This window comes from Drosophila subpulchrella, chromosome 2R (assembly GCF_014743375.2).
Source record: "Drosophila subpulchrella strain 33 F10 #4 breed RU33 chromosome 2R, RU_Dsub_v1.1 Primary Assembly, whole genome shotgun sequence".
In the NCBI taxonomy this organism is placed as follows: Eukaryota; Metazoa; Arthropoda; class Insecta; order Diptera; family Drosophilidae; genus Drosophila; species Drosophila subpulchrella.
In genome coordinates this window covers 13,099,797-13,242,539 of record NC_050611.1, presented here as the reverse complement: position 1 = coordinate 13,242,539, position 142,743 = coordinate 13,099,797, and the positions used below count along the sequence as shown (strand labels likewise).

Below are 142,743 nucleotides of genomic sequence, written 5' to 3'. Positions count from 1 at the left end.
CATTGACAATGCATTGTTTTAATTTGTTTTCCTTTATATTTTTGTATAGGGCCTTTAAAAAATGTGTATTTCAATCAGTTATATTCCAATATTTTAAAAATTTTTTTAAAATATATTTTTTTTAAAACACGGTATTTATTAATTTGAGAAACACTCTAGTAACCACTACTATATCAACAGGTATTTAGTAATACCGCTCCTTTTATCGGCTTATCACATATTTGGCAATGGTTCGCATTGATACGGATGTTTATCTTTGATTGTCGGATGCGCAATTTGAACTGATAATGATAATGGCTCGTTTGTTATTATCTTTGTTCAATTCCAGTTTACGATGAGCGAATAATAAGGGAGAACTGTTAAATTCCGTCTGAGCGGCATGGAAATTACTCAATTATTTATGCGGGGCGCGTTCTGGTTGGAAATGGAATCGAAATCAGGTTGTCGAGTATTCACGGTCAACATTCGTCAGTTGAAGGTTTTCTTTTCAATAATCACCGGAAACCACAAATAATTTTTATTACTCTTTATTTTTTGTTATAAACAAAAAAGCTAACCGTTTGTTTTTCACCGAATGCAGAAATTTGAGAAGCGTGGCCGAGAAACGCTGCCGCAAACGTTCCGAACTCGCCGAAGGCTAGACATGAATTGAAGTGAAGTTGAAAAAACTGAAACCTCAAATCAAAAACAAACTAACCGCCTTATCGATAGAAAAGGGGGGACAGTTATCGAAACAATGCCATCGCTAAGTGTGACCTGATATCTGAATTGAGTTATTCCTTTTGTAGAGGTGTGGCACTACTGGACATTGTTTTTCCGTGTTTTGGTGTGGCTACATTGATTTTTGGCTCGCAATTGTTTACATTTATTTTTTGCGTATATTTGCGAATTCCCGAGATTATTTGACATGGCCGACGATCCGGAGAACTCGGTGGACAGGCCCACGGAGGAGGGAGATGCCAGCAAGCCGGAAAAGATGTTCACCCTGAAGAAATGGAGCGTAGTTGCAATGTGGAGCTGGGATGTCGAGTGTGATATTTGTGCCATTTGCCGCGTTCAAGTTATGGGTGAGTTAATATTTATTATATTTTAAGCTTTAATCACTAATTATAATGCTGAATATGGCTCTACATATGTCGCAAGTTAAAGTTTCCCGTAGCCATAAACTACATACGTGCAATTCAAGCATTGCAAAATCCATAAAGACAAAGGGAAAGAGAAAGGAAAACCATAACAATCAGCGTTTTATACCCTTTCCAAAAGTATTACCGATTTATATGGAGGTTTACCAATGTCAAGCAAAAGATTTTTCTAAATTCAACAACTTTAAGACCTTTTCTTTAAGCATTCGACGATAATTTAAGGTTCTTAAAGTTCGTTGAACTTTATATTTATTTGATTGCTAACTACCTTAACTACTACTACTCAACCTTCGTGATTTAATGCCAACTTAACTTAAAAAAATACTATTTTATTTATTTTCATCTTAAGAAATCAAAGCTTGTATAAAATAATTAAATTAGTATTTGTAAAAAAAGGGGCGCGGACCTTCAGGACCTTCAGCCCATAAAAAAAGTATATTTGTTGAAATGTTTAATTAATACTAAAACACCATTCTTTTAACGATAAAAAATTGGCCAATATATTTTAGTCAAATATTGACAATTTTTTTAAAGAACTAATTCCATTATTCAAAATGTCAAGATAATTTAGTTTTTGTACTTTGGGAAACAATATTTAATTTGACTACACCACACAGAGATCCGTAATTAAACCGATTGTAGAGTTAAACTACATTTAGACTTTATAATAATTTATTTAACCAAATAAATCCTTTTTTTAATGATTTTGCTTTATGTATTTAAATTATTTGAAAGTTAGTAATACCTTGCACTGACAAAAATGCACTGAAATTAATATAATTTCAAAAATAGACTTCTTTTTAAAAAAAATCTTGAAAACGTTTATAGTTAAGTCAGGATTATAGAAAAATTTGAATTTAAAAATCGTTTGCGGACCTTAACTTGATTTATTAGAGATACATAAATCAAAACATTCGTTAATTTTCCCAAAATAACTAGTATTTAAAAAAGGTATCTTAGCTAATATCCTACAAATTTCTAAGTCGTAAATCTTTTTTAAGAACCATTTATCTCCAAAGGTGTTTGACAGTTAACACAACTAATTGTGGGACTGGACACCTTCCAAAGTTTAACGATAATATGGGGCTTAACTTTTATACAAATTTATTAGAGTCAGATTTGAAATCTTACAAACTATTCCGTCACAATGCATTTGCGTCATTTGATGTGACATATTATTGGATGACATCGCCCTAACATTTATTTTTAAACCCACTTAAATACTGTCTAATCAGATAATAAGTAAATTTGTTGAGCATCTGATTACATTACCAGTTGAAACTAACCGGCTGAATGAAAGGGACATAAACATTAATACTATATTTAATCCCCTACAAGTAAACAATTTCTAGAATGACTATCACATAATCGTCCAGCCGTTGCACGGATGCTTCTTTCGCAATTGTTTATTCGATTTTGAACTCGCTTAATTGCCCACCGATAAGATTCGAACCTGAACCGATTCGAACCGATCCGCTGCGAGGACCATGTAACGCTCTTTCTTATCGAGGCGATTCGGTCGAGAGTCAGCAGCTTGATTTTTGCGGCGATTGTCAGTGCAAATGCGTTTCTATTTTTGCATTTCATGTGCCTCTGGAATGGCCATCTAGCCGATTGGTCATCTAGACATTCATATACCCACATATATTTTAATTTAGAACCGAGTGCGGGGACATATTCGGTATGAAACTCACGTATCTGAGGCGCTGACATTGTTCGAACTGTAAACCGCATTCTGAAGGTCGTATGCAAAGCGATTTTCCCCACTCATTTCTACCGATTTTTCGTTGAAAGTAAACGTAACTTGTATTTGGTTTGATTTGTATTTTTTTTTTTTAAATTAGTCTACATATAGATACACTTAGAACTTAGGTATAGTACAATATATATATTCGATATATAGCCAATTGGTGTATTTTTCAGGGGAGATTTTGTTGTTTTTGGGGGGTTTTAGTTTTAACTACAACTAACTACGATTCATGTCATTTTTTTACACCGATAAATTCACGCAACATTTATCAAAATGTCAACAAATTAGTGCTAAAAATCATAATTTACACAATAAAACTATGCACTTAATAATTATAAATAATAATAACAATTATGCGTGTAGAAAGGAAATTCTTTTGCTAAGCATTACAAGTTAGCTAGGACTAACAATATCAGAGCGCCTGGATGGGGGTCCTCATAGCATTAATATGTTTCTGTTCAGGAACACCCACTGCGTTTACACACGTTTCTTAAGCACTAAAGGCACTAGTCTAGTATTTGGTTTGATCGCATATTCAGATCCATTGCAACACGCCGTTTACATGTTGAAGGACAATGGCTTGATGTTGGCCACCGAGGACATGCGGCGCACACGGCCCATCATTTTCCGCTCGATGTCCTCCAGCGTCTTGCCCTGCGTTTCGGGCACATAGAATATCACAAAGAACAGGCCAACGAAGCAGATGGCACCGAATAGCCAGAAGGCTCCATGGGCGCCCATAGCAACTGCACAGAAAAAAAATATTGAAATAAATTATTAATAAAACTCCTTTTTTAGTTAGCCCAAAGCTGAACTCACCAGTGAGGTCCTGGAAGGTCTTGGTCACCACAAACGTGCAGGACCAGTTGAAGGCCGTGGCCACTGAGGCAGCCGAGCCGCGAATCTTGGCCGGCAGAATCTCGCCCATCATCAACCAAGGGATGGGTCCGAAACCCAGAGAGAAACCCAGGATGTAGATGACAAAACAGCTCAGCGGCAGCCAGCCCAAGTGGCTCACATCGGGACCATGGGCCTTGCAGTAAAAGAAGCCGCCCAAAACGAACAGGGTCAGGATCATGGCAATGTTGGACACATACAGAAGAATCTAAAAACAAAGGAAGTACGTTAGAACTGGTTTATACTTTCAAGGAATTAGCAAAACCCACCTTTCTGCCCGCCCGATCAATCAAAACGATGCCTATGAACGTAGCCAAAAAGTTAACCACACCAACAATGATCGTACAGACATTGCCATCGATGGTGGAACCAGCATCCTTGAAGATCTGCACTGTGTAGAAGATCACCGCATTGATACCACTCAACTGCTGGAAGAACATCAAACCCAAAGAGATGGACAGAGGCTTCAGATTGTTGCGTTTCAGCAACTCCAACATGGTGTTCTGGGTGGCCTGACGATCGGCATCGGCCTGGGATCGCATCAGACCCTTCAGCTCGGGCTCCACATCCGCCTCCTTGCCACGCAGCCAGGTCAAAGCCTTGCGGGCACGCTCCTCCCGGCCGCGGCTCACAAACCAGCGTGGCGTTTCGGGGATCAGGAACATCAGTATGAGGAAGGGTACGGGTAGCGCTGCTCCCAAGAAGGCCAGCATGGACCAGTTCATAAAGGTGCCCGCCACGAAGCAGAGCAGGATTCCAATGTTACCAAAGGCCGTGGGCAGCAGACCCAGTGTGCCTCGCACCTCTGGCTGCACAGTTTCACCCAGATATACGGGCAGGGATAACGAGGCAATGCCCACGCAGAAACCAGCCAGGAATCGGCCACACAGCACCATGGCCACATTCACCGCACATGCAATGAGCAGCGAGGAGACGATGAAGGGCACTGCGGTGGCCAAGATCGTGTTGCGCCTGCCCAGATATTCGATCAGGGGTCCGCCGGCGATGCCACCAGCCAATCCAGCCAGCGGCATAATGCCACCAACCCAGGAACCCTGCAAATAGATAGAAATTTCGAGTGATTAAATGGGATACAGTGGAAATAGTAGATCTTACTTGATTACCTAAGCTAAATTTGCTTTTGATAAATATCTTATTGAATTTAGATAGGGTAGTTTAGTGTTTTAAAGCTTGAACTGAGGTATTGAGTGACATTTTAAATTTATGGCAATACTTTGGCTAATAAAATTATATGTGCAGTATAATTACAGCTTTGTTTAAAGAACTTTATGAGAATTTTTAACATCGCTTAGACTGTCATTCCGACCTCTACTTTACATTTAGGGCATATACGCCTTTTTAAAATCATTTGGGAACCCTTTTTATATTTTCTTAAGCATAGCAATCAATAGAATTTATGGAATTTGAAGAGTTACATTTAAAAAGAAAGTGCTTTTACTATATGTTCAATTTACAATATTATTGAACAGTTTTAGGTCTTTAGACTAGAATTTCGACTTGGTTTAGATTGCCATACCGACATTTCCTTTTTAGATGATTTAGAAATCCCTTTTTATATTTTCTTTAGCATACCAATTAACAGAATTTATGGAATTTTAAAGTTTACACTTAAAAACAAAGTGTTTTTACTATATACTGAACATACAGTAACATTACATTACAGTATTGTAAAACAGTTTTGGGGGTTTTGCTACGAATTTTCTAAGCAACTTTAAACAAAGAGCTTAATCGATTAATAGGTCCTAATCATTGTACTTACAGCAGCTTGAGTGACCTCAAACGAGGTGATATTCCTATCGGTCATCGACACAAGAGCAGGGGAAGTGTAGGCGCTGCAAAATCCGACCACTAGGGAGCCCAACGAAACGCTCAAGGCGGCCAGGACCTGAAAATATTAAGGATAATGATAGAGTTAAGTAAGAGCTAGATTTGTCTGGGGTAAAATTGAATGGGGTTTTTTTTGTGATGATGTAAAGCAGGCACCTGGGAGAAGGTACAAATCGCCTTGGGCTCCTCCACGGGCACGGAGAAGGACACATGGGTGTCCGCTCGCATTAGGATCTTCATCGCGCAGCTGTAAATCTAACTGAATCTCGAACTGAAACCGTTTTTGGCTGGCAACAAGGTTGCGGATATATAGCGGATGTAGCCTTAGGCGGCTGCCTTTCACTTTGCTCCTTGGATTGGAATGCTTTCGGCGCGTACGCTCGTCAAAACTCAACTGAAACTTGTCATTTTGCCCGAGTGCAGCGGCAGTTGCATTTTCGCTAGTTTTCAATTTTCGAGAACAGTTTTTGCCGTGATTCGATGAGGCTCAGGCACGTACACGAAGCCACCGAGTGCTGATCGCTGATCGATATCGCTAATGTGAGCTTGATTCTGTTCCCAAGCGTTTGATCAAGACCAGGCTTATCAGTTTGTTTTTCCTGCGACAAAGACAAAGGCCCTCTATGCCGGATTTTGAAAAGCGGTTTGAGGCTGTTTCAGCGAACGTTGCCAGCTCGAATGCAAACTGTAACTGCAACTGCAAAAACATCGACAAACCGAAGTTGCAGGTTCAACTGTCAGAGTTTACCTCTCATCGCACACAATCTATACGGATCCGATTCGATCCATCTATCAGACAGCTAGCGATATTTTTAGTCCGGCCATAACTAAATGCGTTAATTTCAATTAAGGCAAAAGCGACTCAGACTCAAATGCGGCGGAGGCGGCGGCGGCGGCATCGTGCGAAAATAGCTCAAATGGCCCACACGCTCGTAGCTCAATCTGGAGGCCCCTTAAATTGCTCAACGAGTGCTTTATGGTCGCATTAGTGCCATTCATAATCTCGGGACCCGGGAGGCGCCAACGAGCTTAACGAGCGGACAATACATGTCCTCCACCGCCCCTGGATTTCGCTATACCGACTGGGAGGATACACTTGGGGAAATTTGGAAATAATGTTCTTGAAAGGACAGGACCGAGTTCGAACCTTTAGGTGATTTAAATATTTTTACAAAATATTTTGTGTGGTATTTCTATTAAATTCAAATATTTTTATTTCTCATATTATCCCATTTTGTTAAAAAATGTTCAATTTAAAAAAAAAAATTTCAACTTATATATTTAAAAAAAAAAATTTAAAAACTAATTTTTTTTTTTTAATTCTTTCGAATTTTCTAGTAAAAATTTCAATATATATATATATATTTAAAAAAAAAATTTTTCAAAACAAATTTTTTTTTATTTTGAATGTTCAATTTAGAAAACTCTTCTCTTAATAGGTTTCATTTTTTAATATTCAGATGAAAATGAGAAGGAATGAGGGATTTTTTCAAGTGCATGTTGCATGTGACCCACCTGTGTCCATATGAAGATGGGATTCGTGGTGGGGCGGTAGACCTCCAGCTTGGGCTTTCCATCCTCGGTTATCTGGCGCACGAAGGGCACCGCATGACGGATGTTCTCGCCGCGTTTGTTGCCCATCTCGTCCATCTCGTACAGTCGGCGGCTGCGGGTGGAGAAGGTTGCAAAATTGCGTGTCAGTGTTGGATTGGAAGGTTGCCCACTGCTAACAGTCATTTATTGTCCGGCTCATTGCGTAGGCGCGTGTACGGCGGATTAGCCCGAGCCGGAGATACTATAAGATCGCTCAAAATAGTCAAAGCAGCGTCAGGGGATCCCAATTTGTATGCCACTTGGATTAAATTAATCAACGAAAGTGCGCAAATAGCTTGAAAGCAATCTTGGGCATGCGAAGAGCTAACTATTCAATTATACATTTACTATGATTTTATTTGGAGTAGCTCAATTCGAGCTTTATTTTTTTACGTTATCACGTGGGACCTTATTAAATTTTCTACTATTATTCAAGTTAAAATTTAGCTTACTATTGTTTCAGTCTCATTTTTGTCTGATGGTTTCAAAAGTATTTTATGAAATGAATAATTTTTAGATGTTCTTTCTTGGAATATAGTGACTTCATTTTACAAAACTTATCAGTTCCCGGAAATATTTGATTAATGACAGCTTTCTGTATCTCATGTGATAATGCAAATCGTTAACTGATAAGTTGTTATGCAGGTTGATATCAATCAAGAACTATACTTTCTACTAAACCCTTTCGTTGCCATAAGCCCAAATAGATTGCATCGCATTAATGTTAATTTCATTTAATTTTAGCTATATAACAAAGTCCAGCAAAAAGCGAAAGAATGTTGAAGATAACCCCTGGCCTTGACCACTCAGGGGTTTCCAACTCAATGCTATCGATCTACTTTGAGCGCGATTCTTGGGATTTGTGCTCTATGACTATCTTGAATTTCCTGTAGACGACACTCACCTCTTGCGGGAATCTGTGCTGATGGAACGCTGCTGCTGGAAGTGCTGTCGCGAAGTGAGGAAGTCCTCGTCGCTCTCGCTTTCCAGATCCTTGAGATCGATGATCACCGGCTTGGTGATGTCCTTGGGCCGATGGATCAGACGTTTGTGCTCGGCGTCCTCGCCCTCCTCGTCACTGTCGGTACTCGAGCCCTGGAGAACCTTGTCTAGCTTGAAGGTAACACGTGGATCCAAACTCTGGTGCTTGCGCCCTTGGAACTCCCTTCGTGTCTTGTGGAACTCCTCTTCGGAGGATGATTCTTTCAGAAGATCCTGGAGGAAACGTGTGCCCTTGACATCCAAGGAGACGTGCTTCTTGGCCTGAAACTGACGGCGATTGTCGTTGGCCAAAATGTGCTTGAGGTCCTTCAAGATGCCCTTGTGATCGACACTGGTGGCCTTCTGTTGCTGGAAACCAGATCTCTTCTCCTCGAAACTGTCCTCGTCACTGCTCTCAGCGGGTTTGGTATTGCTGTTGGTATTGTTGTTGTTGGTATTGCTGTTTCCCGTCTCCCTTCGCTCGAAGGACACTCGTGACCCCTTCAGACTCTGCTTGCTGCGCTGCAGATCGTCACCCTGGGCACCTCTCTGCTGGCGATCGCGATGCTCACGGATCTCCAAGGATGTGGGCGGTGGTGGCAAGGCGGTTAACTCCAAACTACCACTGGCTCGCAGGGGAGTCCTCTGTTGTTGCTGTTGTGTGGGTGGTTCGTTGATGTCGTCGTCCTCTAATAATGGCCGAAACGATAGCGGTGGCTCGTCCTCTAGCAAACGCTGTGTCCTCACTGTCTGTGGATGCCTTTGGGGTGATACTTGGGGAAACAGGAACGGATCCTCGGGAAGAATTGTGTCCAAACTGGTGGCTGTATTCGAGGTGGATAGATTGCTCTCCACGCGATGATAGCCCAGTTCGTCCTGTGAATCAAATCGATTCGAATCGACAGACAGTCGCGAATTAATTAAATCGAATCATAAGCATGGCATAAATATGAAGCCTCTCCATCCATCCCATCAAGAAACCGCTTGGAACCGCCCGAAAACATTGCGATTAAGTCGCAAGATCTGTTCTTGAACACCAATCTCAAAAGGTTGCAAGAGGTCCAGCATTATCGGACATGTGCGCACTTGGTGCTGCTCTTTAAAATCTTGTTTTTGGCGCTCATAGAAATGTTTTTACTAGCGAATTTAATGGCTTAACACATCCTAAAGTCATTTAAAACATTCAGACATTTACGTTTATGGTAATCGTCAAATAGCTAATTCGGTTACAATGAAATATTTTATATGTTCACTAATTTGTTGCTATAAAGAATGGTTATTTTTCATTTGCCTGACTTAAACAATAATTTTGATGGGTTTTTAATGAATTGTCTCTGGTTAATTAATTAGCTAAGGGCTCCTGTTCAAAATACTATTTTGTGATTTATTTTATATCAGCTATATATATTGCTAAAAACTTTTTAATTGATTTCTTGAAAGGAGGAGTGTTAATGGTGCTAGAAAAATAAATGTAAATCATTTTAAAAATTTAAGAATTCTCGTGGCTCTACTATAGATATATTATGCGAAGCCTTAATAATCCCAGATTATAGAATACATATATAATCGTTTGGCTATCGATTGATGGTTCTTTGGGTTCCAGGCTTGTTGACTACCCCAATATTATTACTTTTGAGATACTTACACCTACTCGGGTTAGTTTTTCCTTGAGCTTGCCCATGGCGCTGCTCAGCGGTTGATGACCGCCGCCTCCGCCGCCGCCGGCTCCTCTGTTGTCGCGTCCACTCATCTTATCAGCTCAATAGCTTTATAGGTGAACTTGAACTAGTGGGTTTTCCTTGGGTTGTTTGTTTTTGTCACAGATTTTCACTTGTTTTGGTGTCTTCCACTTGCCCAAGTAAACAATGTGTTCTTCTCTTGATTAATTGCAATTCTTTTGTCTTTGCTGAAAGTAAAGAAAGGAAAAGTTATAGAACTGTAGAAATTATATAATACAAGTCACAGGGTTATAGCTTCTATAATATGGTTAACCTATAGCTTAACACTTTTTAACGAAGTGCATTTATCAGTGGTTCTAATTTGTCTGATGTCTGGCCAAATTGTATTGGTTTTATAATATTGTTTGATAAACAATCCTATACCAATACCTATACAATGTACCTATAATGTATTAATTGAAATGGTCTGATGTAAAAATAGTTTGGCACTTGAAAAGATAAGTGATATCTGCCCTATATCAGCAGCAGTAGGTTGTCGAATTAAAATCGTCTGATGTCTGGTGCTGCTATCGCCAAGAATTTATGGTTTGGGTTTTAGATAACGCTCGAGCCCCCTTAGCACCCAACACACCCACTTTCTGATGCCGGTTGTCCTTGATTTCCACATGTGACCAACTCTATAGCCACTGTGAAAGCGTTGTTTTCCTCAACGAATAGTTGTTTTTATTTACTTTTCACGAAAATGTGTGTATTCTGCTGTTTATTTTCCCGGCAACTTAAAATTTATTTATGATCTTTAAAATTTGGCATGCGGCAGTTGGGTAAAAAATATAAAAATAGATATATTTCAAAAATTTTCCACCCACTTTCCTTTGTATATATATTAGCTGATTAATGACCGCATCGCGGAAAAATTGGTAATATTTTCATTTGTTTGGTTTTGTCAAATTTCGTTGGACTCATTTGTATTTTTTTTGAGTTTTCACTTTGCGTCATGTGATGCCTGGGAAAATGTGTGGGCGCCATGACGTCGACGTTTTTTTTTCTGCTTTTCTTTTTTGGCCACCGCTTTTTCACCCATTTCCCCTGCTTTTTGCTTTCTTTCTATTACTGAGAAAGTGGGTGTCATTTTTTTTGCGATTCAATTCTTTATTTGGCATTACCCTGCAAATATCAGCAGGCGTGACATAACGCTAGGTCTAATTCATGTGGGGGCATGGCCTCCCACCCAAAAGTATAATTGCAGAAACAGGGAAAATTCATTAGTAATTTAGTATAACATCTTTAATCATTTTAGTTTTTAAATAAAAAATATAATCCTGCACTTTATAACATGAAAAAAAATTTAATACTTTTTAGATTTAAAAAAAAAAACTGATTAAAAAGCAGTCTAAATATCTGGAATAATGCTACTTATACATTTAAATGTAGAATTTATTAAAAAGAAAGAATTTTTTTTAATGTTTTATCAATTTAATGTTATATTTTGGTTTTTCCAACGAATACTATGCAAGAAATAAACCAAAAATATGATTAATTTGTTAGAAATGTTGGCATTTTCAGTGTGTGGGCTTTCCTCTAAAAATATAAAATTTAAATATTTATCCGCGTGACGCCTTTTTAGTTAGCCATTAATTGGTTAATGAACGTGTTGCGCTTTTCGCCAGCCTGAAACGCAATTGCAACGCCAGTGTGTTTATATGCAAATTCTTTCGCGAAAGGCGCTAAAAGTTGCCATTGACCTTGAAGTTTGTGTGTGTGTGTGTGGGCGGCTGGGCAAATGACACATATTTTTGGGGGCCTGGGAGGCGAAGAGATCGCAGCACGTTTCTCTGGCGCTCTCTCTTAAGCCCTGGTTAATTGAAAACCGCTCTTTAACCAGCTGTCGCGTGCTCTCTTAACAAAAACTAACTCACGTGCCGTATGAACCCCGCTCTTACACGGCACACGCACGCACACAGTCAAGCCCAAAACCCACACAGGTGCGCTGCCTACGTCAACAGTGCAACGTTGCGATTTTGTATCTTGTATTCGTATTCGTATTCGGATTCGTATTCGTATTCGTCATGATCTTGTGGGCATTTTATTTTTAAAAAACGTTTTTCATGCTGACAGCAGATTAACAAAACCGTAATCGAAACTAAAATTAACAAAAGGCAGCCGCCAGACGAGTATTATAAGTAAATTCGCTTCAATTAGCGAAGCGCAAAACGAAACGCCCACACTCGAAATTTGAAATTGAAATATATTTTTATTTATTTCGACTTTGTTTTCACTTTTTGCGCGCCACTCACTCAAAATGTTCACTCTACACACCATTCGTATTTTCTTTTTGTAAGAGATTAAAACCAAGTGTTCTTGTCTAAATTTACGAATTTTCACGGTCGCGCCACTCTCCCAAAAAGTTTCTCGACTTTTCTTTATTTATTTCCTCGAAAATTGCATTTTACCCTTGGCAAATAGTTTTTTTGTCATCTCTTTTTCGTTTGTTTCTTGGCTTTTACAACATTTTTTCGCACATTACGTAAAATAGTTTGCAGTCCGCAGCGGTTTCAATAAAATTTGGGTTCATAAATATTTCTTGGGTTTGACGTAGTATGCAAAAATGCGCATAAATTGGCAAGTTTTGCGTTGTTGTTTTCTTTTTTTTATATGCCCAGACAGCCCAGAGACTGTTTTTTTTTTTTGTATTTTTTATTTACTTAAGTAGTTTCTTAAACATTTCTTGAGAAACGCGATAAGGTGGCGGCCGGAACTGTTCGGAAACTAAACTATAAATAACCAACTGGAATGTAACACTGTGTTTGGCTTGGGTCTTTTTACTTTATCGCTTTTAGTTTTAGATATAATTTTGCGGCGATGTTTGTGGTCTTTTTTTTACCTTTGGAACAAACTACTAAATGTGATATCCACTATTGTGGCACTGAAGTTCGAGATTCGAATGCGCAACGTTTATATAGCGCACACCGATTTCGTAGCGGAAGAAGAAGAGTTATTCGCTCGAGCTTTTTGTTGTTCCCCAACGGTAAAACAGGCACTCTCTTCGCCCGCTCTCGCTCATCGCTTGCTTGTATGGGTGAGTCGGCTGGGATGGGAGAGTTGGATTTTTTTGGTTTTCTGGGGAGAGAGAACGAAGGTCGAAAAGAAGGCATGAATGAATGGGGTGCCTGTGTGTGTGTGGGTCGCCTCCTAGCCGTAGGTGTCTGCGTTGTTGTTGTTGCTCCTGCCACTTGGAGGCTGCGAGAGAGCGTGACGCGTGTTCTTGAAGAGAAGTCGCGACCCAGTGGCACCATGCAAAACCCATTTTAATACCCTATTTGCCAAAGGAGTTTCATGGCTTTGTAATCGGATATCTTTGTTTTTCCAATAACCATCTACATCCCAAATTTCATATCGATCAGACACAATTTAAAGTCACGTAGATCATGCAAAGAATTATTCACAGTATGACACCAGGAGGTATGCAATGAATTATAACAATATATGTAGTTATAGATAGGACTGCCAAACCCATTTTAATACCCTAATTGCCAAAGGAGTTTCATGGCTTTGTAATCGGATATCTTTGTTTTTCCAATAACCATCTACATCCCAAATTTCATATCGATCAGACACAATTTAAAGTCACGTAGATCATGCAAAGAATTATTCACAGTCTGACACCAGGAGGTATGCAATGAATTATACCAATATATGTAGTTATAGATAGGACTAAGAGACCATGCAAAACCCATTTTAATACCCTATTTCAAAAGGGGTTTCATGGCTTTGTAAATGGATACCTTTGTTTTTCCAATAACCATCCACATCCCAAATTTCATATCGATCAGACACAATTTAAAGTCACGTAGATCATGCAAAGAATTATTCACAGTATGACACCAGGAGGTATGCAATGAATTATAACAATATACATATGTAGATAGGACTATTAGACCATGCAATACGCATTTTAATACCCTATTTGCAAAAGGGGTTCCATGGCCTTGTAATCGGATACCTTCGTTTTTCCAATATCCATCCACATCCCAAATTTCATATCGATCAGACACAATTCAGGGTCACAAGATACATATGTAGATCATCCAAAGTATTATTCACAGTCTGACACTAGAAGGTATGCATAATTCATTGCACCAATATAGTTATAGATAGGACTAATACATCAATTTTTGTTTAAAGCTTATTCAACTTGTTTTCAAGTTGATTAATAATTAGTCCTACTGAAGTCAACATATGAAATCCCAATTTCCTATTACTCACCAAAATATTTTGCCAAATATTTTTTTTTTCGATGAAAAACGTTAATAATTTCATAGTTCTTCAAGGCAGCTTTTAAAATTACGAACTAATAATTGTCACCAAAGGAACAATTACTAAGAATGTTCGATATGTATTTTTAAATGTCGACTCAAAAATATCTTTTACTCGAGTCAACATTTGAAAAGCCGATTTCCTATTTGTCACAAAAAATACCAAGAGACATTGGCAAAAAAAATTTTAAGTAATGACTAAAAATTAATATTTGCTTAAGTCAATATACTATTTGTCACATAATAAATGGAAGAAAATATTTTTAGAACTTGTTTAAATGTTGACTCAAAATAACTATTACTGAACTCATCAATTGGAAACCCAATTTCCTATTTGTCAGAAAAATACAGAGACATCAACTTTTTTTTTAAATTGCGATTAATAAGTAATTCTAGCTTAGGTCATTTTAAAATCCGAACCACTACTAACCATTCTTCCTACTTAAACTTATGACAAACCACCTAATATAACCATACCATAAAGAATACATTTTTTATTTGTTTAATACAGGAATATTTTGATAGTTTATAGTTCTAATGAAAAAACATTTTTAAGCTTCCGCCCATCTGCAAAATATTTTAGGATAAATTCGCAGTCGGTGCGTCCTTTTAGTTTATGTCTTTATTGATTTGTTTTGGCCGCTACGTGGTTATAGTTATGGTTATGTTATGCTCAATGACCAATTGCTGATGGTTGGATGCTGAGAGTTCCTCGGCGGCTCTGTGTGAGTGCCTGCCAATTGATTTTTATTTACACACATATTTTCAATTGATTGTTATTAAATTGACTTTGAGGCGCGTGCAAATTTCTCGAAGCCTTGGGAAACATTTTGCGTGCGACTCCTTGTGTCCGCCAGTCGATGTCAATATCAATTCAATTCGATACTCTAGTTTTTTGGGGGCCTGACGCAAGTGCAACCAAAACAAACGATGATGGATGATGCGATGATATGGGGGAAATAAGCATTAGGCAAATAATTAAACGCGGGACAAGTGCCTCGAGTTTCTGCGGCACTCTCGAATATTTATTATTTATTATGGTTTTACGGGTTTATTTATTTCGATTTCGGTTTCAAATACCAAACGGGCCCCCAAAAAAAGATGCGGGGGGCTCGTCTCTCTATTTTATAACGTGGCATAAACATTACGCGCAATGAGACGACACAATTTCCAAGTACCAGGCCCGCCAGCCGGTTTCGTTTTATTTGCAGATACAGATACGACTAAACAGCAGCAAATATGAATTCTGGGCATTGCTCGAAAAACTGGATGGTCGTATGGGGTCACCCTGATCAAAAGAAATACCTAGAAATATATTTCATCAAAACAATATATTAAGTAATCAACAAATCAGTCAATGTTTAAGTGAGTTCTTCAAGATTAACTTGAATTTTATTTCAAACAATGCTCGAGAATTTTTTGTGGTTTGGGGTAATCCCAAATGAGGTTTTGATTGTGACATTATCAGTAATTATATACAACTTTATATTATTTTTCTAAATAATAAAATAAATATACAGTAGTCGGCATAAGTATATTGACAAAACAAAAGTTAAATACACTCATAATTTGAACTTACTTCTTGTAAACTTTGGCATCAATGGAAAGGTTATTTAAATGCCGTTTGAATGATACAATACATTTCTTAACCCATTCAGTACTTATTTTGTTTTGTCAAAATACATATGCCGACCAGTGTATACTATATTTATTATTTGTAACACTTTTGCGAGTTAGAACTTAACTTCCTTTCCAAATACTTATGCAATCCGGTTTTTACCTCTTAGCAATATCACCTTACACATTATTAGTCACGAACTAGATTATAGCTTAAATCGAAAGCATTACTAAGCATTAACCGATAACATTTCTATCACCTTAGAATTAGATGATAGCTTAAATCGAAGGCATTACCAAGCTTTAACCGATAATATTTCTATTAGGTTTAGGTTCTATCGCTTTCATATATACATAATATAAAAATTTTTTAAAGAGCCTCTGCTGATCTGGCGTAGTCGATAACATAAATATATTACTATCAGGTTGAAGGTTTGAATATTTTTAAACGAGCCCCTGTTTTGGAATTGGGACCCCCTACTGATCTGCGCCTCTGATCGAACATTTTGAAGAATTAACGGAAAGTTTTTAATCACGATTCTTCGTAGCACGCGTTAGATATTTCGGCATTTCCATTTCCAGCACAGCGACCGTCATTTGCCCTCGACTCGAAGTTACGATCGGTTCGAATCGGATTGTATCTGGTGCTTTTTTTTTTTTTTGCATGACTCAAGGCTCAGTTGGAATCGAGGAAAAGTAATACACACATACCAAACAATAGTTAAGCTCTCAAATGTAGATGAATGTTTTCGTTTTTTCGATCTGTGGGAAGGTCAAAAAGGCGGCAAGCAAAAAATGTTTGAATACAAAACTTGATTGACAGGAATCGCGAGAGGTAGCAAAAGATCTTTGGAGAGGGAAAGAAAGAGAGAAAAGAGCTGGCGAAATAGGAACTTAAAGTGGTGAAAAAAAAATCGAAAGTGCAATGAACTGTGAAATATGTGCAAATAAAGTACTAAAGGTTTGATTTCGGAACAGCACTGAGGAAAAAGTTTAATACAACATTTATTAAAAAAAAAATTGGGTCATAAACGTAATAATATCAAAACATTCCCCAAAGTAATTGGCATTTTTTTTGTATATAAATACATTTTTTTTCGGAACAGCACTGAGGGAAAAGTTTAATACAAATTTAGACAAAAAAAAATTGGGTCAAAAACGTAATAATATCAAAACATTACCCAAATTAATTGGCATTTTTCTTATATATAAATAGATTTTTTTGTAAATGGTATTATTTGTGGGACACCCACTTATTTAGATGATTCATTATAGCAAAATGAGGTAGGTGTTCGCATTGACTGGCTAATAGCATTCAAGGCTTCTAACTTATCTCTTGGCAGATAGGCCTATCAGTTCTGTTTCCCAGCACCTGACGTAATTGACACGGAGCTTTCTCGTAATTACCGAACTGTACCCGCAAATCACAGACCCACTTCCTAATTTGTCTATTTTTAGTAGCTCCACCAGTCTACAAAATCAGCAAAAACCACAACAGAAATGCCGAAACAAGCCCAGAAAATGCCAAAAGAGACGAGCCCCCCAGCTGCACGTACTCACTAGAGAGAGAGATAGAGAGAGAGGGGTATATATGTAAAGAAAGAGAGGGGGCTATACAGTGCGGGAAAAGGAGGGGTAGAGAAGTGGAGTACCTGGCAACAGCAGGAAAAAGTAAAGAGAGAGAGAACCCCTAAGAGAGTGCATCAACCTATGAAATTTGTGAGGTGGCGCAGGCGCGCAAATCAAAAGCTGATGCAATTGCGCATTTATTGCATCAGACTCTACCAACGAGGCTCCACTGTAAAAATAAATATAACTCAAATTCTTGTACGTGAGCGGAAATTTTCCATGCGCTAATTAAAGAACTTCGACAAAGTCAAATTGAAACAAATGGCAAAAATCATTAAAAGCTTATTTATCTAATTGGTTTTGGAGTCGAGTCACAGCAGTTTTTAGCGATAAAGAGAGAGAGTGGTGAATAAAAGAGAGAGGGCCCCCAATACACACGTGATCTCTTTTTGCTCTTATCTTTTTTTTTTGGCAGCCAAAATTAGCGCTAAGATATCAAAATATGTAAAGCCAAAAGAGACCAATAAGTTAAGTTAAGCATGTGATGCCCGCCCCCTTGCTCTTTGCCTTATTTTCTTCGTCACGCGCCCAGCCAAATCAAAAGTATTTTGTTTTTATAGACACAGAAAGAAAAACTTAGGTTAATATGATGATCAATTTGAAGATTTTAGATATAATTTTTACAGTATAATATGACCCAGGTATTAAAGAATTGTTTTCTTTAAGCAGGATGTTTTATCAACCTTAAAATATAATATAGTATAGATTTGCAGACTGTTATCAAAGACTATTTCCATTTCTTCTCTCTTCTCTTTTTTTTTATTTATTTATTTTGGTTTTAACTCTTCCTAACGCTACAAGTACAAGAATATTATTAGTGAATAAATTAGTGCGATATTCACAATTCAATTTACTTCATGAACATAATAATAATTTCTTAACTATATAGTTATAATGCAAGACATTAAAGCTATGACATTTGAAATATGAAACATTGAAACATTGTTGTAATTTTTCAAACTATATAACAAATTAAATATCTATTATAAGCTTACTTTCCAATTTTATAGCGACCTAATTTTTCTGTGTATATATCAACTATATATGTATGTGTGCTGAATATTCAAGTGCGAGTGTGTGCGTGGTGACGTTGCTGCTTTTGGCAAACCAGACGAGCCTCCAACTTATACGAAGAGAGCCCCCAACACACACACCCATACAATCGAAATTAAGCTCCACATGGTGACTTGCTCTACTTCTAGATTCTCCAATCAGACTTTGCCTGTTGGCACTTCCCCATTTAATTTGCTGATTAGATCCGATTATGACGAGCATTTCGTACTGCAAAATTTTTTTTATAGTCCCCACGGGCGTACTTTAAACTTAGTCCAAGTCATTGATGCACCCATATACCATCGATCCGTCGATCGATCGCTGCCTTCTAGACAAAAAGCTCTCGCGCTCTCCCAAAAAAAAGCTTCGTTCGCCAGCTAATCATTAGAATTTGACTTTTGTTTTCTATTTATACACGGCTAATTTTCAATGGGAAGTGCTTACCTAGTACAACAGCTAACACGTGTGCACATGAGACCTGCATTAGTTGTAGACGGAAAAAAATTGGATGCAATTAAAAGATCATAATAATAAGTATCAGGAAGAAAGTTATTGTTGTTTTAAGATATTAGCCAGAATTTGTAGTTTTAAAATTTAAGTCATATGGCTTGTTTATTTGACCTAAATTTATTTTGAGTTCATATACATATTTGTCTTATGAAAACTAAGTTATTATCTAAAAAGAATTAAATATCTCTTTCCTTTTTAAAGATCTAAGAAAAGTGTAATATTTGGTATATTTGGTATAATTAAAAGATCATAATAATAAGTATCAGATAGATAGTTATTGTTATTTTAACATCTTAGCCAGAATTTGTAGTTTCAAAATGAAAGTCATATTGCTTGTTTATTTGACCTAAATTATTTTTGAGTTCATACATTTGTTTTATGAAAACTAAGTTATCATCTTAAAAGTTTCAAATATCTCTCTCCTTTTTTAAAGATCTAAGAAAAGTGTAATATATGGTATATCAGGTGCAAAATCTCCAATCTATTTTTCTGTGTACTGACTGAGAAAAAGTAAGATAGCGAGAGGTACTCAGACATCCAGGTAATTAAGGCGAGCTAAATGGCAAGACCAGTGCCCTTCAGCCAAGGTCAAAGCCGTACTGTCCGTCCGTCCATCTGAATTTCTGTCACCAACCGCCAGTGACCAGTTCAAAGTTGCGAAGTTGCGTCAGAGCGTTAATAGAAACCTTAACACCACATATACACATTCACATACGATATCCACGAGATACATATATGTAGGAATAAACCCACATACAAAAAAACAACGATCGTTGGCGTCTGGCTTGACTAGTTAGTCATACAGTTTTAGTCTGCCAGCCAGTATGCAAAGATTAAAATACTTAACAGAGTCTGGTTTTGGCGGCTTTAATTGATGCCGTTTATTTATAAATCATCTCATGAATATGTATGCACATTCTTTGGAGGGTAAAACAATATGTATATGTAGGTTCCGTTTGGCGAGGAACTAAAAAGGGGTAGAGGGTAGATCAACTATCGTACGATAGTCTACTGGCACTAATCAAACTGTTTTCAACGTGTTAATTAACCGGCTGATGCAAAAAGGTTTTGAAAAAGTTTCTCGAAGCTTACTTTTTGCCATCTATTAAGCACCAAACATTCCAAAGCATATCTATAGCTCATAAAACTCAATAATTAAAGCACAAAAATGTCAATAGAACCTTTGAGTGTACAAATAAAACAACAATAAGGGCACATTATGTGCTAAATAATACAAAATAGCCTTGACTTACGTGCAAAAATGTTCAAAGCTTTGTAAATAATTTCGATATCGTTTTGTTTTCAAAATAAGTACAAAAACAAAAGTAGGGGGACGAGACAATTTGAAGTCCCATATATTCTTGAGAAGCCGCCACGTGGCAAGTTTCAAGTTGCACTCCGACGGCGCGAAGAACATAGCCTCGGTGGCGCAGTTGGCAGCGCGTAAGTCTCATAATCTTAAGGTCGTGAGTTCGAGCCTCACCCGGGGCATGTACATTTTTTTCTTTTTTTAAACCTAGTTTAGTTTTGTTTTTTAACTTATTCAAAGACGAATAAGTTGAGACTATCATATACCAAATTTTATCCAATTAAAATGTATCCTTCTCACATCCTTTGACTTTTTATCATTACATTATTTTTTATATTCTCTAATAACTTACATGAAGTAATATTTAACTTTAGGTGTGATAATTATACCCGTTACTCGTAGAGTAAAAGGGTATACTAGATTCGTCGGAAAGTATGTAACAGGCAGAAGGAAGCGTTTCCGACCCCATAAAGTATATATATTCTTGATCAGGATCACTAGCCGAGTCGATCTAGCCATGTCCGTCTGTCCGTCTGTCCGTCTGTCCGTCTGTCCGTCTGTCCGTCTGTCCGTCTGTCCGTCTGTCCGTATGAACGCTGAGATCTTGGAAACTATAAGAGTTACAATACTGGGATTAGGCATGCAGATTCCTGAGATTCCTGCGCAGCGCAAGTTTGTTTCAAAAGAGTGCCACGCCCACTCTAACGCCCACAAACCGCCCAAAACTGTGGCTCCTACAGTTTTGATGCTAGAACAAAAATTTTAACTGAAATGTATTGTTCTCATCAATACCTACCTACTGACCTAAAAAAAGTTTGCCACGCCCACCTTAACGCCCACAAACCGCCCACAAACTTCAAAAAATCGTAAATATGAACGCGGATATCTCGGAAAATATCAAAGATAGAGAAACGAGATTTCAGATTTAGATTCCGTAGGCTTGAGCGCAGCGCAAGTTTATTACGCGAATATGCCACGCCCACTCCAACGCCCACAAACCGCCCAAGTCTGTGGCGCCCACAATTTTCATGGTAGATAAAAAATTTAAACTGAAATGTATTGGTCTCGTCAATACCTATCGATTGATTTAAAAAAAACTTTGCCACGCCCACTCTAACGCCCACAACGCTTAAATCTGTCTACCGCCGGTAGGTGGCGCATTTGCTGCTTGCATATCTCCATTTTCCTTTGGTCCCTTTAGCTGAGTAACGGGTATCTGATAGTCGAGGTACTCGACTATAGCGTTCTTCCTTGTTTTGTAATAGAAGTTATCTTTATTTGATTTTATTTGTCACACTTTTTTTTGTATGTTTTAAATATTTTCACCAAGTCTAGTGTGTGCTGTTTAATTTGTTTTCTATTTATTTTGCAGTTTTTTTTATTTTTTTCAAATATTTTATGAACGCGTGCTAAGCACCTGAGAGTCCCTTCATAAATTGCGAATGTACCAACCAAATCCGTCATAAAATTACGCTGGCGTGCGGCCGGGATTATTACGGTTACAAAAGGCGGTTCCGTAATTCAGTTACAGTTAACGTAAACTGGGTAATTACACGGCCATTACGGATGACATTAGCTTCTTCCAGCTAGCAACGAGATCGGGACAAAGCAAATAAAAACCGTTAACAGGCGGTGCAATGATCAGATCAGAGCGAACAGACCCGGTCCGAACCCGGGATGATGGGAGATGTCAATATTTGCCAAAAACCCACACCCACGCCGTCTGAATGTCACGCGGCTGTCAGTGGGTTAAGGCTGTTTTAACCAGATTTTTGCCATAGGTCGGTATTTCAAATTATTATATTCTTTTCAGAAGGCAAGCCCTGGTGAACTAAAAACACTCTAGAGTTCATTACAAATTTTCTCAGAACAAAAAGAAAATACAATGGAATATATGAAATATAATATTTTATTTTATTAGTGAGAATTACAATATATTTTACAAAGATTTAAGTAGAATAAATAAGTTTTAAAGACTCTCTTTTCTCTTTATCATAGCTTGGATATATATTTATTTTTAGAAAAAACTCTTGTACAAATGGTATTCAGTTCTAGAATTTTCTCGACTGCAGCTCCGAACTTCGCGGAACTGCAGCTACATACATATATAGGATTAGATTTCAAACCCTCGGCTGTTTCAGTTGCCTGTTCCTTCCATATGACACCTTTTTGCACCTGTACGAGTCGCATGGTTTATGTAAAGCGTGCCAAAAAAAAGACGAAGCAAGGTCAGCAAGATCCCGTGGCTTATAAAAAACACTTACAGATAATAACTCAATACCCAAGCCGGGGGACAATGATCTACAGATCTGTAAAAAGACAGATGGAGTGCGAGTACCAATTTTAGGGCAAGTGGAAAATTTTATGGAAAATTACCAGGGGCATTCACTCGCATCGGCAAGTCCAAATGCAGGAGTGCAGAGATTCGTAAAAAAAAATTGCTCTGAAATAAAAACGAAAATCAAAATTTTCCATTCATCGCCTGCAAGTGATCTTTGAATGTGTGAGCGAGTGAGAAAGTGCCACTGCCTCTCAACGGAATACTTCTCTTATTTTTACCCCTCTGAGAAACCCCTAACCATCCATCGATTCGGTTCTTCGGTGATCGCCATAAATTTCAAGTTTGCACCGTGTTCGCCTCGTTCTCCGATCTCTGCACATGTGATCGGTCATGTACGTATGGTATCTTTACGTATATAGTATCTGAATGTGGCAGATATTGCCCACTCGTAAGTGGAACAAGCCAGAAAATGCTACGCTGTGTCTTTTCATTTGGTATCTGTACAATTTCGTAGACTATATGCAATGCAATACGGTTCTCGAGATTTTTCTCTGGGGTTACGGCTAGTTGGTTCTAAAAGTCTCTACTGAAAGTATTTTTATAAAAATATGAAAGGATATGTTATTATAATACTATTCATTACCCAATTCTAAAATTCAAAAGTATAATATTTTAAGGAAGTGACCTACGATTAGCGACTTGCTAAGTTTATAAATAAATGATTTGTAAGCAAGTGATTGAGACTAAATCGTAGTATCTATTTGTTTACCCAATAAAAGATCACTCACTAATTGCCTGATCTTAGAACTATAACAAAATATTTATCTTCACTTTTGTAGTAGCGCTCCCAAGGCATTGTCCCTTTGCTCTTAGCTTGTTAATTTCTTCTAAATGCCTGAATTATTTTACTCACCACCCAACCGCTCTGCAAAAATTAACATTAATCTACTAACATTCACACCTTCAATTCGGTCACATGTGCGACTTTCCACGAAACGATATGGCATTGTGATATAGCTGAAGATACGTCAAAAAACATCACCCTCACATTAAAATTTCCACGAGACAAGCGGAGATTTCCATTATTTATTTATGTTAGTACTAGTGACGTTATAAAAATATTTAAACCATATTGTTATGATCATCATACATATATTTCCAAAACCTTTAAGCGATGGAAAATGAAATACTGGTTTTATACCAAGTGCAATGATCTAAATTTTTGGGATAGGGCATGGAAAAAATACCATATAGCGATGAGGATGCACTTAAGAGAGCGTTTTTCGCGCCGAACAAAGAGCGGAAAATCCAAAGAGCAGAGAACGAAGAGCAGGTTTTGGGGGCACGTTCGTTGGTTGATTTTCATATATATTTTTTTTCGTATTTTGTTGTTGTTGTTATTTTGTTTGCTGGCTGCTGGGCGACAAGCCCCCGTGCATGACGTCACGTAAGCGAGACCGTTACAACAAATGCGAAACGAGTTGAGCGATCGAGAAAGAGACAGGGCGAGCTGAACGAAAGAGATAGCAGCAGCTGCAACGTGACACGCGAAACGAACCACAAATAAATAATAAAATATTAATAATAATGTCGAGCATGTGACCAATTTGTCGGTGAATCGACTGCAACGATAAGGCGTAGATATACTGAGGCCCCGATAAAATAGCCATCGAGGTGTAGAAAACGTGGATCGCAAAGTGCTAAAATTCTCAAACACACGCCATGTGCCACAATTCAAAAGTCTATATTTAGGCCCGATCCCAGAGAAATTCGCTAATGCAACCGCGCCAACCTTGAACTTATACTTGCATAACGGCCCCAGACATTTTGCATTTGCATACCGCCGTGCACTCGATTAGTTCCAAATCCAAATCCGATTCCGATCCGGTCCGATTCACCTATCTATATGGTCGGCAGGCGTCTGGTCTGGTCAGGCGCAATAAACTGGAATTTTTAATCAGTCGGCTGTCGACTTGTATCGGCAGACCTGAAGTCAAAGCAGTAACAACTTTGTCAGGTATGTCGGACAGGTTTGCCGGCCGTTCCACTGGCACACTCTATAGGTAATGGGGCATATGGGTTACTCGGTCATGTACAGAAATCTGTAAAAACCCTTAGGAACTATGGAAAACAGAAGGTCCCCTTTTGCCATACAGTCGAAAACTATTACTATGTTTATGCTATGAATTTCATGCATTCTCCAACTCATGAAATTATAATAGCCCCTGTTTATACAACGCAGACAAATTCATGAAATGATATTAGTAAAGCTGTCAAATATTTTGAATTTGATATAGAGCTCTATAGAGTAGTAGGCTGTGAAGTAGGCTTTGCGTAGACTTTTCATGCATTGGGACTGAATTCATAGTCAACTTTCGTGTGTTATCGAATTCATGAAAAGGTGTTTATGCACACACGAATTTGCTCATTTCATGAATTGATTTCATGAAATAGGCGTAGCATAAACGCAGTATATGATATAAGGTAATACGAGGCAGAAGGAACTTTCAATACTTGAATCATTATCTGCCACCAAAAAAGTGCGAGTTCTGGAGACATCGAGTTAAAGAACAGATTTTATGATCATTTCTGTATAATCGTAATAGCCAAAAAAACTAATTATGCTAATAGTTAGACTTATAAGTGAATTTCTCTTGACCTTCCAGACTTAAAGTTAGAAACCAAAGAGTAGCATAGCCTTAGAGACTTTTTAAGTGATCTTAAAACTAAAGTTTTTTATTTGCGAACAGCAGTAAAGCTTTGCATAAAAATTACATGAGTATTAGTATTAGTACGAGATAGCCAGGCAAGTAGGCAACAATATTATAATCATGAATTTTAATAGATTCATGTGGAAAATCAGCTTTCTTTTTTATTGCATACTTGTAGGCACCTTTATCAGAGAACTAAAAACCCCACTGATTTCCTTTTCCGTTTAATATACGTAAGTCTGGGGTATCTTTAGGTATATGATACGTTCTTGGGTTCTTAAAAAGATGTCTAAAAGTATGCAACAATATTAAAAATCAGGAATATGAAAGGATTCAAGTGGAAAGTCTGCATTTTTTAATTGCATACTTTTAGGTACCTTTGTCAGAGAACTAAAAACCCAACTGATTTCCATTTCCATTAAAAATACGTAAGACTGGGGATCTTAAAATATAAGTTACGTTCTTGGGCAAACAAGACCCTCAGACCACTCGACTTAGGAACCCTCCAGATAGCCAGACGATCAGCTTCCGGCAAAGTCAGGTGAGCTGGGCTCAAATCAACTGAGGTGGGCGCGTCATTGTCACGTTTCGTTTGTCTGCGATCTGACAGTAGATAAATATTGTGCAATTAACTCGTCGAGGGCTCAACTGTCGATTTGCCTTATGCATATGGATGGGCCTATGAAACGGAGTCAAATACCGATCCGATCGACTTGATTTCCAGATTCCCAGACACACCCCTCCCTTTTGGCGGGCCCTGCTAAACGATCGCAATTGAACTCGAAGAATACTTGTAGACTTGTAGAGCGCGAACTTCGCAGATTTGCAATGACGCAGTTTGTTTTGTGCGCATATTTTTCCACTAACTGTACCGTGGGTATTTCATATCGTTCTACCTAAATGAATCAATTTGCCAAACTGGTATTTATTTAAATCAAAACTGCCTCCGGACGGTAGTTTGATTGATTATGTATGAGCTGGGAACAAAAATGAAATGTCACTTCCCCGCCTGGGACACTTTATTTCTCCCACTGTGCCTAGGCCGAGCCCTCTAAAAAATTTTCCATTGCCCGTAATTGTTTATTGACTTGATTGACTTCAACTTGCCACACAGACTTTTATTACGGCAAGGAAATCAAATCGTTGGTCTATGTAAATTGAAAACAGTGATGCCATTCTATGCCATTCGGATCTTTTAACTTACGCAATCCAGGGTGCTTTAAACAGAACTTAGAACATGTTTGTGACGCCCGGAGACTCACTCGATTTTCTCGAAAAACACCTGTGTCAATGTACGAGCGATGCCGTAGGCATAAAAGGTGAAATCCAAGCGATACGTTCCGGCGGGAACAGGCATATTGATTTTGCTAAAATCCAGGGCGAACTTCTCAACCGTCATGTGGTTCTGAAAAATAATATGGGGCAGGAAGTCATAGGGAAACCGATTTTGGCAGAGCGTAAATAGGTTTACTCAAAAACAATAAATAAATCTTTAAAAACAACCACTCTATAGAGCGTTATAAAAAGTTTCAGATCTCGTGTCCAAAATTATTATAACTTATGCTTCAAGAGCTCGATCAAAACAGAACATTAACAATTTTTAAATCTATAAGCAATAATTTAAAAATGATATTATACTTGAAGACTACTTCTAAAATATATTATATGAAACTATCTATTGATATTTAGAGAATCTCTATTGCAGATGTATTTCAAAATCCTTATATTATACTCACCTCTTTCCAAGGACAAGTTTGATTGAAGTTGCTCTGTTTCCGGACGGCTTCGAAAATAAATCGTTCAAAGGATATCTTGTAATTACTACTGTCCATTAGCTTGCAGAAATCAAAAAGAACGTTGTACATAAAGGGTCGATAGCCATCCCGTCGTTGAAAGCATTGTAACCTGGTGGTCATATTTCGGATAGGAAGCTGCAACAAGCTGACCTTCAGAGAAAGTTCCACCTGATTCCTGCGTACCACTTTCAAACGACAGTATTCGTATTTGGTAAATCCTCGTGAAGTGGGTAAATCCATGCACTTGACATTGGTGAACTTCAAAAGACGAGTGCCCTAAAGGATATACATATATGAAAAAACTTAAGATTGTAATAAAACAATACGAATTACCATTGATTCCTGCAGTAAAACAGTCAACAAAGCTAACCATACAAGCTGATTTGAAAACATTTTGAACAATGAAACAATACTTAATAATCAGAAGAACAATTAACATGAAGCGATTAACTCCGAAATCCAATGAGAAATAGATAATAACTAATTCCAATTTAAAAACAATTAAAAAATCATTTACAACACACAACGCCATTTCATTTGCCTAGAGTTCACCTCTCACTAGTTCAAAGACCCAGGAAAAGAACAGTGAAGCAATTTTGTGTATAGAACGCATTTAAGCCACCCGATTAGAGCCATAGTTCGTGACCAATGGCTATTGACTTCTACTTCAATTACACAAAATCATGAAATTCTTGGAAGTATGTTAACAATTTCCTGTTGTTGTGATCGTTTTTCGCTTACCCAAAAGTGCTAAAACCAGGGGAAATTGTGAGGCGATTTTCACACCAAAAAAAAAAAAAAACATAATTCCTTGACTCACGCGGGGTGTACAATTCGCTTGTTCTTTTTTTTTTGTTCTTTATATCGTTGTTAATATTTTCTACGGGTCAGCAGAATTCTACGATGCAACGCCAGCCAAAGCGGCGTATACGTGATGCCTCACAAGCCGTCCGGCGACGACGCATTTACCTTACCTGCTTGTTCTGGTGATTGTCATTTTCGAAGGTGTATTGTAAATTTCTGCCGACGCGATCGTATTTCGAAATGTCAACACCAACACCTGCACCAGGTATCCCAAGCGGCTCAGGTGATGCCCGCTACACGGCAAGAAAATGGGTCACAGTGGGCTTGATTTGATATTAAAAGTGTTTAATTGTTGCCCCTAAAAAATATTGTTGCGTTAACCATGAGATCAAACTTGATCACATAATATTAGGTTAATTTTTAAGACATAAATTGTGGTGAAGACTGACAAGATAGCAAATATCCTAATAATTTTGAAAATTGAAAAAAAAAACACAACTAACATTATAAAAATAAGACATAATTTCCAAACTTGATATGGAACACAAATAAGTTCATTTGGGGGGGACCTTTCCCGTTCTTAATCCTTATGGATCTCATCTTAACATCAAATACATTTGGGAAAACCCTTTATTTGCCCTCTGTACCTATAATGAGCCACTTAAAACCATAATATTAGGTTCATTTTGAAGATATAAATTGTGGTATAGACTGACAAGATAGCAAATATCCTAATAATTAAAAAAAACCCAACTAACATTAAAAAAATTAAGAAATAATTTCCCAAACTTCATATAAAACACATATATGTTCATTTGGGGTACCTTTCCTGTTCTTAATCTATATGGACAAGTACATTTGAAAAACCCTTTATTTTCCCTCTGTACTTATAATGAGCCACTGATTGAACCATTTTTGCATTGACTTGTCGAATTTCGGCGGTCGTTCTGAGAAAATTTTTTATCGCCAGTGAAAACCGATGCGTTCTCAATTTGGGCCGCCCAGTACAGTGACCTCTCCCACGAACAACAACCGAAATACCTGAAATCAAAGGCGAAGAGGGGGGAAAGGCTCGCTGAATTGTGATTTACATTGCACTTATTTTTTATGTGTTCACCTTTTGTTGAATGAACGTTTTTGCCGGTTTTGGTGTGAATATTTTCTGAATGAAGGCATTTCCGCTGGTCAAGAACATTCATATCGAATAACTGCAATCGGAGGACATTTTCAATAGCATTTGGGCATAATCAATTCACAGGAAATCGGGCAGGTGTCAAAGATGCAATTGCGTCACAGCCGCAGAGATACGAAACCGTTGCCATTTTCAGCTAATTGTATCTCAAAGTTGTGAGTGACGCGTTTTCTCAAAAGCACTTGCAGATCACTTATTGCACTTTTGAATAGTTCTATTTTTAAGGCGTCTTCCAAGTCACTTGACCTTTTCATCCCATCTTATTGATTCAATTAAGTCGATTTTCATAATACCTACAGAGGAAAACTACATTTTTACCTGATGATTCACCAAAAAAATATTAGATTTCAATAATGATTCAATATTAATATTAAGGTTGTCCCTTTTAGACTTTTTTAGTTTATAACCATGTAAGGTTTTTATGAAAATGTAATTTTTGGGTTTATTCATGATGATACAGATTTTTTATATAAATTTCTTCAATATTTTAAAATACCTTTTAAATCGTCAAACGTTCTAGTAATAAACAAAACTGGTTTTAAACTCCAAGCTTCCGAACTTTTTTCACTTTAAAACCTACTTTTAGTTTAACATTTTAGTTATAACCATGAAAGATTTTTAAGAAAATATAATTTTTGGGTTTATTCATGATGATACAGATTTTTTATATAAATTTCTTTATTATTTTAAAATATCTTTTAAGTCGTCAAACGTTCTAGTAAAAAAAAACAGGCTTTAAACTCTAAGCTTCCGAACTTTCTTGGGCTTAGAACCTACTTTTAGTTTAACATTCGTACAAAAAAGGGTCCCTAAAATATAGAATTTATTTATGAGTCTTATAGCTTATGCTTATCAATTGTTGTTTATTATTTTTCCAGATTCCTGCCTTCGTTGCCAAGCGGACAATAAGCGGGATGTAATGGGTCGGCAGGACTGTGTGGTGGTTTGGGGCGAGTGCAACCACTCCTTCCACCACTGCTGCATGTCCTTGTGGGTCAAACAGAACAACCGATGCCCTTTGTGCCAGCAGGAGTGGTCCATCCAGCGCATGGGAAAATAAATCTCTCCACCTGAAATTACTTTATGCTGTATTTAAAAAGAATAAAAAAAATAAAAACAAAAAATAAAAAAATATTACATGCCCCGGGTGAGGCTCGAACTCACGACCTTAAGATTATGAGACTTACGCGCTGCCAACTGCGCCACCGAGGCTATGACGGACGTTCGGCTAACGAGCACTTGAACCCCCAAACGTTCTAGATCGAGAACAAGGCTGTTCTAAACTCTTAAATTTCTTTCGGATGGATTATTCAATGTACTTATTGAATTATTAAAGATGAGTGAAAGCTTTTTTATCCATTTTACAACAGCAGAAACTCCCCTTGGCTCGTATGAGTCATTTGAAAGCCGTCCACCACCTGTCCCTTTGGCGCAGAGGATAGCGCGTTGGACTTCTAATCCAAAGGTCGCGGGTTCGATCCCCGCAAGGGATGTAACATTGCGTTCAAGTAAATTTTTTGCGCGTATAATTTTTTTTTTTTATTGATAACAACTTTCTAATTTTGATAACATATCATGGTAGGTCTAGGTCTTCGGCTGCAACGAGGGGGAAAGGTTGCGTTCGAGTACAGGACTACTGAGTCGTAACTTCTCCACATTGGCGGCATTTGTATTCAAACTTTCCTCTGTCAAACGTTTGGCGCGTAACTCTTGTATGGACGCTGTGGAGTTTTTACACTTTAACCAGAATATTCCTTTCATAATAAGAATAACTCACGGCTGTATGGGGTGTATTTGTCGGAGAGCATACTCTCGAGATTATAGCCAATAAATCCGACGACGCCGGCTATTGGCAGAGTTATGTAGACGGCGTTACGCCTTAGAAGAGCCATTACAATGGGCCACATCCTGGTTTTAATAATAGTTGTTGCTAAATTTAATGAACTTATCGAAGAAAAACACGAAATAAGCGCCGTGCTGAATTACAAAATAAGAACAACAGCTGATTGGGCTGCCAGATCGTTGGAAATAGTTGGGGAACTAGTTCATTAAGTATTGCCAATAGGAATACGGTCCCGTAACGGTAATCTTAAAAAGAATGTTTGAAATATGTAACGAATAAAGTTATTAGGGTTTTAAAGCCAAAAAGAAGGCCTACTTTCGTACCCTTTTTTCCAAAAGTGGACAACGTTAAGCGGTTTTTATTTATTTCCATGTTACTTAAAAAAAAACAAAAAATATTGTTCAAACATATTGATCTATAGAGGCCTGTCCTCGGCGCCCCTTCGAAAAAGGTTGATTTACGGTGAACATCATAGCGCATCACAGTGCTAACTAAAAAACACAAATGATACTGCGATTAATGGGTATTAGAATTTCGCTGATATCGTAGAAGCCTTCATTTAATTTTCAATTTTTTCTAATCAAAAACAATAAATTAAATTTGGTAAGTTTTGACACGATTGTCGAATGAGTGACAAATTTTATTAGTTTATAGTTTGAAAAACAATTTTGAAAATATAACGGAAACTAATTCAAAGCGAAATATTTGTAAGAGCTTGAAAGTATCAATCAGCAACGGTATTTAATGGAAACTTAAAATTTCTAATATTAAAATTATCGTATTTATATTCTAAATTTTATTATGTGTTTATAAAGATTAGGTTTATTGAAATTGTATTTAAATAAACTACTCTTTTAATTCTCCATCCTGAATCCAAAATGCGGTAATACTAACGGCTGATTGTCCGACTATGTGATTTTCTCGCTCTCCACTGAACGGTCACGCAGTGTTTTTTTGTGTTTTTGTGCCATTCTTCCATCTTGCATCCCTTTTTTACTGACACTTACGTTGGCTTACGTTTTGCTGACACTTACGAAGCATCTTGCATCTCCCTTTTTTACTGACGCTTACGTTTTGCCGACACTTACGTCTTACGTGTTGTTACGTTGTTTTACACACGGCCACACAGTGTTTTTGTTTTGTAAAACGAAAAAAAACGGTAGTGCAATATTGCAATGCAAATTACATAAAAACGGAATAAAATCTGGCAAAACTAGAAAGACGCGGCGAACGGGCAAGCGAATACCTGCACAAAGGCAACGGCGAAAAAGATGCAAGAACGGGAAAAACGTATTTACGCATTACGAAGCGAGTCGTTGATTTGCCGTTTCTTTTTGTTTTTATAATGCCAATATCGGGGTAGCTGCACCAAATGCAGTTAACGCAGATCTCTTGTGATGTAGGCAAATAATATTAAAAAAAAACACCAATACCAGAAATCACCGATACCGATACCATAACTCTCTTCGCAATAACAACAACAGCAGCAAAAACGAAAACAAAAACAACGGCGACCAAGTGCAATCAACAATTACAGAACAAAGAACTACCAGCAGCAGCAAAAGCAACAAAAACAAACGGTGGACGGCGAAGAGCAAGAGGAAGAAGAACAACAAAAGCAGAAGTAGACGACGCATAATTTCCTGCTCCCACACACACACACCCACCCACACACGCACGTTCGCTGGCACAAAGAGAGCGGGACAACAAAGAATATCGAAGAGCGTGGGAGAGGTAGCACCGAGGAGCGAGCGAAAGGGAAAGGAAGGCGAAAAACTGCGGGGGGCAACTGCATTTCTGGATTTGGATCTGGATCTCTGGATATATCCACGCGTAAAATGACCAATTCGGGACGCAATCATCATCGATACGATGTAAGTTGTCCAGCAGGTTAACGATGTGATCCTGAAATCTCAAGAGATTACTAAGGATGTTTTTTATTGGAGCGTATTCTTAGAGAAAGTCTCAGTAATTTCCTAAATTTCGAGAGTGATTTGAATATTGTTGGAGTATTGTTGGGTTACACCCTGAATTCGTTTTTGAAAGTCTTAATCCGTTAAAGGAAAATAATAGTTCCGAAGTAAATTTGTGAGTTAAAGTTTGTTTTGATCTTTTCTCTTTACTATATTTATTTGCTCCCAAAATCGCATACTATACAAAGAGTTTTAATGTCTATAAATAATTCTGTGGTGCTTAGCTTGATGACCTTCCTTTAAACTGCAGTTTCCTCATTGTTTTATTGTTTTTCTTTTCCCGTAGAGCTATGAATTTTCAAGAGGTTTTCAAGTGGTAGATAAGCAATCAGAAAATAAGCAGTGCATTTATTGATAAATAGTACCCTATAAATATTCCATTGTTGTTTTCAAAGTGTTAATATGTGTTTCTATAGGAAACTGTTGCACATTTAACCTTATAAATAAAAATATGTTAATATCCTATATTAAGGAAGTTAACCTTTAGCTTTTTATAATAATGAGCTATTGTTTTTTGGGGGCTCCACATACTATATTTGTTAAGCTATCTATACTATCTATCTGTATGATAGCCCAGCTGAAACCAAGAAATGGTTATAAAGATGTCTTATGTTTCATTAAAAACCCTGTCTTATCTCTATTATTCAGATTTTAAGCCTGAAAAGGGCACGAATATATTTTGATTTCGTTCGTTAGCCTGGGACTCCCTTCCCCTTTTTTTTTACAAGACGTACTGTTGCTCTTTTGTTTGTTTGCCCGTCCAGACAGTTAGTCAGCCACTTCAATTTCTGCGGCCCCCGCAAACCCCACCACTAAACTAGACTGCATCTCGTTTATTTTTATGGCAAAGCGAGTTCTTTGTCCTTCGTTTGGAGTCAGGAACAAGGAATACGAAGAGGAAGAACAGGAGTCATCGCCTTTGTCGGAGCGACAGGGAGTTTGCCCAGCTTGTAAAAGTGTAAGTGGCTAATGTCTCGCCCTCCCTCAAAAATTTTTATATGTTTGTCTTGCGACAAAAGTGCAATAAACTCGCTGACAATCCACCCCCAAGCCACAGCCCCCCAAAGTCCCCACAAACACCCCATCAACAACCCACCAAACTCGTATAATGACCGGTTGCGAAGTGAGGACTTCTGACAAATTGGAAATTCTTCGCCAAGTGCAGTGTGGACACAATGCAAAGTAAATAAGCAAACAGAAAAGAAGCTCATGAGCGGAATTTACCAATTTGTTAGACACTGACAGAAATGTTTTTAAATTTCATAATATTTCTTATACATTAAAGTAAAAAAGTTTTAAACGGAATACATTTGATCATATTTAATGAATAATACCCATATTATTTGTAGAGATCGTTATATTACCATTGAGTTAAGCTATGCTATCAGGTTATTTGATTTGATTTCTTTACGTGGACTTCTTTTAATTGCTAGAAAAAGGGGGAAGAGTTAATGGAACGAAGACTCATTTTAATTGCGTTCCCCCATGCTTTAATCGCACCGAATTGCTTATTGGTTTTGGGGCTTACGGAATGTCCATTCTTGGTATTTGGTATTAAGAGTACTTTACTTATCTAGAACCCAACCCGAAAACCAATAACAAACGAAAGTAAACAGATTGCCCGATAAACAGCTGACGGGCCTTATCCCAAAGTCTGGCAGCATTGCAACCCTTGCTGATTTACATGGTGAAGGTGGGGGAGGAATTCGGAGAAAACGCGAGGTAGTCCCCTGGTATTTACGGCAGTTATTGGGGATAGGGGTACTCTATAGTTAGGGGTGTATGCTATTGTTCTCTTTAAGGAAATCCAGTTAGTTCAAACTATTGGGAATATGAATACCCTATAGTTAGGGGTATTTGCTTATATTCTCTAAAAGGATTCCATCAAATTAACGAAATGTTATTTGTTGTTAGAAAGACCAGTGTTTGGTAATTCTAAAATACTTTAAATATAAAAATAATAGATTTAAATAAAAAATATCTTTCAATTTTTGTTATTGAACCAGCAAATATAATAGTATAATGATAGTTTTTTTTAAAAGCGGTTGAAAAAGTATTTAAAAATATATGGTATCCAAATAAGGAAACTCAAACTCTTAAAGACAATACTTAGTTTCTCAATCAAAACAGTAGGGGTTTTTTAGGTTTATGATAATTTTTCGATTGACCCTATCTAAGGGTTCAACAATTTTGGCAAGGGCATCTAAAGTTCTTCAGTTTTGCTGGGTCAGTTCCTTCACTTGCACTCTCTCTTTCGCTTGAAGACACTCTCTCATTGAGACAGTTTAGCTGGGTTTTTGTTGTCGACCTTTTGTGTGGGTGCATTGCCCCGCCTCCTCGTTGCATTTTCCCGAGAGAAATATAGAGAAGAGAGAGTGTGCTGATGGGACAGCTGTTTTTGGGCTTCGGCAGCGCTGCCTTCTCGATTCTCCACTCAGTTCTCATTCTGCGCTCTGTTGTCATCGATGTTGTCTCGCGAAAACTGCAGCTCTCCCCTCGATTTTCGTGTCTCGCGTTTCTGCATTTACATGGTTTTTCCTCGCAACTGAGGAAAAATCGAATGAAAATCCATTTCACGCCAATCCAGCTGAAAATATAAACAAATGGTAGGGCGAAGTGAAACTTAAATTCGCTGTCTAACTAACTAAAAGTGTGTTTTGTGTTGTGCAAATTGCTTTTCCAATTGTTTTGGGCTTTTCCGCCTGATTTTCCTTACTTGTGTGTCATCAGCTGTTTTTTTGTGCTTTGTGTGTATATTGTTTATGGGCCTTAGGAGTTTTTATTAAATGTTCTTAAAGAGCCCGTGAGGTGGAAATGCTTTTGTGTTCTTTGCCCCTTATGAATTCTATATTTATCGGCACATAAAAAATACCAATTTGGATGCTGACCCAGTTTCCCCATTCGCTGACCTTGCTTACATGCATGTATATAGCTTGTATTTTATATACCTTGGGTATATAGAACGGAAGCTCGCTTGTCTGTCAGTGCTATCAACTCTCAACTTTCTGTGGGCCAGCTGACCCGGCCATGGCTTATATAAAATGCAGCCCAGATTTGTTGTCATGTGGGCTGCTATATGGCATTCGATACAAACACATGCCCAGACTTTATATGCATTTATTCCTCTTTTTTTTTTTGCGCTCGAGGTCACATGGAAAGTAAATGCCCGACTGGGAATTTGTAATTTGTTTACTTTTTTCCACACGCACCACACCGCCCACTTTCCAGCCCTGTTTTCCTTTTTTTTTGTCAGCTGTTTCAGTTTAGTTACGTATACGCCATGTGTTGCATGATCAAATAAATAATAAACTATGCAAAACGCAGCAATCAAGCGAAATGCCTTGCACTTGTCGCTTCCATCACTTAAAGCGAATTGAGTTGGAACTATTTGGGGCTCAGCTGCACTTGAATTTGCATAAGTACGTGCGAAAGATACAGCGCCTTGGGCGCGAAATAATAGTAGTAGGTGGCTTATAACATGTTTAATAATATGCCTAGGCAATAAAAAATATTAAATAATGGCAAAATACCTAAGAACGTTGAGCATACATGACAAATTATGGATTATATTCAAAAAAATATTTTTCTTTGTTTTTTGTTTCGCCCTGATTGAGTTCAGTTCACTTTAATTGTTTTTCACATAAATTGATAGCACTTTGTCATCTTTTGTTGGCCTAATTGTACATGAACACATGAATATTCCTATATATTTATTTCAACTCCTATTCTAGCTAAAGATCTGTTGCAATCAATAATTTATTGGACCTTCAATCGCTTTATTTGAATCTCATACATATGAATGCCTTTTTACAATTGTGGAAACAGCAATTTTATAACTGACATGTATTGTGTTCATAGTGCTTCTGTAATTGTTGTGCCATTTACAGTACCTCAGACAAGGAAAGAGGAATTCGTATTGTTAAAATAAATGTGTGTATACCCTGCTCTGTGGAATTCCAAGTTTTATAACATTTTTGTTTGACCTGAATGCGGAAAAAATAAATTACGTACCATCGTTTTCTGGTTTTGATAAAAATTTTCCAAAAGGTTTTAAAAGATTTGAAACTTTTAACTTTCGAAACAAGCGTTTATGGTCTAAACTTTAGACTTGTTAGTATTCATGGAATAGCTGCGAAAATTCTTTAATTTAAAATCATTTTCAATGATACAGCTAAATTTTTTTAAAGGTTTAAATAAATATATAAGGCAAAGTGTGGTCAATTTTTAAAGTTTAAACTTTTATCAGCTGTTTTTGAAAAAATGGTTCAAATTTATCCCATTTAAATCTAAATACTGTCACAGAACTCTTAAAATATTCTATATACCTCCACAGTTTTGTAGGTATTTCTTTCAGTTATCAGTTCAATCTTATGTTATTGTCATTATTATTTATAAACACTTATTTCTTGTTCGCGCTTCGCTCAAATTCGTCACACGTTCGATCGATTGCCTTTTTTTTTAAATTGGCTTTGATGACTTTTCATTTAGGTTGAATGCCACCCAAGGGGGGTTCGGTGGATGGTTGGGGGAGGGGGTCCACGAAGAGCTTAAAGTTGGGTGCGTATTTCAATCAAAGCACGCCCGCAACCTTGAAGTCTGAAACTCTATTTCATTTTGGTTTTGAGTCTCGTAATAAATTCCACTGTTGTTCTATTTTCCACGTTTTTGTTTGATTTTTTGACACTTCAACTTCAGTTCCTGTTGCAGTAAGTGTTTTAAAAATAATAAAAATCGAAAACAAGCTGAGCCAAAAATAAGAGACGCCGGGAGCAACGTATTGAAGACGCAAATTGTGAATAATTTAATCGAGCGTTCACACGGCGCCAGCTGGAAAAAAACAGGCGAGAGTGCTGAAGAGTTAATTGAATCGGCAGAGGCAGCGGCGGTTGAAGATAAGAACCGGGAATGTTTGCCAGTACCGGCGAGACAGGCGTCGTTGTCGACGCCGGCGGCAACAGCAGCGGCAGCGGCAACAACGGTGGCAGCAACAACAGCAGCAGCAGCAGCAGCAACAACGGAGGTGTCGCCAACGGCAGCATCGAGCTGCTGTGCCCGCCCAGCGGCAGCAGCAGCATCAGCGGCAGCGCCAGTTTCAGCAGCAACAGCGGTGCCAGCGGCAGCAGCAGTCAAACGCACAGTACCGCCGTCAGTGGTGCCACAGATCGCAGCAGCAGCAGCAGCAACAACAACAATCACAATCCGAGCTTACAACTGAATGGTAACGGCAGCAACATTGGCATTAACACCAGCAACACAAGACAGAACAGCAGCAACATTAGGCCGCATAGCAGCAACAATAGCAGCAGCAGCAGCAACTCCAGCAACAGCAGCAACATTAGCCCTCCCCACAGCAGCAACAGCAACAACAACAACAATCACAGCAGCAACATCATCAGCGGCTTTTGCAGCACCATTTGGCGTTCGGCCACTTTTGGCAGTGCCACGCCTGTGATTAACCCCATACCAAGTGTACATATTAAGCCGAAAAGTATGGAAAGCAGCAGCGATAGTTGCTCACTGAGCTCGTCGTTAGCGCCAGAGGTTTGCCCAACTGATCAGCCAAGGACAGGGGTCACCAGCACTCAAGATCAGCCAGAGGATCAGACCGTAAGAAACATAAATAAAACAAGAAAAACCAAGAAAACCCATAAAAAAGAAAATACAAAGCAGTACAAGTACCATCAACAAATTGCCTATCGTTACCACCTTCGAAGACATTTTACCCACCTCAGCGGTCGTATAAAATATCATCTTGATCCAGCATTTTGTACATATAGCTCAAGAAACCCTCTCAAAAACCCCACTCAAATCGCTCTGCCTCTATAGTTCGCTCTTTTCTCCTCCACCTCTCTTTCGCTCTATCTCTCGTCTTATGATTCCTCCATTAATTAATTTGTTTTCTTCCGGAATTCAATTCAATCTATTGCTTTTCATGAATGTTATAATTTTTGGGACCACTCGTCAAGGAATCGGTCAGTTGATTTTGTTTAGCCATCCACATCTCCAATTGGGAACTTCACAACAGCCATAGAAATATTCGCATTTGAAATTCCATCGCTCATCCGCCATGTTGTGTCCGTTTCAGCAAACATTCCTAGGCGCCACCGAACTGGACGATGAGTTAATCAAACAACTGCCAAAGGAGGTACTGCTGCGCGTCTTTTCCTACCTGGATGTTGTCTCACTATGCCGCTGTGCCCAGGTAAATGAACTAGACCAGGTTAAACGCCCATTTGGGTGTTCCGTTTTTATTTTTTCCCCCTTACTAATGAATTTTTCATGCCACCAGGTATGCAAATATTGGAACGTGTTGGCCCTCGACGGTTCCAGCTGGCAGAAAATCAATCTATTCGACTTTCAACGCGATATCGAGGTGAGCTTGGGGCATCTAATGGACAACGAAAGCCACGCGCAGCGTCCATAATTTTGATGCTATGTTTTACTGTATAAAAGTAAAATTCTGCATGGGGTTTTATTTCTCATCACTTAATCGCTTACTTAGTTACTTACTGTATATAAGACATTCATATAAGAAACTCTTCCTGAAAATTCAATGACAATTTGTAGATTTAAAGCGTATGTGAATAATGGGATATATTGTAGGGTTAGTTAATTGTGGTTAGATGTAACTTGGCAAATCCATGTCCATTAATTTAAATACGTTAAATATGTTATTATAGTGTGGGGTATACGAGTCCTTACCCTAGTGTTACTAAATTAAATTTACTTTTTATATCTACAGGGTCCCGTGATTGAGAATATATCTCAGCGATGTCGCGGTTTCCTCAAGTCACTTTCGCTGCGTGGCTGCCAATCGGTGGGAGATCAGTCCGTAAGGTGAGTATCTATCCCAACAGCTTCTTAAGAACCTAAATAAGAAAGTTGTTATACATTTCAGAACTCTAGCGAATCACTGCCACAATATCGAACACTTGGATCTGTCGGAGTGCAAGAAGATAACCGATATATCCACACAGTCCATCAGCAGATTTTGCTCCAAATTAACGGCCATTAATTTGGACTCGTGCTCCAACATAACAGACAACAGCTTGAAGTATCTATCCGATGGCTGTCCAGTAGGTTTACTTGAATAACACCATACGAAATAAGCATACTTTATCCGGGTTGTTCCCGCAGAACCTCATGGAGATCAACGTGTCCTGGTGCCACCTGATCTCCGAAAACGGCGTGGAGGCGCTGGCCCGTGGCTGCGTCAAGCTGCGCAAGTTCAGCAGTAAAGGTTGTAAACAGATAAACGACAATGCCATAATGTGCCTGGCCAAATACTGTCCCGATTTAATGGTGCTAAATCTACACAGCTGTGAGGTGGGTATACATATATTTTATTCAAAGCTATGATTTACCTAATACTTTCCTTTTGCTTTCCGCAGACCATAAGCGATTCATCGATCCGGCAACTGGCCGCCAATTGCCACAAGCTGCAGAAACTGTGCGTGTCCAAGTGCGCGGATCTCACCGATCTCACGCTGCTGTCCCTCTCGCAGCACAATCACCAGCTGAACACCCTAGAGGTGTCTGGATGCCGAAACTTCACGGACATCGGCTTTCAGGCGCTGGGGCGAAACTGCAAGTATCTGGAGCGCATGGATTTGGAGGAGTGCAGCCAGATCACGGACCTCACGCTGGCTCATCTTGCCACCGGCTGTCCCAGCTTGGAGAAATTGGTAGTTGCGGTCACCTTTATAACTGAGGGTTATCTAATATATTGACTTTTTTATAGACCCTTTCGCATTGTGAGCTGATTACGGACGATGGCATACGACACCTTACTACTGGCAGCTGTGCTGCGGAAATCCTGTCCGTGCTAGAGCTAGACAACTGCCCCCTGATCACGGATCGAACGCTAGAGCATTTGGTGTCCTGCCACAACCTACAGCGCATTGAGCTATTCGATTGTCAGCTCATCAGTCGCAACGCCATACGCAAGCTGAAGGTGAGCTGTGTAATAAGATTGTATTGATTGCAGAGATATAACAAAATGTGTCCTTGCAGAACCATCTACCAAATATCAAGGTGCACGCCTACTTTGCGCCCGGAACGCCGCCTGCTGTGACCAGCGGCCACCGACCACGCTATTGCCGCTGCTGTGAGATTCTCTGAGATACGGCCATCGGCTTCGCCAGGAAGATAATGCGAAAGACAGCCACGGACTGATGCTGGCCCGTGTGCATCGTCATGTTCGCCATGTTTGCCATGGTGTTCAGCCTGACCCTCGTCTCGATGATCTGCATGTACTTGCTGGGCCTGCTCGATGCAGCGATGACCACATAGCCACCAGTTCTGGAGGAGCAGCAGAAGCAGCAGCAGCGGCCTGAACGAAACCGAAACCTAACCCTAGTTTTAGTTTTAAGCGAGTTTCAAAAACTCGCAGAAACCAGCATCAAATTGTGATTATTTTATTTAATATGCTACGTTAATTAGACCCTCATTTGTGTAATCTGTATTAGCCCACGCCCCACGCTCTATGTTTGTTATTAACTGCAGCCCGATGAATTGCTAGCTTATATAGACCTGTATATACATATTTCAATGCATGTTCGTACGACAGCTTCAGGTGGTTCCGCTGAATGTTCCGTGTCTAGCCTAGAAACTGCAATTATGTGCGTTTAGTTTTAACTCTCATACACGCATACCTGTATTAAATGTTTGCTAAATTATGACTAAATTATAAATCCATCTGGAGCATGCTCGGATTTTATCTCTCACTGGTCCCCCCAAAAAAAACCTGGAGTTTACTAAATTCCGAAACATGTCGATAGAACCACAAAGCGTTCAAAAACAAAAACAAACACACTATGCGAGGTACGATTTATTTGATTTATAATCCACTCAAGTCTAGTGCCAGCTACAACAATTAGCATTATCTATGTATAGCCATGTATATTACACAACGAACAAACGACTCACATACTGGATCATCTTCCCTGAAACACAAAACAGTACCCACATAAATAATTCAATAAATCTATATACACACCTCTGGACTCACACAGATATTTATACAGTATATTTTGTAATGTATTATCCAGTGAAAAATGTGTAAACGGGGCAGGAAAGTAATCGTTAGCTTACAGCTTGGGCCACCGCAACTATGTAGATAATATAGGATTTTCACAATTGAAAGGTTTCCCCACTCCAGCAGAACTATATTCAATCCTCGAGAGATCGTACCAAACCCAAGTTGTGAGCTGGGGAATAGGATAAACGATGGCGTGACAATATCAGGCCACTTCTGCCCCCTTAACCCATTATCATTCTTAACCCCTCGACATTCACAGATAAGCACAATAAAACGCGAAACGAAACCAGATGAGATATTTTCCTGATTCATTTTATTCTGCTAAAAGTTAAGCTAAGCAAATGGTGTCATACAAACATATACCTACCATATATTTTCCTAGAACAAAAAAAACCAAAAAGAAGTCAAAATCATATTTACAAAAAAAAGAAATGCAAAAAGATAAAACAAGAGTTGTAAGTTGCGTATTTTAACGGATCTTTCTGTCTGTCTCTTGTAGTGCGTTTCAACTTTGTTTTAAAACTGTTTAAAAAGAAGTCGACTAAAAAATCACAACTGATATGTATTAATTAGAGTTAGAGTTGATAAAAAAAACCGAAAATATATACATATATGGAAAATTGCCGTAAAGCGCAATCAAGTTCCGTACCACACAAAAACAACCTTTGGTTCAATAAAAATTTACATCTAAAAGGAGAATTAAATATTATATACACCTATATATATGTATATGTATTACATAAAGGCTTTACAATGCAGACTAATATATTTACATTATGTACGTGTGTAGTTTTGCAAACAAAAAATAATAACAGAAATGAAACACTCGAAAATTAACAAAAATTAATATGGCAAAACAAAAAATATGACATTTTAAACTGAGAAACGTTTAACATAAATAATATTTTAAATATCAAAGTGACAATGTGTTTTATTTGGCGGTAAACTTACTTGGTGATCTCAGAAAAATATGTTTTTTTGATTTAAGCCGTTTTCCCGCCGATTTCCATATACACAGTCATCGCATCTGTGAGGATACATGAACCTTCGCAAATAAATCAAAGTTATCGATGGTTTGGCATTTCTCGCGTGTACGGCCTTACTATTATTTTTAACTCTCACACATCTTGGATCTTTAAAGAGATGTCTGTCTGCCAGCTGAAATACATACCAGCGATTCCTTCGACCGGCTTAGCATTTTACTTATAATCGACCGACCTCAGTTGACAAAATAAGACTAAAACTAGATGATGTTCGGTAACTTGCATCTTCACTTGGGTTCATCACAAAGGCCTCTGTAGAATATCGAACAGGCACAAATAATATTTTAAACTGAAGATGATCGAGCAAATCCGGGCCCCTGATTAGCGATTCTGGCCCTCCTGCGAGGTTGTGGCACGCTCGTTCACCGGCCGGAGCCAATAATCTCGGAGCTGTCGGTGGTCCTCGTCCGGAACGTACCGGAATATTAATTATTTTCGTATTTCTTAGTTTGAACACACTTGTACTAATAGTAACGTTCACTAGAATGATATTCTCCTCTATCTATTTTTTATTTTAGTCGAAGTCGTCCGGTCTCAAATATGTGATATTAATTATTTTCATATTTTTTAGCTTGAACAAACTTGTACTAATAGTAATTCTAGTAAGTTTTTAATTACAGTGACACACAGTTACGTTCACTAGAATGATATTCTCCTCTATATATTTTTTATTTTAGTCGAAGTCGTCCGGTCTTAAATATGTGATAATAATTATTTTCATATTTTTTAGCTTGAACAAACTTGTACTAATGGTAATTCTAGTAAGTTTTTAATTACAGTGACACACAGTTACGTTCACTAGAATGATATTCTCCTCTATCTGTTTTTTATTTTAGTCGAAGTCGTCCGGTCTCAAATATGGGATATTAATTATTTTCATATTTTTTAGCTTGAACAAACTTGTACTAATAGTAATTCTAGTAAGTTTTTAATTACAGTGACACACAGTTACGTTCACTAGAATGATATTCTCCTCTATCTATTTTTTATTTTAGTCGAAGTCGTCCGGTCTCAAATATGTGATAATAATTATTTTCATATTTTTTAGCTTGAACAAACTTGTACTAATAGTAATTCTAGTAAGTTTTTAATTACAGTGACACACAGTTACGTTCACTAGAATGATATTCTCCTCTATCTATTTTTTATTTTATGAGGATTGTTCTTATAAAATAACATATACATACCTATGTATATTTATAAGAAGGCCGCTCTCACTTGTGCTTCCCCGACTTTCGATAACAGCCGAAAGATTCCGAGAATAGGAAATGGCGGAAGCGCTCGCGGCTCGGATTTTACCTCCTAGAGAAGTTTGCATGTAATTAAATGTCGCGGCGCGAATGCTTGAAGGAGCAACTAAGAAATATGAAATTAATATATATCATATATTTAAGACAGCTTTATTTACATACAAGGGTGGTCAAAAAATCATAAAAAATATAAGCAAAATGATTTTTGAAAAATTCTTTTTGCAGTTACTATTATTTTTGTTTGAAGAAACTTTTTGCATCAAAAAATTTAAGTTTTCAAGTCGAGGAAAAAAGTTCAAAAAGGACATTTTCACACAAATTCGTCCTTTTCAATAAGTACTGAATGTGTTAAGAAATGTATTGTATCATTCAAACGGCATTTAAATTACCTTTCCATTGATGCCAAAGTTAACAAGATGTAAGTTCAAATTATGAATATATTTAACTTTTTTTTTGTGAAAATACTTTTGACCACCCTTGTATATGAGAAAAATGTGATCAATGTAAGTACTTGACTTAAAAAACCGATCGATGTAAATATTGTCATGTTGATGTACCGAATGAAAGAATACACTTCATGAATCGTAATGTGAAAATTCGAGTTGAATAATAAGGATGTAAATATTATGAAATACGAAAATGAAAGTCGATAATCTAAAAGTAAATATTTTATTTTATTTTATTAGTATCAGTGTGCGTGCACCTTTAGAGCGCTAGGCTGCCAATTTTCGACTTGCTTGTTTGTTTTCCAAGCTGAAGTTTTCGTAAAACTAGGGCATGTTCTAGTTTCACAGCGAAGTTTGTAAATAATCTTATCTAATCTATTATAATCTAATCTTATATATAGCTTCCTAATTGCTAAATCTAAAACTTAAAATATTTAAAAACACTTCACTTGGCAATTGTGGTGGGTCCATTTGAATGTGTACATTTTGGTGGCCGACACGATTTCTGGCAGTTCCTGCGCGATTAAAATCTGGTAGCATATTTTCTGTTACGTCTGCGCAGTTGGAAAATATAAGTCTAATTTGAACTGAAATCGTATCACAGAATTTAGACACATTTTAAATTGAATATTATTTTTTTTAATATTGAAATTTTAGGATAAATAAGTTATATTTCGTTTTTGATAAAAACTCACATTTTTAATAAGTGATTTTCTTCTTTTGTATTTAATTGCAATAAAATGAAAATATAACAATTTATTTAGCATTGGGTATGGCCCAGCACTATGTTCATCGGAAAGGGGGGATAGAAAGTAGAAGAATTTAAGTGCCAACATACCGCCCAAATGGACATTACGAAGGTGCCTTATTTTTTAAAAAAAAAGGGACAATTCGAGATAGACGAGAAGCTGGCTTACGTGGCCTGGGTGACCTGATGAAGGACAGCGCGCTGTTAACCAGCGCGTTTGGAGGGCTTATTTGTAAGCCGGAGTCCTTCTTCATGCTCTTCGACGAGTTCCACTTGGCGAACGTCGCAACCAGGTCACCAGGTCACTCGGACTGAAACGTCATGGCAGTGCCCGCCATAATCATTCCCGGAACTAGATTCCGGGTGGTGTACATCAGTCCGGTAAGTAAACTGCGATCATTGTTGTCAGCACGGTCTTTGGCGTTGGTGAAGGGCGACTTCAAGCGCTCAAAAAAGTATTTGTCCAGAATTTTGAAACTAGGAAATATATATTGTATTAAAAAAAAGAAATGATTCTTATTTAATTGCAGACCAGAAAATAATACCCAGCCTAGAAAATTACAAATTATGGGATCGGAATAATTATGTTTTATGTTTTAAAATAAAAATAATAATTATTTTTAAAATTGTTTCATAAATATTGTTTTATTTTTTTCTACCATTTATTTGTTTATTACTTATTAGATGTGAGTAATTTCATGTTTTATTTATTATTTTATTTATTTCTACGATTTGTTTGTTTATCATTTCTTAGATGTGCTCTTCCATAGGCGTCCTGGGCAAAGAGGCCATAAAAAAGGAGTGCGCGAGATGGTCCTCTATTTGGCGGACACCAAATGCCTGGACCGGTTCCTTATCGGAGCCGTGGCAGACATCGCGAAGGAATACCCAATAAAGGAGATTCCAAGGTAATATAATTGTATTTCTTTTTTAAATTTTACCCCCAGGCTTGCTATAACATTCTAGCTGCTAGAACTAAATACCCATTTTCGCACCCTGGATTAACTGTAATTGTTTTTTAAATATATTAAGAAATTCAAAAAAATTGTAATTAAAAATGGTAGCTAAGATTTAATGTTTTAATGCGCTCCAGGAGCTCCCTCCACCTGCAGTTCCACATCGGAACTGGAAGCTGATCATTAGAGGTGGAGAAACATCGATGTTAATATCGAAGTCATCGATGTCGTCAAAACATCGGTAACATCGATGATTGGCAAGCCAACATTGCACCTCTACTCCTGAAATCGAAGAGGAAGAGAACAGAACTACCAAAGAATCGTTTAGATATTCAAGGTGTAGAAAGCAGTAGAAAGCCACGGTGGATTTTTACCAAAAGTTCTCCTTTCCGTACCTTTACCTTTTGCTAATTTCAAGTACAACAAAAAAAAAACTGCGAACCTTCAGGAAGCTCAATTTATGGAAAATGTTAAGGATAAGCCAAATGTGGTGAATAAGTTGGCGTTCAATAACAAAGCGAATTATTTTTTAATTAGTAAGCCAGTCTCCTAATTTGATCTCCCAGATGATGATGTCTTGAAATTTAATTCGTTTTGCAGAAAAAATCTTTTGCCTTAACTTGAGCCATAAAACTCTTTAATTTAACATTGAAATCTTTTTATTTATTTAAAAGCAAAAAACAATTTGTTTTTGCATCGATGTTTGATGCTTAACCCCTCGACATTCACAGATAAGCACAATAAAACTGGAAACGAAACCAGATGAGATATTTTCATGTGTTTATTATTTGGCGGTAAAATTATTTGGTTTGAACATAGCAAGGTTGTTGTACACACAAATACAAAGATTAGCGGTTCATGTAAATAACCTTTCCAAAAAGCAAATCTTAAAATTAGGTAGAAAATTGATTATTATAAACATTTTGAAAAACTTTGGCACACGGAGATAAAAAACGTCACTATCTTTGCTCTTACCTTAGTTTACCAATAAAAATTTCCACAAACTTTGGCACCTACCATTTAAATTGGTATAATATCATTGTTAATTTTGATATACTTCGGCGTGTTCATTTACTTACATATGTTGATGTACTAATATTATTCTTACGAAAAACAATTCAAGTATTTTTTAAATTAAACGATATACATAGATGGTTTAAATTGCTTCCGTGTCATACAAGGTAGAAGTCTACCTATAGATCTACCTATATATAAAACGAAGTGTTAAATTAGTATATAAATACTAAAAATCGCAGCAAAAGTGCTAGGCTAAATTGCCCAAATCCCTATAACATACCGTTTATCGATGCATATATTTCAGGGTATTCCCTAAACTGTTGAATTGTTGAAAATTCAACAGAAAATTTCAGCAATAAACGGAACGACCCTAAAAGTTCCTAGTTGAATTTTAAATTTTAATATGTCAGCTGTTTGTCAGTTGTCAAATTGCCAGGCTGTTTTTACTAAAGATTGTGTTTAAAATTAATGAAAATACCCTGAGTGTATTCCCCTAATCTGTTGAATTGCGAAATTGTTGAATTTTGCCCAGCTGTCCATCAGCTGCTCCATACAGACTCCATTTTTAAAAATTTCAGCAATTCAAAAACCTAATATATACTTTTTAGTATATAAATACTGAAAATCCCAGCAAAAGTGCTAGGCGAAAATACCTGAAACTAGTCCAGTCTGGTCACACAGTCTCACCTCACAGTTGTGTTGTTGTTTTTGTTGGGAAAAAATAAACAATAATTTAGCTGGTTGTTGTGCGCGAACCAAAAGTGGAAATTATGCGAATCTCGACAGCGAAAGGGCAACGCGATGCTGGCAATGAAAGTGTAGGCGTGGCTTTTCCGGATTTTCCAGCTAATCGGCACTTGTGCACCTGTGTTGGCATTTCCACCGATTTTTTCGCCTGTGGAGCTGCAATGGCGACCAAATTGAGAACGATCAATTCCGCTAAATAGAAAGAGCAATCAAGGATAAAGAGCGGTGGGCGGCGAGAGAGAGAGGAGAGCGGTACGTGGGTTCATGCGAAAGTAGAGGAAAAAAGAACCGTTTTAGTCGTCAAAGAAGAGTTCATAAATGGCGAATAAGAGTGCGAAAAGGCAGTGAAAAGTGGCAATCCGTGGGTTATATAAAAAATATATATATCTATCAAAAGTGCCACGAAATGCAGTCTTGCAAAAATCGAAAATAAATCAATGATATAGACGCAAAATCCAGGAAAAGGAAGAAGAAGAAGCAACACAGCTGAGTGCGTGTGTGTGAGCCCTGTTTGCTTGCGAGTGTGTGTGTGTGTGCGCGTGTGTGCTGTGAGCAAGTGAAATCAATAATGTTTGCAGCCCAAAAAAAGAATTGAAACTGCAATAATGTCGAAAAATGTATGAGGCATCGAATTAGCAAAGCCATACATCCAGGCTGCACTGAGCGAAAATTGTGCCTTTCAACGGATCTTCTGCTGCAAAGCGAAAGAAGGTGAGTCGGCCATTTTTATTGCATTCTCCTCATATCACTTCTCTCGGCCTTTTGTTAATAAAATAGCCGCAAATTGCGTTCAATTGCCTTGAACTTTATGCGGGGACCATAATATTTCATCGGTTATATGCAGTCTTTCGTTAGAAGACAGCGCTTTGGAGCGGAGCTTAAAACTGGAAATGCGGGACTTTGGTAAACAAAGCAGGCAAAGTAATACCTTATGTACTCTGCGTGCACTGCGGAAAATAGGGAACTGAAATCAGTGAATTAAACCAAAATACATAGCTATCCCAAATATTAAATGTGGTTGAAAAGCTTTTTTATTTAAAATATTTATCTTCTTAAGATATGATTTTTTACATAAGATCTAAGGATTATTTTAATATAAAATATTAATCTCCTTATGATATGATTTTTTACATAAGATCAAAGGTTAATTCTAATTCAATATATAATTTTCAACAACTTAAATACAATATTTTTAGCTGTAAACTGTTATCAACTGTTTTTCAATCTTATAATTTCTCCTATTTTTAAATTTCGAAACAAATTTAGCGCCTTAAATCATGAACTTGACCTTTAAAGTATTTTTTCCAAGTGTACTTGTGTGTCCACATGTGTGTGCATTCTTCGTCGATTCTCTTTATGGTCAAAGTAAATGATTTCAATTCACGTTCCACTGCCTTGGCTTCAATATTTATTTGCTGTCTCTTTCGTCTCCTACTTTCCCCAACTCCCCCGCGCTCTCTCTCCCTCTCGCTTAATCAGCTGTGCTCATGTGTGTGTGTGCGTGTGTAAGACAGAAAGAGATGGGGAGATGGCGGACAAAGAAACTGTTAGCGCCGACTTTGCTGTATCCTTGAATTCGTATCGTCTCGTTTCGTTTTGCTTCCTATTCCTTTTTTGCGCAGAAGAATCAGACAACAAAGGAAATCGTAATGAAAACGGTTGACAGTTTGAGTTTTCCGCCTCATCCATATTGATTTAATATTTGCATTGATTTGTTTAAGTGATAGCCAAAAGCAGACTGCTTACATAAGCAATTAGCCGCTGGGATTTTGCTGCCAAGTGCGCATTACATCCGCGAAATCTTGGCAGACGGGTTAAAGATGTTGCACTGTAAGCGGACTAACGGTTGTCCGCGCCCCGTCATTTCCCCTCATTCGCTGGCGGCCATGTTTAATTTACAGATCAAAGGTATTGCGAAAGGTGAAGAATGGGTATCTGTACCTCTTCATTTTTAAGAGGTTATAAGCAATTTTGAAAACTTAGGCACATTATCCTAAAATATCTTAAATTTATACTACTTATTTTTAACGAAAGAATTAAAGAATTAAATTTGAAATTAAAACCATTAGTTCATCAGAAATACTGCCATTTGAATTGATTAAATTTATAAATACACCTTTGTATATAAGTAAATACAATTGATATTTAAGAAAATTTTCATTAAACTTTCATCTTTCATTATTTATTTCTAAGATACTTTGATTTTTATGACTCTAGGATCCTCATTTTTCAGAACTAAACATTTTGATGAAATGAATTAAATACCAGTAAAAATGGTTAGTTTTATAATGCTAAATGAATCACTAACACTCTTACTAATTTCACAACAATCTGGAAATGAAAGTACTACTATTCGAGAACTTGACATCAGTAAAGCTTGTATTTCCCGCCGCTCAGTCGTCTGTGTTTTTCCCCAATTAAATATGTCAGCAAATAACCACACAGTCACCCAGGGGAAGGACAAAGTAAGGCCTCCTGCGTGTCTGGGCTTTTTTATGGTTTTCCATGCTGTTAATGGAAGCCATAAGTGCTATATGGTACCCTTTACACCACCTCCACGCAATTCTTGGGTTAAACTTTCAGCGATAAGAAAAATGAAACCTAGAAAAATGGCAGGCTTATCTCAAAGTCACCGAAACCTAAATTTGTTGTTTGCCTTTCTGTTTTGTAACTCCTTCCAAAGTCTCATTTATTAGTATTTATACATTTATTTACGGTATGTGGGTATACGGCAGCCTGAGATAACCCGATCCGAAATACGATACTGGGATCCCTGATAAGGTCTATCTTAGTTCCCAATTCCCTGGGGTTATTGCATTAAGATTCAGGTCCGTATATATCACATAAGTTCTTGAGCTGATAACGAAAGAACGGCAAGAACATTTCATAAACTTTACTGCTCCATTGTTAGCTTGCTCGCTTCTTTAAATATGCTTTAATGAACAATATCCTGGTTATTTTTCTGAGGGCGGTCATCCACACTAACCATTAAAACACTACAAAAAATTTTCTTTTTAACGCTATACTAAGGCTAATATATTAAGATTGGCTTTGGTTGTAAAAGTACTTATATAAAAACATATAATTTAATTGATTTCTGAAAAAAATATATACTTTTAACAATAATATGTATTACTCATCACTATTTAATAGTTATGGAAATTATAAATCACCTTAAAAACATTACAAATTATAAAATACCATGTCTTATAACACTAATCACTATAACCTTCGTTTGAGATTTATAGAACCTGTTCCTGGATGTTAGAACGCTTCTTTCGGCGTGATTTCTTTGTCGCACTCTTTACTACGCATTATAGGTGTTCTTAAAATTCGCCTGAAGAGAATCGCGAAGAGGGGGCGGGATGTCAGTGAGTGAGAGTGGGAGAAAGAGAGTGAGAGAGTGGCCAACGCTCAGTGACCCCAACTTTTCAGCCGTTGACTTTTTCCGTTCCCGTTCCGCTGTTTTTGTTATTGTTGCTACTGCTCCTTCCCCTCTTTTGCGTTTTATTTTACGTTATTTTGTTTGTCGGGTTGAATGACTTTGGTACAACAACAATACAAAAAACAACGTGTGCGAGCGAGCAAAAAATAAGAAAATTAAAAAGTAACAACATTTTTTGGGGGGCAGTTCGTCACTCTCTCTCTGTGTCTAATGAGAAAAACAGAGAGAAAGAGAGAGATGTAAAGCCAACGAACCCACCAAAATTTTCAACAGCTGATGAGTTCGGGAGGTACAAATCAAGAGTTTTTAGGGGGTGGGGTGTATGTCTCGTCTGGAAATTGCACCTCCCTCTTCGGGATTTCTGATTTACTTTGTGTTTAGAATAACCCCCTGTGATCCGAGGGTTGCTGTAGACACAAAGAGAGGAGAAAAGAGTGGAGGGGCTAACAGCCCAACATTGTTTTGATTGATATTCGTGCAATGGCTTTCATGGAATTTGCATTTCTTTCAATTTGCCACTTTATCGCTTCAATCAAAGCTAAGAAAAAAACCAAACGAAAATCATATTCCATATGAATTCTCTAAGTTGCCAACAAAAGCTCTTTGTTTAGATTTTTTTGCTTTGGCGAATTTACGAAAATAAACAGCATGTAGTCATCACATGATTTTCGGATTGGTGGCAGAGTTGGGTCTTGAGTATAGTTCCCATTTTTGTAAATATTCTATTCCCTTTAGATAACTAATTGCGTCATGGCACGCTTTATTCTACATGACTCAAAAAATAGAGTTGATATAAATTTGAGTTGATGGGTTTGTTAGAAAAAGTTATTATTTTTAATGCGATAAGATAAAAGTCTTAAATGCCATTTAATTTGCTTACATTATTAATATAATATTATATTATATAGACATGAAAATTCGTTAATACTTCAAAGTCTTCATTATATTAAATGGTTAGTCTTTAATTTTGTTATTATAGTCCTTTATATAATGACGAAATTAGTACATTTATATGTTAAGGTTGTGGGTGCCTTTAGAACTTTATCTGAATGTAATAAGCCCCTATCTCGACAAGGCAATTAACTATAACTAACTTGCATTGATACCCTTCAATTATTCGCGGGGCTTATTATTCAAAAAGTCTGCTATCTGACTCAGATTATCAAAGTGCTGGGTCATCGGCCATCTATGTGTATATTGTTTGAGCCCTCGTCACCCCTTTTCCAATCACTCCCACAATCACCTCCCAAAATGGCCGCCACACTTGGCTTTGATGTCACAGCTGTCTGCGCTCTCAACCTTAAACTTTCCTGCTTTTCCGTGGAAAGCTCATTACAGTGGCACCTCGTTCGCCAGTTCTTCCTCATGCCCCCCCTCCCCCCCGTTCTTCGGATTTTCCACACCTGACGAGTCAATCACAGTCACGTGTGGGCCAAGTTACAAGAACAGCTGTGTTGGTGAGCCGGAAAACACGAAGAAAAACACACGACAGACACAAAGAGCTAAAATAATCGGAATGTAGACAGTGCCAAGGGTTGAACAGTGGGTACTCCAAAATAGGTTCTATATCAGCTTCTATAACTCGACATATGACATATAAGATATTTACTGAATTTTATAAAAGTTAAGTTAAAACATTTTAAGATAACAAAGATAAAGATAATAAAATGTTTTAATCTTAAAAACATTAAAAAAAAGATTTATTTAAAAAAAGGAAATAAGTTAATACATTTTAAGGTAATAAAGATATAATAGAATGCTTTAATCTTAAAAACATTAACAAAAATTCAATTTAAAATAATGGAAATCCTAAAGAAGTTCGATATTATCTTAAGAATTATAAGACTTCATTCTTAACCAATATTTACTGTACAATACACGCGCCTTACATGAGCGGTGCCCTCAGCCGTTCTTGTGTAAGCGCTTCGTCTGCCTTGAGTCTATATTTGCACGCAATCAATCCAAGGTTTTTCCAAGGGTCTCAAAAACTCGAAACTTTTCAACTGCGTTCTTTGCGGTTTCACAATTGCTTGGGTGGCAAAACGCTCTATAATTTATAAGTTATGGTAAACAAACAAACACATGTTCACTTTTCTTGTAGATTGAAACAAAGTATAAGGGACTGCAGTGCGCACTCCGTATAATACAGTGATGACTCGCTTAGTTCAACATGGAAAGTCTGTTTTTGTTCTGTTCTAAATTATGTTTAAAGACGTTTACTCATCTGCATATTAAACTAAAAGAAGTTTTTACATATTACATGTATTTTTACATTCAAAATGTTTTGACTTGTTAATGTACCCGGTTAATTATAATATTACCCGATACTTACATATTCGGCTAGGATATAAACCTTTTTTAAAATATTTGAAAGTGATCTTTAGTTGGTTTGGTTCCTCAAAAGTAGTGCAAACTGTTTTATTGTTAGTTGAGTTTCGTTTTCCTCTTTTGCAGGCTGCTTTGCTTTCATAAGGTTTTTAACCGTTTTATTATCAAAACAGCTGATCGACGCAATTAAGTGTGTGTTTGTATCTGTGTGTTGAAAACAACTGCGCATATAAAAAGCGGAAGAGAGAGAGGGAGAGAGCTGACCCTTATTAAAGAGAGAGACCACGAACCATAGCTGTGAAAACATTTTAATTCGGCAAAAGTATTAGTGGAAAAATTAACAATTAACCCAAACTATTCGCACACTGGCACGTTTCTCGAATTCCATCTTAATCAAAATTAAGCGAAGAAAGCCAGACGTCGATCAGCGGAACTTTTCAAGCTTTGAAACCGCAGAGCAGAAAAAAAAAGATAAATAGGGGGCTTTGGACAGACCAACCAAAAACCCATTTATGCCCAAGGGCTTTTATGATATCATCTTCGTTTATGTAAAGCCCCTCCTAGCGTTATTTTGTGCGTGGAAAATTTGGAATTTTGAGCATGACTTTCCAATAGAAACAAGGAAATATCTACCTGTAGCTCTAACTGAAGTTCCCTTACTTTTATTTGTACTTGCACCAGATATAGAGAGGTGAGAAAGGAAACAGTAAATATTTGTCTCGAACTTGTTATCTGGGGTTAGGAAAAAAATGGGAAATGTCTGGCCTACAGAGAAAAGAAAAAACCCAGAAAATCGATTGATCGATAGAGCTGCTAATCGGTCCACGAGGTTTCTCCATCAATTACTGACGACAAGTTTCAATCAATCCGTCTAAAACTTCACAAAGAGATAATATAGCACTTACAGTTCTAAGAAAAATTGGTTTTTGGCCTTGTTTGTAAACATATTTTTTATTGATAAACGACCTATAGTAATATTTTAGAAGAAAAAATATATTTATACAGATCAGAACACTTTTGATAAATACAATTTTATAACATCAAAGTTTATACTCTGATTTTTCGACTTCGTGATAATATATTATATGATAATTAATGTGTTATTGGGATGTAGACTATTGATATGGTCGGGTAATGGGACCTTAAAAAAAAGTATGTGTCTGGATATGGTAAACATAACTTAAGTTTATTCTGTGCCTGAATGGAAGGGGGGTCAACAGCAGTTTCTTGTTTTCCTGTTTGGCCAGGATGGCGAGCGAAGACCATCCCAGACCCCAGACTTCTTTGGTCTGGCCTTCGCTTTCGCATTGGTCTGGGCATTTCTTTGTCTGGCTGCCTGCTTCTTTGTTGTCGCCGTGTATCCGTGTATCTGAGTGTTCGAGTATCCGAGTATCTGAGTATCCTTCGGTTCCAGCAAGTTGGGTTACTCGAGTTCACTTCTTCGCTTTTTCTGCAGACTGACGCCTGACAAGTATCTGTGGCTATAGATGTGGTGCCGTCTGTGATTGTGTCTGCTGCACCTACAGTAGGTAACGGTTAAGAGAAACTATGGAAACGGAGCCAATTTTACATACGATTCGAGTGCCAAAAATATCTCTTTTCAGCGATTTGCAAGACAAACTACATTTTTAGATGGTCGGTTTCTAAGTCAAACCAATCAAAACAACAAAAAAATTAAATTTCTTTACTGATTTTAATATTACTATGTTATTTACAAGTTCTTCGAAGTGTATACAGCATAATATTTATTTTTATCAGAATCAGGAAGATTTGATTTAATTCTTTTAGTTATATTAACGTTTAAAATGAAATTATTATAAATATAGTAAAGATAAGGTAAAACCAGGGTGTATTATAGCTTAAATGGAAACATTTTTGAATTCCCAATGGTTTTCCAAGCACAATAGGCCAAGTTGTAACAAATCTTTAAAAAAGAATATCAAGTACACATCATATCAGCAAGTTGAGAAGAGCAGCGCATTTCAGAATGTGCGGATGTGTGGGTTCTGCTGATAAGATTCGCATCGTAGGAGAACAGAGGAAATGAAAGACAAAGATAGGCAGCGAAAGAGAGAGAGAATCAAAATGGGAAAGAGAGGGAGAGCAGGCAAACATAAATTCTGAATGTTGTTGCTGTTGTCTGGGTCGCTGACGATTTTTGGGGCTTGCTATATACGGATATATAATCGCACATGCTCATACATATTTACATACATATATATTGAAAGCGCATGCGTTGTTGTTGTTTTTCGGTGCTCCACCTCTTCCTCTTCTTCAAGAAATCTGCCAACAAGTACCCAAGTTGTATACATACATATATACTATATGTAACGCTATATAAACGTACAGCTATTTTCGTACATAAGGCAAAACAACACTCGACAACATGGCATCTCGAACATATGGAAACGGGTTCTCTGTCTCTGTCTTTTCCTCTTTTTTCTTTATTTTTTGTTGTTTTGTTTAATTTACGTGTGTGTGTGTGTATGTGTGTATATGTGTTTTCTGTATCTGTGAGTGGCTTTTGTTATTGAATCGCTATCGCAACAACATTTGCTCTTGCCCCACTAAAATGGGAAAAGGGTTCCACAAGAGCAACCTAAATAAAGGAAAAAAGGTTTTGTAACAATTGTTTAAATAATTATAGGGCTTAGCAGTGCAGAAAGATCTTATAAATAGAATGAACAGTTATTTAGATTCAAGTTGTGTTATAAACTTGTATTAATTAAGTTCACTTAATCCACGTTTCACTGTAAGTAATAGTTGTGGTTTTGTGACTTACCTATTTACTTGGCTTATCATATGGGTTTTATTTATTTTTTCGATGTCTTTTGTTGGTATTGGTGAGCTCCATATGATTTTTGTGTACATTTTTGGCCTGCGCAACAGCAACATGTTGCCACTGGGCTGGCCAGCAACATGTTGCCACACAAATAAACCCACAAAAACTAGCCAAATGTACGACGTAGTTTTCCCCGCAGCCAAGAGGGGTATATACATATATATACACACACATGTATCTGTATCTATGTAGTATATACACTCGCCTACATAGTATACACATAAACAAAGCGCTACTGCTGGCTGCTCAGCTGTTTTAGAAAGTTGCCGTCAGCAGCAGCGAACGGTTCGCAGCGCTTGGGCTCCTCCGCTCATTTTTTTCCATTTCATTCACTTCGAGACGTCGAAGCGAGCACACGCGTCACAATCCATAAAAATTAAATAAAAAATTATAATCAAGAAGAGAAAAAACTCAAGGAATTGTTATATATTTTTTCCCAGTGTTGGCGCGCGCTTGTGTGTGTGTGAAGTGCAGAAACTCTTCCAAAGAAATACGAAAGAAAAATAAAAGCAAAGTCCAAAAAATCTAAGCAAACAAGTTTGTTGTTTGGCTAATATTAAACGCGTTTACCTGCGAAACTGAAAATAAATATATATATATACACACTGCAAAATCGCGCTGTTCAAAAGCGTTGCGAATTCAAATGCAGCTAAGCGAAAGCCCAAAAAAATGTGGCCACTGCCATTTTATCAACCTCAGGACTAGAAGCCAATTAATCCATCAAAATCAAAGGCGACAAAAATCAGCCTCAGTAAATACCTAGAATGAACATTTAAAAATCAATTGATTGTGTGTTTTCAATTTGCCAATTAGCCTGATTAAAAAAAATACAGCAAAATAAGGAAGTTTTCGAAAAGTTTTTACAGCAATTACAACAAAAGCAAAAAAGGTTGGTGCACAAAAACCAAAATAATTGTATGGCTTTAAGTGCCAAGTGTGTGTGTGAGTGTGTTTGTGACCACTCAGCTGGTTAGCTGCGCATGTGTTGGTGACGTAATGCCCAAAGCACAGGCACTAACACTAGTACAAAGCAATTGGCGAAGCTCTGAACCCCCAACGCCACCCCCACCCCCTCAACCACAACCACCCACCCACACACACAGTTGCCAATAATTGAAGATCGCTCAGACAGTGGGGACTCCCTAAATGAAAACTTACAGGTGGAACTTTAAAAAGGTTCATTTTTAATATGTGAGGTTTTTTAAATTTAAAAAAAAAACTATCTTAAATTTGAGAAATTTAAACTTGTTTGAAAAGTTTTAAGTTCATCGTTCTAAAATGTGTAATATTATAAAATTAATGTAACTAAAATATTTCAAAAATGTTAAATTGGTTTTTCTAGAGCTTAATTAGTAGTGTTTGAATGTTTAAATAAATGGATATAAATAAAATAATAAAAAAAATGGTAAAGGGCCTTGAATTGTCAATTAAAATATTTGAAATTGAGAAAACTTAAACATCTTTTATTAAGTTATAGGTTTTGGTTTGTAAAAAAGTTTTTCTTAAAAGCTTAACTAGTATAAAAAACATTTATAATTAAAAAAGTATCTTCAAATATGAGAGCTACATTTAAAAAAGTTAAAGATATATATAGTTCATTAATACTAAATATTATTGATAAACTGGTTTTCAATTGGGTCATGGCATTGCTTTGAAGACTTCAAAAGCTTTTTTCAACCTATTTTTCTCTGGTTATGTAAAGTTGAACTTGTTGAGGGTGGACTGTAGTTTCGTCACTTGTGTAGGTGAAGCACTTTGGGAGACTATGCGACGCCCCCTTCGGTGTTATTTGACACACACACACACACACAGTAACAACAGTACACATAATTTACTGAAAAGGCAATTCAAATCATGCTCCCTGGCCCCGTGCTGCCCCCTCCCTTTCCCCACCTATCTGGCTATCTCTATCTTTCCACTCCCTGAAATGTTGTTTTTGTGTGTTGTGAAGTCAGGAAAAACTACTCGAGTTTTTCTTTTTTTTTTTTTTTAATATAATTGACACACATTTTCTAATTGTGGTGGCGTTGCATTTGCTGTGTGTCAACACTTTTGTTGCTGCTTTGCATGGGGCATTTATCATGTATCAGGGGTCTGCTTTTGAACTTCTTTATCCGCGTCTCTTTTGTAACCTGTTTGACTCGATCAGCTGTGAGGAAATAAATGGAAAAAGACAATAGGCAGAAATCATGTAATAAATAAAAAAGACTGTGAGATCTGTAAGAATAAAATGCGCAATAAAAAAACCTCCCACGTGTCTAGATTGTTGGATTAAATTTATAAAAAAAATTGGGAGGGGGATCTTGAGATAAAGATACATTGTATATGAAATGTGTGATAAGCTGTAAATATAGGAATCTTTATAATTTAGTGTGTGGTTTTAGTTTTAAACTAGTAAATTTTAAATTTCATCTTAAATTTAAAGGTCACTTTAAAAGCACCAAAATAATTTATAAAGAACACTTAAATGACAAACTTTCCCTATCTCTGAACCTGCTTTTTATATAAGTGAAAGTATTTTATTTTGTTTCTTTTTTATTTTTGGCAGATTAGCAAAACAAACACGAAATTAGCTAGGCCAAAGTAAAAGCAAAATAAATAGCAACAGCTGTTCTGCTTGAATAATTGAACTTTGGTTAACTTTTTGCGGGGGTTTTTACACGTGTACACTCGATCAATTTATATCAATTCAGATAGCGCAAAAAAGAAAAAAAAAATACATAAATGAAATGTAACGAACTCGGACCCACACTCACACACACATGCAGGCATTTGTCATAGTAATTTTATACGTGCGCAGTTGGAAATGTAAATGAAAGAGTGGGAGGGAGAGGGGGAGTGATGGGGGTGGAGGGGGGGGCGTCAGAAAGAGAGGCAGAATAAAGAATTGGAGTTGGAAAAGTATCAAGCGACAGAAAGGTGGCGAGCGAAAGAGAGGGAAGAGAATGGGAGGTTAAAGGAAGGCATTAACACGACGTCTTGCGGTCATTTGCTTCTCGAGAGAATAAGTGCGTGTGTGTTCTTTTTATTTTTTGCTCTCAATTTGCAAGAAATATTTTGGCTAAAAATAAAAACGTGCTCGTCCTGTTCTGGCTCCCTCTCGCTCTCTGTCTCCGTCTCTCCTTCGCCCACTCCAGTTGCCGTGGCCCCAACTCCCCACAAGTGCGAGCGAGATGCGCTCACGTGCTCTCACATTACACAAACACACACACACACATACTGGCTCACCCACTCACACACACGTGGAGGAAGAAGAGCACACCATAACTGGACTGCGTTTGTTTACATTTTTGCTTTGCCTTTTTGTTTTTGCTCGCTTTGATTTTGCCTCTGTTTTTATTTTTATTTACTGCGCACATGTGAGCATCAGCAGGGCAATGTGGGTGAGAGAGACGGAGAAAGAGAGGGGTGGAGAGAGAGGGGGGAAACTCAACTTTATTTGTTGTGTAAGAGAATCAGGGTGCCTCACTGCCTGAGAAATGTAAAAAAAAATCATCAATTATTATTAACATAAATGTATTTTTCCCTATTAAACAATGTTTTTTTTTTCTATTTCAGCAAAAAGCAACAAAAATAATGGAATTTTAACAAAGTCTTAAAAGGTAAGTGAAGGGGTTTTTTATAAGAAAAACCTTGACAGCTTTTTTGATAGCAATTCAAATACAGTGAAAAGTATAACTGAGTGAATAATACAACGTAATAAAAAAAAATTGTAATTTGATTTTAAGCCACTTTTCTATGCATTACAAAAATTCTGTTAAAGGTTTTAAAGAACAATATTGATTAATGATTGAATAATGAACAATGCATTCGGTCTTATAGTTTAAAAATGTATAGAGCTTAAAGAAGACTGACAAAGACAACTTTTCAGAAGCAATTCCCTATCGAATGACCATGCTGATAAGCTAAGTCACCCTACAACATGTTCTTTGTTCCGTAAGAGAGAAATAGAGATAAATAGAGAGGATGGGTGATAAATGGGGTGGCTACATGTAATGCGATGAAGGTGCGGCCCCCTAGAAACACAGAAAACAAAAAAAAAAACCAAAGCTCGCTCAGCTGTGAAGGTTTATGATTGGGAGGGTCACCAACACATGAGTATTCAGACACGCACACAAGCGCAGAATGGGCTTTTTGTAAGGTCGACAGCGAGGTCAATCAGTGTTAGGAAAAGCGATTGTCTTCCTGGGAATTGAAATTTTAATAAGACATGCATAAATATGCATGTAACTACAAGATGATTTTATGAAAATTTAATTAAAAATTCATTGTAACTAGGTTGCAACAAACAGCACTAACTCAAAAAAAACATCTATATGGATCATCTGTACATCAAAGTAAACAATTTTTAGTCATCAACTATATTTTTCAGATATTTCTCTAGAAAGAATTTTTTGGATAGGATCGATTTAGTAAAAAACCTTTTTTTTTATAAACATCCTAAGTAATTAACTATATGATATAGTTAAAAACGAAAAAAAAGGTATAAAAAACTGTATCTAGCCTTGATTTAAGGAATCTTTAGAAAGATATATGTACATACATTTTAACAGTCACAAAAACGTCTGACCTAAGACCATAGAATACCAAAAATGTTGCTGTACATTCCGTTGTATGGCCGTTACTTATCTTGTAGTTTATATTTGGTCTTTGGTCTGACATATCTTTTAACCCATCCCGACAATCTCGCTACGACTCGACTTCCGTTTTAGATGACACATCCTCCTCCACTTAACGAACTTCTGCAGCTAACGAGAATAAGTATAATTAAACTTTATGGTGACGCATTCACCGAGATGACTAAAGTGAAACACAACCGTATGAGATGATGTTAAAAGCAAATAAAATACCTTTTTTCTTTGTTTGTGGCTTTCGTTGCACTCACGTGTTAACTGCTTTTTTGTTGGTTTTGATTTCATAATCCCAAAAAAGGGGGACGCAGAAAAGGAAACCCCCGAAACAAGCGAAAGGCAAACGGAACTTGTTTTTTTTTTCTTTCGAAAAGTTGCAACATAACAATTTTCCACTGGCGGTCGTTTTTCTTTTTCTTATCTGCTTTGAACTGGTTATTTTTTGTGTTTTTTTTTTCAGCAGCGCCCCTGGTGGTGGTTTTCGTTACCTGCCTTTCACTCCACTTGGCGCGCCTCAGAAATTTGTTATTCGTTATTCGATTTTTATACCCTCACAGAGGGCACTATATAGATATTTGAACCATCATGGGTATTTCTATGCAATTAGGTGGCTTTGTGGGAAATCATTAGCATGGAACTTGGAAAATCATATGAAATAGGGGTAGCTTATATTACTTTATTAAGTTTGACCTAACTCTTCATAACTTGGAAGCCTATAAAGATTTTTACCAATAACTTTAGAAATGGTAATTACTAACGATTTTATAATGAAATTATTAATTGTATTAAATTTGGATGGCAAATATAGCCCAATAAAGTGTATAAAAATTTCAGTTTCGATATTTATTTCCCGTTCCACAATTCGTTTTCCTTCTGAAATTCGCCGCGCCTGCATTTTCCGCTTGGTAATCAAATTTTGTAATGTGCGTCAACAAAAAATGAGAAAAACACGTAATAATAAATGGGAAAAAATCAAATGAAACGAAAATGTGCAATAAATAAATTATTCAAGCAAGACAATCTACGAACACAAATGCAGCGCGCGTTGCAAAATCAAAAAGCATGCCAAGGACGGTGGCCGAGCTAAATGAAATTAGTCCAACAATGCGCCCCCTGCCCACCCCCTTGTGGCGCCCCCTCACCCCCAACCCATCCCCCCTCCCCCCACACTTTCAACATGCTCTCGATCGCTTTGCCAAGAAGTGCAGCAAATAATCAACAACAAAGTGTGCCGCACGAGGAGGAAAAAGGTGAAAAAAAAGCAACCGTATGACAAACTTTTTTCGATCAACCTAATTGCTTGTTTCTTTAATTCGCTGCCAATTACTTTTGCATCTGTTTTTACCTTAAAAAGCAATTATTTCAGCGAGAATTAAAGATTTCCTAGTGCAATTAATTAGCTGCAAGGCCACTATCTACAGAAAATCGTACTGCAATTAATTTAGCAAATGCATTCCTGCCAACAAAAATAATTCGCTTCTACTGACTAGAGAAGCTGTTTAAATTGCAAAAATATTTGGTATTTATCTAATGAAAAAATCAAGAATAGAAAAGATGTTAAATATATATATTTTTTAAATTTATTTTAGTACAAAATTAAAAAAAAGTAATTTTATAAGATTTTTTTTTCGTTATTCCAATTTTCCAAGAAATTACAATGACGTCTTTAGAGTCGTTGAAAAATATTCTTAGACAAGAAATGCGACAATTTACATTTTTCTAATGTGTCCCATGCGATTTTCCACGTTTGTCATTTCCTGACATTTTCTTGAAAATCGTCGGGCGTCTTTCTTCCAACTGCGTCATCGAGTAAATTTTAATTTTTCGGATGGAAAGCGAATTTTCCGCCTGCGATGAGAAGCAAATGATAATGGACAGCTGAAAGGGAGGGAAATACAAAAAAAAATTGGCAATAATGTAATCGAAATATTATTAAACTCTGGCGTTCCGTTCGCTTGTCCCCATTTTCATACGGGTTTTCTTGTCTGTATGTGTTGTCTATTGTGGGCCAAGAGTATTTTATATATACACGCGAATGTGCCATAAACAAAACTCAATACACACACACATACACAGGCAGAGCAAACATTGCAAAGCAATACAAAAATCAGATGTTTTCTAATACAAACATTGAGAGAGGGCCAAAGCTCTGCTCTCTCGCTCTCTCCCATGCTCTCTTTATATTTCGCCTTATGTATCTGTGTCTGTCTCGCGCGCTACTTATATATTGTGTATGCAGGTCAAGAAGAAACGCAAAAACAAAAGCAAAAGTAAAGACAAACATGTTTACCCAAGAGAGCGCGCTCTCGCTCTCCCTCTCTCTCGCGTACGTTAGCAACATGTTGCACGCGACTTGCTGCATACATGTGCACTGCTTGCATGTTTGCCTCTTAATTTGGTTTTTTTTTTGCTTTCCGATTCGCAATCCGCGATTTTGCTGTTGCCAAGCAAAGTTTTAGCAAACGAAAAAAATGTAGCAAAAACAACAGCAAACGCAGAAATAGAAATGCAAAACGCAAGATGATTTTGTGTATTAAACTGATTTTTTACACTTTCCTAAGTTTTGACTCTAAAAAGGCAATAGTTTTATTATCATTTTATTGTTATCTTAGTTATAAAATATTATATAGAAAAATATAGAATCTCATTTTTTTAAGTTCGTAAATAAATATTACGGTTATGGAAACTTTATATCTTAATTTTAAATGAATTTCTCTAAATATTTTAGTTATTATATTGTGATTTTGTAGTATTTTGAATAAAAATCAATTTGGTTAAAAAGTGTCAGATTTAGCAGAAAACCATGTCTATAAAACAGGCAGCTTTTCTAAATTTTTTAATACATAGAAATCTATTATTTGTAAAAATTTTTGATACCTAAGTAAATCAAGAACCTATAAGTTAATGATATTTAAGTTTAATAATATTTGTAGAGCATTCCCATAGAAGGTGCCACAGAACGACCTTCAAAGTCTCACACAGATACGCACGCATACCAATGCCAATGCTTTTGCAAAGCTTGGCTCAATGACGTCACAACGCTAGCAACATGTTGTTGCTTAAGGGGGGTGGTAGGGGGGGGGGGGGCTGCAAAGAGGGGGTGTTTGATGCATTGTGCATTGCCAAACGGCTGACATGTTGCTCCTAACTGGGTCTCCGGTTAAGTAACGACCTGGTTTCTGCTCTTTTTTTCTCGCCTATTAGTATGAATGTGCTCGGTTTGTTGCACATACAGATACAGATACAGATACCAGATACAGATACAGTGCACATGATGATTTCAGGCCAAAATGGGGCCGTGTCAGTGTGTCGCAGTTAAACAATTGGCCAACAGAATTGTACTGGCCTGGCCTTTTGTTGCTTCCGCATCGGAAGGATAAACCAAGAAGTAAACCATGTCAGCAGTACATAGTGCCCAGGTATATAAGTACTTATGTATATATGTATATAATGGACGGACCTTGGGGATTCGATTCAAGTTGAGGGTGCTCCTTTCGTCATTCGACCTTCGGCAATTGCAGTGGGTGGCGGTGGGCGGTGGTTTGGCATCTGCCATCTGCATCTGTTGCTAGGCTTATTTATAGAACAGCCTTGCGGATTTCGAAATGGAGTCAAGGATACAAAACCAAAAGTCTGCCAGCCTAGTTAAGGCCAAATTAAAGCTTCTAAATGTTAGACTTACAAACAAGGTTTACTGGCAAGCATTAGTATACCTTTTTTCAAGCAAAAAGTGTTTAACTTAACTTCAAACTTAGATAACTACATCAAATTTATGAACAAATTTCTTAGACTTGTCACGTTTTTTATACATAATAAGCATGTCAGGAATAATTGTTGTATATTGTTCATTAAATTTATTGACTTAACAAATTGGCCAATTAACCGATACTTGTCTTGCTCATGGTCAACAAACAATTGAGGTTAAATAACCAGTAGGGGTTAAATTAAAAGTAGGAGTTAAATTAAAAGTAGAGTTTGCATTTGAAAAAAGCAGGGAACTTTGCAGTAAGGAACTACTACTATCTTAAAAGAAACAGGAACAGTTAAGATCAAAAGAATTTAATAAGTAAGGAGCGATTTCATGTCCGCCTGTTAAACTAAAATTTAATTTTTAACCTAGAGATTAAAGTCTACGTCTAGAATAACATTTGGATGACAAAATGAACCTTTAGTATTTAAAGGTATGTGTGTACTTTATAACTGATTTTCAATATTTACATTTATTTTATATTATATATATTTTAAAGACACATTTATTTTACCACACCTTTAAACAACTCCCTTTTCTCCTTTTCCAGTGTACTTCTGGTGCAAGAAGCAGCAGCAATAGCTAGAGGAATCGGAATCGGAACCGGAAACAGCTTCAGCTCCAACGGACAGGCAACCAACGGACCGACCATGATACCCACCAGCGTGACCAACTCGCCGCCGCCAGCGGGATTGGGCCAGAATGGAGCATCTGCCTCCTTGGGCTCGGCCACGGCGGCGGGCGGCGGGATGTTGTCCGGTCTGGGGATCTCTGGAGGCGTGTCATCGGGAGCAGGAGTGGGAGCAGGATCTGGATTGGGGGCTCAGAACAACTACAGCTCCGTGGTGCTGGGCCTGGCCTCGCTGATCCTCGAAGGCAGGCCTATTGCCGACGATGAGTATCAGCAGCCGCAGCAGCAGGTGGGAATGGTCTGCACAGGATCAGCAGGATCTGGAGCAGCCGGGGGACGCCTCTCGCCACGGCCCTCCACATCCAGGGCAGCCATTAACATCACAACGAATCCCTACGGTTCGATGGGAGGATCGGAGAATAGAACTGGGAATGGAAGTGGATCCGCCGGTTCGCCCAGCAGTAGTTCCCTAACCCACCAGCGTTGGACGCAGAAGCTCTGCCAGCTGCGTCAGATCTCGCCGGCTGCCCAGACGATGAGTGCCGAACCGGAGTTGGTATCGCTGGCCATCAATGATCTCAACAAGGATCATGGCGACTACGAGATTGTGAGGCGAGTGATGCTCAATCGTGCTGGTGGAATGGGTGGTCTGGTTGGCAGTTCCGGTGGAGGTGGCGGTGGTGGTGGTGGAACCAACAACTCCAGTGCCGCCAGCTCACCGGGCTCCAATTCATCGGATAACATTCTCCACTCGCTGCAATCGTTGGCCACCACATGTTTGAGAGGTGGACCAGCCTTGGCACCGCCACCTGTTGAGCCGCGACCTCTGAATCTGGCCTTTCTCTGGTCAGGATCGGGTGGTTCTGGTGGCCGGGGATTGGGATTGGGATTGGGAGCAGCTGCAGCAGCAGCAGCAGCAGCAGGGAGCACTAGCAACACACCAACAACAACAACGGCAACTGCCACTGCCAGCAGCGGAGCAAGTAGCTCCGCATCGCGGCCCAAGCATGGGCCGCACTGTGATCAGTTCCTCAGGAAGATGGGTCTGGCCAAGGGCGAGATGCCATCGGAGGCTGAGGAGCACATCTGTGATATGTCCTACGTGAATATGACCGTAAGTTTTAATAATTCTTACATTAATAAGAATTTACTTTGTCTATAAAGATAGTTAACCCTTGAAATCTCTTTATGTTTCCAGTGCAATCGTTGGCGGGCGTACTGCATGAAGATGGAGGCCATCCTGGCCAGACGCGAACCCGTTTGCATCGAGGTTTACCTGGGTCCCGTGAGCCACAAGCTCTTGCTGGAGCAGTGGATCATCAGCGGCAAGGAGAAGTGAGTCTTAAACTAATGAGAAACCATATTGAATTCCTTACTTATATAATCCCCCTTCTTTTCCAGAGTTCCTCCACCCACCATGACGTTGCCCTCGCTTTGCAGCGCCATCAGGAGTCAGTTGTACTTCTCGCAGATCGTGGCCTGGTGCGATCTCCTCCGCAAATGCGATCCATCGGTGTACGACAGTGGTCGCGTCATCTTCTCCAGCTGCGGCAACAACGCCGGGGATTTGGCCACAGCCTATGCACCTAGTGGTGGCCAGAAGAGACCTCGTCTCAACATCTTCTACAGGATCAAGCAGCACACCGCCCACAGCAATAGTGGGCACCACCAGGAGGATGGCTTCAGTGCCAAGGCCAATGTGCACAATTTTCCCAACGTCAATGTATCCGAGAGCTATAGCATCTCGGTGAGTGTGCGTAGTTTGCCCAGGATTAATGGTGGCTTGCCGCATGTGGAGCCTGTGCCTCCTACACCGGCACCACGAAGCCTAAGATCCTGCGGAGGTGGTGATCCCGCCAGCACGCCCACCGGAGGCGGGGGACTTCATGCCGCCACGCCGACTGGCCTGGGAGCCCGGATAAGTGCACTCACCCCAACGTCAACGGCCAGCGGTTCCAACTGTGATAATGGAAAACCCGAAATGGGACAGGGACTGGACGAACTCGATGGGGATTCGAGTTTGAGCCACCGGGAGAGACAGCTGCAGAAGTATCGCAAGCGAATGCAGCGCAGGGACAAGAAAAGGGAGAGGAAATCCACACCGGAAAGGGAAAGCAATCCACAACAAACCGAGGAGCCCATGGAGGAGGGCGAGGAGTCGCCATCGCAGTCTCAGACGCCATCAGAAGCGCAATCCCTATCCCTGACCTTGCAGCAACCCAGGCGCATAGCCATGATCTCCACGGGCACGCAGACTTCCCTGAGCAGCTGTCAGCAGTGTGGCAGTGAGAAGACTCTACTTTGTCTCAGCTGCACGGGCGGAGGAGGAGGAAGAGGGGCGGCCAATGGAGCAGGAAAAGCAGAGGATGCCGATGATAGCGATACAACAGCCTCCGAAATGGAGGAGACCTCCACTTGCAGCCTCAGTAGCAGCGATCTCATCGTGGGCACACCACGCAACAAGGCGGAGCTCCTGCTCCAGGCCATTCAGCGCACGCCAAAGAACCACAATCGAAATCGAAAGCCACATCAGACGGTGGAACAGGCTCCCCTGGGCACCAACTCCTCCAACTCCTCCTCCTCCTCCTGCCGCAACTCAGATCTCAATGGAGGGCAGAACAACAATCTGGTTAAAGTGACGCCCGCCACAAGTGGCTGCCAGGTGTGCAAACGCCAGAAGACGCAGCACAATTTTGCGAATGGAAAGGATCATAAACCCACCAATGGAGAGCACACGAGCAATGGCTTTGCCAGCATGCACAGGGAGGCAGAGAAGCAAAAGGAAGTTCAGGTGAGTTTTATACACCATTCGTATTAATATTTTAAACTAATAAGGTGGCTTTTGCAGATACCCTCCACCGAGCTGACGCCCAACATCGAACGCTGTTCACTGAATCCCGCAGAGCGCTGCAAGACGCCTCCTCCAGGAGTAGCCGAGCACATAGTAGTGCAGTTCAAGACGCCGCTGAGCCAAGTGCCGGCCAAGCTTCAACCGGATGCGATGGTGCCACTGCAGCAGCAGCAGCAGCAGCTGGGAAAATCCTCACCAAAGCCCAGTCAGCTTAGGTTGAATTGTGGCTCTGGTTTGCTGGAGAGCGAAACGCCGCCACCCATTGTTTCGCCACAGATGCGCAAGGCCCTGCCCAAGGTGAACCTGACGACGATCTTCTGCAGCTCGGCTCCCATTGCCATTGGTTGTCCCGCCTTCAGTTTCGATCCGGCTACCCTGAGTCACGCCCATTCGCAGCTGCTGGCTCCAGATGCAGGCGCCACTCCGCCCGTGCAGAAATCCTTCTCTGCCCCCACATTGCCACATGCGGCTTCTCTGTCCGTTTCGCCACGATTTGCCAAACAGGCGCTGGCCGCCCACAAGCGGCGTTCTCGCCATTTGAGCGATCGCAGTGATCGTAGTTCTTTGGGCTCCGATGAGCAGTTGTCGGATGAGGATCTGGAGTCTGGACTCTGCAGTCCAGCGGGTGGATCGCCCTTGAAGTGTCGCGCCAGATTGGCGGCTCATTTTGCCGGGCGGCCACTGCTGGGAAACCTGGAGGAGTCTCTGCTCCAAAGGAGGCTCATGCCCAAGGTTGAGGTGATGGGCTTCAAGCTGCAGTTGGGCGCCTCGGGGGGCTTCTGTCCCACCCAGTTGACCATCCCGGCTGTGTCCTACTTCTACGAGCTGCATGGCGAGACGCTAAGCACGCCATACTTGGTGAGTTTTTTTTTTTTAAATAAATTAAAAGTTTAGGGGACCAAATACACACATGCTTTTGTTTTTTGGAAATATATTTTTTTTCTAACTCGCTAAAATAAAGTTCTTGAGCAAAATCCAGTCCCAGTAGTCAAAGAAGATATTGCAGAGGCTTATTTAACACCTTGTTTCCTTTAGTTTAGTTAGGTTTGGCTGAAAAATGGAATTAAGGAATATGGAAAATGTCTTTTTTCAGTGCGAAATTCGTCTGCCGCGCAAGGGTTACTCGGTGCCGAGGACGGGCACGGTGCAGGCCACGCTGCTGAATCCCATGGGCACGGTGGTGCGGATGTTTGTGATACCCTACGATATGCGGGACATGCCGCCGCTGCATCGCACCTTCATCAGGCAGCGCATACTGGCCGAGGAGCTGGGCCAGGAGCAGGAGCAGGATGCCGGACCAAAGATGCCAAGGAGCCCAACGGTGACCAGCACGACCAGCAAACTGGGGCACTTCATCAGCGCCGAGCAAATGAAGCGGCTGCGCTACTCCATACACCTGAGGTAAGGGGTTTATTCAAGGGTTGTAAACGATGGGCTAAAAATCTATTTAAGCGGGAACTACCCACCGCAGATTTAAATATACAGCTGCACCGTTTACTGCCTTCTCTTTAAGTACTTCCCTAAGTGATTATGCTCGACTAACACCATCTTTGCTCTCCACCACCAGGTTCCAGACATCTCGCTCCGGACGACTGTGCCTGCACACGGACATCCGACTGCTGATCTCACGCCGCACCGATTGCGATACGGCGGCCGCCCATGCCAAGGGCGTCTTGGAGGCACCCAACGAGCTGGTCATGGACACCATGATGCCCGCCGAGCCGCGCTACAGTGCGCGACAGGAGAGCGCCAGCCGGATTTAGTAGCTACTGCGAGCCCTGGGCGGCACCTTTGAGTTGCTGCGCCGGCTGTGCAAGCAGCTCCAGGACAAATGGCAGCAGCAGCGGGAGACGAGGGATCTCTGGCAGTGGCCCCGATACCAATTGTAGAAGGAGGCGGCGGCGCAGCACCAAGAGACGGAGGGCAGAAGGAGGAGGCGAAACAAACTCCAACTGAGTCGTGTGTTTGCGTTTTGCGTGTGTGACAACCAACCAACTGCTTTACTAGTTATCGTTTAAATCTATCCATAAGTTTAGTTTCTTTAACAATTTGTTTGGTATTCCACCTCGCAGGAGGTTCTATTCGTATAGTTTTGGAATTTTGAATTTGAATTACTGGAAAATGTGTGAGAGAGAAAACATTGCGAAAGTAAAAATGTTGAATTATGAAAGCAATCGAATCGAATCGGTCGGTCAGGCGGTCAGTCAGTCAGTCAGACTAGCTAAACTATCTGCATCCGTATCTGTAATGGCAACTGCAGTTGTATCTCTATCTGTATCTTTGGGGTCCACATGAGGAAGAGCGAGCGGAGCAATTAGCAATACTAAACAAAAAATAACTATGCAATGTGTGAGTGTGAAAACGCAAGGGAGATAACTACGTATATAGGACATGCATATGCAGATATCACATACAATATATATATATATATATTTAAATATATATTTATGTACCATATGTTTAATCGTCGTGTAGCGTCAGCAATTTTAAAGGCAATTTGTGGGTGGAGTTGGCGATTTGCAGTAGCAGGTTGATGTGCGCTCATATCGATCGTTGTTGTTAGTGTGTAGTGTGATTTTAACCGCAGAAATTTAACAAACAAAGAAAACAAAACAAAACCTTTTCGTTGAGTGCAAGTTTGAAATGAATTATGGTTTCGATTTTAATTTGGTATTTCCGTTCTGAGAGTGTCTAATTAAGCGTGCCTGTGATACGATATGAGCTGCACGAGGGGGGTACTTCTAATAGAGTTTTTAGTTAAATACAATTGACGATTACATTGTTTGTCGTTCTCTTTCTGTTTCTGTTTACAAACTACACAGATTAGTTTCCCTGTTTGGTTTTCCATTTGCAATAAGTGCTTGGAGTTCATTTGCACGCCATGCATTCGAGGGGTTTTTGGGAAGATAGGACCCCTCGCCAGACTTCAGGCACATCTGTACTTCAATAATACGACTACTATACGGATCTAGATGTGTTGAATTCTAACCAAATTCTTGTTTTTCAATTGATACCTGACTATAACTATTGTATAACAACGTACTACACACAGCTATTAACAAATTTTCAATCTAGGTGGTATGAAAACAAATAAAACATTAAATTTAGAACGTAAAAAAAGATGAGGAAAACTCGAAAAAAAAACCAAGCGAAACAATAAAGCAAGGTCGATGGGGATGTGCATTAGACCCATCGACTGGGAATCATACAATTTACTTTGTTCAATTTGTTTTAAGTAGAGAGCTTAATGTGCGCTGTCAATAGCAATTATATGTGTAACAATAACACCAATATACAATACAATGATTCAATAAAGGGAAAGTGTGTATTTTTATTTGTGGGGAGGTTCGAATGCGGGTTTTGGAATTTATCGGATTAAAAATATCTACGAAAAAATAAATAAAAAATGGGAGAGTTTTGGAAAGGTGTTTTGGAATCTAACCTAGGGAAAAAGATTCAAAATTAGTGGTTTTTTCTGAATTATCCAAATCATTTGAGATTTTAAGGCATTTATTATAATAAAGCTGCAATCCTTTTCCAAAATTTGTTTATTATTAAAAAACAACTTAACTTTCATTAGGTTTCTAGCTACTGTTTTTAAACGTTAGTTCTAAAACTTGATTTTAAATCGTTGTGTCTTTAAAAAGTTAAAAACAAAACCATCATCAAAACGTAGTTTTTAAGGATTTTTCTAATTTTTTAAATGTTAATATTAATCACTCTTTTTTTCTTTTTTTGAAAAAAGGCGTTAACTTCGCATCTCTTTTTTCCTTCTCTCTCAAACCCCGTAACTGTCTCAAATTTTTATAGCACGCCGAACAGCTGATCCCCTCTCTTTATCATACAACCTTCCTATAATTGCAGTTCCTGTTCTGCCACTTGAAACGGGTATTTATAGCAAGCCCCCTAACCGTTTCAAATTTGTATAGCACGTCGAACAGCTGATCCATGTTTTATGGTATACTTACAATAACAAATAGCTATCGATAACATTGGCCGAACCTATCGATCAGTGTGACCGTGGAACAACCTTTGCAAAATACCACCTGTTTTGTTATACAAGACACTTATTCAATTTCTTGGTAAATATGCGATCCAACTGGTTTTCCGGTGCCTCGCGGCTCTTGAAATACAGCCGGAATGGAAAACTTCTGACTCGCGAAAGGAGCACCAAGGCCACCTCGACCAGCCTGGACTCGCAGCACCAGGATGCGGCTACCAGCGAGGGCGGAAAATCGGAATCCGTGGAGGAGTCACCGGAGCAGCAACAAAAACTGCCCACCAGAGAGCCGCTGGCCAAGAATTTCTTCATCGGAGTGGTGGACAAGGAGCTGCTGGCCTATCCAGAGGTTATAGCCCGCGATGAGATGGCCCAGCTGCAGAATGCCCTGCTGCCGCTGAAGAACTACTTCGAGGAGCCGCGTGAGGTGGAGGATAAGTCATCCACCGAGACGCTCCGCCAACTGGGTCTCTATGGTCTGAATGTGCCCACGGATTACGAGGGCAGGGGTTACGGCTGGAGTGCCAGCCTCCTGGCCAGCGAACCTGATGCCACCGATATTAATGTAACCCTGGGCTTGCAAACCCACCGCGTGGTTGTGGATCTCCTCAAGGAAGTGGGCACTCCCCTGCAGCAGCAGCGATATCTGCAGGATTTGGCCACTGGCAAACTGATAGCCACCGAGGCCATCTATGAGTACTCGCCGCCCGAGGAGGATTTCTTTAGCACCCAGGCGGAGTTGCTCCCAGAAACTGGCAAGTGGCTACTGAATGGAGAGAAAGCCTATGTGGTCTGCACTCCCGGCGAGCGACAACTCTTCCTGGTCCTCGCCCAAACCCAGCAGCCCAATGTCCCCGGCGCTCTGGGCCGTGGCACCACCATCTTCCTGGTGGACTCCCAGCAGGAGGGAGTGCGTCTGGGTGAGAAGCATGCCACTTTCGGTTGCCGCCAGGCGGAGATCAGACGTGTGCACTTCGACAAGGTGAAGCTAGCAGAGGATCAGGTGGTGGGCCTGCCGCACGATGGCAATCGGTACTCGGAGCAGCTGGTGCGCTCCTCCCGCCTGAGGAGCAGCTTGGTGGGCGTGTCGCTGGCCAAGAAACTGCTCAACGAACTGGCCCAGTACTCGGTGAGCACAACTCAATGTGGCGTCCAACTGAAGTGAGTATGATTTTAGAATGATAAAATATATTTTATCAACTAGAATAAGTTGAAAAATGTGTCCTTTAAGTAATTAAATGAACCCACTTTCTAAATATTTAAAAGAACCTACTGTAACCTGTACTGTAATTAGAAATTATATTATTATAATAATCTATTTTATTTTGTTTGTATATAATGTTTTAACATACACAAGGATTTCCAAAAAAGAGCACATGTTTAAAGTTTTTACTCGATAGGAATTAGTTATTTTAAAATTTGTTATCCCTAAAATTCCTCAAAGATCTTAAGATTAACATAAGAAATGAAAGAACATTTGTTAAATCCGTAATGTTTAAGTTAATTATGAAAAGGGAAGATGGAATAATAAGCATTTGCCTTGAAGTATATGGGAAAAAGGCCTATAAGAGATAACTTACTATCCAAATTCCACCATTTTTAAACCGTATCTTAGATATTATGACTTTGTTCTACATATATTAATTTAAATCTTCTTGATATAACACAGGGACCTGGAGCTAACCCGCGTCCACTTGTCGCGGGCCCTGTGCTCCGTTTATGCGATGGAGAGCATGCTCTACATGACCGCCGGCCTGCTGGACGAGTTCCGTGTCCAGGATGTGACGCTGGAGAGTGCCATTACCAAGTACTTTACCCTGCGTCAGCTGTACGAGATTGCCTCTCAGAATCTGGGACTTGTGGGACCCAAGAGTCTGCTCAGCGGCGAGAGTACAGAGCTGGGACTACGAGATGCAGCTCAGCTGTGCACGCAGGGCGAGTCCCTGGACACACTGGGCATGTTCATCGCCCTCACCGGATTGCAGCATGCGGGGGTGAGTCCTTGGCATTAAAAGAGTTCCATATGGCTTACTCACACACTTGATAATTCCAGCAATCGATGAATGCGGGCGTGCGGAAGTCTCGCAATCCCCTCTTCAATCCTGGCCACATTTTCGGCAAGTTCCTGGACACCAACAGCATCGACAGTCCCAAGACCAAGATGCAGCTTTCGGAGCATGTGCATCCGTCGCTGGAGGCCGCTTCCCAGTGCATTGAGCACTCGGTGGCCCGTCTACAGATGGCTGTGGAGCTGATGTTCACCCGGCATGGAAATGCTGTGGTGGAACGACAGAGCGAAATGCAACGCCTGGCCGAGGTGGGCACCATCATCTATGCCATGTGGGCCAGTGTGGCGAGAGCCTCCCGATCCTACTGCATTGGCCTGCAGCTGGCGGATCATGAACTGCTCACGGCCACGGCCATCTGCTCGGAGGGCAAGGACCGCGTCCACACCCTCTGCACCCAGATCTACGGCGGCAACTTCGTCAACAACGACAACAACCTGCTGCGACTCTCCAAGCAACTGACCAAGAGCAAGGGCTACTTCCCCGTCCACCCGCTCACGTTCAACTTCTAAGCCAAGCTGGTAGTTTAGTTTATTATTGCCCTTACCATTAAAGTGAATATTTGTTACTGATAACACACCTTGGTTTGAATTTGCATCGCAATTATATTTTCTCAAATTTATTTCCACAGGTTGTTCTTCGTTTTCAAAAGGTCACTAACACCTTTGTACATTAATCTTAAAGACTTACATCACTTTTTATGTGGATTCACCATTCTCGAATGCAAGTTTTTATGATATTGAATGGTTGGGAAATGAAGACCATAGAATGTTCAAACTTTTTTTATATGTACGTAGTTTATTACACATTTAAAAAGCAGAGCTAAAAAATATGTATTTTTAAGTTTTGTTACTTCAAAGAAAATCTCTGATTTTTAACAGATGGTGTGAAGGAGGGTACATATTTTTGAAAGATATTGAATTTTGTGAAAATAAGCAAATTGACAAAAAATTAATTTTGAAATTTCGATGTTTCTTTTTCCTTTACAACTTGTAACTATTTTTCTTGGGTCTTCTAAATACATTTTATATTTTTGTTACATCTTCTAAAGCACTTTTTTTATGAGTTCGATTTTTCCATATATAGTATCATTATTTTTAGGAAAAATATTTTCATTGGCTGGTTTAAATTGAACTTGATTTTCCAGGTATGTATGTTTAAATATTTTCTGTTGAACTTTTATTGGCTTTTTCAGCTGCTTTTCGAACTTTATTTTAAGACACAAGACTAAGGACTACATTTTGTAGCCAATTTTCCAATATCTATAACCTAAAAAATACCTGGAACATAAACTATAAACTGTGCTTTCCCACAGATCTCTTTAAGCATTTAATCATCCATTTTCGGAAGACAGCGTGAAATTGCTTAATCCGTTGAGTTTACCACCTGTCCGCCTTTTCCGCTGCTCTGGGAATTGGATTTGCATTTCGTTTAAGTGGCTGAACTGGGCGAATTGATAAAGAATTGACAATTTGGTAAGCGGCGCAGGAAAACGGCTAAAAGCGGTGCGAGTGTATGGGTGCGCGGTCATGTTGGTGAGTGTGCCTGTGTGTGTGTGGACAGGTGGTAAAGTCACCTGGGAACTGTACCTTCAAAGAGAAGCAACCTTGCTTAAGTACTTTGTATTTATATCAGGTCAATCAAAAAGTGTTCAAAGGCCTAAAATAAACAATCGCTGAATTCCTAATAATTTGGATGACTATTAAATGATTAATAGATATAAGAGTGTGTGTGTGTGTGTGATTTTTGTTTGTTTCTAGCCAACAACAACAACAGCAAGATTTGGTCACTTGGTTTCAATTCCATTTCGTTCCGCTCTCTCACCTCTGTTAGTTAACAGAAATCTGCTCAGCACCCACACACGCGCAGCGGCAGAGGGTGGGCAGAGCTGCAGACGGCGAAAATCGAAGAGAGCGAAAACGCAAAAGAGTATCAGTTTCTCTATCGAAGCGTTCGGACGTTAAAAAGATAAACCGATACGAACTTGATTTACAAATCTAATCCATCAGCGAACAAAGTAAACAACAATTATGATTGATTCTTGAGCGGCGACCGCGCACCTTTGAATATTCATATTTAATTAATTCAAAGAAAGTTGAAGTAAATTAGGAAAAACTCGCGAAAAGCTGAAAATTTGCGCGTGTGCGGGTGGAACAGTGACATTCGCGTGAAAATCAACGCCAAGGAAAAGGCGGATAAATAAAAAGGAAAAACGCCCGCGGCGAAAATTGTTGTATTTGTGTGGGTGTGCAAAAAGAAGAAAAAAAAAGAAGGAAGGAGAAATATCAAGAGCAAAGAAGTTCGAGAAATTGCTAATACAGTGTGTGTGTGTTTGAGTGTGAGTGGGTGACAAATGATTGGGCAGCGAAAAGGAAGAGACGTCAATCAGCGATAAGCAGTTAAAACTAATAAAACGGTGAGTTACTCAAAAACCAAACAAGAAGCATTAATATAAAATCAAAAGTGCAATTATGATATTGCACCCCTAAGTAACTCCCGCTGAGTTCGATTTTGCAACTCCTCCCCTTTTTTTTATCACCCCACCCCCTTTTAACCGCAAACAAATAAAATGGGCAAAAAACCGAAGCGATTAAAGAAGAAGCAAAAGAAGTAGCGTCGCCGATTTCAGTCCTTCATTCCATTTCATTTCGTTCCACATGGTGCATAGAAGTTGTGTTGTTGTTGCCGCCGCTGCTGCTGCTGCTGCTTTGTTGTTCTTGTTCTTGCTTTATTTCGGCTTGACTTCGGCGGTGACAGTGAGCAATGGAAGGCGGCGAACGGCGAGCGGCGAACTCTGGAATGGAAACGCCACTAGCAGTGGCACACGACGCGGCCAACACACACACACACATACCCGAGCAAACATTGCTGGCCAGAGCGAATACAAAGTACAGTGGAGACTCCTTATGGGGGAACTATCAACTGCATACTTGGAAAATTTAAACAAATTCAACTTAGGCCCTTAAGTCAAACCACCCTATCCTGTGATCGGTGAAATCGTTTTTTAACAATCGAACATGTAACAGATGGATAAAATTTTTATTTTCTGAAATCCATAATCCGATTAAGATTAAAAATGACATTTGGATTCAATCAAAGATTGAAGTATCAAAGAATGTGAATGTTTAAAAAATGGTTTTACTTATAATACGACATCTATATTTTTGTTTAGTATAATTTTCCATCCATTTATTAAAAATAAAGTAGGTTTAAAACTCTACAATATTCAGAAAATGTTACGTTTAGTTTATAATAAGGTCGAGAAAACGATGCTTATAATACTTCAAAAAGCCATTTTAGATTATCATATTAGGTTTACAGCTTTGGGAATTTTTCCAAAAGGTATAAAATATAGAGTATACAAGCTTAACTAACAAAAATATATGCAGCTTAAAAATTGTTGTATGTTTTTAGGACAATATTAATTAGTGACACTTTAAAAATATGGAAAACAAGTTTCGTATTTGAGTTTATAGCCCAGTTAATATAGAATCAAGTAAGATACATATAAGTGATTCTTTGTAAAACGTATCAAGATTTTCTTTATGGTCTCAAAACAATTTTATATTTTTATCACGATATTATACCATTTAAATAGGATTTATTATAATACCAATAATACCTATATCCAGTTGTCTTTTCCTCAAAATAGGTTATCACTGTTTATTACCTTTGTTTGTATTCCGAGTAGGAATGGTTTCCTGCGTAGGCTTTAACTATTTTGATTTGACCGACAAACCGCGCTCAAATAAAATTCCTCAAAAAGTTAAAATTAAATTCAAATAAATTCGAGGCAGGGAAGCTCCACTGTACCCCGCACGAACACAATGACAACTGCAGGGAGCAGCGACTGAGGCAGCGGCAGCGACTGCGTCTGCGGCAGAGGCAAAGACACCTCGAGGAGTCAACTCACCTCTCGAAACCGATTCCTCTGCTTTAATTTTTTTCTTTTATTTTTCCTTTTGCTCTCATATTGTATTTTATTTTATTTTACTTTTTTTTTTGCCCGCCCTGTTCGCATGTGTTATGCGTGTGTGTGCTTGCGTGCAAGGGTATGAGTGTGCGTGTGTGTGTTGGGCTCACACAAATACAATTCATCAGCGGCAGCGAAGTCGGCGTCGTTTGTTGTTGTTGTTGTTGTCGTTGTTGCTGGTGCTGCTATTATTTGTTGTTGCTGGTTCTGCGCGCTTTTATTTGAGATTTGCGCACGAATGGCTTTTGCTTTTGCTCTTGGAGTTGTATATAAATTGTAAAGTGGGTGGGGAGGGGGTAGGGGGAGTGGGAGGGGGTGAATGGTTCAGGCTAGTTTCGTACTAGAGTTCGCGGACAAACACACACACACTCATACGTTCATCAGAAATACGGGTATACAACATAGAGAAAAAACAAGACGTATGTATGTACGTATAATAAAAAAAACGGCAAGTGGATTGGGCTTTAGATTTTGTTTTATACGCTTTTCCCTCGGCCCTTCTTGCACCCTTCTTTTGACTGAATTTTTCCACTCCCCCACCTCCCCCAATTCCTCCCTTTCTTTATTTTTCTTGGCATATTTCGCTATTTCCCTTCGCATGTTAATTGCCGGCGTTGAACTTTTAGTTGTTAATCAATTGCCTTTGCCTTTTTTGTTTTCTTTGCCTCGCTTGTTTGCTGTACAAACACACAGGCTGCTGGTTTTTTTGTTGGCTGAATATCAAATGTAGAATATTTGGTTAACTATGCAAATTGTAAAGGTAGTATTAAGGTAAATTGTTGTGACGAGCATTAGGTTTACAGTAATCACAGAAAAAAACATTATAATTCGCATAACAACTTGTAAATATTAAAGTAGTACTATAAAGAATCTTGTTATAATGCCTATTATTTTTAAGACGGATTTAAATTAAAGGTACTATTCAATACCTATGCTTAAAAATAATATTGCTATTAAAAAACCCTTTATTAAACAATTAAAGATTTTTAAATACTCGTCATTTTAATACGTAGCCCCTATATCATTATTAGCCCATCAATTAGCTGCACTAATCAAACGGTAAACTGTGTTGATATAAGACATCGTATTTCGTTTTATTCCAATTTCCCCTTTGCATTTCCGATTCCCTTTTGGCCAAAATTAAAAGAGGTTCCCGCCGCCAGATGTCGCCACCCGCTAGCCGATTTCAGCTGCTGCTGCTGCTTCTTCTACTTCGCTCTGCTTTTCCTCTGCCCGCAAATCGATTTCGATTTAGCGCTGTCTCTGTCGCACACACCCTCGACTTCTGTTCGTGTGTGTGTGTGTATGCAATAAGCTTAACATAAATCATTATAACGGCACATACAGGAGGGACCTTACATGCCACACTGCCCCCCCTCTCCTTTATTCCACGCCACCTTTCTGCCCCCAAAAACCCCTCTTTTCTGTATGTCTGCGTGCATATGTATGTATTTGTTCGTTTCGGCTGTCATTTCATATGGAATTCTATATGGGAACGCACAAAATCGATTTCTAATCGTGTAAATAAATGGCGACAAATGCTGCGACCTCTTCTTTTTCCTCCCCCTCCCCCACCTCTTCCTCTGCCACCTTTTCCTCTCCTTCCCTTTAGCATAGCAACAAAAAGTGGGGGGAAAGAGAGAGAAAGAGGAGGATTGTATGGGCAATTGTTTCAAAACCAAAAGTCGCACACTGAAAGAAACACACAAATCATTCAAGAATAATAAGTTATGTCCTATAATCTTAAAAACACTTAAAAAAGATTAATTAACAAAAGAATTGCAATACAATGTATTGAAATTTTAATTGATTTATTATTGAATTCTGAATACGATATAGGGCTATTTTCAGATAAGATAAAATATTTATCACTGTGGATGGCAGTTTATGTGTATCTACTAAACAAATACCATATCTTATTTTTCGGCACGCTGTATTAAAATCGTACAGCTGAATCCAATCAGCAGCGTGCCGAATGTAAGAAAATTAAGATATTGTATTTATTTAGTAGAACGTATAATATATTTTCGTCACAAAAGTTGATATCAGAACTTATGTTTGCTGAAGGTGCGATCGTCACTAGATTTTTACCTCGTTAAGAGGTGTTTTTGTTTGTTTTACTATATACTATTATACTCTGATTTATGTTTTATTACAAGTCAAAGAGTAATTTTAAAATTATGATCTTAAAATACCGAATGTGGAGCCAACATAGGTCAATATTTTTCTCAGTGCAGTGGACAGATTTCAGGTTGCACCTTGAGCTTTTTCGATGCCAAGGAAAATGTGGAAAGAGAGGCAGGCCAAAATCAAACAGGATTGGAATCGGAAGGTGGAAAAGGGCAGCGTGAGGAGGAGGATGGGGATATGGAGGCTGAACAGAGCAGAAAACATCAGCCACAGCCACGCTGTTTAAATGCCAGAGATAAATGAAAGGACTTCGGGATGAGAACTTCCCGAAATTCTGAAATTCGGAACCTGAAAACACACAGAAGCTCCACAGCAACCAACAACAAAGTGAGCAGTATAGGCACCTACAGCAACAATAATTTTAGTTGGGGGCTAGAACGAATATATTTGATATTCCATTCAGCACTGAGACTAACTTACCCTTTTATTAAAAACTAAAAATAATAAATAAGCTTACTTAATTTATTTTTAAAGTGTTATTAAATGAATTTGATATGACTTCTCATTGTACGTTGATTATGATAAAGGGTTTTTACTTATAAAATATAAGATTTGATATATAATATTATACAGGATCCAGAATTTGGTTGTGGGGGATATTAAACAAATTGTGTAGAAATCAAATATTAGGAATACAATACATATTAGATATACTTTATAACCCGAGTGGGGGGATCTATTCCCTATATCCCCCCATGGATCCGCGCATGTATTATGCTATGCTTTTGTGAAACTCTATTCTATTTATATAAAGGTTTTTATTAAAACTTTCAAAACTATAGTAAGCCAAGTTTTTATTTTATTAAAATTCAAAGTTTTAATTTAAAACAGTATTATTTTAAACAAATAAAAATTAATATTGGAGTTACAAATATTTATATTCGTTGCTTTTTATGGTTTCAATAAATACTAAAATGTAATCCTGAGATAACCACTAAAATACCCTCAATGCAAAAGAATATAAAACAAATATCAGAATCAGGCTTGACATTTTGTCAGTTGATTTTTGGGGAGGCATGGGGGTTATGTTGCAGGATAGAAAAGGTGGTTTTTGGGGGCTCAACCAATTGCACTTCGGAATGCACACACATTTTATTTGTTTTGGTCCTGGCATTCTGGCCTCTCGCTTCCCCAATTTCCAACACAATTCAAAGTGCCAGTTGAAAGTGCAAAAAATCACACTCCACAATTTGGGGAGAAAACGGGGGAAATGGTGTTGTACAGCCCCTCTTTATCTCTATGCCTCTGTCTCTTTCCGATTCTCTGGGGAAACATCGATGGCTAACACAAAATTGAATTTACTACTGTTGTTGCCTTGCCCCCTTTGTGTTTTTGTTGCAATTTGCTTTGCACGCTCGGAAAATATTGGCAGTAATTGAATTTATGAGGGAAAGAGGAGAGAAAAAAGGCAGGTCAACACTAGCCAAAATTGAAATACTAAAGATGAGAAAGCCACCTATATATTTCCAGGCCCTCTTTTTCCGCCCATTCGTAATTTTCCATTGTCCACTCATTTGCCGCTGCTATCTATCTCTCTCCCACACAATTTTCGCCAATTTCCATTGCTATTTTCCTTGTGGTCGGAAATTCTCTTATTTCTGCTTGATTCCGTTTATTTGTGGAGCTTATTTCATGTTACGGAATATACACATGTACATATATTTTTCATCGGTTCGGTTTTTAATTGAATCGGTTATTGAGGGATGGGGCCAAATATATTTGGGGACTTTGAATGTTCGATGACTGAAACTGTGTGGCACAATGTTGTTGGACTCGCAGATCAATGCTATGCATAAATTACACCAGTTTACAAAAAAAAATTGATGAAATACGCACTTCAGGAAACCTTTGTTTTCCGGTAAGATTCATCTCCCTGATTAAGAAAAGGGCATTTAAAATTTTTTCTATGGTACCAATTTTTTTTTAAGTGTAAAAAACGTTTTTCGCACTTTTTTATTTTCTAGCTCGAGTTGTGATAAACCGAATTCGGTCATTAAAGACTCATTTTACAGGTAATAGAATGCCCTTTAACTTTCTTATACACATCATTGAGTTCCATTCATTAGTTTAGAAGCTACACTTCGTCAAAGTTGAAAAAGTTGGAAAAAATGCAAAAACGCTGGCATAAATTGCTTCTTTAAAAATACACGCCTAAAAACCGAAATTAGTTTTATGTTGTTTTCTTAAAGGCTGAACTTTAACGGAGAATATAAGCCATTGATCACGACAATCCGTTGGTAAATCGATTTTTTACAGATTTTTAAACGTATATACTCAAGTTCAGTGTTCGGGAGCAGCGGCCGTTAAACATTATTTTAAATTTTCAGTGTTGGGGAACGTAAGATTTTGGTGCAAGTAGTTATGCATAACGTCAGTTTCTTTGCTATTAGTGCTGGGCAAGCTAAAAAGTATGCGATTGCAGTTACAAGGATATCATTTTCATATATTTTTAGCAAGGAAACTGACGTTATGCACTAGAACTTGCACCAAATTCTTACGTTCCCCAACACTGAAAATTTAAAATAATGTTTAACGGCCGCTGCTCCCGAACACTGAACTTGAGTATATACGTTTAAAAATCTGTAAAAAATCGATTTACCAACGGATTGTCTTGATCAATGGCTTATATTCTCCGTTAAAGTTCAGCCTTTAAGAAAACAACATAAAACTAATTTCGGTTTTTAGGCGTGTATTTTTAAAGAAGCAATTTATGCCAGCGTTCTTGCATTTTTTCCAACTTTTTCAACTTTGACGAAGTGTAGCTTCTAAACTAATGAATGGAACTCAATGATGTGTATAAGAAAGTTAAAGGGCATTCCATTACCTGTAAAATGAGTCTTTAATGACCGAATTCGGTTTATCACAACTCGAGCTAGAAAATAAAAAAGTGCGAAAAACGTTTTTTACACTTTAAAAAAAATTGGTACCATAGAAAAAATTTTAAATGCCCTTTTCTTAATCAGGGAGATGTATCTTACCGGAAAACAAAGGTTTCCTGAAGTGCGTATTTCATCAATTTTTTTTTGTAAACTGGTGTTATTATTCATTAGAGGTATCATCATCTGTGGTATGGGTATATCTTAAATAATAAAAATTGTTATGATGGACCAGATAATGGGTTAGAATAATATAAAATATATGTAAAAGATATGTTTTTAACTGGATAGTGAGTTCATATAAAAGATATTATATGGTATGGTACAATAATTAAAACAATAAAAAACAACAATACTCCTTTGTGATGGCTATAATGAGAGAGATAATAGAATAGTTTAGAATAATATAAAATATATGTGAAAGATACGTGATTAACTTGATTAGTGCTTTCTTATACAAGATATTATATGGTATGGTACAATAAATAAAGCAAGAAGTATTGTAAGGACTATAATGAGGTTATTATTTAACGTAAGATAATTCATTAGGAATTAGAGGAAATGATTTGTCTTGGTCAACATAAACTTCTTACCAACTGTTTAGGGTTTCATTTATAAGTTTTTCTTAAGAATTTGGATGGACTGTATTCAATATCATTGGTATACATATTCGTTTTATATGTTGCCTCTGTTAAGTGGGCTTTTTTCGTCTCTACCTTTGGCAAATTAAAGTTTAGTATTGGAAATAATAATATTGTTTTCAAAGCAATCACTGTGGATAATCCTGTTATTCACCAACTTTTGGTTTCGCGTATTCCCCACCACCATCTCCATCCCCTTGTATTCCTCCTTTGTCGGGCTCCTTTTGGTTCGGCCATCTAAACGAAGCTCAATGTGAACTTTTGCCCCGTGTTGCTGTTGTTGCCTGCTGGGCGATTGCCTGCAAAGGAGATCCTGGATAAAGGAGGTTATAGAGAGAGGTGGGTCAGGGGGGCTGAAGGACGAGGGTCGAGGTCTCGAGTGGGCAACTGTTTGGCTTTCGTTGTGGCCCATCATCCAGTCACCCCAAAGGCATTTGTGCTCTACTTCATTATGTGAATATCTGTATATATGAATGCATTACACATGTGTGTATCTGTGTATATCCGGCGGGCGTCATTGTGTGCGTGTGTATCTATGGGTGGGCAAAAGGTATAGCCAAAGCCATAGCAATAGCTTCGTTTCGCTCATGTCCTCGGTTTCGTCGTCTATTGAATCCTGGTTATTTCTGGAAGGGAAGCGCAAGTGGCGGCATTTTCGTGGCTCTCGAATGTAGAGAGTGGGAAATTGACAAGGACGCGAAGGGGGAGGGGTTAGAAAATGTAAGGAGGAGAGTGGGGAAAGTCAGGATATCCTGAACGGGCGGCGGCCTTTAACCAATGTTGTAATTATATGCTCACTAGTTGGCATATGTGCCCACGTTTCGGGGTATTTTCTATCTATATACAAAGACACTGGGCAACAAGGTAATTCCAGTTTAAACTGAAACAATCAAAACAACTTTGTGTGGAACAAAAAGTTTATTTATATTTGTTGAAGATATTAGAGCCTCAACTACAAGCTAAGAACTTAAGTCTTTAGTCCTTGGACTTTCCAAATTGAGTTTTTAAAACAGGTGGCAACTTTAGTTAACCAAATTTCTTAATTTCAAATACATTACTTTGATTATATGGTCTTAAATAAGCAAATACTCTTTATACAATTTGGGAAAATGTGTATTAACACCATTACATTAAAGACAAGAAGAGATTGAATAAGGTTTTTAGTTAAAGGCAACGTAAGATGTTGTTACTAAGTAGGAACCATATTTTTCTAGTTTTACCTCCTTGTTTTGTTTAAAATACTTACAACGAAAACAGGGCCATGTTGACCAATGTAAAGCGAGGCATTTCTGTTTGCATGAAACGCGAGTTCAGACTGGGCTCTTGTTCTGCTTCTTCCTGCTGGGAACCACCGCCCACGCCCTCCTTCTCCGCCCACTTTTCTGCTGCAGCGAAAACTTTGCAATTTCGCTTTTGTGCTCCGAAACTCATGGGTTTCGTGTGTGAGTGAGTGAGTGAGTGTTGCAAGTATCTGCAACTGTTGTATCTGTATCTGCGCAGCGAGCATTTTCCTTGTGCCATTGTGCAAATTATACAAATGCTGAGGATGCTGAGCTGCCGAGATGCTGAGACGCTGGCGACGCTGGTGTCACCATCGCCATCTCGCCAGCCATGCATCTGCGAGATACATTAGACAGTTTGCTGCGTGCCAAGCGGCCACATTTACAGATACAGATACAGATGCAGATGCAGATACATTTACAGATACAGATGCAGATACATTTCGCTGGTACGGTACACAGCTGCAGATGCGGATACACATTCTGTATCTATTTCTGTGCGGCATACGGGAAATCGTTGTAATTTGCATGGCTCAACTTTGGATGAGCTGTCGCCGACGGTGCTCTTGCATCCGCAAATGCACGAGTATCTGCGAATTTAGTATCTATGTATCTGCCAGATGCGTGGGCGTGGCACGCCGCCGCTGCTCATTAGATTTACTTGAGATAGTTTCCACCTCGCATAAAAGATAACTCATCGATTTAATGTGCAGTCACCACATTTCACATCCGTTTGCTAATTAGTAAATAAGTTTTAATCTTTTGAGAATCAGTTGACCAAAGGGTCAATTACCAAGGTATAAAGGGTATTAAGTACATAATCCTGTGCTTGCAAGCTCAACTTGTGCCACTCAATACCAAATGTCTTTTGTACAAATCGAATGGAAATTAAATGGCCGAATGATTTATTGATTGATTTGGTTAGGTAAATTCTTGCAAATCAAAAACCACACACGAACGAGCAAACTAAGCGTATTAAATTTGTCACACTAAAAGTTTTCGGTCAATGAATTTCATTTATTGTGAAAACAGTTTGGGGCTTAAAGCCTAAAGGTTTTAAATTGATGTGGAAAATTTAGGGATAATAGTGGAAGTCATTTTAGGTTTCTAAGCTTTAACACCTCAGCGTGCAATAGTTGACTTTTAAAGACAGATAGTATCTTTAAGATACTAAACCATTAGTGTTGAGGAAACTGACATTTAAAGTGTGAATTACCTGTTTAATTGTAGAGCACTGTGTAGCCTAGACATGTTTTTTCCTACTGCCAAAATTAAAGTCCGCTTTTGAAACTTTGTTGACCGCTTTGCGGTCCCTTTGGCAGCCCCCGACTATAAAGCCCCAACTAATCACAGTGGAACGTGCCCTGCTCTAACTTCTGACTGCCTAAAATCTGGAGAAAAAAAAATGTGGAGACAGTGCGGACACACAATCACAATCATCTGCAAAAAGCTGCGCTGTGCCAATTAAGCTGACTTTGAGGAACTTCGTGGTGTCCCTTTTTCTTTTCGGCCTTCTCTGCCTATCTGGACCTCTCGCCACCTTCTGTACCCCCCTGTCCTTTTGGCCCCACTCATTTGTGGCTCTGCTGATGAAAATTAACAAAAAGCTGAAATGTTGTTGGCTTTGCTTTTGGGCCCCTTGGCGCTCATTTTATCTACGGTGCACGCAGGCTACAGTGGATATTTTTATTTTTAATATAGAGAGGATATCTATCTATATAGTATGTATCCATCATTCATAGTTAATTTTTAAAGTCAATTTCAGATTGAAGTTAAGCCCCTTAAAAATATTTACCATTTATAAAAGTTTGCAATATTAGTTTTTTTATTATTTGTTTATTCAATTTATTTTATCTATTAAATATTTGTATTTCGATCACCTTTCAAGATGTCCACTGTATTTTCCGCTGGCCGCAGGTTCCTCTTCCTCCTGCTTCCTCTTCTTAAAAATGCTCTATTTCTTGCTCTTTCTGGCCGCGTTGTTGCCCTCTCTTTCCAGCACATACACACGCGTGTGCTTAAACATTTTTTCTTCCGCACATTTTTTATGCACGTGTGTGTGTGTGTGTGTGTGTATTCTTTTGCAAACTGCAGCTTCGCCGTTGGACAGGGATGTGGCCAAAGGGTGGGTTAAGGGGGGTTATGGAGAGTCGCAAGGGGGATTTCAATAACTTGGCCTGTGTGTTGTTGCCTCTGACTCTGGCGTTTTTCTCTGCACGACATCCCTGCTTGCGCCTCTCGCTGCTCCCCCTCCTCCTCCTCGTCTGCCCCTTCTCCCCCTGTCATTTCCTTTATTCCGCTGTCGCCCCTGCCTTTTGGCACCCCCTTTTGGCCCACGGCTATGGCAGCCAGCCAGGCTGACGAGCAAGTTTGAATTGTAATCCTGGTTGTTGTAGTTGGCACACGCTCTTCGCCTCTCCTTGTCTCTCCTTTCTCCTTGTTTGCTGCTGCAGCAAGTTTCTGCCTCCTCCCCTGCCACTCATTCTCCTCTTTGGAATCCCCCTTTTAGCCCCCCCCCCCCCTCTTTTATCAAGCTGCGTTCGACAGCATCAGCCTCTGCTTTTGTCTGCTGCCGCCACGTCGCCGCTTCATGCACCTTCTCCAGCTCCTCTTTATCCCCCCTCCTACTCCTCCGCCTCCTCTTTGGCCTCTCCACCTTTGCCACTATGCACGTCCTTCTTGTCGTTGCCCTTTTACATTTCACTCCGGTTCGCAGGTCCCACATCTTTGCCTGGAAACATTGCGAAAAATGTGCAATATTATTGATTATGCTTGGTAAATCGATTATGTCTGTAGGGAGGTAGGTAGACCACACGATAGCATAGATTGCATTACTTAAGCAATTATGATATTTTATTAATGGTCATTGTAGAGGAGGCTGCTAAATTCATAATTTTATCATTTTGGAAAAACTCATTAAATGGGTATTTCTCAGAAGACTTGGTAAAAATTAGCTAGGTAAAGTATATCAACCTTTGATTTCACAAGTTCTAGCCGCATACCCAATTTCATATCAATCGCACACATATTGCTGATTATGCTTGGTATATCGATTATGTCTATAGGGAGGTAGGTAGACCACACGATAGCATGGATTGGATTTATTAATGGTCATTGCAGAGAGCCTTGCTTAGATTTGAAACTTGAACTTGCTAAATTCGCATAGTTACCATTTTAGAAAGAATCATTAAATGGATATTTCTTAGAAGACTTGATGAAATTGGCTAGAATAACGTTTAGCAACCTTTGATATCACAATTTCTAGCCGCATACCAAATTTCATATCAATCGCACAAATATTTTGTCTGAAATTCAAATTTTTTGTGCAATGTTATTAGTTATAATTGGTAAATCGATTATGTCTATAGGGAGGTGGGTAGACCACACGATAGCATAAATTGCATTACTTAAGCAATTATGATATTTTATTAATGGTCATTGTAGAGGAGGCTGCTAAATTCATATAGTTATGCTTTTAGAAAGAATCATTAGATGGGAATTTCTCAGAAGACTTGATAAAAATTAGCTAGGAAAAAGTTTAGCAACCTTTGATTTCAATCGCACAAATATTTCGTCTGAAACTCCCATATTTTGTATCTTCATTAAACTACGCCACAAACTATGCAACGAATACTTTGTATGTAAAGCCAGGTATTTAATGGTCGACTACATAACTCCGGGTTTTTTTTAATTACGCTCTACTTGCAGTTTTAGCACCTACGCCTCTTTGTCAATGAGTGCGAACGAGAGTGGGCGGAGCCAGAGTGAGGGAGATGGCAGGATTGCGTGGAAAACTCATGCGTGTGCCTGCAATTTTCCGTCTTTTGCCCCCTCCCATACACCTTCCGCTTACGAAAACGCAATTTCACTTGACATTATTCAACAATTTGCATTGCTGCTTCCGCAACAGAAATAAAAACAACAACTGCCGCCGCAAAGTTTTGGCAGCCACAACAACAACAACACAAGCAGGACAACAAAAAGGAGACACCTTTTCATTGAGTTTACACACACACACACACGCATTGGCACAACTCCAGACTTATTCACCCACACCAGCACACATGGCGAAATTTGCTTGCTCACTTCCATTTTCCCGTTTCCTGTTACCCTTTCATTTCCCCCATTTTGGCATCATGCACTGCTTAATTTCTCACTTGTTCCTTTCACGCACACACACACACGCCTGCACATTAGGGTGGCCCCATTTGCAGTTGCAATTGCAAAAACTTAAGACAATTAAGGAAAGGGTAGAGGTAATGTTTCGTAAAACCTTAATCTTATTTGGATTTTTAAAGGTAATCCCCACAAAATAATCCTCAACTTATGATGGGGTTTTAAATCCTACAACAAAAGTAGTCAAGGGGTCAAATTCCGGGGAGTCACAGAAATTTCTTCGGGCGAAATTCTGAGGTAATGTACGTTTGCATCAACACAAGTTTTCCCCGAATTTCGCATTAGAGATTTCTTTACATTTACATCGTTTTAAACCTACTGACCACACTTATTAGCCGATGCTTAATGTATGACCCCTAATATCGGACTAGAATAGAGAATCAAATAACAAATTTTTATCTCTTTTGAGCATTTATTGTTAAGTGGATTAAAAATTGGCATTTTATTTTTACTAATCTTACTTAAGTTTATTCATTGTATATTTATTATTATTTTTTATTAAAAGGTTATTATAGTACTTATAGTAGTTTTGAGGATCGCTTATTTTTTATTTGTCAATTTAAATTGACCCACCCTAATACGCACCCACTTGAAAGTCTTTAAGGAAGCAGTGCCATCTGATTTAGTTGTTATAGCAATTTTAATTACCAGCACTTGAATGAAGGAAGCCCTTGAAACAAAAGCAAAAAAAATTAAGACAGCAAAAATTAAAGACTGCAGAAAAGAAATGAAGAAATTTAAACAATACAAATGCAGGCTGTCTTCCTCTAATTTCTGGTGATGCCCTCTCCCTTCCACTTTGGCCCCCAACAACGACACCTTCACCTGACGAGCACCCTCTGCTCTCCTCCTTTTGCCGCTCTCCCACTCCCACACTCACCCCCTCCATTATCCTCCCCCACCCCCTTTTGCCAAAGCCTGTGGGCACGTTCGTTAAATGTTGAATAAATTTTCTCATATAATCGCAGTCGTCGCCCCGTTGCTCTCTGCGGCTCTCTTGGTCCCCTTTCCCCCGTCCATATCCACACATTTGCTCCCTCTCCCAATCAGCAAGCAACAACACCACCAACAACAACAACAGGCAACTACCGCACAGTTGTCTCCGCTGCGCTGCCGGCTTCTCTGCTGGCGTCGCAGTCGCTGCCGCTGATGTTGAATGTTTGATGTTGAATGTTGATGGTGTTAGTTTGGTTCGGAAACTCGTCGGTCGCGCAAGTAAAATCCCCAACGAAAATAATACAAAATAAGATAATAAATCTAAAACAAATGCTTAAGCAATGAGATAGAAAACAAAATAAAAGTGTCGTTAAATATGTTGTCTAATCAAAATAATTAGAGAAGTGTATGTGTGTGTGCTCAATATTTGTGAATGTGCCAAAGTAAGAAACAAATAAGTAAAAGTAATAAATACAAAATAAATAAATAAAAAAGGCAGCAAAAAAGGAAGTGCGACAGATACAGATACACAAAGCTAAAGCTAAAACGGAATTCGTTTGGGCCAAGTTCTGCTGCTTCTTCCTCCTCGGCTTCCTCTTCTTTTTCTATAAACGCAGCCAAGCGTGCCAGTGGTTGTGAGTGTGTGTGTGTGTGTGAGCGCGCATTTTCTTTTGTCCATTCCGCCACCTTATTCTCCACGCTCTTCTTTTCGTACAGCCGCCAAAGGAGACGGCGGAGAAAAAGGATTAAGAAAAAAGGTAGCTTGTTGGATTATTTTTATTCCGCTCTGAAATTGATCGAAAAGCGGTCCCATTGTATTATCAACCATTTCAGTCAGGTTTCATAAAGTATCCTTAAAGAATCGAAGTTTGGAAGGAATTCGTTTCAAAACCAAATCTATTAGTAATAAGAAATTGCTTTAGACATATTAATCTATTGAAATATAAAGGCTTCGACTTCCTAAAGTTTATAATAATGTAAAAAGATTACAGCTTGTTGGATTATTTTAATTCCGCTCTGAACTTGATCGAAAACCTTTTCTTTTGTAATATACATATGTATGTTAAGGAGACCATTTCAACGAGGTTTCATAATGTATCCCTAAAATATTGAAGATTTGAGGACGGAATTGTTTTAGATGCATTAATCTATTGAAATACAAAGGCTTCGACTTCCTAAAGTCTGGGGAACCCCACTTAAAGTTTATAATAATGTAAAAAGATTACAGCTTGTTGGATTAGTTTTATTCCACTCTGAACTTTATATAAAAGCTGTCGTTTTGTAACAAAGAGAAAACCATTTCAATGTTGTCTTTAAGAAAGAAATTGTATAAGATGTATTAATATATGGAAATACAAAGACTTCAAGTCACTAAGGACTGGGGAACCCCACTTCAAGTTTATAATAATGTAAAATGATATAACAAGTTGATGAAAAACAGAAAACTTTGTAAGGTTTCATTTTAAAATTGACCTAAAAGAGATCTTAAACAAAAGCAAAAGTACTTGTCATGGCTGAATATGATAATTTAACAAGTACTTAATACACCTACGAATAAAAAGGAAGAACCCCTAAGTTAGATAGTATTTCTTGAATGATACAGTACTGAGTACTTATGAGTGCTACTTAGTACCGATTGAGTACTTACGATTTACAAATACTTGATGTCACTGTTTGCTTTAAAGTTCAATGATTATTTAAATGTAAAATTGATTAGATTCCCAAAATCTTTTGAGATTTCAAGATGCGTTTATGATGTTCTTCAAAGGGGTGTGTTTATAAAGTCTAATAAGATTATTGTTTGTAGATTAACCAACAACAATACTTATTCAGAACGTTTTACGTTCGTTTAAAATATTTCAAGATACATTTAAGGGGAAAGTTAGAAAGATTTGTTGTAGTTCTAGCTGGCTTTAATCATATCATTATCTAGCGATAAATACTAACAACTACATATCTTTAAATAAACCATGAGATAAAAAGCAAGTTAAGTTTGTATTGCTCGAAGATTTCTCACGATATTTGTTTTTTTAACGTTGTTTTGAGCAGCGTGCAATAAGATTTATTATGACCACAATTGCAGTCCGGCATTTCAACTTGCTTTTGTTGTATTTTTATGTATCAATAATTACAAAGAGCGAGCGAGAGGGAGAGGTTGGGGTTGAGGGAGAGAGCAGGAGGAAAGAGGCAGCAACAACAACGACGCTTGGGAAACGAAATTGAAGCACACGGATGGAAATGGAATGGAATGAGGGAGTGCGAGCGAGAGAGGGTGATGGAGTGAGTGGGAAGGGGAGGGGGATACGTAACGGCCAGTCACAGCAGAAAGCAACAACAATAACAATTGCAACAACAACAACAACAACAACAAAAACAACGGGTGAACATTGGAGACATGTTTGTGCGGCGGCGCTCATTTATTTTATGTCTCGGTTTTGTTGTTTTTGTTTTTGTTTTTGCTGCTTTTGCGCTACTTTGGAGCTGCCTATCCTGCTCCCCCCACCCCCATTGCCCCCTCTCCCCAAGCTACACACACACATATGTGCATGTGTGTGTGTGTGCATGACTCGCTCGTTACTTTGTTCTTGTTTTCTGTTTCTGTTTCATTTTCTGCCGACTCAACTTGACAACCAACCAAACCGAACTGAAACTCAAACTGAAAAATGCCGCAAAATCGAGAACTTAACGGATTAAAACTGATCTACAGGGCAACTTGGCTAGGGGCAATAAAAATAGACTACGCTTTGTATAACTAGTTCAGAAGCAAATCCAAATGATAGTGCCTTTAAGTAAACTTCAGAACCGCTGCAAACAGAAAACATGATTTGAGGAAATTATTATTACAGATATTATATCTAACAAATACTTTTTAATAACAAACAATGAGGTCTAATACTCAGATTGTTTATAAGTAGATTACAAATGAAATGATACTTAAAGTCCCAAAATAGTGGTCGAGTTAGGAGTGTCCGAAAATGTATAAAATTCTTATTTTTATCCGTAAGGCACCTTATAGAATACAATTATAATGCATTTCTAGGTGTGTGGTACCTTTAATGGCATGTATCATTATATATTATAAATTAATTGCCTTGTTGCATGCTTGCCAAATTTCTTAAACAAAGTTCCACTGTGATATCATTGAAAAAAAAAGATTAACAAGTATTGCGTGGGCTCAATAAGCGAGCCAGTGAGTTTGAGTTGCTGATATGGCTGTGAAGTCATCTATCTGTTCTTTATGGAAATAGAAACATCTTTCCGGATCATCTCGACATATTGATGCCTTAACCCTTTGGTGGCGAAAACCAATTAAGTCGAGTTTTTAAAGCCTAACCACGCGCATTTGAGCCAAAGTCGGCCGGAATTCGTGTGTATTTCCCTCGCAGCGAATTGTTTTTGGTTTTAGCCAACTAAGCGGCGTCGCAGCCGCTGCCTCCGCCGGCGTCGCTGCTCGGTCAGGCCTCCTTTCGTTATTGTTGCTGTTATTATTTTTGTTGTTTTAGCTCTCGGCCAATCCTCTCCACCTTCCGTTGTCCGCTGTCCACTGTCCGCTGACCACTGTCCGATTCCCATTCGTTTCTAAAATACATTTTGCGCTGTTTTTGGACGCGTTTTTTTCACATACCCTTGGAATGGGTTTTCACAACTTTGATCCGATCTTTGGATTGCATATAAAAAGTTTTCTTATAACACGTGTTTTACTTATATCTACCTCCTTATTACATTTATTCAATTAAATAGATATAAAATAAATAGATTAGTATACTGGTAATAAAAAATAAATTATAATATCTATAGATTTTTTTGTTATAGGAAATTATTCTTGTACTCTACATCTGTTATAATACAGACTTTTAAAATATCCTTATGTTAGATGATATTAACATGAAATTGACTTGTATGTTAGTAATGCCTGGCTGAATCCTATAAATGGTAATAATATCTATAGATTTTTTTTATAAGAAATTATTCTTGTATTCTGCAGGTGTTATAATAAAGATATTTAATATATAATTGACTTGTATGTTAGTAATATCTGACTGAATCCCTAAAATCATGTGCTATTTTAACTTAACTAAGTATCTTACATTAAGATACATCTGCAAATATAGTTTCCTATTGATTTATCAATACCAGAGTCCAGTATCTTCTACATTTTAATCTGCAAGTGTATAAACACTTCGGTTTGTCGTTGCTTGGTCATCTTTATGGCATTTTTTTCGTGCTGTTGCGGATTTGTGATTTCGATATTTAGTTGGATTTCTGTCTCTCCCCCTCCCATTCGTTCCCCCTGCCACCCGTTCCGCCCGCTTGTCCATCTGTCAAGTTTTGTTTCGTCTGTTGTTTTGCCGTCGGTTTCGCTTCGCTCCTCGCTGATTGCTCTGTGCCCCCGTCCTGCTTCTCCTTCTCCTTTGCCCCCCCCCTTTCCGGGCTTCTCTTTTTGCCCCGCCGCCACTGCCCCCCACTCCACTAACCCCCTCTTTAGCGCTACCCCCTCTTTCGTTTGTTTTTGGGTGTACGCCATCGTCTCTGCAGCGTGTTTCTTTTCATATTATTTAATTTATTTCGTTGGTTTTCATTGTGGCCATGCTCGTTGTTGTTGCCCCCGCCTTCTCCTGCTCTCTCCTCCTCCTCTCCCTCCGCTCTTCCTCTTTCATCTGGGTTCAGCTGTATCTGTATCTACAATTCGTCATGTCGCTTGTACCTTTTTTTTCTCCTCTGTTCAGCTTCATCATCATCCCTTCAACGGATTTTTGAGGCATTTCGGTGATGAATTTGTTTTCCTGTTTAATTTTAGTCATTTGCTGAGCACCCTCACCACCACAATTGCACTTCTAAACGCACACTCGCACATATGGCACACAAATGCAACCAAATAAATGCCCTTTGAGAAATGCATCTGCTCTTTGATCGCTTTGAATTTACAGTTTCCTCAGATGCACTTTTTCATTTTTCTATGACTGACACTTAAAAAAAATTTCAGATCTTTGAATTTAAGAAAAAGAAATTAGGTTATTCGTTGTTAATAGAAAATGCCACTCCTATAAGGCTAAAAAACTAATTGCAAAAACATTATAATAATCTTTGAAAATATTGCGATGAGGCCACTTCAAGAAAATATGCAATTTTAGCTGTTTTGTATTTCAAATAAACTTAAAAATACATTAATGCACTTTTCTATAAACCTCATATTACCAGACATTGGAGTCTGATTTCTCTCTGTGTACCTGTATCTCGATGTCAAAGTGGTCAGCGAAAACTGCTATGCCATTTAATCACTTGGGTAAAAAAACGAGAGGGTTGTGTGTACTGCATAGAGCAATTAATGGATTTTGCAAAGCAGATTTCCAGTTTGCCGTGCACACGATAAACAAGTGAAGGGTTTGTTTAGTTAACGAGAGAGCTGTGATATCATTGGGGCACTCCAAACACAACACATTAGAGGCGAACGATGAAATCCCAGGCAATCGGTTAATTAAATTACAAATGTTTTTACATTTCCCAAGAGTTGGAGAGTTGGAAAGCGCTGGCTTATAACAACACTTGGCCATTGAGCGATAATTTACGGTTAGGTTAGGTTCGTTCTGTTGGCAGTTGCTATCTGATTGATTGCACTGCCACAGGAATACAGTGGAGCTTGCACTTATAAATCTTATCTTGAAGAATTCCAAAAGAAAGTTGAAATATTTTTTATTTAATTTAAATTAGCTTATGTTGTAGTTTATAAACAAATTATAATAAAGAATGTAGTCAAATGATCCATTTAGTCTTAAAACAAATATCAAATATATATATTATTAATTTTAATGTTATTAATAGTTTTTAAAAATAATACAATACTAATAATGATATGAATAATAAGAATAATATTATTATTTCATATTTGTTTGCGAATCGTATACACTATTTATACATAAGTTACAAAGATTTACAATGAATTCTCAAAGACACTCCCTGACTTTTGCATACTTTTTATAAAGGATTTACATATTATTAACTTGAATGCTAAGAATATTTCTTAATAATGATACAATAATAATATTCAATACAATATCAAGAATAACAAAAGTATTTCATATTTGTTTGCAAATCCTATGCACTATTTTTAAGTGACAAAGATTTACAACGAATTCTCGAAGACACTCCCTGACTTTTCTATACTTTTTATAAAGGATTCACTGTGGAAAAGTACATAGACTCGGAATTCTTTCGATTGAAGGCGAGTTTCGTTTGCTTTTTGTAGCCCGGATTTATTGAAGCGCAGCGCTCAGACGGGCCAGCCCCCACTTTCTCCGCCCCCTCGCCACCCCCCAACGCACTGACTGACTGTCAATTGTTTTCTTGGCCTCTTTGGCCCCACTCCATCTCTTTTTCGCCCACTTTTTCCGTCTCGTTCTGCCAACTGATTCAATTGAAAAATGTTGACTCTTTTCTTATTTTTCTCCTCTTGCTTTTTCGTATTTTTCGGATTGGACGCTGTCGTTCATTAGCTTTCTTGGTACAGAATTTTTAACCCCCTGTCTGCCTCACGGGTCTCTTAACCCCCGATGCCCCCCCTTCGGCGAGAAGTGCTAAATGACCGGCAGAGCGTCGAGAAGTTGACCAAAATGCTGCCAACGCCATTGTTTATATAAAGTAGTGACTCACAAACCCAATCCCTCCATCTCTTTCCACTTTTTAGGTACAAAAAGTGAAAATGTGAAAAAACAATAACAACAGAAACCAATAGAAAATACATAATTGTTGTTGGCTTGTCTGTTTAATTTCAGCAGAGAGTGAGGAAAATTGTCGGAAAATACAAATACCGAAATTATAATTGTGCATTTCATTCCTCGGGCTTCTACAATTTCGTTTTCCTCTACAAGTTTTTCTTTTGAGCGACGCCGTCTCATAAATTTCAATAATCATTTCGGACTCATTGTGTGTTTGTGTTAACCAGGCCAAAGAGAGGCAAACGGAAATCTAGAAATAAAATCATAAAATCAAAAGAAATACACAAAAATCATTAATTTATCTATCCATCGATCTTATTTCCCTTTAAGTGAGAAAAATTAAAACAGATAAATGAAGAAAACAAATGAAAGCAAAACCGAAGGGCGACAAAAGTGAATAGTTGAATAATAATGAAAGTCAACAAACGGGCAGCAAAGCGGAACTGGAAGAACTAACTTAAAGTTTTAACTACCAGTTTTCATTCATTTAAAGAGGTGAGTTCTTCTTATGCACACAAAAGAGCACTTTAAACCTCCTGAAATGGAAAATATTGTTTGGTATATGAAAAATGGTTAGCATCATCATTGGGCTCTAATAATTTCTTATTATTTTTAGTATTTGAGCATTTGTACTTATAATTTGATTTACTAGTCAAAAGGGAATATGATTTTAGATATTGTATCTTAAGGTTACCTAAATGATTTTCAGCCGTTACCCTTTTATATTATTTGGATTATATTGAATAGCATTTAAATTGAATTAAGTGCCTTTATAAATTCAATTGAATTTCAAGTAGATACCAATTTTCCTTTCACTAGAGTGGTTAGAGTTTGATAGAATATAAAGATGTTTAAGTACTGATATAAAGGCATTTCAAAGTTTTCCCTTCACTAAAAACCCAAATATTTAAGGTGATTTGAAAAGATTTATTAAATATTTATTAAATCACTACAAATGGTAAAGGTGCATTCAGTATCATGTATCACAGTTATAATTTTAATAAATAATAAAATAATATTATTATGAATGGTTCAGCCACATGCTATATTTTGAAATTACGAATGCATCCCATGCATAAATGTATCTAAAAGATGTCCATCTGTTAATGTTACAAAGTAACCGCATTCGCATTTGCTCTCCTCTTTCCTCTTGCCCACTCAGTTTATCCTTCTTCCCACCCCCGTTATTCCACCCGCGTTCTGCCTTTTGTTGGGATAATCTGATTTAAGCATTAATTAAATTGCTGTGCGGACGGACGCATGTGTGTGCGTTTATGTATCTTTTTATCCGTGTATCTATCGCCGTCATTTTGCGACCGTGTGTACAAAATAAAGCACAGATACAAATCCAAATACAAATACAAATACTGTTCGCTGTCCATATTAGATTACGTGCAACAAGCTCTTTAATTGTATTTGCCGTCTAATGAAATCACCGCAACGCAGAGCAACATTTAAAAGCTTTGGGCAACGAATAGCAAAATGCGTACAGTTGTGCAACGCGCGACAGCCATTCGATTGGATTGGATTCGATTGGATTGTAATCGCCGGAGTTATAGAGGGGGGCACTAGCTAAAGAATCGGGCATAAACCACATGAAGCTACCCAGTTATTTTGGGTGAAAATGCCCTGGGCCAAGTGTGGGAAATCAACGGAAACATTTGTGAAGCGTAATGGGGTGTTTCACTGGTGCTATAGAAACGGGGGTTAAAACAAATGATATTTAATACGACACATAGCCCTTAACTTCGTTCGATTTTAGATCCGAAAATGATTCATTTTTTTTTTTAATAGAAAGGTATTGAGACTCAGCTGACAAAAGATTTTAAAGGTCCCCTAATCTTACTCTAATTTCAAAACCCTCAGCTTATAAATAAGGAAGATACCATATGATCTTTTAATATTAACTAACTATAATGATGTTAACTCATGTTAAAATAGATAAACCTTTGATTATATCAACTGATAAGATATTTTAAAGGTCCCCTAATCTCACTCGAGTTTTAAAATCCTAACTTTATAAATACCTGAGATACCATATGATCTCTTAATATTAACTATAATGATGTTAACCCATATTAAAGAAGATAAACCTGTGATTATACATAAGATAGTTTAGTAAGCAAAGCCGTTTTACACCACAATAATTTTCCCATCACCCAAAAAGCAATTTAAAGCTGAGTTATGTATGATCCATTTTCTGATACAGAAGTGTCAGAGGGTTAAGTTAAATCCTTGAAGAAGTGAACATGTCCCCGATATCAGTTGATTGTCCAGTGAAAGGGCATCTGGAGGAGGAGGGGAGGGAAAGGGAAAGGAAAGAAGGGGAAGTGAGGGAAGAGGGACAGGTAGAAGAGGCAGGTGACTGGTATAAATTGGCAACTGCACATGGTCAACTGCACATGACTGGAAATTGCATCACGTTATCATCATTTTGCGAATGCCAAGGAGGAACGTAGAGGAGAAGAGGAGGAAGAGGGAAGAGAGGAAGGGATTGCACTAGGTGCAGCCACAAAATGCGCCCACTCCGCCCACCGCAAAAATGAGTGAAAGAGAGAGAGGGGAAAAAGAGAGAGAGAGAGAGAGAGTGACATGTCTCTGCTCTTGCGTCTCCTTTTTGCACTCCTCCTTCTCCGGCTCTTCTTCGCTCCTCCTTGAAACTGCTCTTGCACCTTGTTTTTGTTGTTGCTGTTGCAAATGGCAAATACGTCAATGTTGTTGCCTTCCCTTCGCCCCTCGTCCTTCTCCTCCTCCTCCTCCTCGAAGAGCTCTCACTCGCACACTTGCGCCCTCTCACTCTAATTTATGGGTCGTGCGCGCTTCTCTCGTTCCACTTGCAGCTTTTGTCCCTTGTCCAATGCGCCACCTCTCCTCTGCCCTCTCCTTCCCTTCCCTTCCCTCCCTTGCCCTGTTCCTGTTTCTGTTCCTTTTCCCTTGCTCCCTATTCCCCTCTCCCGCCGCAGCCACCATCCTCTATCCCACATCCCACATCCCATGTCCCATGCATTCCTCTTACTCCCGTAATCCTGCAGCAGTTACAACATCAACCACACCAACATCGTTACATAAATACACACTACAGGGCAACCTGCCAAAGTGATTATTAAACGGAACTTCGAAAAGTCAAGCCTAACTTCTATAAATGGAACTTAACTTGTATAATTTGCTTAGATATTATCATTAAAGAAACTTAACCTTATTTGAACTCTAACTAAATCGCATGTCATGACATTTTCTTGTTATTATGCTTAAGATCTAGTTATGGGATATTAATAACAAATGTAAAGTACAGACTAACTTGCACGGAATTAACAAATTTCAAGGTTCTAAGAAAAATAATAATCTTTAACAAATCCTTAGTAAACTTAAAAATAAACTAAACACGGCTTAAAATATATTGGTCTGAACTATAGGTTTAATTTGCTGGATTTTAGTTGATTCCATTGGTCAAAATGCTTTATTTTAGCCAAATACCACCTATTGGGATTCCAATGTAAAATCAAAGGATTAAAAAGGATATAAACTACATAAATACAAAATACAGTATATTTTTACTGGTAAAATCACCCTGAATTAAGCTTTTACTAAAATTATAGTTTCACTTAGGGAGTCCTGACTGTAAAACTGCCTGCGGTTGTCATTGTTGTTGCTCTAGCCTCGCTGCATAAATTCATTTGTTTGCTCCCAATGCTGTTTGTGTTGTTGTAGCTGCTGCTGCTGCTGCTGCAGTTGTTGTTATTGCTAGTTCTGTTCCGCTGCCGGCGTCGCAGTCGACGTCTGCGCTAAGTTGGACTCTATTTGGTTTTATGGTTGTTGTTGTTGCTGGCTGCTCTGCCCTCTGTCTTCTTTCTCTTCCTCTACCTCTTGTTCTTCCCCCTCGGCGTTGCCATTTTCAATTTTAGTTTTGCTGTTCGGCCGATGCCGCTGCTGCTGCTTCTTCTTCCACACCCATTCGCAATTCTCGATTCTCATTCGGTTCGTTTTACTGCCACTTCACTCCGGCTAACCCCTGCCACGCCCCCAATTTGGCACCCACCCACCCGCACATCGCCCCCTCCCCCTCCCCCCTCCCCCCTCCCGTTTCTGCACCACCAAAGTTGTGTGTCCTTGCACGCTCGTTTCCTGTTCGTTTTGTTGGCCTGTTCGTCCTGTGTGCGACAACCCACGATTTCTCCACCCACTCAGTTTCCTCGCCATCCCCTCTTTGTCGCCCCTGTTCGTTACACGCCCCGTTTCGGTTCAGAGTTTACATTTTATGTGTGTCCTTTTTTTATTTTTTTTATTTTGCACAGTTTTCTTGCCCAGGCGAGAGACCCAACACCTCCCAATTTCCCCATCTATCCCCCTCCCGAAAAATTTCCAACCACCCCTCGGCATTTTCCTCCCGAAAACTGGTTGGCAATATATCCTTCATGATAATATATTCCAGCCCGGAGAAGTGCAAAACAAGAATAACAGAATCGGCGCTGGGTTTTCGATTCATTTCCAGTGGGTTCTGTTTTTTCCAGAAATATTATTTACAGCCTTTGTGCAAGGGCATTAATTACTTGCCTGTTTTTCATTAAAACTACAAATTGTTTTTGTTTAAAACACAGCCCTTAACATATTTTAGCATACAGAAAGACCTTGATACACATAAAGTTCCAATCGAATTATTTCATTATATCTATGTATAACTTGGAACATTTCCCAAAACATTACTAAATCTGTTAAGATGTTTTATATAATTCCAATTAACTTAGTTATAATATCTTTTAATAGTTTGTTAAGGATAATTTTCAATTTGCAATACTGTTTACAGCCCTTAACATATTTTAGCATACAGAAAAACCTTGATACACATAAAGATACCAATTGAAATATTTCGTAATATTAATGTATAACTTGGAACATTTATTAAAACATTACTGAAACTGTTAGGATTTTGTATAAAATTCCAAGAAAACTACTTATTATATTTTATAATAGTCATTTAAGGATGCAACACTGTTTATTAGCCCAACAACTGTCCAAACAAATTGCAAAAACCTTTGATAAAGTTAGTTTTGTTTACTTGTTTTTGTTCAGCCAAGCAAAACTGCTCTCTTGATTATTAGTTAAATTGTTGCAAACCGGTTGGAAAAGTTGCTAAATGTATTTATAGTTTTATATTTGCTCTTTAAACCGAGCAAAAACTACTTACTCGTCAAAAGAGATAGAAACTCTAGACTTTTATCATGTCATTAAATGTTTACCAGACTATCGGCTTTGTAAATGGCTTTAAAGGCTTTATTTTGTACAAAATGTTGACCACTTAAAAGACGAGAAAATAGCTCGATTAAATCAATTGTGTGGCAAATTGTTTAATTGGAAAATTTGATACAATTCAACGGTTATGCATATTTTATATATCGTTTGGGCTAAATTGCACAATTTAAAGGGGGGGAAATTGAAAGCATTTTCCAGATAAAGAGTTTTAAAGGCAGGCTGAAAATGTCAGTGAAAATGATGAAAATGAAAGGAGAAAGATAGGAAGTGAGGTTTAGTTGCCATTGTGAGTTTGGGGATAAGGATGCACTTTTTGATAGGCTTTAATATTGAAGTGGCAATTCAAGAAATATTATGCAAAGGATTTTAAATCGATTTGTAGCGAAATTGTTTTTAAAAGACTTTAAGAAACATATTCTAGGTATAAAATAGCTTGAAAGAGGTTTACACAGAGAAAATTCCGACATTCTCATTTGACTTGAAAATGTTCTTAAAAATATACGATATTTTTGGAGTTAAAAATATTTTTTATTTTGCTAAAATCATGTTGAATTGGCGGTATTTACATTGTATATTTTAAAAAATAAACTGTTAGTCCAGTCAGTCATAAAGTTAATAAATAAACTACATTTTACTTTTCTCTTCTCACCATTTCGTTCTAATATTGAGAAAATTGATACCAAAATGTACTTACACGGTTTTTAAGAACGAATGTTCTCAATTCAAGAAAAATGGACTTCAATATTTTTCTCTGTTTAAAAATTCGAAATAATAATATCTATTCAGAGCCGTAAATTGATTGATAAAAAAAATGAAAAAAGAAGAGAAACTGGAACTTGTTGCTGCGGCTAAAGTTATGGCATTCTTGTTGTTGCTGCACTCGATCTGAAGGCGTTGCAGAAGCATTGGAAAGAGGGAAAGGGAAAGGGATAGAGCGGCAGGGGAGGGGGAAACGAGACTGAAGATCGCGCCAGACGATGACGCAGACTGCAGGCTTGTTGGCCGCTAAAAAGTGGCTGGGGTATATTGCTTTTTGAGTCAATAACCTCACTCGCTCTACAAGAAAAAAAAAGAAAAAAACGGGGAAGAGTCAGAAGCACTCACATTCGTCCCCTCTCTGTCGCACACATTCCCACACTGGATGGGGCATAAAAAAAAGCCGCCACAACAATAGGGCACAAAAAGAATAAGAATCAGAAGTAGAAGAATCCGCAGAAGCAGAAGTTAAGTCAGAAAGCCAGAAGAACCGAACACATATCTCAAGAATTCCGAAGCAAAGAAAACGATTAAAAAATGCATTCAATTATTTGTTTTGGATCAAGATACAAAAAACTACCTATCGAACCCAAAACTTGACCCACAGATCTAATAATTACGGCAATTTTAAACAGAAATCTATAGTAAAACCTACTGACTCATCATCATTAATTATAGTTCCAGTTTGCTGAGTTGAACCTGAAGTAGATGTCAGATTAACAATATTTGAAATAGGAAAAGATACATTTTTGGAGAATGGAAGTAAGGTTAAATATAGAAATAGGGGATTTCCCCTAACCATTACTTTGTAATTTTTGATAGTCAAACTTCTGAAAACTTCGAGTTATTTCGCATTAGGCCATATGATAGTGTATATAAATACTCTAGCCTAAGTTTTTTTATTTCAGTGTTTTTAGATGTAAAAACTTCATGGGACTTCTAATGAAACTAGTCTTTGGGATCAATCCAAGTTTGAGAACTTCGTATCCATTTGTTTTTCCAGCAATTGATTAGCTTTTCAGGCTTATTGACCAAAGAAAAAACAGCCGTAAACTTTTTTTAATGGCAAATCAAACGAAACGGCGGCGCTATCTGCGTGTGTATGGGTAAAAGATATAACACGAAGTCAAACACACGCACACACAATCGAAAAAGCCCAACAAAAAAGCAAAAAAACAGCAAATAAAAAAGAAATAAAGGCAACTCATGAGCGATGGACAGACACAGTCGGCCAATTGAGCTAGAGAGAGAAGATAATCAAGAGCAAACAACAATGGGTATTCCACAGGGGGTGGGGGAGGGGGAAGGGGAGCAGGGTCGGTGGGTGGCAGGGGGTGGGGGGTGGCGGCCAAGTGGAGTGACGCCAGCACAATATGAGAAGAATTTCACATTTGTTCGCTGCTGTCACTCACAAATATTGATGTGAAACGAGTGGCAGAAGGAAAGGGCAGAGGAGGAGGGGGTGGGAGGCGGTGGGCGGCGAGTCACACACAAATACACACAGTGCAAAAAGAAATAGAAACAACAAGAAGAACGAGAAAAACGCACACACCTTCCCAATCGCCTGCGTCGATGTCGACTGCGCTGCCGCCCCCGCGACGTCGACAGCAGCAGCGGCAGAGGCAGCGAAGTGTGGCAGTGTCAAAGACAAATGCCCGAATCATATTGCTGGCTCCCTCTTAGCCACCTTTCACCCTCCCCCTCCTTCCTTCCACTTGCGGTGAACTCAAAAGCAATGCCCAAGTTGAAGAAGTAGACTAAAGGCAAAGTTTTACAGTGCTACTTCCGCTAAAACCAATTTTATGTAACTGGCATAAAGCAAATAAAGTGGATTGTTGGAAAATAAATCGGACGCATTCAGGCAAAATATAACAATTGAATGATCTGTTGCCAAATGTTTATGACAGTGCTCCTTCCGATAAACCAGAATGAAAGCAATTTTCAGGTTTAAAAAAAGTCAGAAAATGAAAGTACCCGCTTTTTAAAAAAGGTATTTTCATTTACCGTGCTAATTAAATATACTTAATTAATAAAAATCAATTAAATTATTAAATTATTAGTCAAGTCCACTCAAGCAAGTACCACTGTACCAAGTCGCTCTGTCCGTTCCGTTTGTTTTATTTCTTGCTTGTTATAAATTGCCAGCGCTCTTTCGCAGACTCCCCCCTCTCTCGCTCACACTCGCTCTCTTTTACTAGCACCCCCTTCCCCTGATAAGAGCGCACATCTGTCGCCTGCCGATGCGTGACAACAAAAAATAAAATATAGCACCGAAGGAAAGCAGGAAAAAAAGAGTGCGCAATTACAGTTATTAGCGAGCCACAGTGGGCCCCACCTTAGCGGGCTAAACGCTGGCTCATTAGAGTGATTAATACAGCTAAAACTAATAATAATAAGTAATGACAAAAAGAAAAGTGCAATTATCAACCACGGTGCGTGGCAACAACAAATGTAAGACGGCCCCCTACCACTTTTCCTCTCTCTCTCTCGCTGTCCACCGCCCGCACTCTCCCTTTTGCGTTCCATTTCCACTGGTCCGCCGCTGTCGCCGCCGCTTGCGGTTCTTCTACTCTCCGCGCTCTCCACACGCTCATTCGCCGCGAAATCACAAACACAGACGGACGCGTCGCCGAGCGGCGCTTGTAAATATTTTTGTTAATTGTACATTTAATTCGCGGAAAATGCAATAGCCAGTGTAAACAAATGCCGTTAACTGCTGTCGCAGCGCAAGTAATAAAAACAAGCACATTAACAGCCAAAAAACAGCAGACAAAGTGTCTGTTAAATCTCCATAAAGCAACAACAGCAGACAACATTACAAATTTTATGAATGAATTTGCTAAAGTAATGCAAAAACGGATACCCCCCGCTCATAAAAAGTACAAAATGCTGTGAACGGAATTTTTTTTTATTTTTTCGCCTTGTGTATGCATTGGTTTTCGCAGTCGCCGCCTGCAGTCTGCGTGTGTCTGTGTGTGCGGGTGTCTTGGCTTTTCTTTTCCATTTCTTTTCCTCTTTTTTTTTTATAAGCGGCAGTGGTAAATGTTGCGCATGACTTGTAAAGTTCAAGCTTTTTTCCTCGAGGGGGATTTTTTTCTATTGTTTAACAAAATGCAGTCTTGTGCGTAAATTTTGAATTCGCCGAATATTCGGCTGCGCGTTGAATTCGCCGCACCGCCGATAAAGTGCAGGTGTAGTGGTAAAAGAGAGCAGCTTCTGCTTCCGTTTTGTGCGTGTGTTTGTCCCTCTCGCTGGCGTGTAGTTTTTTTAGTTTTGTTTTGCTTTCCATATTTCGGCCGAATCCGCTTTGTGCTCGAGTTTCGCCCAAGCGTTGCGGCATTGCCAGCACAGAGAGTGGAGTAATAGCGAAGAGCGAAAGAAGCTAAAATCGAAACCAATTGATGAACTGTATCTGGGGGATTACAAGTGTTGTGATTACAGTTGAGATACTTTGTACTAAAATGGAGCAATTGTCAAGTTAAAAAATCCATACATATTTTTAAATTTCTGTGGGATATGGCATAATTTTTTTTATAAATTTAATCAGTGAATTGCGAGCAGTTTCTTTGTTAATAAAATTGAAAATAAACTATTTCATTGAATACATTTTTAATTATTTTTAAATTTATGATTTATCTGTGCTTCGTCAATGAAAACCACAAACATGAATCGAATAATATAAAAGTATTGAAACTGCTATTATAAATATGACTAGTCTTTAAAATATGCAACTTTATTTACTCAAAATGACAATTATTATCCTAATTAATTATATTTTTCCGCATTTCTTGCAGACTCCAAACGCATGTTACGCACAATAGTTGGTCCTAAGATCTAGGGGATTTGAACATGAACAAAAATGCCGGCGATGGCAGCGATGGCAAAAACTCAAACAAAAACTCGAATGCGGGAGGGGGTGGTGGAGCCGGGGGGCCGCACGACCCCACCGGCCTCCTAGATGCAGCTTCCCTGTTCGGTAAGTACACTTCCTCTTTAAAATTCGTGAATTACGATCTTCGTATAATACATGTTTTTCATTTCTTTTCCCACATTCAGCTTACTGGGGACGTGATCCCACTGGAGCGGCGGCTGCAGCGGCATCCAATCCGCTCTTCAACTCGCAGTTCAATGCCGCCGCTGCTGCCGGATTGGGTTTACTGCCTCAGGCCGGAGGCGCTTCTGCCAATGACCGCTATTCCATGGCAGCTGCAGCGGCCGCGGCGGCGGGAGCCCATCATCACCAGAACACGATGGCAGTGGCCGCCTCACAGGCCGCCAGTTTGGCCGGTTTGCATCCAGCAAGTGAGTAAAATGTCGGCACATTCCGTATTTTAGTAGCGCACCCCAAGAGGAAATTTGTGACGGTACCAAATTAGCGACTGCTTTGGTGCAAAGCGTTAAAGCGACGTCGTCACATGAATCATCATAAAAAAATCCACGCGAGTTCGATTCCCGCTTGGTGAAAACAGCTTTTATCTAAATTATATGGAGTAAAACAGCAAATGTCTTGTTCATCGTGCAAGGCGTTTGAAGAAAATACTCCCAGAGCATTGGATTTAGTAGCTTGTTGTTCGCTTTACACTGCCCGAAACGCTCCTCCCTGGGCAGGGCAGTGAAAAATGGTCAAGCACAAGTATTTTAGTCTACTTTTGTGTAAGTTTTGCAAGTCAATTTGATTTGAAAGAATCTTGAGAATAATTTAGTCAAGAAATTTAGTAAAGTATTTTACTATCTTTAACATATTTTTTTGAGCAATCAATGTAGAATAGTGCTTGAATTTCCTAAAGTTGGTCATAAATTGAAGAGTTAAGTTGAATTCATATCTTCAAACTAGTTATATTAGACAAATCTATTGTCATGAAATGATTAATGAAATTGTATTGAAAAGTTAAGAGTCATTCTATTTTAAAGAATGCAATTTCTAATTATGTTTAGTCTTTCCTCCGCAATTAACTTTATTGCAGATGAAAAAGCATTCATTGATTGATAACTCTAAACCAAAAAAACCTTTCTAACTCATTACTCGATTTACAGGCTGGTGGTCCATGGCCCAGCTAGCTGCCCAGGACTACTTCAGCCGCCTGCAGGCCTCGGGCCTCTCCCCCTTCCCACATCCCGATCTGGCGGCTGCCTTTGGACCAGCTGGCATGGGAATGGGCGGCGGAGCTGGAGGAGCGGGTGCTGGAGGCGGAGGAGCAGGTGTCCTTGGCCAAGGCGGAGGTGGTGGAAATGGAGGAAGTGGCAACGGGGGCGGTGGCTCCTCGTCCGGATCCTCCGGTAGCAAGTCGAACAAGTCGCGCAAGGAGAAGCGAGCTGCCCAGCAGCAACAACAACAGCAGCAGAGTCTGGCCAACAGTCTAAATGCGGCAGCTGCGGCGGCAGCAGCAGCAGCGGCCAACCATCCCGCCGCTGCGCTGGCCAGTATGCACGGATTCGGAGTGGGAGTGCCGGGCACCAGCATTCCGTCGGTGAGCACAGGCAGTGGTTCTATATCTACCAACAGTGGAGGTCATGGGAGCTACAAGGTGAGACTTACTTTCTCTAGCCTGTCAGACAGAGATCAATGTAAGAAAAATAATCATGATCAGTCATCTGAACGAGAAATTCACACAGAATAAATCATATTGTGTGACTTGAGTTTTTTTTCGTAGCACAATTTTTAGATATCACTATTAAAAGGTAAATGTCCAAATGGTCCCTCTTCTGAAGAATTCGCGGTTGACTTTTTTTTTAATTCTTGAGGAGAGTGAGAACCATTAGTTCTTCTTGATACCAAAAATTATTTCTGACAAAGCAGAAGAATTTGCAGTTGATTTATGATTCTTTAGTATTGTATAGATTCCTAGTTTAACTGATCTTTTTCTGACGGCTTGTTAAATGGGTACATTTTTAGGGAGCCCTGCGATCAAGGGAGAATATTCTGATACTATTAATGCTCTAATTTAACCCTTTAGAGCACGGCTAGCGCCTATGGAAAACCCTCGACCATGACGAGCAGTAGCATGGCAAGCAATCCTGGCTCCGCCTACGATCCGGTGACTCTTCACAAGGAGCTGTTGGCCATGCAGGCCGTGGCAGCCGCTGCTTCCGGTTCGGGATCCAGCGGTTCCTCCAGCAAGAAGTCCGGTGGAGGTGGCTCATCATCCTCTTCAATGCACGGTCATGGAATGGGAATGGGTGGCAGCGGTGGCCTGATGTCCAGTGGCAAGGCTTCGACCAGTGTAAGCGCTAGCAATTCATCATTAGGTGGAATGCATCCCAGTCTGGCCAGTAGCAATCCGCTAATGTCGCCCCATGCGGGATTGGGCTCATCGTCTTCGTCATCCGGCAAGGATCGTGACAAAAACAATCCCTCGCTAAACGCGCTCAACTCGCTGTCGCAGTTTGGAGCTTTGGGCATGACGCCGCAACAGAGCATGCAGGCGGCAATGAATGCTTTTGCAGCCAGCTCCGGAGTGTCGTCCTCTGCCACGATAACCTCCTCGCCGCATCACTCCTCCCAGCAGCAGCAACAGCAAATGGGTGGCAACAGTTCCACGTCGGGATCGGGCGGCAAGTCCAGCGCCAAGGATTACATGATGGGGTAATTTATGATTAATAAGCCTAACTATTCCAGAAACTAACGTATTAATTCCTTGACAGCACTGGTAGTGAGCACCCGTCTCTTCTTGGAGTTCGTTTACCACCGGACACGGAGATAATCAAGTACACGTCCTCGATTGTGGGACCCAAGATACCTGGTACTACCTCGCGCGGTCGCAAAAAGACAATTTCCGAAACTGAACAGCAAACAACACAACAACAACAGAAACAACACCAAGCAGAACAACACCTACTCCAACAACAGCAACAAGCACAAGCACAAGCACAAAAAGAGCTCGACAGCACCACAAATGCCATTTCCTCTCTGCTTGCATTTCCAGGTCTCAGTCCCGCGAAGCGGGCTAGACTCGAAATGGAGTACGCGGCAATGGCCGCGGCCGCCCAACAGCAACACCAGCAGGCCCAGCAGCAACACCAGGCGCAGCAGCAACTCCACGGGATGCTGGGGGCAGCCGGAATCCCTGGAATGGCTGGACTTGTCGGTCTGCCGGGCATGAGCGGCAATCCCCTCGATCAGTTGAGTGTGAGCAAGGCCAGCTCCTCGACGGCGGCCACAACCAGTACCAGTTCCTCCTCAGCAGGGAGCAACCTGCTCAACCAGAGCTCCAGTGATCGCGTGGAGGTGATCAAACTGCCGCCAACAATCACTTCTAACGGCGCGTATAACCTCTCGAGTAAGGGAAAAGAGGTGCACGACCTCACCACCGATCTGGCGCCCACCTCCGGAGGTGTGAATCTCAGCCTAAAGGCTAATGCGAACAATGCAAGCTCCTTGACCCCCAGCGGAGCCGTGGGCTCAGCCTCCAATCCCATCACCATCGATGACTTTGATGCGCCACTTAATCTTTCCATGAAACCCTCTGATAAGAGCAACAGTGGCTCCACAACTCCAGCAGGAGGGGCGTCCTCCTCTTCCAGCGCAGCGTTGGCCAATTTGGCCAGCGACTATCAGGCAGTGGCCAGTGGCCAAAGCGGGAATAGCCTGCAGAGCTTGAGCTCGATAACAGCTGCTTTGGGAGGAACTGGAGGCATGCCAGGCGGATCTATTTCGGGCAGCGGAGGAACCTCTCCAGCTCCCGCAGGTGCCGGCACAGGAGCCTCTGGTGGTTCGGGATCTGGTTCTGGCGGGGGATCGTCCTCTTACAAAGAGGGAAGACCTCGTAACCTTGGACGTGGCGTATCCAAGCCCAAGAAGAACACAGTTGCTTCGTTGTTGGCCCAATCCCGAGCTGTGGGCCTAAAACCCATGCTGGCCACACAGCAACTTCTTCAGCAGGGTGCTGATATTGTGAGTTAATTAGCAACTAATCTATAGAATATCCTTTAACTTTATATGTCCGCTTTTCCAGGAGAAAATCCGCCTGGCGCTAAGCGAGGCCAATGCTCATATGGAGACCTCCACGGATTCCGAGAGCGTGGCAGCCGAAAGTGGACTCTCGGAGTCTGAGAGCGAGGATGCCAACATCCTGAATGTGGCAGAGCTAAGGGTGCCACTGGAATTGGGCTGGAAGCGGGAGACGGTGATCCGTGGCCTGACCAAGCAAGGTCAGATCCGTGGCGAGGTCACCTACTATGCGCCGGGAAGCACGGCGCCTCTGAAGAGCAACGGACAGGTTTTTGCTGTGAGTTTGTAGGGCAACTTTTTTGAATATCTTAAAGCCACTCCCAAGAACACTTATAGATTATAAAATCACAAAAATTATAATTAATCGGTGGTTAAAACAATAATTCTTTATGCACACAATGTGTTATTTATGTTTCCTTATAAAATTTACAAATTGGCAACAGTGCACATAACGTCATTCAGTCTTTAGAAACCTAGCTAAATTCTTGAACTTCCCACAGATACTGGAGCAGCAGCCATCGAATCTGAGTCGCGAGAACTTTAGTTTCTCTGCACGAGCCATTGTTGGCTCATTCCTGCAGCCCGCTCCACCGCCGTACGCCAACGATGGCGAGTACATACGGATGACGGACGAGGATGTGGCCAAGCGGCTAGAGGATCTGAAGGTCTTTACCCGCCAGACACTCAACGTGGAGCAGCGCATCGAGATCGCCAAGCAGCAGCAGGCGATGCGTGATGCCAAGAAGTTGCAAAAGGAGGAGTTGGCCAGGAATAAGGAGAAGGCACGCCAGGAGAAGAACTCCAAGTTGGAGCAACAGCGCAAGGATAAGGAGCTCAAGAATCAGCAGGCTGTCGAGGTAACTTTGAGAGTTTAAGGCCTATGAAGATTGTCTTCTTATGCAAAACATATATTTATAGGAGCGCAAAAAGCGTCAGGAGGAGCTAGATCGCCTTAAGCAAGAGGAATTGCTTAAGAAGCAACAGGTCAGTCTAGATTACCTATGCCATTTCACAATCAGTGCATAATTTGTGTTTTGTTTTGCAATAGGAGAAAGAGAAGCGGCGTCAGGAGGCCATTTTAGCTAAGGAACAGGTACAGAATGCCTTACCTTCTTACCTTCTGTCTTGTCCTAGATCCTAATCCGTTCCATATCCGTTTTAAATTGGGGCTTAAGATTTTTCAAGGGTTTTTTCTAATTGTTTTATAGAACTAATTGGTTTTAGTTTAACTAACCTTTCATATTATAAAGATACTTAAAAGTATAACTTAATATACTGATACAATGTTGGTGATTTGGGCTGATGATTAAGTTATGTTCTAAATTTTATATCAAAATTTGGTATTCTCAAAGGTATTTTGCTTTTTGCTTTGGCTTAACGATACCACTTAGTTTTAGGGGGTTTACGCTTCTTGTTTATGTTTATAGTCATCGAAGCCCAACATTGCCATCTCAGTATCAGTTAATTCTTTGAATTTGTATTAACCTATTCGTTCTATTTCTATAACTTAGGAACTGCAAAAACAGAAAGAGATGCTGTTGGCTGCCGAAATGGTAAGAGTAGTAGGATTTATGGATATTATACATTTAACTTAATTAAATCTCGTTTTCTTTTCCAAAAAGGAACGCGAGCGTCGTCGCCAGCACATGAGCCTCATCCGGATGCTAGAGGTGCGTCGCAAATTCGAGGATCGTGAGAAGAAGAAGCACCAGCTGGTGCTGGACCGTCTACTCCTCCGTGAGCGTCGCATGGCGGAGCGGAAACGAGATGCAGAGATTCTGCAGTTGATAAGACGCCCCAACGAGGACTCTGAGCTGCCACAGGAGTTGGTAATCCCAGAGCTGGACAGGATTGCGGGCAACCGTCTTCCCGGCCAGGCAATGGCCGATCTGCTAATGGTCTTCGAATTCCTGCACAATTTCGGCGAGACTCTGGGCTTTGACATGGAATCACTGCCAACGCTCCAGAACTTACATGATGCTTTGATAAGCGATAGCAGCGCAGACGCTGAGGAGGAATTACTGTCGGTGATGACGCATCTATTGGTTTGTGCCATTGAGGATCCGGGTGTGCCCAATCCCGGTAGACACACCACTTTGCTGGGACAATCGCTTCGCAACGCGGACATAACCAACTCGAATGTGTCAGAGATCCTGAGGATCTATCTGTATGCCACGGCCACCGGTGAAGTGCGCCAAATGCACGGCATCACTGTGGATCGCGAGCGAGAGAGGAGAGTGCCCGATCATCATCAAGTGGATACCGATACCGCCACTCACTCCCATTCGGCCAAGAACCAGGAGTATTATAAGCTCCTCCACGAGAACGACACCTGGAAGCTATCGCACTCGCTGAAGGATCGCCCCTTCGTGGCATTGAATCCCACCCGTAAGGCACAGATGTTAGCCCACCTCTGCAATGATCTGCTGATGAACAAGGCGGTGCTTCGCCAGATTGATGGCAGCCTGGAGACCTGCGCCCAGATGCGCAAGGAAAAGTACATGACGGACATGAAGGTGCGCAAGTACAAGGCACTCCATATGCGTAAGGCTCGAATTGAGGCCTATGAACGGGCACAAGCGGAACGCGAGGCTGCGATGCAAGCGCTAATGGCGCAGCAAAAGCTGGATGCAGAGCGTCTGAAGGCAGAGGAGGAAGCCAAGGCTGCGGCAGCAGAGGAAGCAGCAGCTGCCGCCGAAACAGAGGAAGAGGCAACTAAGGGTGGCTCACCTAATGGCGAGAAGCCGAAAGAGGAGGATCAGGATGAACAGGCGGTCACCAAGGAGCCCCAGCAACAGCCCATGGATGTGGACGGCGTGGTCGATGAGGAATCGCTTGTGAGCCCGGCCAAAAGCATCATCCAAGCGGACAACACTCTTACGCCCAACAAACAGGACATGGCCACGCCCACCTATCAAATAAATGGATCCAGTACACCCACGACAAGTGCCACAACTGGATCCGACGTGAGTGCCCTGCTGCAGGCCAAGAAAAGCGGAGCACGTAACTCCATTAACGATGAACACCACCATGATGTTAGCATTATCGACGATGATCTCTCCGACTTGGATTCGGAGATCACGAATGTCGAAGAAGACGAGGACAATCGCTTGAGCGCCGATGAGTTGCAGAAGAAGCTGGACAAGATTGTGAGGGCTTCGCTCAACTGCAAGGAGGCGCTGGAGAAGAGCACCAATCAGCTGAGAGCGGCCTGCTTTGGACAGGATCGCTTCTGGCGACGCTACTGGAAGTTGCCCAAGGCGGGTGGCATCTTCATTGAAGCTCTTGAGTCGGCCCAGAATGATATATGCGGTTATCATGAGGCCTTGGAGGGCATGGATGACAAAAAGGATGCAGCTGGCGAGAAGGAAACCGCGGAGAAGGAGAAAACCGATGCGGAGTCCGTTGAACAACCTATGGAGGTGGATGAATCTCTCACGCAACTGGAGGATGGAGCTTCAGCTCAGAATGCGGAGCTTTCTGAAACTAATCAACCGAATTCCCATCAAGAAGAGGAAGATGACGATGATGATGTGACAGAAATCAACAAGGTGGAACCTGAAATTGTTGACCTGGGCGATGATGATGATGATGCAGCACCGCCACTGCCCAAAATAGAACCTCCTAGACCAGAGATCAAGGTTAAGTCGGAGATGGAGCTAATGGGTCCGCCGCCCACGACGATGATATCCACCAAGACCGACTTTGAGGCCGAAATAAAGATACCCGCAATGCCTGGCATATTAATGCCGCCTACCCTAAACAACAACAACAGCAGCAATAATAATAACAACAACAACGGAAGCGACAACTGTGATAAGTTGGAAACGGGCTTGAATCTGGGATTGGGACAGCAGCAGCAGCAGCAGCAGCAGAACTTTGGACAGGCTGTGATCAAGATGGAGGATATGAAGAAGGAGGATGACTGCATTATAGTCTCCACATCCAGTGCTGACGATACGCCCAAGTGGTTCTCCATTGTCCGTCGGGAAGTTCCGCTGATCAGTGAGCTGCCAGCAGAGGAGGGCGGCGTGGTGGGCCAGGAACTGCAGATCAGTTTTGCCAATCAGAACTGCTCCGCCCAGTTGCAGCTGCAGGGTCATCCCTGGGATCTGATCAACAACATGCAGTACTACTCGATCCCCATGGACGAATGCAAGGTGGACACCAGCAAGCTGGGCAACGAGTGCATCTTCTCGCTGAGTGGCCTCGATGAAAAGCAAATGCTGGCCAAGGTGGAGGAGTATAAGGCCCACAAGGTGGAGTCAAAAAACGGTCTGGGCTCTCCTCATCGCCACCACGAGACTGAAGATGATGAGGAGCAGGCCAAGCTGAGGTTGGATAAGAATTTCGACACCGAAATGGAAACGGATGCAGACGAACTCGCGGGCAAGGACAAGTTTTTTCGCTTGCGCTCTGATGCGCCCCCGGACACGGGAGGAGGGACAAACGAGGGGGGAGCCGATGTGAAGCCCAAGATTGAGCTGCGTTTGGATGAGGCGCTATCGCAGGCATATTACCACAATATAGCCAACATGTCACTGAGTAGTGTGCAAACGTATATACCCATCGACATACCGCTGCCGCTCTCCATGACCCCCGATGAGCATCGTCTGCTGGAGCAGGTCAAGCTGGCGGGTTTCCCGGAACGAGTCCATGGCGTCTATGTGCCTCGCAGACAGCGCTACGGCTGGTGGCAGTTGGACGATGAACAGAAGTTGCGCCAGTTGCTTAAGACCCTAAATCCCTCTGGGCTTAGGGAGCGGGAATTGCAGGAGAATCTCCAGCGTTTCCTGGGCCTAGAACAGCCTTTGGGTGTGAATTATCAGCTCAAATCGGATGCAGAGTTTCCGGAGGAATTCCTTATGCCTGACAAGAAGGGCGATTGGAATCCCAAGGTGGCCAAGCGCGTGGAACTTGCCCTGATTGAGCAACTGGAATCCCTGGAGGACAAGGTGGCCAGTGCCTCGATGCAATTAAAGAACTGGCAATTGCCCAATCGCGTGGAGAGTGAACTCACCCTGGACTCGCAGGAGGATGTCACCGAAGAGGATTTCGTGAGCATTATACCCATGATCCGGGAGAGGATTATTGATTTGGAGGCGAATATCGAGAGGCGCTATCTGAAGCCCCCCTTGGGTTCGCAGACCGGCGATGCCCATTTGGCGGTGATTGCTCAGAACCAACATACCAGCACCCAGACGCAGAATTCCGCATCGGCGGCAGCATATCTCCTGCAGATGCAACAGCAGCAGCAGCAACAATTGGCCCAACAGCAGCAGCAGCAGCAACAGGGATCAGGATCGGGAACAGGCAATAGCCTGAATGCCTCGTCCTTCAATGAGCGCACCATGGCTCTGGCGGCGGCAGCAGCAGCATCGGGAACAGGAAACAACGCCGCTGGAGGCGGGAACTTGGTAGCCGGAGGAGGAGTGACCCCCTGTGAATCGGGCAGTGGGGAACCGAATTCCGGCAATGCCTCGCCGGCCAGCAACTGCGACAGCGATCGGGATGAGAAGGTGGAGCACATCCCCAAGGGATTGGTGCAGTGGCGCGATGCAGTGTCCCGGTCGCACACCACCGCCCAGCTAGCGATGGCCCTGTACGTCCTGGAATCCTGCGTGGCCTGGGACAAGAGCATTATGAAAGCGGTAAGATCAGGAGGGCTTTGGCAACCTTTGATACCCATTCCCCCCAAAATAAAAAAGAAAAACGCTTGGCACCCGCCTTTTTTGTGGTCCATCTCATTGTTGTTTTGGCTGCACACACACTAACACCCTCCACTCACACTCCTACATATTTGTACCCACACGCATTGCATAACCATCTGAGTTTTAACACACTAACCGTATTCACCACAAATGAAACGAAGGAGTTAATGAGATGAGATCATGGTTGATTTTTTGGTTTTTAAATTATGTTTTCTTTACATAAAAAAAAAAATGTAATAGCTCTTGGTACACTTTCCTAATTTAGTATGTACTTTTATTTTATATATGGCTGAAGCTATGAAGTTTTAAAATTATAAAACCTTATATAAAAGTAGAAATTCTTAAAAATGTTTTAATTTACATTTAATTATGTACTTTTTTTTGTAATGCTTTGTTACATTTTTGTTAAAAATAGCTTACTAAAGTGCACATTAACTTTAAAAAAGCATCCATGATCACACTCAATTGTATTTCTTGTTTTCCAAATGTAGTTAAGTAGTTCCTAAAACCTTTCTGAATACAACCGAAAAAATTGAAACTGCCTGTGAAATTAATTCAAATTTTATTTTGTTTCTCCTTCCGATTTTATTTGTCTTTCTTAACTGTCTCTTGCTGAATGTTTGACTTGTTTGTTGCTTGTGGTGTTTCATGGTGTACTTTAAAAAACAAAAAAAATATAAATTTAACGCTTTCATACTCACACACACACACATACACACGCACACGTACATAACCCACGAATCACATACATATACATTTGAATGCTTTTTGCCCGTTACCGTTTACCGATAACCGTTAAACCCCCTACAAAATAAAACCCACCAAAACCACCACGACTGTCTTCCCACCATCCCCTCTTCAAAACGAACCGTTTCGAACTGCCATCCGAAAAGTATGCAACAAAAAACAAGTCCAGCAAGAAGAAGAGCAGCGCCAAAAAGCAGGCAACACCAACGAAAAAGCAACAGCAAAAGAAAAAGCAGAAGGAGCAGCAGTTGACCACCACCAATGGAAAAAAGAAGGAAACTCCAAGCAAAAAGCCAGAGAAGAAGGCTCCCCTGAGCATCAAAATCAACCTGAAGGCTCTGGCGCAAAATGGGCAGAGTTCGCAGCAGCAAACCACAAACAACATCCCTATACAAACCATGTCCAAGCTCCAATCCCAGTCCAAAACCCCCACCCCATCCCCATCCTCCAATTTAAACACTAGCGACTCCGACTCGGACTTTGGCACACGGACGAAGAAGAAGAGTGGCGGCAAACGCAGACGCTCGGCCAACAATACAAACTCTAGCAAATATTCCAATTCCTTACAGAATTGCCAGTTCTGCACGTCCGGCGAGAATGAGGATAAGTTGCTACTGTGCGACGGCTGCGACAAGGGCTATCACACCTACTGCTTCAAGCCCAAGATGGACAACATTCCCGATGGCGATTGGTGAGTACCTGGAACCACTCCTCTCTATCTCTCTCTATACATCCTCTCATTCCTCACATGTCACTGTCATAGATTACAAAATAAAAATTAAGAAAAAACACATTAATCCGCGTTGTCTTGTTGATCGTTGATCGTTAACCGTTGAGAAACTGTGGCACTGTTACTCTCTGTTCCCCGAAAACCCGAAAAAACCCTGAATCCTGAACCCTAGTTCTAACTATAGTGAGTAACCTGGTATCCCCTCTCTCCTTTCAGGTATTGCTACGAGTGCGTGAACAAGGCCACCAATGAGCGCAAGTGCATCGTGTGCGGCGGTCATCGTCCCTCGCCCGTGGGCAAGATGATCTACTGTGACTTGTGCCCGCGGGCCTACCACGCCGATTGCTACATACCCCCGCTGCTGAAGGTGCCGCGTGGCAAGTGGTACTGCCACGGATGCATCTCCCGAGCGCCGCCGCCCAAGAAACGCAGCGCCGGCGGAACGGCCAGCAGCAGCAGCAAATCCCGGCGGGACAGGGATAGGGACTCGGGCGGATCGGCCAAGCGGCGAAGTGACAACAGCAAGACACCGGCCATGGATCACATGCAACAGCAGCAGATCCAGCAGCAAATCCAGCAGCAGATGCAGCCACTGGCCGGCGGGGATCCCCACCATCATCATCATCAGCAGCCGCCGTCGCTGAACTCGTCGCACGATGAGTCGATGAATTCGCTGACGGCGGCGCCTCTGAGGTGAGTGTGGGGGCCTGCGGGCGGCTGAGGGGGCGGCGGAGTACACGGTCCAGGTTCCAGTTTATAATGCCTCTGCTCTCTGCAGTCCGGCGCACTCGGTGGCCTCGGCCACGGCCTACGATGACCAGCATCATGCCAACAACTCGGTCGACAGCAGCAGTCGCTTCCAAGCGCATCTCATCCCTCCGCCCAATAATGGCACTGCGGCTCTGCTGGAAGATGTGGCGGCGATCGGTGGCACTGGCAGTGTGATGCCCAGCAGCTATCCGGTCTATCCGCCAGTTGTGGCTGGCAACTTCTCGGCTGGATTGATTAGCCCAGCGCCGGTGGCACCACCAGCAGCGATGCAGTATGCCAACGTGGTCGCCATGTCGCCACGGGCTGTCACGCCCACACGCACCCGAACGCCCACACCGACGCCAGCGCCCACTCCGCCACCACCACCACCGCCGCCGACACCGCTGCTCATGCAGGCCTCGCCCACAGCCACCGCCCTCCATGTAACCGCCTGCCAGTCGCCGCCCCAACAGCAGCAGCAGCAGCAGCTGATGACCATGCCCTCGCCACCAGCCATTGGAGTGGGAACAGGAACAGGAAGCAACCAAATGTCGCCACCGCCCATCAACATACATGCCATTCAGGAGGCCAAGGAGAAACTGAAGCAGGAGAAGAAGGAGAAGCACGCCACCAAGAAGCTCATGAAGGAGCTGGCCGTCTGCAAGACGCTATTGGGGGAAATGGAGGTGGGCATTAAACAACCTCTTTAAAGAAAAAGTATTCAAATAATATATTTTGTATAATTCTACCAGCTGCATGAGGACTCTTGGCCATTTCTATTGCCAGTGAATACCAAGCAGTTTCCAACATATCGAAAAATAATCAAAATTCCCATGGACTTGTCCACGATCAAGAAGAAACTGCTGGACTTGAGGTTAGTAAGGAAGCTAAAAATCTTTAAAAATTAACTGATCACTAACTGATCTTTTTTTCCAATAGCTATAAAGCCCGTGAGGACTTTTGCGTGGATGTGCGTCAGATCTTCGACAACTGTGAGATGTTCAACGAGGATGATTCGCCTGTAGGCAAGGCAGGGCATGGCATGCGCAAGTTCTTTGAGTCACGCTGGGGCGAGCTGACCGACAAGCACTCCTGATCCTGTACCACCGGCCAGCCGCAGATCCAGATGGCTACCACGAACAGCATCAGCATCACCACCCCCAACATCTTGGCCGGCACTGCCACGCATCCCATTGAGATGGTCACCCTGATCGCCACGTCGCAGGAGGAGGAGGAGGGAGCCGTGGAGACGACAACAGCATTAACTGAAGCAGCACAATTTTGGTCAAGAGATTAGAGTAGGTTAAGCAAAGATTGTACATAAATAGGGGATAGAGACGGTTAGTTATAGTCTAGAAGCGCAGCATACACACATTAAAATTTATTTATATATAGTAGATATATAAACACAGACACACGCGAGAGTATTCAACGTCCTACGTCGGTCAAGACCTTTGAAAGAGGTAGCTTTGATTCAAAATAAATCACCAGCCAAGGCGAACAACCAGCATGCAAGTGAACGAAATTGTATTTAGTTTGTTAAGCATCCGAGGGCGGCAACAACAGCAGTATATACAATAACTATTAGCCGACATAGATTAGCAGTTAGAGATCGTATCGCATAAGAAGCCATCTACAGTAGGCGCCCGGACAGGATGAACGCTGACAAATGACAAATGAACACGTACAAAAACTGTCTACCAATTTCCGAACCGATTCGATCGGAACCGATCGATCCATCGTTTGAACAGTATTTTGTGCACAAAGCTGCGTCGCTTTGTTTTCTACACTTCTAATTCTAACCCTAATTTTAGCAATTATTCTTTAAGCACCAACGAAGCGCTCATTTAAGTTTTAAAGTGTATTTTGTACTTATAGCAACTCCGACATCTGTATTTAAACGTAAACTAACTAGTGCTAACAATTGCCCAGGCAAAAATGCGAAAAATTATACTCAAAAACGGCGGTGCGAGGATGATTTGTAAATGTAAATGAAAGCAAATTAAAATTAAATGTATTAAATTATTTATTCCGTGTAAATTTTCCACACTGTAGTTGGTACTTTGAATCGTAATTTTTGGCAAATCGCAAATACAACTCGAAATCAAATCGAAATTGAAAATAAAAATTAAACTAACCAATCGAAATGAAAAGAAGAGAAGGGAGTGAAGTGAGGTGGACATATCCTAGCGGGATCTAAGCGCAACTCCAGGACAGTATTAGAGGCATTAGGATCCGGCGAGCATCTGACATTTTATCTGTATATAGGAGGTATACAAAATTCAAGCTGATGCAAGCAATACAGATTAGCCTATATAAAGGGTGAAATTGTTGGGGGGAAAATACAAATGTTACATTACTATATATACACAGAATAACAATTAGCAAAGCAATGATATTTACACGAACTACATTTTTGAATAAATCGAAACGAAACTCATTTGCAGTGCAGCACAATAATTGAATGAAATTGATACAGAAACAGAAACATAGAGGCGAGGAAGGATTTTAGCATGAGCGAGGGAGGCCAGTCAATAGTTTTTGCAACAAGACGATAATAATTTAGAACACCAGACCAGAACTACCTACCTACAACTCACAGATAACAGATAAGAGATAACCAGCCGAGCACAGGATTAGTTCAGCGAGAGCATGTATTTTTTAGCACAGCCATTATAGTTTGTAAAGAGCTCAATGTTAGGTATATTATTTGGATCCGGGTTTACCAGACAGAGAAAGAGATGCATTCGCAATGAGTTGCTTGTGTAAATAGGAAGCGAAAGCCCCCTGAACCCATGCATGTACATTGTATATAAGATATAGATCGAATTAGGGCATAAGCTCCAAGTTCAATACCCCTCCCCGCATTACCGATCCGGTACGAGCATGTTATTGGCATTCATACAGTTGTGTCACTTCACTATGCAATAATTGGGCGGCAAACGGCGTTTGCCCAAAATCTAAAATCCATGGGGACACGATTCTGGAAGATCCCCGCCATAACAATAACTACATACATAATGGAATCTTGATTTGTATTTATGTGTGTGTTCGTGGTGATACAACAGATATAACAGAAATATATATATATATATTTTAAAATTATATGTACCCAACTTACGCATATGAGAACGTAACTTACTCATTAATAAATATTAAACGATGGATATACTCGATAACCAAGCATCCATATTATGATTGTGAGGGGATAGCCGCCAGCTATAACCACATATGCTAAACCAAAACAATACTGAAAAATTACAAAAAAAAATCATACATTTTGGTGGGACATTTTCGACATTTGTGCACAAGGAAAATATAAGTAAATCATATAAAACTTACAAGAGAACAATGTTTTTTATTGGGAAAGGTGGTGGAGTATTAAAAATATTTTTGGATTTTAGTGGCGTTTAATTTTAAACATTTCATTTTGTTTGGGCGTGTCCAAATCACCAAATCTTAAAATCATCGAATCACCAAATCATAGAATCATCGAATCACCGATTCAACGAATCATCAAATCATCGAACCACCAAATCAGAGAATCATCGAATCATCGAATCAACAAATCATAGAATCATCGAATCACCGATTCAACGAATCATCAAATCATAAAATCATCGAATCAACAAATCATAGAATCATCGAATCACCGATTCAACGAATCATCAAATCATAAAATTATCGAATCAACAAATCATAGAACCATCGAATCACCGATTCAATGAATCATCGAATCATAAAATCATCGAATCAACAAATCATAGAATCACCGATTCAACGAATCATCAAATCATAAAATCATCGAATCAACAAATCATAGAATCATCGAATCACCGATTCAACGAATCATCAAGTCATAAAATCATCGAATCAACAAATAATAGAATCATCGAATCACCGATTCAACGAATCATCGAATCATAAAATCATCGAATCAACAAATCATAGAATCATCGAATCACCGATTCAACGAATCATCAAATCATAAAATCATCGAATCAACAAATCATAGAATCATCGAATCACCGATTCAACGAATCATCAAATCATAAAATCATCGAATCAACAAATCATAGAATCATCGAATCACCGATTCAACGAATCATCAAATCATTAAATCCATTAAACCACCAAATCAGAGAATCATCGAATCATCGAATCAACAAATCATAGAATCATCGAATCACCGATTCAACGAATCATCAAATCATAAAATCATCGAATCAACAAATCATAGAATCATCGAATCACCGATTCAACGAATCATCAAATCATAAAAATTTCGAATCAACAAATCATAGAACCATCGAATCACCGATTCAATGAATCATCGAATCATAAAATCATCGAATCAACAAATCATAGAATCATCGAATCACCGATTCAACGAATCATCAAATCATAAAATCATCGAATCAACAAATCATAGAATCATCGAATCACCGATTCAACGAATCATCAAATCATAAAATCATCGAATCAACAAATCATAGAATCATCGAATCACCGATTGAACGAATCATAAAATCTTTGAATCACCAAATCATATCATCAAATCATAGTGTCATCGAATCATAGAATCACCAAAATGAAATCGTAGAATCATCTAAATTTTTCTCATTCGTCAAGCTGCAATATAATATTCCTGAATAGTCAAAAAGCTGTACGATTTTGATGAAGTGTGCCGAATGTGAAAAATTTAGAAAGAGTATTCATTTAGTGGATCGTATAATACATTTTTTTCGCAAAAGTCAATATCAGAACTTTTTCATATTAAAGGTGCGATCGTCACAAGGTTTTTACCCGTTAAGAGGTCTTATTGTTTGACATTATTTTTTTCCATAACCTTTTCGGTACCCAAAATGCAAATGTTTTGTGTTTTTAAGAGTTCAGCTTATGAAAATATTAAAGCTTCTTTTAAAGGAAGCATTGCCTTATATAATTATTGTTGTAAGTACTGTTATGCAAAACGTACAAGGGTAGACACCTTTCTGATGGCCAAGAAGCTGGGTGCCTCACACACTCCATCGACAGCTGACTGAGCTGATCCGATCCGACCAATCCTCGTCTTTAACCCATGCTGACCACAAGCTTTTGAGCCTGGCCATTGGCTTGAGTTTACCGTTCCGTTTGGACCATGCTTCGTTGGCTGTGACAGGCCATAATCATACAAATTAAACGGGCAGAAAACGGAACAATCTGCATTTTGAAAGCGCATCAAAAACTCACCGCAACTGTCGGATTGTCGGAGGTGCCTCAAAGGCGGTCTTTTACGAGCGGTTGTTCTTCATTTCCCCCATCCAATTTATGCCCTAAAATCAATCAGGCAACAGCATAAATCATTTCTTTTGTTACTTGTGCTAAATTTGAATTGCTGACAGATTGGCAGGCATTAAGAGACCCTTTTTTTTACGGAGGTGCGAATCTGTTTTACCAAGAAATCTTTCGGAAGCATAAACATAACATTTTGTTGTGGGAACCGCCGGTAACCTGAGGTGTTAATATCTTAGCTGATTTTAATCCCCGGCAATCAGCGCTCGAAACGCTTGACAAAAGATGTGCTTACCGCTTGCCTTTCCTTCAGCCTTAAATACTGTTCGGCAGTATTGACAGTTGGAAACTCGAAACGCTTTAAAAACCACTGATTTATGTAATTATTCGCAGCGACAAGAATTTCGTGCGCAACCCAGCAGCGAACGAAATAAAAAAGAACCCAAAAGTGGAAGGGGACAACTGCAGCGGAGGACCACGACTGGAGATTGGGTCCGCAGCTCCATCCACATTATCAAAACATCATGGAAGATGACCAAATTAACTGGGCTCCAGCCGAAGACGACAGACTGCAAGTCCACACTGAGAGGAAATCAAATGGAACTACTTAAATTAAGGATCGTATTCCCCATCAAAATAATTTAAATAGTTTGGTATACATATACATATGTAAATGGTAGAGTTTTATTTTCACAATGACATTTTAATTCGATTTTAGATTTATAAACATTTTCCAAAAAAATATAAAATATTTTTATGTTATTTAATAATTTAGTGAGTTAAGAATCTTAAAATTAACAAAAATTTGCAGAAGCGTTAAATATATTTGATGCAAAAAGGATACTTTTATTTTCCAATTTGCTAAAATCTCTTGGTACTAAAAAACGATTTTCCAAAACGAGATAGAATGTTTTTATTTTATTTTTCGTTTAAGTGAGTAGGGATTTTTAAAATTTAAAAATTAAACTGTAAGCCATTTTAACGTTCAGGGTTCGGGAATACCGTCTTGACTAGGAAACTTTTATTTTTCAATTTTTTAAAGTTACTTGGTATTATAGATCGCTTTTCCAAAATAAGGTCCAATATTTTTATATTATTTTCCGTTTTTGTGAGTTGAGAATTTTAAAACTTAAACATTTTTGTGGCAGCTTTAAATATATCTGATGCGTAAAATTTTGAAATCATCTGTTATTATCGATCTATTAATTTTTATTAAGAAATATTTTAGGCTTATTTGATTGTCAATTTAAGTATATTGTTGTTTTCGATTTATTCAATATATTTAACAACTTTTTCCCTGTGCAGAGGATTTTTCGATCCCAACTCCACTGCAATGGCGACTACTTAGCGGGGCTACCTGGTCAGAGCCCCGTCCCTTCAACCCTCCCCCCTCTCTGTCTGCTGCTAAAGGGCAATAAAATTGACTCCATCGAAATTAAGAACGAACCAAACAAAATTGTATTGAAAAGTCTTTGTGGAACTGCAGTCGGGGTTGGGGGCAGAGCAGCCAACTAATTTAGTGCCCTGCACCGAAACGAGTTTATCGCCGCTGCATCCCCATCCGCATCCCACCATTCCACTCCATTCCAGATATACCCATATCCCATATACATATGCATAAATACATATGGAAGCAGTCGCGGTTGTGGGTTCGTTGCCCAAAATGGAGATTTCGGAGCTCGCGTCCAGTCGTGGGTCTCATTTCTGATTTTGGCGGCCTCTTGATTGGGACATTAATTAAGACACAAATTGCTATACCAAAATGTGCGGCCCATGGAACCACGATATAACCCGTGCATACCAAAATAAGTACACCAGATATACCCCATGCATATTTATGCTGGCCTGGAAATTAATGACAGCTCAATGGGGGCATTGGTTTTAAAATGGATTCTGTGATAGCAATAATTCCAGCGGTGAAAACAGGAAAATTTTGGGAGAGGTAATATTTTAATTAAGCCATGACTATTCGTTTTTGGATAAGAACATATAAATATATTAAAGAGTTTTTTAAATTATATTCAAATTGGTTCTTCTCTAAAAACACATTGAAATGCTTATAAATTACAATTTTATTTAGATATACCATGATAAGATGTATCATTTTCTTTTACGTATTGCGTAAAAATTTGTTGTATCTTGTGATATTTTAGTTGATAGAATTGTTTCTAAATTATAAAAAAAATATACTGGTTATGGGAAAAAGTTTCCAAGATTTATTTTTGAAAAATGGTAAGATATTATAACGTAGGTACTTAAGTATTTTCCTAATATGTACCTGAATGTTGATAATATTAGGCAAATTGTACTTATATGTTGTTTCTGTATTCCACAGTCTGAAAATTTCCCCAACAACCTCCGATCATGCAGAAATGTCTCCTATATGTTGTATGTATATGCACATTTGGAGGGAGGGGCCAACCGAAGGCCAGGGATCGATGGCTACTGACGATGCTGATGATGCCATCTGTGCCGGGCAGCCTGACATGGCAGTTGCTTGTCCCTCGTCCGCGTCCTCCTGCCCATCCTCCACTCGGCTCCCCACTCTATTATCGCTCCGTACCGATCGTCTTCGTATTTTTCTTGGACTTGCAACTGAAGCTGGACTTGGACTTGGACTTGGACTTGGACAACATCATATTGGTGACACATGAACACGATTGCGGGCTTCCAGGCAGGAGTCAGTCTATAAAGTTGGCAAGCGGTTGCTGCTGCTGTTGCTGCCGTGCCATGGATGTTGCTGGTGTGCAGTGGCTGTTGCTGCCGTGCTGTTGCTGGTTTGTCTGGCTGTACAACGTGCAACATTTGCATTTTTTTAATTTGCTACAACTGCAACGTGCTGCGAGTGCAACTCCATCTGCGATTCCATCTCTCTTTCCATCTCCATGTTGGCGTGCGCTCGGCTGGGCTGAGTTGAGTAAGGTCCGTGCCATTTACGGACCTCCTTTATCGGGAAATGAAAACATCAGGGCCCAGCCCCGGAGGCGTTTTTTGCGGCCCGAAAAGGAGACACAGCCGGCAGATGGCCGGGGGTCAGGTCGCCTTAAAGCTTGCACAGAAAAAAATAGGATCAGAGATCAGGAGGTCCCGTGATCTTGATCGGGGATTTAATTTGCAAAATGATTACGATCCGTGGATGATATAATAAAAGACTTTCTCAAAATATAAGACCAAAGTACACTTTCATAAGTTTGAAATGGGGTTCAGCTCTAAAGAGATCCAACCATTGGAATCCATATAACATCATTTTAATATCCGGGGTTATTGTTTTGTATTAGGTTCCGCCACTTATATATACAAGGGTGGTCAAAAGTATTTTCACAAAAAAAAAGTTAAATATATTCATAATTTGAACTTACATCTTGTTAACTTTGGCATCAATGGAAAGGTAATTTAAATGCCGTTTGAATGATACAATACATTTCTTAACACATTCAGTACTTATTGAAAAGGACGAATTTGTGTGAAAATGTCCTTTTTGAACTTTTTTCCTCGACTTGAAAACTTAAATTTTTTGATGCAAAAAGTTTCTTCAAACAAAAATATTAGTACCTGCTAAAAGGATTTTTCAAAAATCATTTTGCTTATATTTTTTATGATTTTTTGAAAATGCTTAGAAACATGCATTTTAGGCATATTTTTCTCTTTTTCATACAAATTTTTTCCGACAGTGTCACCTTTAAAAAATCATAAAAAATATAAGCAAAATGATTTTTGAAAAATCCTTTTAGCAGGTACTATTATTTTTGTTTGAAGAAACTTTTTGCATCAAAAAATTTAAGTTTTCAAGTCGAGGAAAAAAGTTCAAAAAGGACATTTTCACACAAATTCGTCCTTTTCAATAAGTACTGAATGTGTTAAGAAATGTATTGTATCATTCAAACGGCATTTAAATTACCTTTCCATTGATGCCAAAGTTAACAAGATGTAAGCTCAAATTATGAATATATTTAACTTTTTTTTTGTGAAAATACTTTTGACCACCCTTGTATATGGTTATTAATATAAAGTTATATATGGATCGGTTGGAATGGAAATCTATTATAATCGGCATGCTGAAATATTTTGCCTTTCCAACTGTTTTTACTTTATTTAATTTTTACATTTATACCATCATTTGTATATGTTTATAGTTATCATTTCTTAAATATAAAATATTTGCTTGTCTGTCTAAATATTTAAAAGATAATTTTAAACAAATTCGACAATTATATTTACTCATTATATCAGGTACAATTAGAAAATTAGAAAAGTATATAACCCAAATTAATGGAAATAACTAACCTTTAACTTAGGAAAGGCAGACAAAACAGCTTCACTTAAAAACTTATTAAGTTGGGAACTATTTTGGCTGCGGAGCAAGAGCGCATTTAACATAATTTCATACAATTTTTCAGTGTGTCCCAGAGAAGGCCACAAATTGCCGAGGGAAACGCTGGCTTTAATGGCCCGGCTAATCATGATTTCCGTTCGCACTATTTAAGCCGCTCACAAATCATGATGCGCTCGGTGTCAGATCTTCAATCTCGAATCTCGGATCTGGAATCTCCAATCCGAGAAATGAGCCAACAGCTTGGGCGTTGGCGGCTCCACGCGTTTCATGTGTAATTGTCTTCGTAATTCTAGAGAAATTGCAGCCGCCGACTTGGCCACTTGATTTATGCGTAGGGGAAAAGGAAATGGCAAGCTGGCGAGTTGGAGGAAAAAAAAAATAGTTTTTAATTAAAAATATTTTATGCTCGATTTCTGACGAAGCTGCATTAGTCTCTCTCTCCATCCCCAACGCTCTGGCCTCGTCCGCCATATTGTCGGCCATTAAAACAATTCTACACATTTTCCACAGCCCATCCACTTGGCCCGGCCAAGACCAAGGCGAAGACCAAGCAGAACCAAGACCACGTCCAATCCAGTTGGCCGACACCCATTAGTGCTCAACATGGAAGCTTCGGCGCTCATTCGATTTTAATTGCCACCTTTTGCCGGGGCCCTTTTCGTGGGATTTTTCGGTTTCAGTTTTGGTTTGGATTTTTCGTTTTTCGCTCCTCGCATTTGGTCATTAGCGCTGGCCCTGCGTGTAAAATGGCAGCTCATTGCGGTTGTCCACTAAAAACCACTTCAATGCACTCAGAAAAAATGTGAAAATAAGACAGGTATACCAAAACACATCCTGAATATAATATAACCTTGTAGAAAGCCACATATCATTTATAAAACCATATATCATATATATTATATCTTCATCACTTTCTATTAAGGGGCGATTTCTTATCTACCTGTTAAATTAACTGTACTGTTTACACGGATTTAATCTGTACGTCAAAAATAAAAAAAAAATTTCCAAAAACTGTTCTTAGGTCCTTTAAAAGATATACACAAAAATAAAATAAGTATTGCTTATTTAAGACACATAAAGGCTTTTAAATACTAAACGGGGGAATTCTTATTATTATTATTGAGTTATAAGAAAGTTAAAAAAATTAATTTTTTAGTACTAAAGGCCTTCCCCGTTTTTTTCCCTGTTGTTCCTACAAAGTTGTCGACATATTCAGGTTGATTCGTTCGGTTCAGTTCAGTTAAGTTGGTTTCGGTTTGGTTTGGTTAGGTTTGTAACTAATCCGTGAGTGGAGGGATCGGATCTCGTGTTTCTGCCGCCTCACATGTGCAAAGTCATTAAGCAGGGGAATGTGCCCAGCCCTGATAATGATGATATATGGCACATTATATACACCAACTCACGAACGGCTAATGGAAATTGTTTAAACTGCTTACCAGGAATCTCTCAAAATATTTCCTTTGATTACCTTATAGTTATGACTGCAACTTATTGGCTGCCTTTGCCTTGTCTTCGATTATTATATGTGATTTTTCTGTTTCTTATTTGCAGGTGTTCCAGTTGGAGGACAGGAAATGTGGTAATTGCTGCAAATTTCGTAGCTCTTTCGTAATTAGGATTGTTTGTGGTAATGATTTTGGTCATTCGTTTTCTTGGCATGCAACCGTGGGCCAAGAATCAATGAGTAATTGATTCCATTTGGCTGCCGAGTTATTCTTGGTAAATATATGAAATAATTATAGGAAATTGTTGGAGTTCTGCATGTTTCTTTTGTATTGTAGTCCTTGAACTCTAGCATATTTTTCTATAAATATAAAGGTTTTGATTGGGGAATTATGGTGGAATTGAGGGAATTTCTAAATATTTTTATTACTGATATATGGTGTGGTACATGGTATATATAAAGCTTAAATCTATAAGTTTTAAGATTTAAATTACTACATAAAATAAATCTACTCTTAATTATCTAATAGTTGAAACTGAAGTATTTAGTTTACTTTCCCCCTCTGAAATGCATTTAATTTCCATTAACTTCTGCCCCAGATTATTGATATTTATGAACCACAAGATGAATGGAGTTTCCACCCTCAATTCTCCATTTTCAGGCCCTGGGAAATACTTTTGAGGGTTTCTCCTGTGTCATTTATTAACTGGCGATTTCCGGCTGGCACTCAACGAACGCAAAATGCCTGTGAGCCGCCCCACTGAAAATACAGAAATGCCATTGTTCCAACAGCTAACTAAGTAACCTCTAATTAGCTAACCAACTAACTAACTAGCAGCTAACTACAATTAAAAGCAGGCGAACGGCGATAAATAAATATTTGTTTCTCAGCTAGCGGGCATCAAAAGTGTTGAGAGCACGCAATAATCAGGCTGAAATGCCAGATACAGCTACAGATACAGATACAGCTACAGATACAGATACAGATACAGATACGGATACAGATGCAATTAATTAACGCTCGGAGCTGTGCGATTGCAAAATCATCTAACACTAACTAATACCAACACTAGACAATTCTCACTCGGGCTCGCACTCAATTGTTAATTGTAAGTTGTAATTGGCTTTAATGATCTGCGAGAGTTGCGGTTGAATGTTTTCGATTTAGATTTTGATTCGCTGCAATTTGAGTGACGCGAACGCATTTTCGCAATTCGCACAATTGTGTTAATTAGCTGTGGACCATGGCGGCTCTGCACTCCCACAAAAGCCTCCGCCCCACCCCCCCTTCGCCGCCCATGAAGAGCCCCCCTGCTGGCCAGAAATAAGATATGGCCGCTAATAGGCTACAACTTTATTGGTCAGCCTCGGTTTTGGCATCGCACTCCGGTTTCACTTCTCCGCAGCCTGCGTTCAATTAAGTTTTAATGACGATGCCAACTCCAATTGCGTCGTGTGGGTTTAATTAACTTAATGAACCTGGCTCACTCACACTCAACCACCGTCGCAGTTATGGCTTCTCTATATAGAAACTCCATTTGTACACGGAAAACAAGGCGGATTGGTAGCAATATATAACATCCAATAGAGATACTTACGTAAATCATGGTCCTTTCATAATTAAAAGCTAAATTTATTTCCATAATTATATGTTAACCCACCGAAATTAATTCTACATAAAATTAAACATAAGTATTCAATACCTAGGCCAAAGTATCCCGGCTGAAACTTTTTAATTTATACATTTTTGGTAGAGTTCAAAAACAATATTCCCTTGGAAAACCAGAAGTATCTCACTATAAATGAGATACATTTATTTCTCTTTGTATCCGAAACTGATGGAAACGACGCTTTGGATTATAGGTTTTGGTAGTGTTCAAAAAAAATATTCCCTTGGAAATCCAGAAGCATCTCACTATATAAGATACATTTATTTCTCTGTGTATCTGAAACTGATGGATACGCCGCTTGAGACAATTAAGAGCTGCCATTTCTGCGTTAACTGATTGGCAACGACTTTGGCCTTGGTAATTGCCATCGGTCGACAATTTACACTCTGATTTCGATCAATTATTGTTTTCCGCTGCCCCATCCAACCAGCCAGCCAACCATCTATCCATCCACAGATCCATCGGCGCTTCCTTATAAAGAGTGCTCCATGTGCGGGTTCATTAACAAATATTAGTCTCAATATTGTTTTATCATTTTCAATTTATGAAGACTTTTTTCTCGACATTGGCAAGCATTCTTCGGATGAAAAATGCGGGTAGCCGGTTTTCTAGTGGATATAATTATTGTATTATGAGAAATGCTAGTAATTGGAGCATTAGTTGTGGGAGGAGTCGGACACTGACCTTTGGAAATTAAAATATTTGTAAATGGCTGTCCATTATTAGTAAGGTTTTAAACTTTTCAAAATTGTACCATCTTTGCAGGCAGTGGAAAACTAAGAGCTTTGAGGGTATAACTTTTTTAACAGTTCCCAGAATATTTTGATGATTTCATATTATTCCGGAAGTCTCATCCAGGTGTATTTAGTTGTTTATTTTTTCCAGTTCCAGTTCCCAGACCTTCCAAAAAAGTTCCCTCGCTGATATTCTGCGTGGGTTTTTAACCGAAGACCCTGCATAATTTCAACCTTGCCTGAATCGCAGGGCTCCCATCGTCTAATTGAGTATTTCTAACCATTTTTGGCGTATCCAATTATATTTCGCATATGATCCCCTCGTTGCGCCGGAGGAGGGATCCTACGAGTGTGCTCAAAAGTAAGTTATTTCCTGGCGCTGGCCGAGGATACCGAGCTGAGCTGGCCAAGGTGAGGTGCTGGCTCTGTGCGCCATTTGCGGAATCGGACTCGGAATCGCAGTGCTCGCGGTCAGAACGTGAGACACGGGCAACGTGAATGGGCGGAGAATCGTCGGAGAATTGGCGAGTGGAGAGTGGAGTCGCGATCCAGCCCCGAAGATGGTGCGAGTACACTTAGCAAAACTATGTTTTTCATTATTTATAATATGATAAAATGGAGTTCAATGAAATGTATTGTAAAAGAAAACTGTATTTACGTTTTTAGATTTTTTTCTAAAGGTTATTAACATTATGTTTATACTTATTTACGGAATTCAATTAAATTTATTGTAAATGAAAACTTTATTTACGTTTTAAGATTTTTTTTCTAAATGTTTTTAACGTAATGCTTATATTGTTTTAGAACTGTTTATAGATTTATCAGGATAACATTTGTACAATTTATTATCAATAAAAGTCCTAAAGGTATGTTGCAAAATATTTGTACACGACCATTAATAATAAACCTGTGATTGGGCATACTTTATTTTGATCTGAAACGCAGATTTAACCTGAATTTGATTCCACATAGCAAGGATAAAACACTCTTTATGATAGTTCAAGTTTTGTAACTAAGGGTATGTTAAATATTTTTTAAAATGTATCCCTAAAATTGTAATATTCTAAAAATCCCTCAACAGTTTATCTTTTTACATTGTATTTAATGTGTAAAATGAGTATAACCTTTAGTTACAACCTTTAGTTAGCGGAGAATTAAAAATGTATCTTCTACAATGTTTTACCTAGTTTATTAAAACAAGAGTACCTTATTTTGTTGCTGTGGATGAGTAGAAGAACCATCTGGCGGTGGAAGAGCAAGAGCCAGCCGATGGGCACGAAGGATGCTTTAAATGGAATGGCTAACTCTTCTTCTTTGGGCCTAAGTAAGTTATAAATAATAACTGGCATGTTGTAAATCAAAATTATCAGTTTGCGTTTGGCTTGCCCTTCTGCGAGTGGCTTTCTGCCGCTCTCCTGGCCTTCCTGGCCAAAATGGCCAATGCAGACAAGCAAATTATGGCCATGGTCCGTAGTCGCAGTCCCAGTCGAATGGCTGACTGTCCATTGTGATTACACGTCTGGTTGGTCCGATCGCTCTGGACGCGACTGTAATTATAAGGAGGGGAAGACTGGGGATGAAATTGCCAGGGGGCTGGTCCAGCGTTTAACTGCATAATGTTTACCCTGCCAGTTGGTATCCAGGTGCCCATAGAGCTGGCTTAAATATATTCCAGCTGGGCTGGCCTATGAGCTCATCCCGTGATCCGTGAGTCAGAAATTGAGAAAATGTCACCCCTCCTTGGGGCAGCTATGCCATGTTCACTGGCAATTGAGCCATGTTCGATTAATCTCTTTGATTTATGCTCACGTGAGCCGCCGTGCCGGCAAAAACCGAACATTAACAAATGTCGCCTGTCTGCGCCCTGTTTTCTGGAACCCCCCCCCACCCGCAGCCATATTTGCCCACCGAGCCATGTGTTATGCGACTTTAATTGGCGTTTATTGTGAGGGACGAGACGCCTTACTGTGAGCGACCAAAGTCGATTCGGGCCAAAACGGTCCAAGCCGGGCCCCTGAGTCAGGCTAAAAGGAGCGCGAGCTGGCTGGGATCGGGAGCTGGAGCCGGAGTCTACAGCAGCACACTCAGGAAAAATACACCTTCACAGAGAAAATTCTGACGTTCTCATCTGAGTTGAAAATAAATGTTCTTAAAAATAGAACGACATTTTTAAGTTGAAAATGTTTTTATTTTGCTCGAATCAAGTTGAATTGGCGGTATTTAAGTACATTGTATGTACAAATAAACTATTAGTTCAGTCCTTAGTGTATACTTATCAAAAAGTGGTTAAATAAACTCAATTTAACTTTTCTACCAAAATGTAAGAACGAATGTTTTCAATTCAAGAACAATGTTCTTAGATAGTTTTCTCTGTGCTCTAAAGGGGGTTCGTAAAGAGGGTTTAAAGGTTGGTCCTTTAATCAGAGATGCTTTAAATCTATTTACGGCTTGAATTATAGAATAATAGTAGAGCTGGTAGATTTTTGAATCTTCTTTGAAAATGGAAAAGACTTTTCTCTTCATCTATCCACAGGGTCCCTATGAAAAAATGTGCTGAATATTCTGATCACTGTTAGGAAGCGTCCTACAATAATATAATACAAGGGTGGTCAAAAGTATTTTCACAAAAAAAAGTTAAATATACTCATAATTTGAACTTACATCTTGTTAGCTTTGGCATCAATGGAAAGGTAATTTAAATGCCGTTTGAATGATACAATACATTTCTTAACCCATTCAGTACTTATTGAAAAGGACGAATTTGTGTGAAAATGTCCTTTTTGAACTTTTTTCCTCGACTTGAAAACTTAAATTTTTTGATGCAAAAAGTTTCTTCAAACAATAATAATAGTAACTGCAAAAAGAATTTTTCAAAAATCATTTTGCTTATATTTTTTATGATTTTTTAAAGGTGTCAATGTCGGAAAAAATTTGTATGAAAAAGAGAAAAATATGGATAAAATGCATGTTTCTAAGCATTTTCAAAAAATCTTAAAAAATATAAGCAAAATGATTTTTGAAAAATTCTAAGCTAACAAGATGTAAGTTCAAATTATGAGTATATTTAACTTTTTTTTTGTGAAAATACTTTTGACCACCCTTGTATATACATTAACTAATCAAACCAAAAAAATTATCATTGTAAGCTTATTATTAAATCAAGCTTTAAAAATTATTTGAAAAATTAAATCAACCTTCTTCATAAAAATTATTTACATTTTTAAAATATTTACAGGCGATTGAAAAACAAAAGATTACTCATAAGTAAATTTAAAAATAAAATATTTCTTATAAGTAAATAATATTTTAAACTAACAAATCATGAAATAAACAAACAGTGTTACTTTTTTAAGAAGTAAATACATACTTTAATCTATTCTTCTGGATAAAATATTAAAATCAACATTCCTAAAAGTGCTTACAATAATAGGATTCTAAACGAAGTTGAGATGGTAAGTCTAAAAAATCTAATCATAATAAATCTTGAGTTTTGGTAAAAATTTCATAGAATTTTTTTTAGGTCCCTACTTTTCAGTGCAGTTTCTAGGATGGAACCCCTCTGCTCTCCTTGGACAAATGTTAGCGGCATTTGAGCCGACTTCTTGGTCCCCGCCATTTGTTGTTGCCGTGGAATTATGAAGCCATAAATATGAAATTCAGCACATTTATTAGCGTTGTCAAATGTCGTGGCCCAAAGTTGTCGTTGTTGTAGTTGTTGCCGTGGTTGTTAGTGTTGTCAGTGTGCGACTGCAGTGCTTCGCTTTGGCTAATGGCTAATGGCCTTAGCTTTGGATTTGGATTTGGCCATAGAGTTCGCTTTTGGCCAATAGTCGGGCTTGTTTTTCGGCTTGTTTAAACAGCGTTTGGGTTCCTCCGCATCGCGCATATAGTTTTATTTTCGTTTTCGTTCCGTTGACACCAAATTTATTGCCAGTAATTTGTGCTGAGCTGTGAAAAATCTGTTGTTGCCAAAAGTAACAGGGGGGTTACCGAGTTACAGATTGGGCAGATTACCCACCGAACTTCTAGTATATATATACTGCAGCTAATCAGGGTTTCGGTGCAATGGCTGAAACCAATTTGTTGATTTTCCACTTACCCAAAAGGTTAATAAGTTGAAATTCCCGAAGAAAACGAAAACAAGAGAAACTCAAGCGCTGATCGAAGCTTGTTATTAAGAAATGAAATTTTGTTGCTTTATTAGGTTTTTCATAATCATGGTCTCCTCGGCACACTATGTGGACCCCTCCACTTGATTGCAATTTCAACTTTAACTTTGCTGCTTAAACATTTTTTATGGCGAGTGAGTTACGCCCCCTTTGGCTGGGGTGTAATATTTTTGATTGCCTTCGGACACGAGATGCCTTTAGAAAATTGCTTAAGTGAAAAAATGATGGAGTCGCCGGTTCGGCGTGGTGGCCAGAAAATTGATTGGAAAAACATGCAAGACCTGCTGGGATTAAGCCCTATTATTCGGCTCTTCGAATGTGCCATTAGAGGGTTTTCTTAACTCTCTAGGAGTTAATGGGTTTATGGGTAGCAGTGTTGTTTGTTTGTCCTTTTTCGGGACAGATCTTTCTTTTTAGGTTTTTTAAGATTAATACAATTTAGATAACCTCTGTCTGGAAATATGTTTTTTTTAATATTTGATTAAACATCCTAAATACATATCATACACTAATAAAATTGTAGTCAGTCTAAAGATTTCATGTTGAATTAAAATATCTTTTATAAGTTTTAAATATGGAACTATTCAATTTAACAATTATTGTCAATTTTAATATTATAAACTTTTATTTAAAAATGAAAAAAAATTTAAAATGACATAAGATATTAAAAGTACTTAATAATGACTAACTAGCTAATATATTTTACCTTGATTTAAAAATTTGATTATGTGTTCTGTTTTTGTATTTACTTCAAATACTATCTTGAAAGCTGGTCCTATTGTATTGTTTTAATTCTTTTATTTTTTATCGTAGAAAAATGTTACAGAAATACTTCTTAATAGGTTATAAAATGTGATCTTTAAATATAAGCCCTCCAAGAGCTTTAAGCCTAAAAAAGAAGCCAAGAAAGGATGTCCTCTTCCAGGAATCGAATCTTCTCACGCTGCTTGGGTGGCGATCTTCGGGAGCGGCGGCTTCTCAGATCTTGGCCTGGCCCATAAATAAGGCTCGCAGGATAGTTGACAAAGGGATGAAACCAGTGCCGGGCAATTTGTGAGTTGACAAAATATCGAAGGCGGCCGAAATCAAAGGACGGCAGGAATTGACCTGCTTTCCGTATCGGCATTTGTATCTCGGCCGGCTTGTGTGTAAATATTTGGACAGATATCCTGGCCGAAAAAGGACCTTTGACTGCTTCCTTTAAACCGATTTGTGTGAGCCGATCATTGTGCAATCGCCGTTGTTGCTGCCGTTCTGACTGCCATTGACTTTTATGGACAATTGGCGCTTTGGGTGGGCTAATCAGGGGACTTGGAAATATGTTGCCACTTGTAAAACGCTCCGCCTCGAAATGGTCAACTGGCAGCAATGTGGCCAAGTTAACAAGTTGTTTGGCATCTTGTCCCGCCGCCGATCGGCCATAATAAAATAATTGTCATCAATTGCCAGTCCGACAATGCCAGCTGACTGTCAATATTGACAGCTCATCAGATAGTTGGCGGCGTACCTATACTCATAGACACATATGTATATATATATGCCATAGTCCGCGGATCGCTTACATGATCATCGCACATGCGCATAATCATTCATAATTACACTGGATATCGGGCCATGTCTGCTTCCTATTCGCGCTTCATAACCCGACACTGATGTCGCCCGATTTGGAATGGGATTCAGTTGTTTAGATTTTCCCCAGTCTGCGAATCTTGGCAGTGGAGCACTGGTGGCTCTAACTGCTCTTAGCCACTGGCAGCCGCATGCCGGGCGTGTTTGGGTTAATCGCTGATCTCTCCCCAGCGGAAAACCGCGACCAGAAGTCGGTCACTGCGCAGTTATGATAACAAGACACCCTATATAAGGCGGATCCGGCGAGTGCCGCTGGATTTATGAATTAACTCTGGATGAACTAGTTTTTGTATTTACAGTGTGCATTTTTATTGGTTACATAAGAAACTCATTCGTCTTGCAGCTCTTAATATGAATTTAAATTTAAAATATTTTCTCACTGTAAAGATCTTTTGTTTATATTCAAATTACGCTAGGTAGTGCATAAAAATATGTTGCTTTAGGAAACACTCCCAGAAATGATTGAATGTATCTTGTATTTCAAACTTACATCCTATAATTAATAAAAATATTAAATTAGTGAGTTTAAGTGGGTTGAAATGATAGAATGGTTATGCTTTTTATAGCATTTAATCTCGAGGTTACAAAAAATTCCAATGTGTATTGATCTAATTTTAAAAAGGTTCTTATATTGTTCTCAAAAAAAAATAAAAGTGATCTTATAGTTTAGTTTGTATTCCTTAAACTGGTATATTTTGCGAAAATACATAAATATATTCCCCTAGTATTGTCTTTCAATTAAAATTCAATCGAATAAAGCGCCTTACAGTCTTTTTATCCCCTTTTTTTAAGGCCACTTCCTCAAGCAATATGGTTAGGAACCGCAGCTCAACATCCAGTTATCCTTCAACATCCGGTCGCATCCTTCACTTCGGGGGATGAAACAACCCTTGGCCACTTATGGCCTCCAGCTATCTCGCTCTTCGCCAACGTCTTTCTCGCTCCCTCTGCCGTGCACCCCTACTGCCGTCTAAACGTTTCTAATTTGCTGATGGCTCACAAGGGAGTGTTCGTCCTGGGCTCGTCCATCTCCATCTCCATCTCCATCTCCATCTACCCACCTCCATTTCCATCCTCATCTCCACATCCTTCGCCCCTCTTTCCGACGATGGCGTAATGCGGCATTTTCCATTTTCCACCCCTCGTCTTGGGTTTTCCTGCTTTCACTTCCTTCTGCTTTTGCGGCTGTTGTGCTGATGGAATAATAAAACCGCGCGTGTTTTTACTACAAATTGACGCTGCTAAAGATCAAATGGCAAATGCTTGGCCCCCATTTCCTTCCCTTTTTGTGCACCAAGAATAAAATGTATTTCTTTCTACATCGGTATTAAGGGATAAAGTATCTTAAAAAAATTTTAAATATCATCTATTGAAATTTAATTTACGCACTTCTGTTGGTATTATTCTTAGTTTCGAATGAATTGAGAGTAGTCATTGAAACAGCGAACAAAAATAATCGTAAGCCAACTACGATATTTTTATAAATAGTTCTGAATTTGTATATACAGTTTTTTTTTTGATTATTTACTTTTGCTAGATTGGTTAATAGTTTTTTGATATTTAAAAGTTGTAGTAGTAGTCTTTTAACATAAAAACTTACAAATAATGATTATATTTGGTTTCTAGTCAAAAAAATAAAGAAATTTACTTGGGTTCTTTCATGGAAATAACATTTTATAAAAAAAATTCGTATAAATTCAGTAACTATCACTGTTTCTAATTTTTAATAAAATAATAAAATTATTAATCGTATATCATTGTTCCTCTCCATTAATAGTTCCTATTTTTGTTTAAATTGTAATAATAATTTAAATGTTCTCGTAATTTCAGTGATATAATAATTACATCACCCTTAATTTCAATAAATAAATACATTTATTAGGCTTATTTTAGCATCCAAGAAAAAAGGGTTTACAAAGGGTTTTTTTGTAAAAATTACAAAATACTTAATTTAAAAACCCAAATTTTGCTCTGTGTGCCTATATTTGTGTGTGAAGCTCCACGTGTAGATTGAATTGAATTGCTCGGGGGATTTTATGGCACGTTGCGGAAATCGTTTTATTATCCTTGTTGGCTGTTGTTCATTTGGGACTGGCTGGCAAAGTGCGTGGGTGGCACCGCAGCGAGGCAATTTATTATCTGACGCCAGCATGTGTAAATAAACTTGGTCATCCCATCCCATCCCGGCCACTCCCCCTGGATTTTCGCCTGGATTTTCCCGACCCCCAGGACAACCGCAACCCAAACAAAAACAACAATTGCGTGGCAGTGTCACGGATTCGCTCGTAACGAGCTAAACAAGATCCTGCGGGGGCGATAAGGCCGTAATCAAATTATGCACAGGACCAAAGGGGATTCGGGTTGATTTTAAGTTAATTAAAAATCATGACAGAACAACGCCCTTCCCGGCAAGGTTGTTGGGTTTACTTTGGGATTTGGCTGGGTGCTTCGGGCCGAGCTTTTGGGATTGGGTGATAAGCGTGTAAGTGCACAGATTGAATTAATTACGCCCCGGTGGGTGGATTGGTTGGTTGGGTGTTCGGTGGTATCTTCCTCCTTTCAGGCAGCTCCAAAAATGGTGGTGACCCTAATCAAGCGTCGTAAAAGTTGGGACGTTTAATTACGGGTCTGGCGCAGGGGCTTCCTCTGTTATTAGGGGTAAAATTAATTACCAGCGAACCAAGTTTCTGTTTTCTCTTTCCCTTTCTCCCTTCCTGCATTAAAATGAGATTTTAATTAATTCAGTTATTAGTCTAAATATATGGTATTGCTCGGTACGTGGATGGAAAGTTTTTTGGTCGGTGTAAAAACTACGTGTATATTAAACAATCATCATTATAATCATCATCATCATCATCATTGCGGGCAGTAATCTATTATATCTATTAGAGGCGGAAAATTATTCTAAAATTTGGTTCATTTTTAGGCACAGTTTAGCATAGATATGATCAAAACATTTGCTTAATTTGGGGGCGAATTAAATTTGTATACTTTTTGAGAGTCATGACGGATGGGTGTTTTTAACGAAATGTTTTTTGGGTAATTTTAGAAACTGTTAGGAAAATGAATAAATTTTGTGGGTACAGGCAATTTAAAATCTTCCAATTTCATTTTTATTTTAAGTATTCATTTAATTACATGTTCCTTTCCTGGAAAAAATAAATTAGTTGCTGTTTCTATTTATATATATTTATTTTTCCTTGTGCTTGATTTCCGTTTTCCTTTACTGAAAACTTTCCAACTGAAAACTGCTTACGTTTTTCCCTTTTTCCACCCGTCAATGACTTCAACAGCTGCCAGGTTTTCCATTCAATTAGGGAGAATGAAAAGCAAATAGGCGTTCTGGGGCGTCAGGAAAACGAAGGCGGAGTTTCCACCGACCACACTATAAAAAGCTCAAAAGGTTAAGTTGAGAATTTAAACTTTTCGAACTGTGGCCAGTGCCACGCCCACTTCCACCCACAGATGGTGAGGTAGTGGCATTAAATCGAATGATAATACAATTTCAAGAACCCCTTGAAGAATTCCAAGTGGCACGCAATATGCATAGCAGACAACTGCGATTAATATTCGCTTTTTGTGCACTAAGAAAAAAGTGATTTTTAAATTCAGTTTTGTAGGTACTTCAGTATCAGAAAATACAATAGAAGTTTTTAATATTGTCATGTACTAGATTTTTAATGTGTTTTAAAGGGGTCATGGCTAATTTATTTTAAAACGATTTGACAATATAATGAAAAAAGAGTGTACACTTTAATAAATGTATTTAGATAAGCTATGGGTATGTCACCACTTTTTCATTTAGGGCCATGTTTAACTGAAAAATTGTCTATTAACTGGGTAATACTTCTTGAGATTACTATTTCTAGTATACCTACATTTTCCTGTGTGGAAATGCGGCACAACTCTTTGGTTATATTTTCATTAGCGACTTTTAATGGCGGGTTGTAGCACCTGGGAATCGAGCAGCCTGCTCGGGAATCGTTAAGTTCTCCCATCGGACTGGCCTTCTAATTATTCGAGCACCTCCCGCTGTTTGTTCTCCGGCTGCATTGGGAGTAATTAAAACAGTCGGAGGACCTCGAACCCAGTCCAAACTTGGCCTA

General features: G+C 39.4%; 9 protein-coding genes and 3 non-coding genes across 24 annotated transcripts in view; 7 read left to right on the top strand and 5 right to left on the bottom strand.

Annotated features, from left to right (window-relative positions):
* The window catches only part of LOC119549171 (bcl-2-related ovarian killer protein homolog B), a 10,919-nt gene extending 10,283 nt beyond the window's left edge, over positions 1 to 636 (bottom strand). The window contains exon 1 of the mRNA XM_037856971.1: positions 558 to 636. The gene's annotated coding sequence lies outside the window, so the exon portion shown is untranslated. The remainder of the gene's footprint in view (positions 1 to 557) is intronic.
* A 169-nt stretch (positions 637 to 805) lies between these two features.
* On the top strand, positions 806 to 30,229 carry LOC119549174 (RING-box protein 2). The gene is made up of 2 exons (XM_037856975.1): positions 806 to 1,067; positions 29,984 to 30,229. The coding sequence occupies exons 1-2, from the start codon at positions 908 to 910 to the stop codon at positions 30,163 to 30,165; spliced, it is 342 nt and encodes a 113-aa protein (XP_037712903.1). The 5' UTR covers positions 806 to 907; the 3' UTR covers positions 30,166 to 30,229.
* LOC119549167 (facilitated trehalose transporter Tret1) lies at positions 2,947 to 12,832 on the bottom strand. 3 transcript variants are annotated; one of them, XM_037856960.1, is made up of 8 exons: positions 12,772 to 12,832; positions 9,857 to 10,117; positions 8,135 to 9,087; positions 7,153 to 7,303; positions 5,570 to 5,695; positions 4,059 to 4,844; positions 3,712 to 3,997; positions 3,451 to 3,638 (listed from the first exon to the last, which is right to left on the bottom strand). In XM_037856960.1, the coding sequence occupies exons 2-8, from the start codon at positions 9,959 to 9,961 to the stop codon at positions 3,451 to 3,453; spliced, it is 2,595 nt and encodes an 864-aa protein (XP_037712888.1). In that variant the 5' UTR covers positions 9,962 to 10,117; positions 12,772 to 12,832. The 3 variants fall into 3 exon arrangements, with proteins under 3 accessions (XP_037712889.1, XP_037712888.1, XP_037712890.1); XM_037856961.1 differs by lacking the exon at positions 12,772 to 12,832 and having other exon boundaries at positions 2,947 to 3,638; positions 9,857 to 9,961; XM_037856962.1 differs by lacking the exons at positions 7,153 to 7,303; positions 8,135 to 9,087; positions 9,857 to 10,117; positions 12,772 to 12,832 and adding an exon at positions 5,794 to 6,035.
* Positions 20,431 to 20,503, top strand: Trnam-cau. Its single transcript has one exon. It is a non-coding gene; the product is annotated as a tRNA-Met (tRNA).
* Positions 26,390 to 27,990, bottom strand: LOC119549172. Of its 3 annotated transcripts, XM_037856973.1 has the most exons (4): positions 27,851 to 27,990; positions 27,443 to 27,487; positions 27,050 to 27,385; positions 26,390 to 26,718 (listed from the first exon to the last, which is right to left on the bottom strand). In XM_037856973.1, exons 2-4 carry the CDS (start codon positions 27,443 to 27,445, stop codon positions 26,572 to 26,574), a joined length of 486 nt encoding a protein of 161 aa, XP_037712901.1. In that variant the 5' UTR covers positions 27,446 to 27,487; positions 27,851 to 27,990; the 3' UTR covers positions 26,390 to 26,571. The 3 variants fall into 3 exon arrangements, with proteins under 3 accessions (XP_037712901.1, XP_037712902.1, XP_037712900.1); XM_037856974.1 differs by lacking the exon at positions 27,443 to 27,487 and having other exon boundaries at positions 27,851 to 27,898; XM_037856972.1 differs by lacking the exon at positions 27,851 to 27,990 and having other exon boundaries at positions 27,443 to 27,502.
* Positions 30,230 to 30,244: 15 nt separating the features above from the next.
* Trnam-cau lies at positions 30,245 to 30,317 on the bottom strand. Its single transcript has one exon. It is a non-coding gene; the product is annotated as a tRNA-Met (tRNA).
* Positions 30,318 to 30,525: 208 nt separating this feature from the next.
* On the top strand, positions 30,526 to 30,598 carry Trnar-ucu. The gene has a single exon. It is a non-coding gene; the product is annotated as a tRNA-Arg (tRNA).
* Positions 30,599 to 30,623: 25 nt separating this feature from the next.
* LOC119549175 (small integral membrane protein 12-A) lies at positions 30,624 to 31,102 on the bottom strand. The gene is made up of 2 exons (XM_037856976.1): positions 30,883 to 31,102; positions 30,624 to 30,826 (listed from the first exon to the last, which is right to left on the bottom strand). Exons 1-2 carry the CDS (start codon positions 31,010 to 31,012, stop codon positions 30,690 to 30,692), a joined length of 267 nt encoding a protein of 88 aa, XP_037712904.1. The 5' UTR covers positions 31,013 to 31,102; the 3' UTR covers positions 30,624 to 30,689.
* Positions 31,103 to 32,072: 970 nt separating this feature from the next.
* Positions 32,073 to 42,252, top strand: LOC119549168 (F-box/LRR-repeat protein 20). Of its 4 annotated transcripts, none has more exons than XM_037856964.1 (10): positions 32,073 to 32,822; positions 37,629 to 38,528; positions 39,007 to 39,123; positions 39,211 to 39,294; positions 39,664 to 39,758; positions 39,820 to 39,997; positions 40,059 to 40,247; positions 40,313 to 40,606; positions 40,663 to 40,875; positions 40,935 to 42,252. In XM_037856964.1, exons 2-10 carry the CDS (start codon positions 37,827 to 37,829, stop codon positions 41,040 to 41,042), a joined length of 1,980 nt encoding a protein of 659 aa, XP_037712892.1. In that variant the 5' UTR covers positions 32,073 to 32,822; positions 37,629 to 37,826; the 3' UTR covers positions 41,043 to 42,252. The 4 variants fall into 4 exon arrangements, with proteins under 4 accessions (XP_037712892.1, XP_037712891.1, XP_037712894.1 ...); XM_037856963.1 differs by having other exon boundaries at positions 37,617 to 38,528; XM_037856966.1 differs by lacking the exon at positions 37,629 to 38,528 and having other exon boundaries at positions 32,079 to 32,822.
* A 5,864-nt stretch (positions 42,253 to 48,116) lies between these two features.
* Positions 48,117 to 71,859, top strand: LOC119549112. Of its 2 annotated transcripts, none has more exons than XM_037856865.1 (8): positions 48,117 to 48,879; positions 60,342 to 60,385; positions 65,713 to 66,907; positions 66,992 to 67,128; positions 67,195 to 68,584; positions 68,642 to 69,502; positions 69,738 to 70,045; positions 70,212 to 71,859. In XM_037856865.1, exons 3-8 carry the CDS (start codon positions 65,813 to 65,815, stop codon positions 70,405 to 70,407), a joined length of 3,987 nt encoding a protein of 1,328 aa, XP_037712793.1. In that variant the 5' UTR covers positions 48,117 to 48,879; positions 60,342 to 60,385; positions 65,713 to 65,812; the 3' UTR covers positions 70,408 to 71,859. The 2 variants fall into 2 exon arrangements, with proteins under 2 accessions (XP_037712793.1, XP_037712792.1); XM_037856864.1 differs by lacking the exon at positions 48,117 to 48,879 and adding an exon at positions 57,060 to 57,672 and having other exon boundaries at positions 70,212 to 70,407.
* An 827-nt stretch (positions 71,860 to 72,686) lies between these two features.
* Positions 72,687 to 75,285, top strand: LOC119551543 (complex I assembly factor ACAD9, mitochondrial). Its single transcript, XM_037860933.1, has 3 exons — positions 72,687 to 73,805; positions 74,314 to 74,638; positions 74,698 to 75,285. The coding sequence occupies exons 1-3, from the start codon at positions 72,733 to 72,735 to the stop codon at positions 75,220 to 75,222; spliced, it is 1,923 nt and encodes a 640-aa protein (XP_037716861.1). The 5' UTR covers positions 72,687 to 72,732; the 3' UTR covers positions 75,223 to 75,285.
* A 1,365-nt stretch (positions 75,286 to 76,650) lies between these two features.
* On the top strand, positions 76,651 to 121,413 carry LOC119551952 (bromodomain adjacent to zinc finger domain protein 2B). Of its 5 annotated transcripts, none has more exons than XM_037861644.1 (17): positions 76,652 to 77,126; positions 107,293 to 107,474; positions 107,555 to 107,800; positions 108,533 to 109,023; positions 109,453 to 110,081; positions 110,141 to 110,238; positions 110,422 to 111,389; positions 111,451 to 111,723; positions 111,947 to 112,303; positions 112,365 to 112,430; positions 112,958 to 112,999; positions 113,069 to 117,097; positions 118,051 to 118,595; positions 118,851 to 119,327; positions 119,413 to 120,070; positions 120,137 to 120,258; positions 120,324 to 121,413. In XM_037861644.1, the coding sequence occupies exons 2-17, from the start codon at positions 107,348 to 107,350 to the stop codon at positions 120,478 to 120,480; spliced, it is 9,285 nt and encodes a 3,094-aa protein (XP_037717572.1). In that variant the 5' UTR covers positions 76,652 to 77,126; positions 107,293 to 107,347; the 3' UTR covers positions 120,481 to 121,413. The 5 variants fall into 5 exon arrangements, with proteins under 5 accessions (XP_037717574.1, XP_037717572.1, XP_037717571.1 ...); XM_037861643.1 differs by adding an exon at positions 112,495 to 112,539 and having other exon boundaries at positions 110,141 to 111,389; XM_037861645.1 differs by adding an exon at positions 112,495 to 112,539 and having other exon boundaries at positions 76,653 to 77,126; positions 110,141 to 111,389; positions 118,474 to 118,595.
* The last annotated feature ends 21,330 nt before the right edge of the window (positions 121,414 to 142,743 follow it).

Excerpts from the sequence above, each read along its gene's own strand:
- LOC119549174 (XM_037856975.1), top strand. The coding sequence starts at position 908 with ATGGCCGACGATCCGGAGAACTCGGTGGACAGGCCCACGGAGGAGGGA. Across the intron at positions 1,068-29,983 it reads TTGCCGCGTTCAAGTTATGG|ATTCCTGCCTTCGTTGCCAA; the intron begins GTGAGTTAATAT and ends TTATTTTTCCAG.
- LOC119549167 (XM_037856960.1), bottom strand. The coding sequence starts at position 9,961 with ATGAGTGGACGCGACAACAGAGGAGCCGGCGGCGGCGGAGGCGGCGGT. Across the intron at positions 9,088-9,856 it reads AAAAACTAACCCGAGTAGGT|GACGAACTGGGCTATCATCG; the intron begins GTAAGTATCTCA and ends TTTGATTCACAG. Across the intron at positions 3,998-4,058 it reads TTGATCGGGCGGGCAGAAAG|ATTCTTCTGTATGTGTCCAA; the intron begins GTGGGTTTTGCT and ends CTTTGTTTTTAG.
- LOC119549172 (XM_037856972.1), bottom strand. The coding sequence starts at position 27,502 with ATGTTTTCAAATCAGCTTGTATGGTTAGCTTTGTTGACTGTTTTACTG. Across the intron at positions 27,386-27,442 it reads TTTTACTGCAGGAATCAATG|GGCACTCGTCTTTTGAAGTT; the intron begins GTAATTCGTATT and ends TATATCCTTTAG. Across the intron at positions 26,719-27,049 it reads AAACTTGTCCTTGGAAAGAG|AACCACATGACGGTTGAGAA; the intron begins GTGAGTATAATA and ends ATTATTTTTCAG.
- LOC119549175 (XM_037856976.1), bottom strand. The coding sequence starts at position 31,012 with ATGTGGCCCATTGTAATGGCTCTTCTAAGGCGTAACGCCGTCTACATA. Across the intron at positions 30,827-30,882 it reads CAAATACACCCCATACAGCC|CGTCCATACAAGAGTTACGC; the intron begins GTGAGTTATTCT and ends AAAACTCCACAG.
- LOC119549168 (XM_037856964.1), top strand. The coding sequence starts at position 37,827 with ATGTTTGCCAGTACCGGCGAGACAGGCGTCGTTGTCGACGCCGGCGGC. Across the intron at positions 38,529-39,006 it reads ATCAGCCAGAGGATCAGACC|CAAACATTCCTAGGCGCCAC; the intron begins GTAAGAAACATA and ends TGTCCGTTTCAG. Across the intron at positions 40,876-40,934 it reads ACGCCATACGCAAGCTGAAG|AACCATCTACCAAATATCAA; the intron begins GTGAGCTGTGTA and ends GTGTCCTTGCAG.
- LOC119549112 (XM_037856865.1), top strand. The coding sequence starts at position 65,813 with ATGATACCCACCAGCGTGACCAACTCGCCGCCGCCAGCGGGATTGGGC. Across the intron at positions 68,585-68,641 it reads AGAAGCAAAAGGAAGTTCAG|ATACCCTCCACCGAGCTGAC; the intron begins GTGAGTTTTATA and ends TGGCTTTTGCAG. Across the intron at positions 70,046-70,211 it reads CGCTACTCCATACACCTGAG|GTTCCAGACATCTCGCTCCG; the intron begins GTAAGGGGTTTA and ends CTCCACCACCAG.
- LOC119551543 (XM_037860933.1), top strand. The coding sequence starts at position 72,733 with ATGCGATCCAACTGGTTTTCCGGTGCCTCGCGGCTCTTGAAATACAGC. Across the intron at positions 73,806-74,313 it reads CAATGTGGCGTCCAACTGAA|GGACCTGGAGCTAACCCGCG; the intron begins GTGAGTATGATT and ends GATATAACACAG. Across the intron at positions 74,639-74,697 it reads CCGGATTGCAGCATGCGGGG|CAATCGATGAATGCGGGCGT; the intron begins GTGAGTCCTTGG and ends TGATAATTCCAG.
- LOC119551952 (XM_037861643.1), top strand. The coding sequence starts at position 107,348 with ATGAACAAAAATGCCGGCGATGGCAGCGATGGCAAAAACTCAAACAAA. Across the intron at positions 107,801-108,532 it reads GGCCGGTTTGCATCCAGCAA|GCTGGTGGTCCATGGCCCAG; the intron begins GTGAGTAAAATG and ends CTCGATTTACAG. Across the intron at positions 111,390-111,450 it reads TTCAGCAGGGTGCTGATATT|GAGAAAATCCGCCTGGCGCT; the intron begins GTGAGTTAATTA and ends CCGCTTTTCCAG.